This window comes from Symsagittifera roscoffensis, chromosome 9, assembly GCF_963678635.1.
Source record: "Symsagittifera roscoffensis chromosome 9, txSymRosc1.1, whole genome shotgun sequence".
Lineage (NCBI taxonomy): Eukaryota > Metazoa > Xenacoelomorpha > Acoela > Convolutidae > Symsagittifera > Symsagittifera roscoffensis.
The window spans coordinates 48,715,597-48,859,775 of record NC_087070.1 but is presented as its reverse complement, the minus strand read 5'-3'; the positions used below and the strand labels follow the sequence as shown (position 1 = coordinate 48,859,775).

The 144,179-nt window shown below is 36.6% G+C and overlaps 4 protein-coding genes across 5 annotated transcripts in view; 2 read left to right on the top strand and 2 right to left on the bottom strand.

Annotated features, from left to right (window-relative positions):
* Nucleotides 1-13,345, top strand: part of LOC134853841 (heterogeneous nuclear ribonucleoprotein R-like) — a 31,876-nt gene extending 18,531 nt beyond the window's left edge. For both annotated transcript variants that reach the window (XM_063869775.1, XM_063869776.1), the window contains 6 exons: nucleotides 829-1,013; nucleotides 2,833-2,942; nucleotides 3,214-3,321; nucleotides 11,791-11,937; nucleotides 12,240-12,677; nucleotides 12,901-13,345. In XM_063869775.1, coding sequence (XP_063725845.1) covers nucleotides 829-1,013; nucleotides 2,833-2,942; nucleotides 3,214-3,321; nucleotides 11,791-11,937; nucleotides 12,240-12,677; nucleotides 12,901-13,014 — 1,102 coding nt within the window. In that variant the 3' untranslated portion in view covers nucleotides 13,015-13,345. The remainder of the gene's footprint in view (nucleotides 1-828; nucleotides 1,014-2,832; nucleotides 2,943-3,213; nucleotides 3,322-11,790; nucleotides 11,938-12,239; nucleotides 12,678-12,900) is intronic.
* A 1,598-nt stretch (nucleotides 13,346-14,943) lies between these two features.
* Nucleotides 14,944-35,494, bottom strand: LOC134854879 (UDP-glucose 4-epimerase-like). The gene is made up of 10 exons (XM_063871238.1): nucleotides 35,214-35,494; nucleotides 32,334-32,467; nucleotides 31,922-32,068; nucleotides 28,885-29,046; nucleotides 28,086-28,355; nucleotides 26,289-26,440; nucleotides 23,991-24,105; nucleotides 22,477-22,628; nucleotides 17,574-17,752; nucleotides 14,944-15,200 (listed from the first exon to the last, which is right to left on the bottom strand). Exons 1-10 carry the CDS (start codon nucleotides 35,365-35,367, stop codon nucleotides 15,196-15,198), a joined length of 1,470 nt encoding a protein of 489 aa, XP_063727308.1. The 5' UTR covers nucleotides 35,368-35,494; the 3' UTR covers nucleotides 14,944-15,195.
* A 30,750-nt stretch (nucleotides 35,495-66,244) lies between these two features.
* On the top strand, nucleotides 66,245-142,986 carry LOC134854878 (filamin-A-like). Its single transcript, XM_063871237.1, has 20 exons — nucleotides 66,245-66,312; nucleotides 67,781-67,982; nucleotides 70,996-71,152; nucleotides 71,755-71,959; nucleotides 72,927-73,099; nucleotides 73,467-73,688; nucleotides 74,025-74,350; nucleotides 74,771-75,127; nucleotides 76,528-76,650; nucleotides 78,008-78,250; nucleotides 78,496-78,694; nucleotides 82,816-82,988; nucleotides 83,278-83,419; nucleotides 84,103-84,258; nucleotides 84,920-85,083; nucleotides 85,589-85,697; nucleotides 86,815-86,925; nucleotides 87,161-87,346; nucleotides 142,079-142,183; nucleotides 142,667-142,986. The coding sequence occupies exons 2-20, from the start codon at nucleotides 67,797-67,799 to the stop codon at nucleotides 142,984-142,986; spliced, it is 3,657 nt and encodes a 1,218-aa protein (XP_063727307.1). The 5' UTR covers nucleotides 66,245-66,312; nucleotides 67,781-67,796.
* Nucleotides 90,567-92,531, bottom strand: LOC134854650 (uncharacterized). The gene is made up of 3 exons (XM_063870999.1): nucleotides 92,179-92,531; nucleotides 91,518-91,609; nucleotides 90,567-90,902 (listed from the first exon to the last, which is right to left on the bottom strand). Exons 1-3 carry the CDS (start codon nucleotides 92,345-92,347, stop codon nucleotides 90,618-90,620), a joined length of 546 nt encoding a protein of 181 aa, XP_063727069.1. The 5' UTR covers nucleotides 92,348-92,531; the 3' UTR covers nucleotides 90,567-90,617.
* Nucleotides 142,987-144,179: the final 1,193 nt, after the last annotated feature.

The following is a 144,179-nucleotide window of genomic DNA, read 5'->3' as shown; positions in this document are numbered from 1 at the left end:
GATTTGAACAGCCTCCGAAAGAATTGAAATATTGTCTGAAATCAAAGTCGCTTCCATCGGTTGCTTTCATGTTTCTTGCAGGTTCTGAAGTTAATTACAGTCACATTTCACTGATTACATGGTTTCTTCTTCAGTGACATTGGCGAATCGTTTTTTTTTAAATGCAGGATGGTCTAAAAAATTAAATATAATCACATTATGTTATAGTTTTCTACATATGGGCTTTTTGAATAATGTGCTCTGCGTATTTACATCATGGCAAATTCTTCCTTTTTAATTCAAAAATTATTCTTTCATCATTCCGGTGTATCTTATTTCATTATTTCTATGTACTTGCAGTGCGCTGAAAATTTTCATGACTTGGAAAATTGCAGTGCACTGAAAGTTTTCTAATTTTGTCTTCAAGATATAATCAAGATATTGCTTCCATGCAAAAAGATTCGAAAGCATTGCATCGAAGAAATCACTTACTTTTCCCCTTAGCTCCAAGTCTCTATTGGCGGATTCCTACATCTGTTTTTGTCTGCAAATCTGGAAATTTTTCAGGTTCTTTCATTCGCAAGCAAAGTAATTGTGGTTCTTTGGGATTCACGTCCTTCCACGTTTTTTAAGTGGGCTGATTATTAATTCACTCAGGAGAAAGCCTTGTGCAGTAGGTTAATTTTTCAGAAGATCCTTTTCTCTTTTCGATTTTTTCTTTTTCCTAACATTTTTTTCACTTACTAGAGCAAGTGACTTCAAATGGTAATTCAGCATCTTTGTTGTTGCTTATAATTTAATATGCGAAGTAATTTAATCGGAGGAATTAATTGTTTTCTCTCTTTTCAGAATTCGTGGCCGGAAGATAGTGTGCAACTTGAACGTGCAATTCACCAAGCTCTACGTGGGCGGCATTCCCAAGGACAAGACACGTGAACAGATCTTCTCCGCCTTCTCCCAGGAGGTGGAAAAACTCACAGATGTCGTCATTCAGGAACCAGATGATGTGTCTTCTCTTAACGGTCAAAACAGAGGTTCAAATCATCACTCTTTAACGGAATCTGTTTTTGAACATTTTTTTCGAGGAAATTTCCTCTGCGTTTTGGAAGCTTTCATTGTTATGAGTAAAATAAATTGCATGTAAAGGACTTAAAATTACGCTCTCCAAAAACAAAATGGTAATGGCAAAAAGTTGAGCTTGTATTGTTGCTTCAAAAGTCGTTTAGAGAAGCGAGCTTGGGACCGAAGCGTTGAGTTTGTCCATTTTTTCCAACGCCAGTCGCATATTTTTAATTGCAAAGATTTTTGCAATATTTACTAGTCAATAAAACATGCAAATATACGATTATAATACGATTTTCATTTTTTGTATATATAACGTAGTTGCGAAGGAAATTAACTCGTATTCTAGACGCATATTTTGCGTTTATAAAGTTATTTTTCTTTTCTGTTCGAGTTATATCACATTTTCACCAAACATTCCGAGCATAAAAAATATTTTTGATCCGGTTGTCTCGAACCGTCCGGTTTAACAACTAAGTGCCAATTATAAATTTTTCTTGAAGTTCAAAGGGCTTTAAAGGCATCTATTCTTTTCTTTGAAATTCGAAAGCTGAGATTTTTCAAGGAACAAGTTAGTTTTTTTTCCGTTTACTTGCGTTCATTGGCTCTTTTCCTGTCTTGGCTATTTTCTTGGATATAACTGTCTTGGCTATTTATTCCATTTTTGCTTTTTTTCCGGCTCAGAAAGTTTCTTTTATGCTATGTTGTTATGCATGCGTTCATCTCATTAAGCGCAGAAGGGAAATCGAATTTAATGTAAGTTATGAGAGCTAGAAAATATTGAGTTTCAAGACTTTAGCTCAATTTTGTTTGACAATGTTGAGTGATGAACGTAGTTCAATTATAGAGGTGCAGCCTAATTTTTAGAAAAAAATTTCCATGAAAAAGTCTTGAAATTTATTCGCACCAAAGTTGATCTGCGGTTTGACTTTTGATTTTTTTTGAAGTTAAATTCCAGTTCATTTGCTAAAAGGAAGACACAGGTGCGATGCGCTCTCGATTTATGAAAGCAGAAAAGGCGCAAAAAAACTTGAACTACTTCCAGCAGTACGCAAAATGACCTTTTGACCCAGTTTTCTCAAAATAGGCTACTTTTATCAAAAACAAAAGAGAGTAAATCTTATCGAAAAATAAAAATATCAATTTTAAATTGTTCCCGAAATTCAAAATGCTTCAATCTCATCTTTTTGTATAAAATTCGAAATTTGGATTTTTGCCGCCTTATTTGCAGCTTCGTAAAATAAGTTTCATATGGTTTTAAATCATCGTAGTGTAAAACTACGAAGCACCTTTTTTCTAACCCAAGTCGTAAATAGGCTCCTTTTATGGCACTTGGTACATTTCCGAGCATTGGCAATTTAATAGCATCTGTAGCAGCTTGATTGGTGCGTGGCTAGTGTCAGTATAATTCCAAATGACCATGGCGGAAATGCTAGGATGTGACACTCCTAATCTCAAGGCCGGGAGGTTCGATTCCGCCACATAGCAAGAGTTTTTTTCCAAGATTTTACCTTTTCTTTTTTTCTTTCATTTTGTTTTTGGCTGTTTACAACTTTTTTGCCGTTTTCTTGCTTTTGTGTGCGAACAGCAGCTTCGCCTGTGTCACTGCTGGTAATTGTCTACCTTGACTTGTTTTCGTCAAAATGTATTTCGTTACAGACTTTTTTCCGAAATTTCTTAACATGTTTCAGCGAGCAGCGTTAATTTCAGTGCCATGCTATGCTGTTACTGTATCACAAGTGGTGGGAGCACCGGTTCGATTTAAGGTTTCAAATGTTATTCCTTGTTTAGGTTTCTGTTTCCTGGAGTTCGACTGTTACTTTGACGCCGCAGCCGCCAGACGCAAACTGATGAGCCAGAGGAGCTCTATCGCTGCATGGGACAACTACCGCAAGTTCAAGGTCACAACTCATTCCATACTATTTAACCAAAACGAAGCGAATTCACAGTGCTGAGGTTAACAGTGATTATGAGTTGCTTAAAGGGCATCATAAAAAAGTTTAGTCGAGCGTTTTTAATCCTCTTTGAGCTTTTTGAAAAAAGTTAAGTCGAGCTTTTATAATGATCTTCGAGGTTTTTGAAGAAAAAGTTAAGTCGAGTTTGTTTGATTATGACGATTGTAGTGATAATTGCGTACTAAAGATTTAATTGCATTTTTTGGTATAATTTCAGGTAGACTGGGCCATTCCTCTGGACAATCCGGACGAGGCAGTGGCAAATAGGTCAACAGTCATCTTAGTAACGAAACTCAACGACTCCGTCACACAAGGAGACCTTCATGTTAGTTTTTTGTCTCACAATCGGTCTCGTTATTATGTTATACTTATAGGTGAAACATGGATTTCCAGTCAAGATCTTCCACATTTCTAGTCTGCTTTAATGAATTATAAGTGTAATGGAAAACAAGTTAGTATAATTAGACTTGTTTGGTTGTCATTGCTAAGATACTTCTCCCGTGGTACTTTACCAAATCCGTTTCCCCTCTGCGCTTTTTAAACTAATTTAATAAATATAGTCAGTTTTGTGAGCTAAACAATTTTATGGCTAGATTGGAAAATATATCGAAGAAAAAATAATAAACTTAGCATTGGGTAAGCTGCTATTGCTTTTAAGAACGAATTAGTTTGGTCCGACTGCATCTAAATTTAACACCTGTACAATATAGCATTGAACCAGAGGGGACACTAAATCAATCATTCGGTCGCCGAATATTGCCCTAGAGTTTCTCTTTTGAGCCAGAAATGTGCACAGGATGATAGTATAGCGATGGGTTCAATTGTACTAAGGCGAAACGAAAAATGATATGAAATGAAACCAAAAAGTTTGAATCATTATTGCCAAATTTGAAATTACTCGTCTAATTTTTTATAGCTCCTATCGCATTTTGTGCATTTTTTATTTCCTCCTCATATCCCAGTAATTAAAAAAGTTTTTTTTTGCAATTATTTTTTCCTACCACGCATATTAAAAACAGAACGTAAAGCTTTTTAATTTTGAAAAGTTTTGTAAATAATTATGTTTTTTCGACTTTTTGCAAAACCTACAGGGTCTTTCCCAATTTAGACGACTCTCTATATTACGAAATTGGATCGATTTTACTCAGAAAATCAGGATAATATATTGGGAAAGACAAAAATATTGGGAACGACAAGAACGAAGAAAACAAGCCTCCTTTAAAGCAGTTGGCGGGATGGAATAAGTTTGGGTGTAAGATCAGTCAACCGAAATTGGGTGGTCCTGCTCTAGGGGATTTTTCCGTTACTTACCACACGGAAAAGTCCCCTGAGCCGGGGGTTTTAAGTAACGGAAAAGTCCCCCGAAAAACACCCCGGTACCCTGAAAAGTTCCCTAAGCACCCCGAAAAGTCCCCTTAGTATCGGAAAAGTCCCTTTGATCAATTTTAGTAAAGTTAACCCCCAAAAAACCAAAACCAACATTAAAGGTTACTTTTTGAGAACAATTTTGCCAAATATGTGTTAAATTAGTTATATCCTAAATGAACGTAATTTTAATCATTTTTAAAGATGAAAATTACCCAATTAGCAAAAAAGCAGAGAAGACACGCAAAATTTTGTCAAAATTATTTTCAAAATGACGAAATGGATACATATCCAGGAGTTCGTATGTGATCTCGGCAATCACAGAAAAAGGTTTTGCAATCTTTGGAGGTCTCGTTTTTCTTTATGATAAGAAAGCTTTATTCTATGCGGTTTCGAAAAAGTTGAGAAAAAAGTGCCGGTTTTTCAGTCCAAGTGCCGGTTTTTCAGAGACCCAAAACCTTCTACAAAAAAATGAATTTACGATAATGAAAACCATTTTTTGTTACAAATATTAGACGAATATCAGTATATAGGTGCTATGATCCATGGTATAGATAAATCGAAATAACAAAAATCGTGTTTATTGGTGAAAAATTAGTTTCTCCGTGAACAAAATTCAAAAAATCAGCTGTTTTCGCCGAGTTGTTTTTTTTCAAATTTAACTCACCCTGAAATATCAAGCTCATCAAAAAAGCGTCTCTGTACAACTTTTCCTGAATAAACAGATTGTTACGATGGTTTGCTTGTGAACTTGCTTGATTTAAACGTGTTCCGGCCAATTTCATAGTTGTTTCTAGCAACTGTACTGGAATGACCAATTTGTTCGTAAATAGCTTTCATTGCATTTGGATCCTGAATTGTTAAAGCAAAGTGCGTGCTCATAGCCTTTTTGATTTTGTCTCCATTGAAATTCACAGTGGCGTGCTGTTTTTCGAATCCTCCAATAGTTCTTCATGACGTTTAGGAGTTGTGTCTCTGATGGGTTCTTCAATGAAAGAGGACACAATAGGTACTCTTCTTGATCATGCTCCAATTTGGTTCTCAGATCTAAATACTTGTCCAGAATGTCTTTTAGCATTTGGTTCAAAGTTTTTTGCCAGAAAATTTGAAGTTGTTGTGTGTGCGCCCGACTTTTTTTCGAAATAAGATATATCCTTTGTCATTGTGCAAGGCCCATGCGAAGCTCCGCTACTTCAGGAGGGATCAATTTCGTGCCAAACACCTGGCATTCTTCATCAAAGAACATTCGTTGCAAATAGTTCCTCTCGATTTTGATGATCGTTCCAGCTCTTAATCCTGAATACATAATCAACAGTGCTAGGAAGTTATACTGCACTACCCGGTAGTCAGTTTCCGAAATGCTGTCAATGTCTGATAATTTTTCCTCCAAATAATCCTGTGTTGCACCCGCCCATCTCGACAAGGTAGCTATCTGGTAACTGTTCTCCTTCGCCATCAATGAGAATATTGTTTCGGATCGGTTTTGGTCTGTTGAGGGCCTTAATTCTCTTTGCTATCTCTTTCTCAATGACAACTACGTCGAGATAGGGGTTTTTGCTGCCGTACTCGATTCTGGTTAGCAAGAAGTCAACGAAGCGCTGGAGATGTTTTAACCAATTTTGCATCGTGCTTTCGGCTCTCACCCTTTTATATTGGTTCATCCATTCTGTAATCTTGTACACCTTGTTCAAACCTTCCGTTAGCACAAGACAATCCTTTACTCGACTACAAACTAAAACGACGTTTTCCGGGATGATAACATCATGTCCAATTCTGTGCCACTCTAATATTGCAGATGTCTTGAACTCTGTCAGATGTAATGCGAAATCAATTTTTCCATGGGGAGTTTTGATTTCCTCGATAAATACTCGCTTTTCTAACTCCTTTGTTATGTACTTGGTAGATCAGACAGTGTTCGGACAACTCTTCGTCCTTTAACAAGTTTATATGTATGACCACCTCTTCTACCATACACGATAAGACACTCTTCATGCAGACAAACGTACTTTTTCCATTGGTTTCATCTCGCCAATCGCTGTTTTCCAAGAGCATAACCCTGGTAATAATCGAGAGATATTGTTTATCAACCCGGTGCACGTTTTCAAGGTGAGCTCTGTTTGTTTGAACGACTTAAACCATTACCATTGCATGCGCTACAATAGGTCAAGGTATCATCAACTATTTCTCGCTCACGCTATGGGCCGCTTGAGGTTGAGACTTGGAGCTGATCAGTGTTTGATGTTGCGCACTTCTGAACTATTTCGACATTTGAATTTATTTTTGGAGCTTCATATAATCATATAAACTCTATAATCATATAAACTCTTCTGACCAAGCGCCGCTTTCTTTTTCGACGTGTTTTCTGAATTGTGGATGTTGTGACTGACAACAAAGATCAAGGGGCTCTTTTCCAGTTTCCCACCCCCCTTGTTAAATTACAAAACAGATGTTCAAAAATTGTTCACGCGGCAATTTGCATATTGGAAATGTTCTAGAAATCTGTTCACATTTTCACGCTGACACGTTTTACTGCAGTTTCTAACATAAAAAGTCATTTCAAATAGACTTTCATATAATTACTTTCAGAAAAAATCAAGGGGGGGACTGGAAAAGAGCCGATCAAGGCATTTCATGCACAAGTAATACTTGTCAGCACCAGTTTCCCGATTGAGATTTTCTGTTTCAAATATAATGAACTCTATCTCAATTGCCTACGAATTAATTTTTTCGGACTAGCCCAAAACAAACCCTCATATATTATGAACACGTGCTTTCATAATTTTTCTGATATCTCAAATTGCTTTTGCAGAAGTCTGCTCTGTTTTTTGACAGATATGTAAGAAATCAGTTTAAAAAAATCTGAATTTAGTCCCATCTATGCTCAAAGATTGGCACCATATTGGTTTATTACCTAGTCGAGTTTTATAGGTTGTTTTGGCAGCTTGAGAAAATACTATGAACTAACTTTGGGGAAAATTTTTTTTGCTGCTCCAATTTTTTTTTTACAGAAAAGGTACTTCAGAAAGATTTTTTTCATGTTTTCTAATTTACTTCGACATATATGCTGCATTTTGTATTTTAATATACATTATTCAACTTAAAACATTTTTAATCACTATATATTCACTTATAAGTATAAGAAGTAAGAAAAAAATAATCTGCTATATTAGATTCTACTTATAAGTTACTATATGGGAAAATCAGACCAATTTATGTTCCGTTTTGTTATCTACAACCAATTATGGGACAAACACTGTAATATAAGATCATATATCGTCATCTCCATGATGTGTAGTACATTTTGAAAGAATAATGATAATCTTAAACACGGGAATGTTTTCTGCTGTGAAAAAAATGAGTTGAAAAAAAAATATCGCAAATTAGTGGCATTTAAGCTCATAGGTCGGCACCTTATTGATTCATTAAACACCTAGTCGGATTTCATAGGGTTTTTCTGGCAACTTGAGACATAAATTGAACTAACTAGGGTAAAAATGTGTATGCTGCTCTAATTTTGTTTACAGCAAAAATTACTTCAGAAAAATTTTTGTTTGATGTTTTCTAATTTATTCCAACATGTCTGCTGCATCTTGTGTTTATTATACGTTTTGTAATTTTACTACATTTTAGTCAATACATAGTCATTAATCAGTAGAAACAATCATAAAAAGTGTTCTGGCTTGCATCAGTTTTTGTTTATAAATTTCGATATAAGAAAATACGATGAGTTTTGCTTAGTTTTTGCGGTCTAAACCCATCTATGGTACAGACACTAATTTTTTTGGTCATGAATCGTAACGTCTGAGTCAAGAAAATAAATCTTATACAGGGAAAAAATTTGTGCTGTTCCCAAATTTGTTTGAAAAAAAATATATCAGTTCTAAAACAATTTCCACCTCCGCTCATAGGTTGGGGCCAAATTGTGTTATTATACTTCTAGTCTTATTGTAGACGTTATATATGTAAACCTGAGACTATAACTTGAACATTCTAAGAGCACAACTTTTCTGCTGGCCTAATTTTTTCAAAAAAAAACTTCTTTTTTTGTTGATTTTTAAATTTTCATGAAGGTACTGTGACTACATTATTGTATCAAAAATGGTATGTTGATCCTGCTTAGTCTGAAACATCATATAGTAGCATTTTAACACGTTCGCAACCATAAGAAACACCTGAAATTAAGAAGAAAAAAGCTTAACCCCAATTTTTGCAAGAAGCGTTTGACGTCAAAAATGGCTTGACGTCAAAAATGGATAGCTCTTCAACATGGTCTCTTATAATTGTTGGAATTGTAACAATGAGGCCATTTTAGTGTGTCTGTGACCCTCAAGGTACAAAAACAATTGAGTTGGTTCATGAAACAGTAAAATGAGTTCACACAGGAAATGGGCGAAAGTGGCCTGATGGCGCTATTTCGATTATCAGTTATGATCCAAAACGTTACTTCATACACACTGTCACAGTTTTGAATCCCCATAAGCCTTCTATTTATGCATGACAACACATTGGCACCATTAATTGTCCAAAAAACTGATTTAAACGTAAAAGACTCCAATTTTTTTTAATAAACATTTTGATCAACAAAGAATTTTTTGTTACATGTATGATACATCGTTGGTAAGGTAAGTAACTCAGGTTTAAAGCCCACTTATGACATTGATGCCGCAACATCGTTAAAAAACAAAAAATTGGTGATAGGTTTCAAAAAAAACGAAGAAGTGCCCGGAGCGGTTTTCAAAAATTTAAAAAGTGCCAAAATTGACCCAACAAAATGGAAATCGTTTAAAACGACTTCGGAATCGTGTTGCTTGCGTAAAAATACTCCTATATGCCAAAATTTACAATTAAGGAACAACAAGAACGGTAGTTGCACATTTCAAGTCTACTAGATTATCGAGTTACTTTTTCAACCCGTATATACTGACCCGACCCTTCCGAACATGGGGATACCGAGATTTTTGAAAGTTTGATTATATAGTATCGCTGGAAAGCACTGTTATAGGGCTTTCCAACGAGGTATCTTTTATTCAACTCGGATACTTTTTCAGGGATTAGTGACATTAACCACAAAATGAAATTAAAGAAACTCCAAATCTGAAACAGTTAGGGTTAGTATCTTAAAATGATCCGATTAAAATGATCCGATTTTGATGTCTACGGAAAGGAAATGGTCAGGGCTTTCCAAAAAATTTAAAATTAGATGAAAAAACTAAAAATTTGGGTCAAATTGACACTTTAAAAAATTAAACGGAAAAATCCCCCTGTCACTGAACCAAATTCAAAAAAAGTCTCGTTAAGTACCTTAAACTTCATTTTTTGGGCCGGAATTAACTGGAGGCATCCATAAATAGACTGGGGATTCGATTCTAAGGTCGCTAAACCTCTCCGGTTACGGGAAGGTACTATCCCCAGCGCTGAGAACTTTTTCCTGAGCCAAGGGGAGGCCGTTACGGAAAAGTCCCCCCTGAGCCGGGTTAGGGACCAGATCAGTTTGCCATAATTTTAACATGAATATATTTGAAATGATCCATTTGTTGTGTAAATTTCAAATTTTGGCGCATAGTTCGATCGATTGCTCATGTTGGCTTTATTTTTGCCAACCGTTTTAAGCTATCCATACTAATTTAAAGTTTCCAATTTTTTCACCGCTTGTATTGTATCGCTCTATCAAGATAGCCTAACTTAACGCGAACTGACTCATGCTAACAAGCATTTTGCTTGTTATCGAAGTTTTGTTGCTCGAGCAGCTCGCCCAGGATAAGTGTTCCTATTTTGCGAGCCGATTCAAGCTATCAAAACAACAAATAAAAGTCTAAAAATTTTGCTGCTTTTAATTTTTCCGCGAACCGATTCAAGCTTTCAATTTTCTGTCATCGCTATAGTAAATTGTTGAAAATATATTTTTGACATCTTTTCAAACTAACAAAACTAATGTGGTGGAAACTAAAGGCCTCAGAACACTTAACAGAAACAGAAGGCTTGCTTAAGATAATTCGGCCTTTTTGCGAACCAATGCAATCTTCAATAGCCGGCTTAACATAACTTGAATTTTGCGAGCCTGCTCAAATTCAAAATGATTTGAAATGTTTTGAAGTATCATTGCTTGCGCAGCTTCTAGATATACAACTTGAAATACATATTTTTGCAACTTTGCCAACAGATTCAAGCCATCAATGCCACATGAATTGTTTAAAAAATTCTGGTTGCTTATCCGTGCTTGCATTTTTATTCAAGCCATCAAAGCAATTTTAAATATTATAAAGTTTCATTGCTTCAACAGCTTTTACAAAAAAATTGAGGTCGTCGAAAACACATTTAAGTGAACTTTTCGCTCATTTTTTCCTCAATTGGATACGTATTTTACCGAGACTGCTAGTTTGCATGTAGATGCTTGTTTTCGAGACAATTGATGCCTCAAGGTTGCTTGAAAAGGTACTTTGCTTGCGAAATTTGTCCCATCGACATGAATTAGGCCCATGCATTTGGCAAATTTTTGTGAGAAGTGATCGAACGATTTCTGGTTAATTAAAAGCTCGATTTTTGTATGGTTTTGTGCTTAGCTGGGGATTCGAACTAATTTTCTCAATAGAGACAAAGAGGTTGTTACTAATCGACCGTCTCAGATGGTTACGTTTCAAAAAATATATTTGTCGATAAGCGAACAAAATTATTCCCGAGAGATATTTGAACATCAGTATTTTGATATCAGTATTTTGTTCCACATTCCACAGGTTGCTGAAAATCATCTGCGCTAACTGCATTGCTGTAATTTCTGTGACAAGATCCCTAAGAATTTAGAAGTCTCGATAAAATTAGGGTAAAATCATGTCTCGACAGGGTTTCACCGCGTTTTATCTCGACTTAAACTTAACTGGTGGGTTTTCTCTTTTTTGTAATGAACGTAGTGAGTACTCTTATATAGGTCTTAGTGATTTTTTCTGGTTTTTTTTCGGGAAAATTTCTCGGTTTGACTTGTGATTTCTATTTAAGTTCAGTGCATTTCTATTGTTAAAAGGAAGGCAAAGTCCATTATCGAACAGCCAAAGTGTAAAGGTCACAAAAAACGTGATCGAATCCTAATTTCGAAAATGGAAATTAATTATCAGATTTCCCGGCGAAATAAAAATTTAACATATTGATCCAGTTTTCTCAAATTGGGTTAATTTTAACAAAAATTTGTCCAAAATAAATTGTTCTACAAATTCAAAGTGCTTCAAGGCCATCTATTTTTTTCCTCGAAATTCCAAAGTTGAAGGTTTTTGAAAAAACAAGTCAGTTTCCTTGCGTTCATTACTTTTTTTTCAGTTTCCTTGCGTTCATTACTCTTTTCCAACTGTCAGTTGGCTACGTTGTTTAATATTTTCTGCTCCAACTTTTTGCTATTTTTGTAGTTATAACAGTGGATACAACTATTTGCGACTTGTTGTAGGAGAAATTTGGGAAGCACGGAGTGATCAAGTCGTGCAATAAGACGGGGCAGCATGCATTCATCACCTACCAGGAGAGGAGTGGGGCTGAAAGTGCAGTGGAGGCGGAGAACCACCAGTTCATCAAGGACTGCCAGATGGAGGTCACGGTAGGTCAACGAACGTCAATAATACCATCAATAACTAGTTATAAAATTAAGTTATACGAAAGATTTCAGAGGCGGGTGCGCGGAAATGAAATCGCTCTCTGTTGGGTTCGACCTCTCTGTCGAAAAATACTTCTCTGCCTCTCTGTCGAAAATTCGAAGATTCGACGTCTAAACCTTATGATCCGTGCTCGTTTTAACCGCCACTATCGATCTGAAAAGTATGCTTCTAGAAAATAGAGTGGGTGTTCGAAGTTTCATGGGGCTTAAATTGAAAGGTAAAATATAAAATGTTTATTTTCCAGATACACGTTCCACTTACCCCAATCGCCAAGCGAATGGTCGAGGCAATCAAAGGGCCGAGAGGGGGAGCAAATTTTGCACCCGGAATGCACCCAGGAGGCAGGGGCGGAGCGATGGGTGGGTCATTTGGAGGACGCCCCAGAGGAAGAGGAGGCATGGGGGGAATGAATGCTTACCAGATGGGGGGCATGGGACGTCAAGATGGGTTCCGTGGTAGAGGTGGGGGCTTCGGTGGCATGGGAAGGGGAGGGCGGGGTTTCGGAATGGGTGGTGGTCGAGGAGGAGGGGGCATGTTCAACCCCATGGAGAGGGCAGGTAGTTTTACCAGGGCACGACTGATGAACAGAGGAGGCAGTATTTTTGGTGACAGAGGCGGAGCAGCTTTGCAGGGGGGCGCATACAATCCATACGGGCTGCAAAGAGGATCTGGAGTCTACAAAGTTAGTGAGAATTCATTACATTTTTTTCGCAATCAGTTTTTTAATGTGATTTTTGGCAATTTGTTTGGTGCGAAAGTAAGTTATGGAAAACTCAATTTTCATGTTTTTTGGAAATGAAAGTTCCCTTCTCAAAAAAAGCTTAGATCCTGGAAGTATTTGCAAATTATCAGGTTTGCTCATAATCACTGCGCAGAATAACTGTTTTTTATCTATTTAATTTCAGAACAAGCAAAGAGGTTTTGGAGGAAACACTTCAATGCATGGCGGCGGTGGAAATAATTCATTTGCTATGCAGACTACGTATTCGCAATTGGGGAGCTCGTTCACTCAGTTTTAAACAATTTCAAATGTCAGCTGTGAAACATTTAAAAAAAATCAAAGAAAATTTTGACGATATCGTGTCAAAGTAGCTATAAGTATAAAGTAACTCAAATGAATTCTTTTAAACTGCTCGCTATTACCTGGTCCTACATAATTAGAAGTCTGTTTTTCGATTTATCCGTTTTTGTTGTGAAGTAATTCTCATTATTGATGTTATGAATGTATTGAAACAATTATGATATTCTGTTTTTGATATTTGTTGCAATAAACGATAAGTTTTCATCTCGTTGTCTTAGCAATATTTTTTTTTAAAAAAGCGAGAGAATTTAATTAATTCTAAAATGGAAGCATTTGGCATTTTCAATTCATAGAAATCTCGTGGATCTGATACAGCCATATTATAGAAAAGGTGCATCACGAAACAGACCTGAGGCGGTGTTGTCAGAAATGGAGATAAAACATGTGCAGAAATGGGTAAAGCATGAATCATATAGACACCAGTTTTGAATAACCTTATACATAGAATCAGCAACAAAAAAGCAGACGGATATAAAACTCAGTGTAACAGTATCAATACTTAACAGTAAATGAAATTGGGTGAAAATTTAACATAAATTGCAAAAAAGTTAATGGCCGTCTTGAATTCACGGGCCAATGGTCGGATTGACAAAGCTGCAGAATTTTAACTGTCTAAGATTTCAGAATAAACACCCGAAAGTAGTGTAGTTCTGTTTTATTTTTTAGTTCGACCAATTTTTTCCGAGCTCCGTCAAATCACAACAATAAGAAGGGATTATTTTGTCCAAATTTTGGATGTCCAAAAATGGATGAATTAAAATAGTTCCAAATGGGGAAAAGACGACTTCTAAAACGTCGACTCTTCGGAATGGCTAGGATTGGGGGGAGGGTTAACTGACGAAAATAGGTTGTTTCACCAAACTGATGGCACGACTGATGAAGAGGTGTAGTATTTTTGGTGGCAGACCTGGCAGCTTTGCAGATTAGGAGTTAAAAAGGTTACTTAGAGCTGGTTATTTTTTCTTGCAATTAGATTCATCTATTATATATTTAAATGCGGGCTTCACTATCTCGCCATGTTTAAGCTTTTTCAACGTATTATTTTTGCATGTTTAACGAAAGAATTTTTGCACGTTTAAGCTATATCGTATATTGCAATGGTTAAGATTTTTTTTTTCGATTTTCCAGTTTGAATTCAATAGCTATTCCACCGAGGTTAAAATAAGCAGCCCAATAGTGGGACGCTGTCAGGGTTTCTCAAGGGGCTGCGAATTTGGCCTCCAATTAAGAATGATCAAATCCTTTCAGTGTACGAGTGCGACGAATTTTGTGATTTTTTTTTCCAAAATTTTCAGTAAACACAAATTACAAAATAATTTACAAAACAGAAAATTCCCAACCCTGTAGTTGGGGGCTATCAGAATACTCTCAGGGGTTGTGAACCTTGCCTCCAACTATGACTGCTCAAATCCTTGTAGTTTTCGAGATATGACTTTGTGATTTTTTTCATAAAATTTTCAGGAATTTTAAACGAAATTTTTTTCTTCAAAGTTTGAAATACCCTATCCTGTAGTTGGGAGCTGCCAGGGTACTCTCAGTCGTTGCGAATCTTGGCTCCAATAATGACTACTCGAATGTTTGTAGCTCACGAGATTTGACATTTTTGGGATTTGACGGACAATTGGAATTAAAAAAGTAATTGGGTGCTGTCAGAGCACACTAAAAGCCTGCAGATCTGGTTTCCAATATATATGTGGTTTTTCATGAGTTGTCGAAAATTCGAAGCACCGGAGGTGCGTCACACGCTAGTCTCATTTATTGCAATCTCCTTAATTTTTGAATTCAGATTTGATTTATTCAATCACCGTAATTTAGGCTCTCAGGCAAAAAAAAACTAATTTGAGCAAATCAAGTGCTTGCTGTAGTTTTTGAAATTGATTGATTGTTTGATTCTTTAAAGGAATAAAGTAATTACTAAACAATTTATAATATTAATTGAGTGATTCTGCAGAATATCTTTCTGTGGATTAAGATATAGTTGTGTGAAAATTTCCGGATTCCATGTCTGCGTCGGCTGTTGAGCGCTGAAAGCGGTATCTGGCGGATCTCTGGGAGTCAAACTGTTTCTACAATGGAGTCCTTACTTGTTTTCCTCGTGTTTCATGGAGTCCTCGTGTTTCTAAACTGAAAATTTTGGTCAATATCAGATTAGTTTTTACCGGCGGTGCTAGGCATTTTCAATCATGCTTTTTCAATTTAGATGGAGGTGGAGGATATTGATCTGATCCAAGTTATAAATAAGTTATCAATGGTTATCAGAGTAATATTTAGGATGTTGAAAAGGTCGAGTATTCAAGTGTTTACGGGCTATTTTTAATCAATCGCTTAAATTTTCAGGTGACTGAGTATAGTTCATTGAGTGTTTCTTTTACATCGCATAGTATTTCTTCTAATGAAAAAAAATAGTTAGCCACATATTGCATTTTCAGATATTTTAGATAAAAATAGACTAAAAAACAATCCAAGAAGAAAGTAAAACTTAGGAACTTTAAGCCAAGAAAAACAAGTTCGTGAAGCTTTATTGATCGCTTCCGTGGCTATATAAGTGTTCAAAAATAACATCCTAAAAACGCAAAAAATATCAACTGCTTGTTCCGACCATTGAAAATGGGAAAGAACTTTGTATTGGGGTTTAGTTTTTTATTTTGGTTTTCAACTCAAAGTCAGGTATTATGGGGATGGGTCGAATGATATATCATTTTAAAGCCCTTTTAGTGGCGATTTGAACTTCATTGAAAACTCTTCAAAAAATTGTCCCATTCTCGAGAAACACAATTAAGATTTCTGATTTTTAGTCTAATTTCGAACAAATAATGAGAGCGAGCAGAATTACAATCGCTTATTTTTGCTTATTTTAGGCCGTGAAAACTTAGTTTTACTCAACTAAAATTGTATTCAAATTTTTCAGTGCCCTTTGGGAATCATAAACTTTAAAAATTCAAAAAATTTCTGCAAAAAAGTTTGAATAAATTGTTTGAATTTCTTAAATATATTTTCGTATCTCGGACGATTTTCTATCAAAATGCTGTCAAATTTTCATATCTTGCTTTGCTAGCGATTTTTTTTTTAAATTCGATTCAGATCCCTTTGTCACACCACGCAGAAAAAAACTACACTAATTTGAAAAAAAAACATTTTTTTTTTTAATTTTTAAGACTACAGTGCTGATTTAAATTATCCGGACAAAACGAACAAAACTTGAATTTTCAGACGCGTTTTTCTCAAATTGGGTTAACATTAGACAAAAAGTGAAGAGAACAAAAGTTGCTTAGGATTTCACCAGAATTAATATGGTGCCATTTTTTCTCCGAAATTCTTAACAAAAATTTTACCCCAAAAATGGGTCAATTTGGCTTTTTTCAATTAATCAAGAATTACGCTGAAACTACTTTGTTAATTGATACGAAAATTATATCACAGGAAGCCTCTTACGCAGCTCAACAAAGTTTAAGAGGGGTTAAATCTCCAAAAATTTGCGCAAATTGTTTAAAATTAATTTTTTAACAGAGATTCTGGGTTTTATATAGTAAAAATCACATTTTTTGACTATCAAGTGAAAATTTTTTCTCTTATACTGGTTTTTGGAGATTTAACCCTTCTTAAACTTTGTTGAGCTGCGTAAGAGGCTTCCTGTGATATAATTTTCGTATCAATTAACAAAGTAGTTTCAGCGTAATTCTTGATTAATTGAAAAAAGCCAAATTGACCCATTTTTGGGGTAAAATTTTTGTTAAGAATTTCGGAGAAAAAATGGCACCATATTAATTCTGGTGAAATCCTAAGCAACTTTTGTTCTCTTCACTTTTTGTCTAATGTTAACCCAAATTGAGAAAAACGTGTTTGAAAATTCAAGTTATGTTCGTTTTGTCCGGATAATTTAAATCAGCACTGTATTCGGAACACTCTGTGCTGCTTGCACAGTAACAGGCTATCCTTGTTTTCCTTTTTAATGTTTTCCACGCAAAATCAAGTACCACAAATATTCATCAGTCTGGATTTAGTGATATATCATCTTAAAACCCTTTCAGTCGTGATTCCAACAACATTAAAAAAAATTTCAAACAAATTCCTATTGTCAAGGAAAATCGGCTTGAAATTTTTGGTTTCTCGTCTAATTTTGACCAAATTAACTGATGATAACTTGCTTAATTGGCCATTTTTTTTTTCAAACTGAAACTAGTACTAGAAGCTATATTTGGCATTTCCCTGGCAAGAGTTTTTTATTTGTTTTTTTTTTTTTCATTTTTTGTTTGCTTTTCTTGTTTTGAAGACCAATGTTGTTAACTATGCCGAATTTACCAACTTTTTTGCTTGTTTTTACTTTTATCATCACACAACGTACAAAAAACGACACTGATGTGAAGAAATTAATAATTTGAAGAACTTTCATTCGTTGTTTCTATGAATATTGATTCTAATTTTGGAAACTGGGCTGTACACACGACTGGACATGGAAAAGAGCAACAGAATGTCTTTAAAAGGGGAACCTGGACTTACACATTGTGTCTAGATCCCTAGTGGCTCTCCAGGTAAGATCTCGGAGTGCCTTGGAGCAGTCTGACACCAGGTGAGCGGTGTCCCCCTCCCTTCTCGGCTCGATCTTGCACGGGATCTCCACTCCCGACACATTCTTGAATGCCTCAACCATCTCCAAAACTGAGTAGCTAGTACCATAACTGAAAAAAGGTATCAAAGTGAACCAGTGAGCATAGCAACGATAAGAGGCGAAGTATGTTTTTAAACCTGTGTTGGTCTGGAAACTATATCGAATTCAATTGGATTCCTGATCTCTTTATGTTGAGTTTACACTTGTTGAAACATAAATTCCATGCTGTTATACACTTTTCGTTTGAGGAAAATTTTTTAAAGTTTTGTGTATTTCGTTAGGTTCACCAAGTTGCCTCAGTTAGTTCAAAGCAATGGTTCTCCGCAACAAAAACTTGCTCAGAAATTTTTAAACTCATAACTATACATAAGGGACTCTTCTACTCTAACTTTTATTCAAATGCTCTGTCAATAGAGATCAGCACAACAATTCAATTTCCACAATCTTCAAATGCGAAGTGCTGGGTAGCAAAAAGGGAACTACGCGAAAATTTCTGCTAGCAACAACACATCTTCGCCTTTTTTCTTCAAAGTCATTAATAATCCGTGATTAAGGTAGATCAGTCAGTTTTTCTAACGTGTTACGTTCCAGAATCAGTTATGTGTGCGTCAATCTCCACGAATTGTAAAATTATCAGATTTCAAACAATTGAATTAACGAGCATTTTATCGGTAAAATAGCTCAGGAAAGTTTTAAATATAACGAATTTTTTCATACTTCAACATCGGTAACATCGGCACAAACTGCATAACTCAAGACAAGCTGCTAAAATGGCCAGTATTTGTCCTTGAGACAAATTGCTCTTTTAAAGGTCAGCCTTAATCAAGGCTGAACCAAATTAGAGCGAAAAGACGGTTAAAATAGGTTTTTTTGGCGGGTGGGGGAGTTCGAACCTGGTTACGGAGCGTCCCATCAAGTTCGGGGCAAATTTGAATTCTAGAAAGGAAATGACCCAGTCGGGATTGGAACCGGCGCCGAACCCGCCGGGACGCACCCTGTATACGCTCGGCTACTGTCCCTATATGCATTTACATTTATATGCATTTATACTCTCGCTTACATTTGCTCTGCAACATCCTCCACCCCTAAACAAGGAAGAAGGGGAGGGAGGTTTACGGTCGGGCGGGTCAGTTCGCTCGTAACGGTCTTTATGTCGGCGGATCTCGCGCATCCGTCCTTGCCATAGTGCAGTCTTAGGATACGTGCGAGTGGATAATGTCCACGTGGAGTGTCAGGCTCTATGACCCAAACCAAGTCGCCGGCTTTCAACTTAACGTCTGACCTGTTGTGCCACTTTGCCCTCCTATTGAGGGAAGGATCGTATTCCCGCATCCACCGTGTCTATATTGCGTTAGCGTATGATTGCGCTCTGGCGAATCGCTTCTTATGGTCGATGTTTTCTTCGAAACTTAGCGACGGAAAACTCGCTGCGTGTTGACCAAGGATAAAATGATTCGGGGTCAACGTCGTCTCTAGATCTAGCGGAGTGATACTAACGGCTGTTATCGGTCTAGCGTTAAGTGATTGCTCAACAAGGCACAGCGTGGTTCTTAGAACCTCCTCGGTTACACTTCTGTTGCCTAAGATGTCATACAAAACGCGCTTGACACTCCGAACTAATCGCTCCCAGGAGCCACCATTGTGCGGTGCGCTGGGCGGATTGAATTTCCACTTGATCCCTTTCTGGACAAAAACAGCGGCTGCGAGCTTGTTCCAACTCTCAACGCACGCTAAGAGCTCTTTCTGAGCGCCAACAAAGTTCGTGCCGTTGTCGGACATGATGGTAATCGGAGTACCGCGACGTGCAAAAAACCTCTCCATGCCCATCACACAAGAGCTTGTGTCGAGCGAGGGGACCACTTCAATGTGCACCGCTCTAGTGGTGAGACAGGTGAACAAAAAACCCCACCTCTTTTCCTACTTCTCCGGATTGGAACTAGGAACGGCCCCAAGTAGTCAACACCTGTGTTAGAGAAAGGATGTTGCTTGTAACCCAGCCTTTCAATGGGCAGATCAGCCATAATGTGAGTTACGGTTTGCGCTTAGTGTTTTCGGCACGCAACGCAAGTATTTTCAATGTTTCGCAGCAACCATCGCAAATTTAACACAACGTATTTCAAATTAACCACCGCACGCATGTAATCCAAGTCTTGATGGAAATTCCTAACGTGCAAGTGTTTAACCAATAACTGAACAACCGCGTGACTTGCATCAAGTATAATTGGATGCTTGCTATCGAAATCGGAATTAACCAAGCGGTTGATGCGCCCAGTCGAGCGAAGGATGCCAGCTGGTCCAATGAACGGCGAATACTTGGCGATCCGACTACTCCTCGTGATAACTTTACCGGATCTTAGTACTTTTAGCTCACTACGAAATGTCTCACCCTGGGACAGGTAAATGAGCTTCTGTTCAGCAATATCCATTTCAGACGGGTCTTTAATTTCTAATATACTCGACCGGAAATGTTTATGGGATGGCAGCCATCTTAACAAAAATGCTACTGTGCGTTTGTATTTTACAATTGATTTGAATCTCTCCCATTTTCCGAAGGGAAGATTTTTTTCTGTCAAAACATCGACGACGAAATTTGACGAATTTTCCAGACAACTGTCGATATCACATGATGGTCCTTTGAGTCTTATTTTATCAATAACCCTTGTATCGGGCTTGAAGGGCCAATCAATCGTTCTCAGTATACTAGGGCCATTAACCCAGCAGCTTTCCTTGAGGGCTTCCGAAGAAATCTCTCGTGTACCGGTATCAGCTGGGTTATCACCGCTAAGTATGTGATGCCACTGATCAGTGGTGGTAGACTCCACAATGTTTATTACAGGAGTTAAGCCACTGGAGAACAGTGGTACTATCTGTCCACATGAAAATTTCCGTAACTTTCAAAGTAAGACCTTTCAAAATTTCTTCTTTTAAGCAGGTCGCAAGAACAGCCGCTTGAAGCTCTAACTTTGGATTAGATAGCGCTTTCATAAGCGCAACGCGTGCTTTGCCGAACTCAAAGGCTAATTCAGTCTGATGCGAGCTAGCAAGTCGCGCACGAAGGAAAGCGACGGCACATGAACATCCTGCGAACTATCACCGAATATGTGAAGTTCTATTCGGTCAAAAGGGTCAGTGAAATAGCTAAGAGAAATTGTCAGAGAACCTAACAAATGAAGACCTGAGTGCCACTCCAGGAACTGCTTTTTGATTTCCTCTGGCAGATCATCGTAACTTTTTTGACCGCTGATTCGCCAGATATCTTTTAATAGAAGGCGATCATTCAGGGTATACGGATCCACTAGTCCAATTGGATCAAAAACAGAGGAAACAAACCTCAACACGGTACGCTGGGTGATTGCTTTGTCTAGTGGACGATCAACCCTTCTACTAACGACTAAATTATCTTTTAAGTGATCCCAATTAAAACCGAGAACATGCGACGACTGGTCTGGACTCGTACAAATATCTTTAACAGAGGAGTTGGACTCACGGTTGTCCGGATCAAGACCGGTTGTTACGTCGGGCACGTTGCTGACAAATTTTGTCAGATGAAACCCACCTAGTTTAAGCAACGAGACTAAATCCCTACCTAATTTCAAGGCGTCATCCCTGTTTTGAAAAGAATCCAGATAATCATCCATATAAAACTTCTGAACAACAGTCGAAGCAGCTTCGGGGTACTCAGCTCGATGATCCAATGCAGTCTTCTGCAAAGCAAAATTCGCACAAGTCGACGAGTCACGGGTACCAAAAATGTGACGCGTATATTGGTGAACTACCATACTTGATGTGGGGTCCTCCCGCCACAACAAACGAAGAGAAGATTGATCTTCTTCACGGACTCCAACCTGTTATAACATCACTTCAATATCAGCTGAAACAGCGTATTTATGCTGACGGAATCTTAAAAGAACAAAAATGAGGTTTTGAAGGAGATCCGGGCCAACCAACAGAGATTTGTTCAAGGAAGCGCCATGACACTTCGATGCCCCATTGAGGACTCGGCGCACCTTACCGGGCTTGTTCGGGTTCAACACCGGGTGATGCGGGAGATAGCACTCACGATCGGCTCGTGATATGGGATCGTGTGCCTTAACGGTTATGACATATCCTTTTTGTATATCTTCTCTAATTGTTTCGGCGTACTTCTCACGGAGCGACGGATCCTTATCTAGCCTCCTTTCCAAAGACTTTAATTGAGCTAGGGAGGAAAAATAGTTATTCGGTAAAGTACTTTCTTTATCGTTCCAAAGCATCGGGTCCCTTGTGCTCTTCGTGGGGCGTCAAAATGTGCGCTTCAATCTCCACGAATTGTAAAAATATCAGATTTCAAACAATTGAATTAACGAGCATTTTATCGGTAAAATAGCTCAGCAAAGTTTTTAATATAACAATATATAACGAACATGGTTACGGAGCGTCCCATCAAGTTCGGGGCAAATTTGAATTCTAGAAAGGAAATGACCTAGTAGGTATTCGAACCGGTGCCGAACCCGCCGGGACGCACCCTGTATACGTTCAGCTAATGTCCCTATATGCATTTACATTTATATGCATTTATACTCTCGCTTACATTTGCGCTGCAACAAGTTATTTCTTTTCAAAGGCGTTTATTTGCGTCTAGAGCAGTCATGTGGTACCACTATTGCGGCCGAAATTGGTCAAACTGAGATAGACCTGAAGCTAGAGGTCAGGTGACAGCTCAACCTCGCACCCAACCCGTGCCATGGCTGGAGATTGAATACATGATATGACGCTCTCAAAGTGAACGCCTTACCACTGTGCTAAGTCTCTCACCTGAAGTTGTAAGCAGTGAATCCACATAATTGCCCCTCGATCAGTCGGAGGGTTAGTTTGGTGTGTGCGGCTGCCACATCCGACACGTGAGTGTAATCTCGCACTGCAGTCCCGTCAGCCGTGTCGTAGTCATTCCCGTGCACGCTCAGAAACTACAAAAAAATGCGGCTACAAAAAGTTTCATGGATGACAAAATGTTTATTTGAAGACTGTAGCAAAATTTTCATTCAAAATTACAAATGAACAGTTACTTTATTTCTAAACGCATGAAATGTTTTTGAGCCATGTTACTTGGTGAATACTTTCATTCATGCACTTCTTATAATATTATACAATACTGGTTACATGACAATTTAGCCTATTCCAATTTGTCTTTTACCATTTTACCCTGTGCCACTTTAACCTACGTTCCAACTTAACCTATTGTAGCTCACTGTTCAAAATGAGCATATTTTTCAATGGGAGAGTCATAATCAGGAAAAAATATCATAAATTAATATTCCTTGAGTTTTCAAATAGTTCCTGTAGCTGTAAGTTAGCTGGAAACACCAGCGGATTTAGAGCTTCGGCCTCATTTTTGAGGGAGGAGCGCGCGCCCGAAAAAAGCCTGAAAACGCATTTATTCTGCTGTTTCAAAAAGATGCCTGCAGCTCAAAATTTGGTCAAAATGGGGGCATTATAGTAGTTTGGGAGATCTCAGAATATGAATTTGGTCCGACCTAAAAAAAAAAGGTTGACAAAAATTTAAATTTTTTTTGTTTGAAAACTCAAACTTGATTTTTTTTTCGCCAACAAATATTCGATACCGATGAAGGGGCAATTTGATACATTCATGACTTTGCCCTGATATACAAGCATTTATTATTTAACCTATGGCTTTCCCTGATCTCTTTATGTTGAGTTAACACTTGTTGAAACATAAATTCCATACTGTTGTATACTTTTTGTTTGAGGAAATTTTTTTTACAGTTTTGTGTATTTCGTTAGGTTTACCAAGTTGCCTCAGTTAGTTCAAACCAATGGTTCTCCGCAACAAAAACTTGCTTAGAAATTGTTAAACTCAGAACTATACATAAGGGACTCTTCTACTCTAATTTTTATTCAAATCCTCTGTCATTAGAGATAAGCACAACAATTCAACTTCCACAATCTGGGTAAAAATAACAGATAACAGACGCGAAAAAGGAATTAGGCAAAAACTTCTGCTAACAATAACACATCTTCGCATTTTTTCTTCAAAGTCATTAATAATCCGTGATTGTGGTAGATCAGTAAGTTTTTCTAACGAGTTACGTTTCAGAATCAGTTGTTTCTTTACAAAGCTGTTTATTTGCGTCTAGAGCAGTCACGTGGTACCACTACTGCGTCCGAAATTGGTCAGGCTGAGATAGACCTGAAGCTAGAGGTCAGGTGACAGCACGTTCTCGCACCCAACCGTTGCCATGGCTGGAGATTGATCACGCGATGTGAGGCTCTCAAAGAGAACGCCTTACTCACTGTGCTAAGTCTCTCACCTGAAGTTGTAAGCAGTGAATCCACTGAACTGTCGCTCGATCAGTCGGAGGGTTATTTTGGTGTGTGCGGCTGCCACATCCGACACGTGAGTGTAATCTCGCACTGCAGTCCCGTCAGCCGTGTCGTAGTCATTCCCGTACACGCTCAGAAACTACAAAAAAATGCGGCTACAAAAAGTTTCATGGATGACAAAATGTTTATTTGAAGACTGTAGCAAAATTTTCATTCAAAATTACAAATGAAATCTCAAAATTTGAACAAAAATGTCTATCCAGCAGGTAGAACAGATTTTTTCAATGAGAATCATTTTTGCAATAAAATCTAGTTTCCAATTGCCATATCATGCTAATTTTACGCAAATATAGCAATTAGGTAAGTTAATTGGGATCTACTTACTAATCTCCCCCCTTCAAGAAAGGGGGGGCGGAGATTCTTTAGTAGATTTAATAGGGGGGAGATTTTTAAGTAGATCTAATAATTATTGCCCCTTGATCATTTGCAAGACTTTTTAAAACGTAAATAACCTTCCTCATTTGCGCAAACTTGTTTTTATATATTTTCAATTGTAATCATCAAGACCATAAATTGAACTATTTTGAAGCACTGTGTTATTGCATTAGACATTCTGTTAGTTTCATGGGACCCCTCTATCACAATTTAACCCCAATATCAAACATTAAGTGCCAAAATTTGATTCGTATACGGGATCGTTATCACCGATTTAGTTTGCCTCAATTAGGAAGGGTTATGAATGCGGGATGACTCGCCATGGATACAGAGATCACGTTGAAACTATCGTCGGTTAAACTAGAAGTGTATAAACGCAATAAGACTGAGGCAAACACCCGCCTGGGAATACAAAAAATCCAGGATCGATCACCACGCAATCAATTTTTTAAATATAAATTAAGCTGATTAAAAAACTCACCTCTATGTTCCAGATTAAAAACGCAAACATACTCTTTACTTTCCTCAAAAATTGGAACAGTTACTTTATTTCTAAACGCATGAAATGTTTTTGAGCCATTTTACTTGGTGAATACTTTCATTCATTCGCTTCTTATAATATTATACAATACTGGTTACATGACAATTTAGCCTATTCCAATTTGTCCTTTACCTTTTTACCCTGTGCCACTTTAACCTACGTTCCAACTTAACCTATTGTAGCTCACTGTTCAAGTTGAGCATATTTTTCAATGGGAGTGTCATAATCAGGAAACATAATCAGGAAAAAAATATCATAAATTAATATTCATTGAGTTTTTAAATAATTCCTGTGGCTGTAAGTTAGCTGGAAACACCAGCGGATTTAGGGCTTCGGCCTCAATTTTGAGGGAGGATCGCGCGCCCGAAAACGCGATTTTTTTGTCAGTATTTTCCAAAAAAAAGCTTGAAAACGCATTTATTCCGCTGTTTCAAAAAGATGCCTGCAGCTCAAAATTTGGTCAAAATGGGGGCTTTATAGTAGTTTGGGAGATCTCAGAATATGAATTTGGTCCGACCTAAAAAAAAAGGTTGACAAAAATTTTAATTTTTTTTGTTTGAAAACTCAAACTTGATTTTTTTTTCGCCAACAACTATTCGATACAGATAAAGGGGCAATTTGGTACATTCATGACTTTGCCCTGATATACAAGAATTTATTATTTAACCTATGGCTTTTCATGATCTCTTTATGTTGAGTTAACACATGTTGAAACATAAATTCCATACTGTTATATACTTTTTGTTTGAGGAAAAAAATTTAAAGTTTTGTGTATTTCGTTAGGTTCACCAAGTTGCCTCAGTTAATTCAAAGCAATGGTTCTCCGCAACAAAAACTTGCTTAGAAATGTTTGAACTCAGAACTATACATAAGGGACTCTTCTACTCTAGTTTTTATTCAAATCCTCTGTCATTAGAGATCAGCACAACAATTCAACTTCCACAATCTGGGTAAAAATAACAGATAACAGACGCGAAAAAGGAATTAGGCAAAAAATTCTGCTAACAATAACACATCTTTGCCTTTTTTCTTCAAAGTCATTAATAATCCGTGATTGTGGTAGATCAGTAAGTTTTTCTAACGAGTTACGGTTCAGAATCAGTTGTTTCTTTTCAAAGCTGTTTATTTGCGTCTAGAGCAGTCACGTGGTACCACTACTGCGTCCGAAATTGGTCAAACTGAGATAGACCTGAAGCTAGAGGTCAGGTGACAGCTCATCCTAGCACCCAACCCTTGCCATGGCTGGAGATTGAACACACGATGTGACGCTCTTAAAGTGAACGCCCTACCACTGTGCTAAGTCTCTCACCTGAAGTTGTATGCAGTGAATTCACAGAATTGCCCCTCGATCAGTCGGAGGGTTAGTTTGGTGTGTGCGGCTGCCACATCCGACACGTGAGTGTAATCTCGCACTGCAGTCCCGTCAGCCGTATCGTAGTCATTCCCGTACACGCTCAGAAACTACAAAAAATGCGACTACAAAAAAAAGATTTCATGGATGACAAAACGTTTATTTGAAAGACTGTAGCAAAATTATCATTCAAAATTACAATTGAAATCTCAAAATTTGAACAAAAATGTCTATCCAGCAGGTAGAACAGATTTTTTCAATGAGAATCATTTTTGCAATAAAATCTAGTTTCGAATTGCCATATCATGCTAATTTTACGCAAATATAGCAATTAGGTAAGTTAATTAGGATCTACTTACTAATCTCTCCCCTTCAAGAAAGGGGGGGGGGGGAGATTCTTTAGTAGATTCAATAGGGGGAAGATTTTTAAGTAGATCCGTTAATTGTTGCCCCTTGATCATTTGCAAGACTTTTTAAAACCTAAATAACCTTCCTCATTTGCGCAAACCTGTTTTTATATATTTTCAATTGTAATCATCGAGACCATAAATTGAACTATTTTGAAGCACTGTGTTATTGCATTAGACATTCTGTTAGTTTCATGGGACCCCTCTATCACAATTTAACCCCAATATCAAACATTAAGTGCCAAAATTTGATTCGTATACGGGATTGCTATCACCGATTTAGTTTGCCTCAATTAGGAAGGGTTATGAATGCGGGATGATTCGCCATGGATACAAACATCACGTTGAAACTATCGTCGGTTAAACGAGAAGTGTATAAACTCAATAAGACTGAGGCAAACACCCGCCTGGGAATACAAAAAATCCAGGATCGATCACCACGCAGTCAATTTTTTAAATATAAATTAGGCTGATTAAAAAACTCACCTCTACGTTCCAGATTAAAAACGCAAACATACTCTTTACTTTCCTCGAAAATTGGAACAGTTACTTTATTTCTAAACGTATGAAATGTTTTTGAGCCATGTTACTTGGTGAATACTTTCATTCATGCACTTCTTATAATATTATACAATAGTGGTTACATGACAATTTAGCCTATTCCAATTTGTCCTTTACCTTTTTACCCTGTGCCACTTGAGCATTTTTTTCAATGGGAGTGTCATAACATGGAAACATAATCAGGAAAAAAATATCATAAATTAATATTCATTGAGTTTTTAAATAGTTCCTGTGGCTGTAAGTTAGCTGGAAACACCAGCGGATTTAGGGCTTCGGCCTCAATTTTGAGGGAGGAGCGCGCGCCCGAAAAACGCGATTTTTTTGTCAATATTTTCCAAAAAAAGCTTGAAAACGCATTTTATGTCCGCTGTTTCAAAAAAATGCCTGCAGCTCAAATTTTGGTCAAAATGGGGGCTTTATAGTAATTTGGGAGATCTCAGAATATGAATTTGGTCCGACCTAAAAAAAATGTTGACAAAAATTTTAATTTTTTTTGTTTGAAAACTCAAACTTGATTTTTTTTTCGCCAACAACTATTCGATACAGATGAAGGGGCAATTTGGTACATTCATGACTTTGCCCTGATATACAAGCATTTATTATTTAGCCTATGGCTTTTACAAAGTTGGTCTTACAATGCAGATAAAAACATGTTCATAGCAACCGGGCAATGTTACAAAATTCAATAAGTCACTTGTCACATGCGGGCGGAGATGGGGGAGGATGAAATGTGGTGTTACCTTCAGAAAGGGTCGATTGAATAAATTAATGATAGAGTGAGCAGCACCTGTTTGCGTCCCGTGGCCACCTGTGCCACATTGGGCATGAGACGTCTTGGGATGCCGTTGGGGTCCTCCCCAATCTGGCCCGACTCGTGAGCCCCCACCGGGTTGAAGTAGCGCATACTCACACATGTCAGTTTCTGACAACATACAACAACAGTATTTTGCTCTTTCTTTGACAGCCCCCTCCTCCAAGCATAGTAACACAGAAAAGTTGTTAAGAGAAGTAGGAGGTTCGACATAAGTGGCTGAATTGCTAGCTCTTTTGAAGATGATGTTTAACCGAAGTTTTGCAGCACGTTAACATTCTTCCCCCTTAATAGACCAAATTAAGATCTTCAGTTTGGCAGAAAATTCCAGCTTTTGAACCAAGTTAACAACCTCCCCCTAAATCGCTTGAGGAGGGAGGATATTAACTTGCTCCAAAGTTTCTCATGCATATTTATAATTAATAAAACCAACTAAGCTATGACTTACATTCCAGAAATTATCTTGCAGCTATTGTGCTATGCTAATACGATCCCGCAATACTTTTAATGCTGGGCAAGTGTCACAATGCTTCATATGCAGCAAAAGGTGTTGCAGGACCAAATTAACATCATCCCCCGTAGAGCGATTTAGGGGGGGGGGGTGTTAACTTGATTCTGAGGTCGAATTTTCAGCCAATCAGAATAGAGCATTTTACACGCAGCGCTGAGCAAATGTAATTTGAATTGAATGATGGGGTGGAGGATCTAAACTGTGCCTACTTGTGGGATGGAGATTGAGGAGGATTTTAACTTGATCCGTGTTGCAATGTTATACTCGAGTCACCGGGTTGGCCCGACAGCAGTCCTTGAGCATCTGCTCAATGAAGTACTTGGTCCTCCCATATGCACACGTGCGGTTGCCAGTCGGCTGCTCCTCAGTGATCGGCAGTTGTTCACGCAGCACTGGTCCATACACTGTGCAAATGTACAAGTATAGCTGTAACAAATATATGGGATACAGTTATAACCAATATCGTAAGCTAGTCTACAAAATTGTGAGCCTGATAACAAATTTGTTTTTATGATTATTATTAAAAGTATGGTACAATAGGACATGTTTTTAAAGACAACATAAAAAATTAATGTCTTTACGTTTTCACTAATTGCAAAAGACTGTGTGTAAATATTGTAAAAATTATTTAAAGTACCATTTTGATCGGAAGTTGAAGGCTATCTTGTTACATTTGTTGTTACATGTACGGTTGTTACATACGTCGCAAAAATTGAAAATTAATAATGAGTACGATGAATTGAGAGCTCTTATATCCTAAAACTGAAATTGTATTTTTACTTGGCGGCATCGATAAATCAAAAAGATAAATATTACTTAAAATAAAAAAAACTGACATGTCTCCTGCTTGTCTTAAATAGGGTCAAGCTAACCTTCTCCCCCTAAATACACCAAATTGTAATCCTCCTTCTCCAGTGTACTATCACAGTATTTGTGTTTCTATTTTTCTATTTGCATCTACTACTGAATCTCCACCCCTTTAAATAAAAACAGTAAATTCACACTAGAGCGTTGTGTTTGAATTCGAAATTTGCTGCATTCTGATCGGTCAAAAATTCGCTGCAAGTAACTACCTAAAAATCTCCCCCATTTCTTGAAAGGGGTAGATTATTAAGTAGATCCCAATTTATTGTAAGACATTGTGCAGAAATCTGATACAGAGGACATTCGAAAAACCAAAAAGCGTTGCAAACATTCGATAAACAGTTTTAGCAGCACAGACATTTGACTTTTTTGAAATTGTGCAAAATCTTATATATGTACCTTTCGCTTAAAAGATGCAATGTTGGCCGAGTGACGGCCTCACTCGTGTTACGAGCTAGCCAACAGAGGGTAGGATGCTATATAAAAATTAGAGCCTATGTGGCCTACGTAGCGCGCCCACCCGTGACCAGAAATGAGACTTGGCTAAATTGGAGTCTTTTAATTGAGCTATGTCGCGTGTTTGAAATTCTAACGTCATATCATTATCTAATTATTATATAAGTTCGGATGTTTGACATAGTGGATGTTTTACATAGCAGATGGATGTTTGACAAATCGGATGTGTACCCGAGAACCTTGTAGTATAACGCAATTGCTTTCTAAAATTAGAATCGGCGCGCTGAACTCCTCCTTGGTTTTGGGGTTACGATGTTATGTTAATAGGTAACTATAATGTGAGTGCGGTGCTTTGAAATATCGAATGTTCGACCTATCGGATGTTCTGCGTGTGAACAAACCAACCAAACAAAAACCTATCTGAAAAAAGGGAGTTTGTATTCCAACAAAAATTCATCTTTTCTTTGAGGCTTGATTTTCTACTTGTTACAAAGTTTTTTTTGGGTCTTTTCTGTTATACGGCCCAAAACTGCTCTTTTTGTTATTTTGAAAATTGCATCGCAATTCTCGAATCTTATTGGTTGAAACTATCAGCAACTAATAACAGCAAAAGAAAATTCAGATTTTCATTAATTACAAGCTCAATGAACCATTTGACAACTTTGGGCCGTATAGCAGAAAAGTGATCTTCTTACGTATTCCGCCCAGTTTTCTGTAATCTTCGTAATAGATTTTGTTATACTCAATGTGAAAATACAGATAACAAAACACTGATAGCACCGATAGCGCCGTTTTTTTGGTTGATACAATAACCACTGTATTTGTTAGCCGATTTCTAACAAGGTCGAACTTCGAGCAGATGCAGATGTGAAGGTGGTCACTTTTTCCTGGAGCTTTTTTCTGTGTTTTTTTTTCTAATCTGGACAAAATTCTGCAGCATATTTCAACCAAGTTTGAATATTAAACAAAACAAGATTGCACGTATCAAGTCGAAGCCCTGAAGCTTCCGACTGCCGTTTAAGGTCTATGGAGCAGTAATAACATAAAACGATTTTTTTTAATTTGAGATTTTTCGTGAAAATCATCCCCCACACGCCATATAAAAACAAGGTGATATATTTTGCTCCTATTAAAAAATCAATCATGGCAAAATTATTCAAACAATTTGTAACAATTTTTAAGACGAATTAAATCTCCGCTTACGCGTTGATAGCGCGAAACATATCGCGCGTTATTTGCCCCAAGTTGGCCAAAATGGCAATCTTTAAACCATCATAACTTTACAAAAATTGATCACAAGTGAAATATTTTTTCGAATTTAAGCTCAGGACAACAACACTTTTTGAATGATATCAAAAAAATTCTGTCAAAAATGGCTGGTTAAAGAGTCGAAATTTGTCTGAAAAAAAACACCCCGAGCACAAAACGAACAGAACTTGAATTTTCAAACGCCTTTTGCTCGAATTGGGTTAAGATAAGACAGAAAGTGAAGAGAACAAGAGTTGCTTAGAACTTCATCAGAACTAACATGGTGCAATTTCTTCTCCGTAATTCTCAACCAAAATTTTACCACAAAAATGGGTCATTTGTGTTTTTTGTAATCAACCAAGAAGGAGGTTTAATCCTTCTAGAACTTTGTTGGGCTGTGTAAGGGGCTTCTTGTGATATAATTATCCCATCAGTTAACAAAGTAGTTTGAGCGTAATTTTTGGTTAATTAAAAAAACCCAAATGACACTTTTTTGGGGTAAAATTTTGGTTGAAAATTTCGCAGAAAAATTGCACCATATTAATTATGGTGAAATTCTAAGCAACTCTTGTTCTCTTAAATTTTTGTCAAATCTTAACCCAATTTGTTGTCCGGTTAATTTAAATCAGCACTGTATTAATTTTTGAGCGGTTAAAGAAAACCCCAGAAAAGACCCAGTTTTTAAGTGAAACTGCTCGATTGTTTGGCTGGTTCATTAGCACTGTGTTTGTACATAAAGTCCAGTAACTCCAGTTTGGTCCATACATCTGAGCAGATTAGTGGCTATGCCCATGTTCACCTCGTAGTACTTCAGGGGATATTTCACGCTCTCCCCCACCGACTTCAGACCCGCTAGATGCATCACGCAGAAAAAATTGTGCTGCAACATTAACATACTTTGTTAAACAGATGCCTATAATGTTATAAGTTATACACAAAAGTATCTGAAATAGTAACATAGTTGGTATGTTTTCGCTTTTTTTCATCACGTTCTGGTAATGTTTTTCATAAGGTATTATGCATTGATTTAACCTAACTTTGAAATTTTGTTGTTTTCTCAAAACAATCCTAAAAGGGCTCAAAAACAGCATTCTTAGTTTGGTTAATCAAAAATCCTTATTTTGCAGCAATTGAGCTGTTGGGACCTCTTGAAAAATTGTGAGTAGTTTATCTTCTTCCAGAATGTCCATCAGGTAGAAAGTGACTTCTTTTTTCTTCCCCGTCTTCCCATTGGCCAGCCTCTCTACTCGAATTAAACTCTCCGGTTTGTCATCACCCTCTGAAAACAGCATCAATGATAGCAACCGGTAGCTTTGCAAGTCACACCGAAAGTTCCGAGCACAGTAATCATTCATTACCAAACAGTCCACTGGATAGGCGCACAATTTGGTGAGTGCATAATTGTGGATTCCAGAGACAAGTCTTTAAACGTGTTCCAAAATGTAATTGGGTTCCACTTAGAACATTTCCGTGCATTCCGCGTACAAATATCTGTAAAGTAAAACTTGTCGGCACTAATTTTGTTGCGTTCGGCAACGAACGAATATAGGTAGTTGTTCCCGATTCTGCAAATGTAAGCGGATTCTCCAAATATAAGTGAATTCCCAAATGTAAATGAATTCCGGGTTGAACTTATAGTTGCGGATCCCATGACAGCTCAAATTTACTAAGCACATATCATATTATTTGTTCGTGGATTCCACGAAGTGTTCCGGATTCCGCAAATTCTGTTGCCGATTCCACAAATTTTTTTGCGGATTCCGCAAAGTTGCCTGTTTTTGGAGCAATTTTGAGCAATACAGTGTTTCAGGTATTTGTTTGTGGAATCCAAAACAGCAAAGAAGATTAAAGAAAAGGGACGAAGTTAACATCCCCCCTAAAAAGCCATTGGGGGGATGTTAACTTGGTTCTAAGTTAGAATTTTTCAGCCAATCAGAATCGAGCACTTTACATGCAGCGCTTAGCAAAAATAATGAGAATTAAATGCTGGGGTGAAAGATCTTAACTTGGTCTACCTGGGGGAGGATGTTAACTTGATCCAAGAAAAGTAGCAGTGTTGAGAATTCTGCAATTATTCTGTTTTTGGCTTGTTGTGGAATCCGCATACAATCCACCAAACGCACAGTTTAGCTTCGTAATATTTTTTTTTTGCTTTTGTCATTTCTGAACTTTCTGCTGTTTTGGTTGCAGGGGGGGGGGGGGGGGGATTACAACTAAGCTTGCCAATTTAGGTAAAATCAGCCTAAATTTATAAGACATAAAGCAAAAAATAAAATTTAACTCCTCATATTAATCTGAAATCAAAATCAATGGGCTGAGACTATTCTAGAAAGGCATAAATTTTTTTGGTACTAAAATCTCGTAAAAAACTAAGTATTAAGTGGAGCGGTTGTGAAGTGGTTTCGTCTCCGCCTCTCAATCAAATGGTCCGACGTACGAGGCTCACTATGAGCCGTATTCGTTGCTTCAGGGTGAGGCAACCTTACCCAGCCCAAAAAAAAATACACAAAAACTTGAATATATAGAGTTTTAACAGTGGCACAACAGTGGTTCTCCGTAGTGATCTGAACATAGCTCACATGTTGGTTCTTTCTCTTGCAGATTATGAAGAAGTAAGTTAGGAACAAGTTAACATCCTCCCCTCTAAATACGTTTAGGGGGGAGGATGTTAACTTGGTTCTAAGTTGGGAATTTTCAGCCAATCAGAATCGAGCATTTTACATGGGCGCTTAGCAAATTTAATTTAAATTAAGCGCTGGGGTGGAGGGTCTTAACTTGGTCTATTTGGGGGAGGGGGGGGGGAGGATTTTAACTTGATCCGTAAGTTATTATTTTCTGTCATTTTTTTCTGATATTGAAATTTTTGAAAGAGATTCAAAACTTTGCAATGTTTTTATTTGATAAAAGATGAAAAAAAAAACAAATCCTCCTAACGAATTTGCAAGCACTAATTTTTACTGCTTAAACTTAAAAAAAACTAAATGTTCGGGTCACATCAGCATAAATGTATGATCGAAGACCTAAAATATTTTTGAAGATAGTAAAATATATGGTGGCGTGTCACGGAGCCGAATACCCGGATAGCCGAAAAATAAATTCGTTCCCGGATAGCCGAAAAATAAATTCGTTCCCGGATAGCCGAAATTTTGGATCTACTTAACAATTACCCTCTCCCTTCTACCCCTCTTACCCATTTCTTAGTGGTACCATAGGAAGGGAATACTGAAGAGATCCTACAAACTTACTTAAAAACATTGTTTTCTTATTTCGAATACCCTTTTTCTCTACCCACCCCCCCCCCCCCCCCACACACACACACGCTTAGTCCGTTCCTCCTTCCTTCCCACTCCCTTCCCCTGCTCCCAATTACCCATAACCCCTACGCACATTTACCCCACCATGCCCCCCCCCCCCCGACAAACAAAAAAAACTATTAAGGGCCCCCAACCGAAATTATAACCGATTATAATCTTAATGCAGGGGCGGATCTAGGATTTTCTCGATGGGGGAGGGGGGACAAATGCTTTAAAAAACAGTCCAAAAAAGCGTTTTTAGGCACTTTTTGGAAAATTTTGATAAATATATTGGCGCCAAATATGTCGGCAAGGGGTCGAATCGCCTCGAATCCTGAAAAGCAAACGCCAGCCCACCCCACCCCCTCCCCCCCCTAAATCCGCCCCTGTTTTGGTTCTGTAGCGGATTTAGGGGGGATCGAATCTCTTTTTTGAAAATCCACCCTCGAGAATTTCCTCTGCTTTGGTTGTTGAAGGGGTCAAATCCCTGTAGTAGTCGGACTTTTGCTGTTAATTATTTCAATGAGAGTAAAAGTATTAGCCAATCAAATCTCTTAAAAATGTTCGGAATTTTGTTAGCTATAATAGGCTGCAAAAATTTTTGTCCAATCAAAATGCGCCTCAATTTAGTGAACAGTTTTCTGATTTAATTTAAATAAAACCGGAGGTATTTAATTTTTCGGCTATCCGGGAATGCGGCTCCGTGGGTACGCACCAAATATATGTACTAACTAGCAATGTATGAGTTTGAGCAGTTGTCAACGACCACCAGTTCGAAGCCCTTGACCAGAAGCTCCAAGGTCAAAATAGAGCCGATGAATCCAGCACCCCCAGTCACCAGAACACACGTGCCTTCTCCAAAATCTTCTCCCCCTTCACCATTCATTACTCTAGTTCCATTCTCGATACGAGAAGAGATTTATTCAATTTTCCGTTTCTTCTACTGTTAAGTGGAGGCCGTATATGAGTTTCTGATTCTGGTTTAATTATATGTGAAAGTTGTTTTCGAGTTTTTTGCTCTTGATTAAGTATATAAATCAGCCGAAGTATGAACCAACCGAAACTGCGCAGAGTATGTTAGCCGCCATCAAAAAAAGTTACCTCATATGAATGAATTTGCATAACTTTCCTAACTGTTACATAATTGTTACATAACTATTACATAACACTACGTATTTTTGGCTGGTTGATACTTCGGCTAGTTTACACTTCGGCTTTTTCATATGCCACCAAAATAACTTTGAAGGGCCGAATTATGAGCTTTGTGTTTATGTTTCATGTTTGTTTGACGATGGCGTATAAAAATGATAAAAAAAAACACGTTGTACTCTGTTGCACACATCACAAAAGTGATTTTACATAATCATCTTCAATATTTTTCAGTATGCGACTCAGATCTCATTTGCAAATGCAGGAGCAGACCTATACGTTTTTTCACGAGTAGGGGAGGGGTGGTTTCAAAAACTTTGTTGACCTTTTTTTTGGTCGACCAAATAGATTTTCCGAGCTCTCCCAAAAGCACTGAAAAGATCCTGTTTTGGTCAAATTTTTGCACCCAGGCAAACTTTCACAAAATAGGCCAAAAAGGCGTTTATAAGCGTTTTTACGATAATTTTGACCAAAAGCCGGCGTTTTTTTGGCGCGCGATCCCTCCTGTAGAAAATGCACCTGTAGAAAATTTTTAGTCTCAACCCGCTAAAAATGGAGGTCTTAAACTAGAATCAAATGGGGGCCCTTTGTGGTGTCAAGGGGTCGAATCCCTGAAGGGAAGGGGGCGTCCGCCCTAAACCCACTACTGCGCGAATGCTATCGAGAAATTGTACAAACTCAGTCGAATCATACAAAATTTCGTAAGACGAAGTTTTATAGTTGGCTTTTGAAATGTATTTTCAGATTTCTATTCAATTTGATATAGTTTGCCTTTGGTAAATTTTCTTTGTTGAGGTTTTTTTCATCCTTTCGGTAAAAGTCACCATAATTTTTTTTCAAGGAAACTTTCGGCGAAAGTAATCACTAATTTCGAATAGCACAGCAAGGACAAAAATTAGCCGAATTTCTGGCCATGACTTTGCATACTCGTTATAATGTCAGTATGAAAGCATAATTTTACAAATACAAAAGACATTACAACTACATTTTTCTAGCAAGTATACAATCTCAGTTTTCAACTATAACCAGACTGCTTGCATACCAGCGCAAAGCCCTGAACGATCCTAATGAACTTTAAGGCCAATTAAAAAAACTTTTGTTTGAATAATTAACGAAATGATCAAAAAGAATTTTTTTTTGTCAAAATTTTTTTCATTTTATCTCGCTTCACGCTAAGTAAATTATCAATAACGTGTTTAGTATATTGCGCGTTGATTATCCCAAATAATCCAATTTAAAAATCTTCAAATCCCCGTAGCTTAAAAAAAACTTTATAAACTCTTTTTGTCCAGTAATCCACTGAATACATATTACTATAATTGGGTGAATCCTTATTGATCCAAACTCTCAAAAATGAAAAGCAAAACTGAGGAAAACATGTTACTCGATGATCAGCTATATTTAGAGGCTGCTTGTCAAAAAATGCAAAAGTTACCGAATTGGCGAGGGAGTATAGGATTACAAAAATGGAACACAGTAGAAATTATGACTTCAAACACAGAACATTCGCGTAGTAAAACTGGCAATTTTCTCAAATTCATCGAAAGTGCTCAACAGTCTATTGAATATCTTCAATTTTTTTTTTATCAAGGGGGTTTCTTGGTCCTTTATGCAATCTAAGAGTACCCTAAATTGTATGATAAGTTGATTTCTCTGTCACTTATTTATTTCCAACCGTTCACGTTTGTTGCTACTTCTTCCAAATGTCCACAATTTGTTTAGGCGTTGTCTCAATTTTCCTAAGCTTGCTTTTTTTTCTGCACCCAACTTAACGTAACTGAAACCTAATTTATACATCAGTAAAGGTACATTTACTGAAACTAGGAGAGAAAAGAACAAAAAACAAAAAAAGAAGAAACAATTTTAATTATTCTTACTAATTCATTGAATTTTTAACGAAACATTTTGGGTATACACCGAATGAACCAGAAAATAACGCACTGAAACCAATTATAAACGTTAAATACTCGCCACCAAATACCAAGTTTTAGTTTCAGCACCAAAATATTAGATTTCACAACAAAATTTAAAGCTAAAACAAAAACACATCCATTTAATATTAATAAAATAGTTTTCATATGATAGCTTAAGCACGAGAAAATTTATTTTAACCAACAAAAATTTAAGGTTTCAATCTAGGTTTCAGTTATAGGGTGAGACATTTCATTAAAAGGTATAGTTTCCAATCAAAAGCTTCTGTGAACGGATTCGGTTAAATCGGCAAAAATTCAAATAGTAAAACTCAAATTTGGATACCATAAGCCAGAAACATGGTCTTAAAGGTAATTTTTCTTAGTTCCAGGTTTCAGAACTTAAAAATTGAGTTTTTTGTCTCGAACTCTGACTTTTTAGAGAAAACTAACCCACCCAACGAATTTAATAACTTGGGTCCTAAGGCTGAAACGTAAGTTTTAGAATTGGTGTCATTGGCTTCAGACACAAAAAATTTTGCGTCACAAGTCAAAGTTTTGTTAATTATAGGTAAAATAACGGGAATCTTTTTTGCATTCAACCAATTTTAAACTCAAAAATTTTCCACAAGTGGTTATTTTCAGCAAATCTGAACTACCCAAAAAAATTTTGTTACAAATTTTTTGAGGTTTAAGATTCATTATCTCCAAAAAGTTTTATTTGAGAAAAAGTTTTAACGCTTATCTATATAAATGTTCATTTTTACAAAATACGCTAGAATAATGTGTCTAGTTTTTATCAGGTAAATACGACAGCATTTGATTTGAACTTCAAATTGAAACATTAGTCAACATAAATTATATGGTATATCACCAAAATCCAAAATGTTCAAGTCACCTTTTTGCCCAAAAATCCAAACCAAAAAAAAAACTAAAAATCACGAGTAAACCATTCTTTCCCGCAGCAATGACCCAGAAAAAATTTTTACTCTAAAAAATCTCAACTGACCTGTAGCACTATTGATATTTCCAACAAAAGTTATATTCATCAATCCCAATAAACCTCGCATAAACTTAAATAATTTTATTCAATCATCAAAATTTTCGAAAACACAATCAATTAAAATCTTTATATACGATTAGCCAAAAATTTAGAAAAAATCAAGCAAAATGGCAAATGTAGTCAAATATCCAGACTTAGCTCTCAAAATCTTTACAGGTTCAGACCCAAACGAGGATGCAAAAAAAAATCTTCAGATAGTAGAGAAAAAGATAGCATTTTCCTTGGGTACTAGAGCAGCAGGCCCAGGTGACGATGAAGACGCTTATGATCACAGACAAAGAGATTTATTTGGTTTAACATTAAGAGGTCCAGCCTCCTAATGGTATCAGGGATTAGCAGCAGGATTACCTTGGAACTATATATGGGATCAGTTTATAAATAAAATCACTGACGATAAGAAAATATAGAAGACGAAAAGAAGCAGAAAAAATAAAAAAGACAACCTTACGAAATTATCAAAATTACATACATAGATTAAGCTCCGCAGTAGATTGCGGATGGCGCAACCCAATTTTTAATGATGATCAAGGAATAGCAAAAAAAAATGGAATTCTTTGTGCAATGCTTGAGCCGGCCAGACTTAAAACAAAAAGCATTTCATTTTCTAATTGAGAATCCACCCGCAACTTGGCAACAAATAAAAGATCATATGGCAAAGAGATTTAAGTTTCGCAGTAAAGAGTGAATTTACTGGAACAAAACATTTCTAATGATAAAACCCCTACCAAGAACTCAGGCATATGTCAATATACAATGAACGTTTTCAACCGCGTGACAGGTTGAACAGTAAAATACTTTTCACTCGAAATAACGATTATCATTCACCTTACCAGATCTACAAGTTGAGCGATGATGACGTTCCAGGAAACTATACCGATGATGATTGTGAATTTTAAACTTGAACTAGATTAGTCTCCGTCTGAACCCAAAATACAATTGTGCATTAATTTATATCAACATCACGTCGGAAACAAAAATCATAATAATGGTCTGGAAGCCCAATTTTGACTAGACACTGGAGTAGTATATTCGCTTATTAATTATGACAGTTATCAACAACATTGTAACCTACATCCACTAACGATTAATAAATCTAAATCAAACACCGTTGCTTTTAACGGAGAAAAACTTATACATATAGTTAATACAACTTATGACTCTACTTTTGGTACTAAAACTGATTATTTGGTAAAGGATGGATGCCTTCTAAATGTATTAGGAATGGAGTTCAATTCTCAAAACACTAAATGAATAAATTTTTCATTTTCTAAGTTAGAATTTAAAAAAACCATGATATAACAGTACCTTTTAGTGTTATAAGAAGAAAAAACTATTTATATCTAAGCTTTTATCAAAATGTACATCTTGATCAAAAATCAATTGTTGCACCAAAATCAATCCGAGTTGTTTCATTTTCTCCAACAAGCAAAGTTTTTAAAATAGGAACAAGATTTAGAGTTAATAAATCTTAAGAAAAGAAAGGCGTTAAAACGTACAACACAACTTTTAGGTTAATCGAGAAGAAAAATTTATACCATCTTACTCAAAAGTTCAAGAGAATCAAAGTAGTTATAAGCAAAAATTCAATAGGCCAAACCTTTGAAATTATAGAACTCAAATAGAATTTTGTTGAAGCGTTAGCCCTAATTGAACTTTTTTTATTAAAGTTTTTTTCATAACGCTTAAAGTTTGTGCAGTTTCGCTAAATTTTTGCGCTCTGAGCAGTAAATTGAAATTGCTCTTGTGTTTGAGTGTTCCTTTTTTCTTTTTGAACGTCACAAATCAAGCGCTTTATGCGTGCTTCTGTTGGTCTTTTCTATCCAAGCAGAAAAGCGAGTAACATAAAGTTTTCTGAAAAGAAAGTTTTTTAAAACGAAAAAGTTTCTTTTGTTTACCAAACAAAAAAACATTTAAATCACCTGATATATTACAATTACTGGCGGTTCTGTGTGACATTCAAAAGGATATGTCAAAGAAGCGTAGATATGGCTTGTAATTTTAGCCGAGATCAAAAACAATCAAGTACGCCAAAAGTTTTGGACTATCTTCGAAATCAAATAAAGATAAAAAGGATTAGAATCCAAAGCTCAGATGGAAAAAAATTTTCGAATTCAAAACAATTGCAAAAGGAATTGCAGTAGGCCAGGAGCTTGAAATAAAATGGTTTTACGAGTCCATAATCATTTCACTTTGAGGCGGTTTCATTACTGAACATTCATTATTGCTCTAAAAGGAATGTAAGAAAACCCTTTGTACAACAACGAGAGTTCATAGAAGGAAACAATTGATGAAAGAATTAGCCAATGTAACGTTGTAACAAATTTTTTCTGCGAAGTTAATTATCACAATTGGTTCTTCTTAGGGCCCAAATAGTGACCGATGACATAAAGTTTTCTGAAAAGAAAGTTTTTTAAAACGAAAAAATTTCTTTTGTTTACCAAACAAAAAAACATTTAAATCACCTGATATATTACAATTACTGGCGGTTCTGTGTGAACAGTTTTTTTAACCAAAATAGTTCTTTAGTAAATTGTACCGAAGAGATTGTCAAACGTCTGTTGTCAAACGTCACTACAAAATATTAGAACTGTGTAATGACGTTTGAAAACAGAGTTTGAACTGGTTATGAAATGGAAACTCTCAGTCAAACTACACAAATACCCAATCAGAACAAGAAGAAGGTAGCAACCTTTCACTGCAAGTTTGAAAAACGAGAACAGTTCAAGCAAAATCTAATTTATCATTTCTCAACATAATTGCAACCTGGATTCCATGACGATTGTTACTAACAAAATCAAAAAAAGCGAATAACAATCGGATCAAATCGCTCATTCGAGTTAAAATTTTCCGAATAGTATTATTTCTTCCTTTTGAGTCTTTTTAGTTTTATAGTTTTATCAAGATAAGATCTTAGATATTCGGAAAAAAATAAAAGCAGCAACACGGATCTGGAAGAACTGATGACCCAATACTCGGAAAGACAATAAGTAAAACAAATCAATCAGCAATCTAAACGCGGACTACAGTCAAAAGAAGTGTTAGCTATTGAAGTAAAAACTAGGCGTTGAACCCATCCTTATTGGTACTACAGACAGTTGATCATTGAATTATTAAATCTTTTATGTTGAACTATTCATGATAAAAATTCATACTCTTTTCTAGTTTTTTTTCACTATAAATTTTGTCATTAAATTTGACGGTTTTAGGTGTGACTTATAACTTAGACTAGATGTACCAGCAATGTACGCTTAGTAAAGTTCAAACTTTTGAATAAATTGAGGAATATAAAAGCTTGGCGTGAAATTTTTATTGAGACCAATTTTACAAAACTCTAGTGGATCGATATTTTGATCTGCCGAGACCCAGTTGGGTGTGCACACTACTATAGAGCACACAACAAATCGGTTGATAATGTACACGCGTGGAAAATTATCCCCGGCTACAAAACTGATCCAAGTTGAATTGTAGCAGGCAATTGGTTTTATTAACTTCGCACACGACTCAATTTGAAACACGAAAACTTTTATATGGTCGGCCTAAAAGTAATAGTTTTGCCAATACTTAAAATTACGAAAAACTTTTCGAGACCATTTAAATGGCAGTCGCGACATACAAGGCTTTGCCCTGATATGACCAGTCGGGTTGCTTTATCTACTCTAAAATACGTATATTTGACCAAAATAAATAGAAAGCGATTGAATTATGAGAAAACCGGCAAATTTGAGATACCTCTTACGTCATAGATACTTTCCACTTCGTGAAATGGTCGGAACATTAAAATTACCTGAAGAAAGCTCAAGAGTTTCTTTTAAAAATGAAAGCATTTTTTGCACCGTTTAACGATATTGCAATTGTGCCTTTGCAGGAAAAAATTGAGGTTGAAAAAAAACTAAAATGTTGGTGGCAGGTTCAAATATTGTAGTCCAGTCGAAATATAAACATTATTTGGATTTGGACACCGGTCAAAATTCTCTGTTAACTGTGAGTATGACGCTACTATCGTCGCCAAACCTGCCGCAAATGCTACCTCCTATAGATATTACCGTAAAAACAAACATGAGTGATCTAACTATAAAACAGTGGACAAAAAAAAACAAGGAAAATTGGATAAAAAATAACAGAGAAGAGTAAAAATTGCCATATATCCTGGACTGAAAAAAAACGCTTGTTGCAGCTCTGTTAAAATGTTTTTGCAACCATAACGTTTAGTTAAATGTGTTGTAACAACGTCTATTGGTTTTTGTCTTAAGCTCATTTCTAGCTTTTTTCCACTCAATTTTGTAAATTCAAAAGAAAGAACGTTTCGCTTTTTTTCTGGCTTTTTTGTTATAAACAAACGCCAGTTTTTCCGCATTCCAATAAACATTAAATGTATTTATGAATACAAGCGTCTGTTTTTAGAAGTCAACCAGTCTATCGTTGCTTCTGGAATTCCTTAAGTATTTTTTTTCTCAATTCATATATATAAGATTAAACCCTACATTAAAAACATTTTTCTTGAAAAAATCATAATCAAAAAGTTATGCACCAGCAAACAGTAAAAGTTTACATATGATATAGTCTGTTAAATTGTGATTTTTTAGCTTAAGTCCTTTTCCATTACGAAAAGTTTTAAAATTTATTTTTCAAGATCTTCATGTTATTTGATTTCGTTAAAATTTCTCTCACTATGCCGTTAAAAAATGCAAACTAGAGGTTTTGAAATTGATTTCCTTGTCCTTGCAATCTATTGCATTGATGGATATGTATTTTGAGGTTTCTGATTTTCCACGTGTTTTGCCTTTATTTTCGATATGGTCCAAAGAATTTAGTTGTTTATCAGCCTCGTAAAAAACTGCTTTTTTAAAGAGCGCCATTTTGCTACTTATAGAGGAAAACACGTCTTTCCCTTTGAAACATCAATTCTTACGTTACGCCCGGATATTCATCTCGTTAACCTAACTGAAATTTCATTTATAACTTGCAACACTCTTCAATTACTTTTTCTACTGTTACATTAGTAGAAGGATAACAACTGTGAGTACAATAATTGTATTAAGACTTTTTGACCTCTAAGCTCCTTCAATTTAGACTCACAGAAGTTGAAGTTCCAAGGTCCAAAGAATAAGTCTTTTTTAAAAGAAACTTGAAAACTGCGAAAATTAGAAAAAAAGGATAAAAAAATTTACTCGCACAAAATGTAAACCACAACGTCTAATAAACGTCTAGCAACATATGACTAGTTCCGAATAGATTGTCTCAAACTGAATTATAGCATTTGTCTTAGCCGATTACATTGCCACTCATGCGTTATTAGGAGAAAAAGTATCTCACGTTAATTGTTTCAAATTAGCCAAACTTGCAATTTTCAAACTGCCACATCCTTACAAGAAGCTATCACATGGTGAATATATTTTGAAATTGAGCTCTCGAGGTATGTTTTTTCCAAAAGATAGAAAAAATCCCATAAAAGTTCGAAGTGTTTGTAAATTTCAAAATTACAAAGAAAGTTTTAAAACCGCCATATCCTTACTAGAAACCGTCACATGGTGAATATAATTGAAAATTGAATTCTCTGAGGTACGTTGTTTCAAAAGAGAAAAAATTTCCCATAAAAAAAGCTACAGAAAACTCGAACTGTTTCTGACAAAAAAAACCATCCCGAGTTCATTTCTTACAACCTGCCTTCAGAATTTAAAATAAAAAAAGAACCAATATCAAGATTGATCGTATATAAGGGCAATGCTGTGATTGTTCTGACTGCCTCTTAACTCATATCGAATAGTGTTTGGGAATAATATTGAAACACGCTAAGTTTTGTACAATATCAAAGATCAAGTATGAAAAACTAAGTCGTACAAAAAAACGGCTTTAGTCGAAACAGTTTGGTTTGAAACAATTTTGAACGATTTTGATTTTCGCTTTATGAAGCGCATAAATCAGTCCGAAGGATGGCCGAACTGACAATTTTCAAACTCCGAGCTTCGCAAAAAATGAGTGGAGGTAATATTTCTTTGTGCACTTGTTTTTAGGGAGTCGATATCTTCAAGGGGGTATGAAGGTTTTGTTAAAACTACTATTTGGATCGCCAAAAGCTGACTGAAAAGAAAATTACTTCAACCACAAATATTCCGTTTTATTTGAAAGTCGGAACAAAAACAACTAGTTTTGTTATTACGCAGTTTCAATAAACAGCTGCGAAAGATTTGTTATGTCACAAGATACTTCTAGAATAAATATACCATTTAAAGGCTGATATCACGAACTAAGATCCTTCAAACTAACGTTTAACATAGATTTAACTTGTTAAGTGCTTCGCGTAGAATACTCAGCTTTGATTTTCAGATAAATCCATATCAGAACCAAGTGAACAACCTCTCCAGTAAATAGATTGGGAGGATACTAACTTGGTCCGAATGATGAATATCAATCTTTCGATTCGAATATTGAGTGATGGTTGCTCAAAAATATTCCACCTTTGCAATTAAAGTTTTCGAGAGCTTTTTGTGGCACTTGAAAAAAATACCGATCTGCTAAGCGCATAATTAAACCAAAATTGCGATCATTTTTTGTAAGGGTCGCGAGAGTTTGACGTTGGCATTTTGTGCAATTTGGGATAACTGAAAAGTGATGTCATTCGATTAATCTGTAACACAAATGTCAAAACAATCTGGCTCAAACTATACCACAAAAATTCAAGCAAAATGAAGAAGACACCCAAAAAAGAAGCCAATGTGACTTCATGCCAAACTGCCAAAATAAGGAACTCAAGACAAAAAATTGAAAAAGAAACCTAAAAAACCAAAAAATTGAAACTCTCACTAGTTATTATTATACAAAATTTATGCCTACAAACATCTGCCCGTTTTGAAAGTAAAGGTAGTTTTAGAATGTTTAAAAACAATTTTTTTATCGTTAAAGAATTTATTTCTTATGCACTTCAAAAACCAATTTATCTAAAAACCTGAAAAAACTCACTGGCCATCTTAAATGATTCATTTTTCTCAAAAACTTATCTCAAATAGCAAAGTCCTTGGACCTTGTATTTCAAACCCTCTCTAAGCAACGGACCATTCTAAGCAACGGCCCTTTAGTCTGGAAAGCCAGCAAAATCACATCAGTCTACAAAGAACACGGCAAAGCCGACATCTCACTGTAAGCTTGTTGCCAAACGTCACTAAAGTGTTTGAGAGAACCTTGTTCCACAAACTGTACCCTCGTATAGAACCATACCCTCATCGATCTGAAAATATGTTCATGCAAAAGAAGTCTGCTGTCCTGGAGCTGCTTCTATTCCTTGACCACGTCTACAGACAACTGGACAATAAGGAAACTACTCAAATGATTGCAATATCTATAGACTTGTGTAAGGCCTTTGACAAAGTCTGCCACCTAAAACTAGTCGAAAAAAGAAAATTTTATTGTAGGTGGGAAACTGCTACATCTCCTGATACAATTTTTCTTTTTCTTGTGTACGTAAACGATCTGCTAGATACCATAGGCATAGGAGAAGCTTATGGATATGCGGACAATTTTCAAATCGTTACAATTTCACCTGTAATAACGCAGAGCGAATACACTCAGACATCGGAACTTGGAGCACTAAAATAAAATGCTAATGAATTTGAGCAAAACAAATTTCCTTCGCAAAAAGCAAATGACGGAGGCCGACGATAACAACAGTCAGATAAATGTGTAAGTGTTGAAAAGAACTTGGGTGTCATGATGTCCTGCAAGCTATCATGGAGCAAAAACTGCAGCAGGCAAACTCGCAAGGGTTGGAGATCTGACTACTTCTTGATGAGATACACATCTGAAAAAGTAACCATGGAAACAAAACTCAAATCTTACACAGGATATGTTGTCCCTGTACTAACATATGCGTCAACGGTATGGTACCCTCAATAACCGATTTCAAAAAGATGGAAAAAGTTCAGAAAAAGCGACTTCATGGGTAATGCAACGGCTGCTCCGTACGAAAAACCTGCCGCTATATATGTACATGGAACTGCACGATGTCTTGTACTGTGTATTGTCCCGAACCCGCTTAAGAAAATGCGATGAAAACTTTTGGATTCGAGCATCCAAACAAATGAACATAGTACAGACTGGTATAAAAACAAATAGGGTTATCGAAAAAAATACAATCACAAAGCAGTATTAAACGTTCTTCCGAGAAAAATTCAACGAGTTTAACTCATTGTGGAACCTGCAGCACCCTGAAAAAAAAAAATTCATTTTTAAGCCAGGTGAAACATGAGGGGTGAAAATTCTTGGACAACTGTCGTAAAGTCCATACTACTACTAATTATACTATTACATAACATATAAAACCATGCTCGTCTCAGCGACATTTTGATACAATTGAGTAATATCAAAACCTGTAAACTATGCAGCAAAGCATTTTCACTCTATTGAATGTAGGTTTGGCATGTGAATTATCACGTGAACAGCCAATTGCGTTACAATTTCAACATCAGAAATCAATTGTTCACAGAGCGCATATTAGAGCCTGACCAATTTGGCAATTTTCAAACCCCCACAACTTTTCCAAAAACAATTGAATGTTTTTGATAATTTTATAATTTAACTAAGTCAGTCCATTTTATCTTTAGGGTATAACTTCAATAACATTTTAAAAATTGATTGCCAAAGTTTGATCGAATAACACCCACCCCAAGCTTAAATCTTCCGTATTTTTCCAAAAGATGGAACAAAAAAAGATAGCAAAATTTTCAGTCATTTGGTTTTTTGTTTCAACTTTCAAAAGTGTAATATCTTTATAGATTTAAGCTACGGAGTCAATATCATAAACGGGAACCATTATTTTTTGATAAAACGTAATCTTTCTATTACCAAAAATCGACTGAAAAAACCACTACAAGAATGAAAATTTCTTAATTTTTTCAAAATCAAATAAAAACGCCCAAGCAAAACAGTAATAAATTGATCCTGATATGGTTTTTGGGTAGTTAAGATTAAAAACGCAAAGCATAGATTAAAAACTCAAAGCATAGGTTAACCACCCCAAGAGTAAATAATCCGTATTTCTCCAAAAGACGGAACAAAAAAGATAGCAAAGTTTTTAGTCATTTGTCTTTTTTGTTTCAACTTTTAAAGATGTAATATTTTTGTAGATTTAAACTACTGAATCAATATCTTTAAAACAAATGTCTCATTTTTTTCTAAATTGGTTTTTATATATCGGACTCGAAATTAAGGGATTATTTGTGGCATCTCAAACATTTTTCAGAAAAAAATAATGATCAATTTAATCACTTTTTTTTGTAAAATAATTAAGTTATCAATAAATGAATAGCATATTTGAGAAAACATTTCAATTCTTTTCATGTGCAAACTTAGTCGTCTCTAAGTTGCAATATTAATAAATTGGGTTTTTGAAATCAAGCTTCAGAACATAATCTCAAAGTGCAAAATACGAGTAAGCAGCGGAAATTGATTCACAATTGATTCACAATAGACAATGCTTCAGTAGACACAACTCCTTATCATTTTTGAGTCTTATCTGTTATACAACCCGAAATTTTATTTGGTGTTTCGGAAACTTTCTGAAAATGCTTAGTTCTGATTGGCTAAAATCAGAAAACAATACACAAAATCTGAATATTACAACTAAGCGTGAAGGTAAAAGCAGGAAGTTTTAAGTTATTTGGTTCTCAATTATTTTTCTCAAGCAATAAAAAATTGTTTTTCGAAATAGAAAAATTTTTCATCTTCATCAGTGGATCATAACTCAATTGCTCGGGTGAGGAGGGGCAGTTGTTTCGGACCCTGATTTTAGAGTAAATTTAAGTTTCAAAACCTGAATTTTTGTCAAGTGCTTTTGTCTTAAATCATGAAGTTTGCCGCATTTTTTAAAATCGATTCTAGAGTTGCCTTCAAAATGATGCCAATCGCTGAACAAAATTTAATCAGAATTGACTGATTGCTTATGAAGCAAAGTAAAAGAAAAGAAGGCTGCTCGTATTTCAGGGCAAAGCTTCTAAGTTTCGATTAAAAGTTATTAAAAACAACCATTCTTTTTGGACAATGTCATACATAAAGTGTAGAAAGTTGAGTAGTATCAAATTACAAAAAAATGGGTATCAACAAGTTTCGATTAAAAGTTATTAAAAACAACCATAATTTTTGGACAATGTCAAACATCAAGTGAAAAAAATTGATTGTTACCAAATTTTAAAAAATTAAGCTTAATTTAACTCAGTTTAGTGCAAATTTGTAGTGCTGGATACTTGCCTCGCTGAAATAGATTGCGTTCCGTTTCACTATCATAAAATAAATCTTAACAATAATCATTTTATATTGTAATTTAGGGAGTCGCTATCTTCAATGGCGTGTATCCTGATAAATTTTTTGTTAAAAACATTTGGTGTGATTGCCAAAATTTTACTAAACAAACCCCAAGCTTAAATTTTTTCGCATTTCTCCGAAAATCGGAACAAAAATTCAATTATAAAACTTGCAGTTGTTTCGTGTTTTCGAAGACAGGGTTTTCTTTTTGGCTATCGAAATATTTTTTTTGTGCCGGAAATCTTTTATACTCCCCAATATATCGACTTCCTAAACATATTGACTCTCTAAACATATCATATCGACTACATTCAATTTTTTTTGAAAATTGGCAGTTGAACGAAAACAATTATCCTGCACTGCAAAATCATTCCTCCAAACTGAATAGTTGATGTTTAATATTGGCCAAAATTAACTATTTTTCTTATGATTATTTCTCCAACAGATATTTGAAACCGTTTAAGGGGCAGACGGAACAATCAGGGCTTTGCCGAGATACAAGAGCAGCAGTCTTTTTGCAATGTTAATGAACATCCCTTATTGAGTATCTATCCATTGTCTCAATTGCAAATTTTTCACTTCATCTAGGCAACCAAATATCCATTTATGTTTCATTTTTTTTTGTTCAAGGCGGATGTCCTATTTGGGGGGGGGGGGGGGGGGGGGGGGGGTTAGAGAGTGTTCTGGGAGCGCTCAGGAAATCAATTTGACGGACCTAAAAAAGGTCGACAAAATTTTCGATTTTTTTAAAAATGCCCCCCCCCCCCCCCCATTCGGGAAAGTCCTCAATCCGCCACTGAAACTAGATGTTTTGTGTCTTTTATTATTTGTAATTACCTAAATGGAACTTTTTTAAAATCCCCATTCTTGACCATTTCTAACTTTTTCAATTATGGACCTGGAATTTTTTTAAATTTAAAACTACTAAAAGAAACAGTTTTTCATGAATGCTTTTGAAGAATCTTGCAGGACTTGAAGAATCGACCGAGAAGGTTTAATGTGGACCGCGGTCTTTTAATAACATTGTTAAATGACTGTGATCGCTCAACGATCTTATCCGATTGATGTGAATTACTTTCAATCTGCATATAGCAGCAGATATTAATTGTTACTTATACCGATAACTGGTCACACTTTTTTATTGATAAACTGTTCAAATTAACCTTCTGTTGTTTGTTTATCTAAACGATTAAACTTTTCTCGCGCCAATTAGTCCCCTTGTTAAACAATCAGGTAAAATTTGATTCGAATTGGCTTGTCAATGCTTTTGGTAAAAACAACAGCACGAATTCCAGGGAGTAGAATCCGGGGCGACCATTCGTAACAGGAGACAGATCGTACTGGCATATCAAACGTCAGGCGTAATGGTACAACATTGATCATTGAAACCCTATGTAAGCGCAGCAGAGCAAGCATTCACGGGTCTTATGCACTAAACGGCCCAAAATCAACTTTTCTACATCGTAAGCTGGAAATTATGCGATCAAATTTGATTGGATAATTTTAGGCAATCAAATTCAAATTATACGATCAGGCATTCCGATCAACTTTTCTAGCAGATAAAAATATTAGCCGAAACTGCCGAAAAGGTGGAACTTTGAGTTAAATTATCAAACTTATTTTGAGTCACTTGTGAAACCTTGCCCAGACAAGCAAAATTCAGTCAAATGGCTCGACAAAACAAAATTCAATTTTCTTTATCATTTCGGCGAATAATAATAATCTGCTTGAAGTTTCAATTGAAATGGCAGAAAATGTAGATGGAACTTGATTGGCTTTTAGTCAATCAAATTTATCCACAATAATTTCAGTTCAAGAGATGTAGAAATAATGAATTTGGGCCGTATAGTGCATAAGACCCGAATTCACTATTTGTCTCTTCCTTTATACGAGTTGCCGCCTGTTACGAATTTTTTGCAGGTGTTTTCAACTTTCCGACAAGAAGCTGACGGAATATTTGTGCTCAGATTTTTTTCCGACAATTTTTTATACCAAATAGCTTTTTTTAAGGGGATTATTAAGTTATCTGACAACCAGAGATGACCTGGATTCAAAACTAAAAACATTTTTTGCCTGCGTTCTTTTTTTGCCTGGTTTTGACAATTATCCCAAATTGGCCACATGATTATTTTTCAAAACCTATATCTCTATTTTTCGGTTGAGATATAGGGTTTGAAAAATAACAATTTAGCCAATTTAGGACAATTGCCAAAGTTCCCAAACTTTTTACCTTAGGGGTAGATTCCCAACTAGTCTTTTGTGTTTGTAAATTCTTTGAAAAAATATTGAACCAACAAAGAACAATCAAAATTATATTTTTCGATACATAATTTCTTTTTTCGATATATATGAATATACATTATATATACATTCCAAAAAATAATGCTGCACCAGATTGGCGTTTCAGATGAAGAGTATTACGCTAGCAATACTATAGACGTCGGACAAAACGCTTGCTAGGAATAAAGGGTCCTTTCTACTTTCTATCTTAGAAAGTAAATCTAAAATTCGCTGAGAAATATTTTATTAAAAAAAGAAGTTAGTATGAATTTACAGCAAGTTGCCTTTTGACTCAATATCTATTTTAACGGTGAGATTAGAGATATTTTTTAGAGATTGGTTGGGGTGGTAGAAGAGAGTGGTGTTGGTGTTAGAAGAGATATTGTTGGAATGAATTCCCGTAGTTTTGAGCTTCTATTTATACTCAGATTGGGAAATCACGCCACTTTTCGTATCAAATGAGAAGTTTCTTTTAACTTCGTATTCTTTATTCGTACATTCGTATTTTACGAGAAGAAGGTTTCGTATGCTCGTATTTTACGAGAGGAATCGTTAATATTCGTATTGAATGAGAATAGTCGTTTCAATTCTCAATGCTTAAAACGTTATACGAATTATTCCAATAGCATTTCCCTTCCTTTTGCAAGGGAATAAAAACATATTTCTTTTGGTGGTGGCGGCGGCGTCACATTTTGTTAACGCAATAAAATAATTCATGTTTCTGTTTCTATTTGAAATCAGAACATATCCATCCTCCTATTTGGAGAGGGAAAAAAACTGAAACTTTCATTTTTATTACTTTTACTTGAATAGTGGGGTAATTGTTGATCAATCGAAGCTTTTTCTTTCAATCTCATAAAGTTGGTTCAATAGTTTGTTGCTATTACAGGTAGCAGATGTTTTTGAACAACTGATACTTTGAGTCAGGCTTGAATGAATATAAACACATCAGTTACATTTATAAATCAAAATAGAGTTTACACAACCAAGGGATTTAACTATAAAATTAAATACATCAAAATTATCTGTTTCTCAAAAGTTTGAAGGTTAGTTTTATTCCTTGTATATTCTTTTTCCGAAGTCTCCTTTTCTTCCTGAAGTATGTGAAGTCTGTCCAAACGCGTAATAAGGGGAGGACTGGTTCATACAAAGGGGGTATTTTTTGTGTTTTTTGTTTTTTATAAAAGTCAAAATTGTTAAAAGGAAATTAATAGCTATACTACATAGCTATATAAAGCGAAAGAATAAATGCTTAAATAAAAGGATAAATTTCTTACAATTTTCCTTCCAACCGGGCTATAAGTTGTTGATTTTTTGTTTTCAAATTGTGGATTTGCTTTTTCAGCTCCCGGATTTGGTGCGTTTCATGGATATGACTGCGCTGAATTTGCTCAGTATAGTCATCTAACTGGGGGGTTTGTAATTTTGCTGTCAGATACTTTGCTGGGACATAGATTTTTTGATATTCAAGAAGGGAATTAGTTATGGAATACATTTTTTTTATAGGATGATAAGCTTCTAATTTAAAACGATTGATTAATGGATTCAAAGCATAATTGAGATCCATATCGAAGCCAGGATTGCTTTTAGAATTAATGTATCGTTCCCTTTCTAACTGAATATGTAATCTAGTGTTTATTTCAGTGGGGTGCAAGGGCTGTCGCCTAATGGTCATTGGACAATGAGAAGTTGATACCGGCGTATTTGCCGTTAGTATCTTATATGGTTTTACAATCTGGGTCCGTTTTTTAATTTTAGAATTCGAGGGAACCAGGGGTATTTTAAAATCAGGGGGTGAAATTTTTAGGGGTGGTGGCTGTGATGCTGTAGTTATTGGGACAGCTGTACTGGTTTGAAGTAGTGGCTCAACGAAGGATCGTGTTGAGGTCGGCTTTGCAGTGGTTGTTGTAGTAGTAGAAACAGTTGGTTGTTGAGTGAGTGCTGAAATCTGCGAGTCCAGTGGATCGGTTGGTGGCAGGAGTGAGAGGAGATCTTCGAAATCTCTCAAGTCGTCATCAAGTGATGCGTCCATAGTTGAATCAGTTGGTATATCCTAGAACAGTAGAATTTTTTTATTAGACTGGGTTTGTTGGGTGATTTAAGTTTTGAGTTCTTCTCTCAAAACTTGTTAATTGGATATGAGGATACATGCGATCCTGGTTTATTTTATCAATTTCCTCTAAAAGAGGGGCTTGTATTTTCTGATCACATTCTTGTTCTATTTTTTCAGTTTGCTCATCTTGAGTGAAAATTGAGGTCACTATGGAAGTGAAAAGTATATTATATGAAGCGGCAAGTAATACTTTGCCAAAGTGTAGTGAGCGGCCGGTGATTTTGTGAATATGCATAGCCTTTATTATGAATACTAGGCAATCTAGTATGAATTTCACAAATAGAAAAGAGGCGAAGACTATTCCGCATTTTTCTAAATAGTATTGTACTTTCCCGAATATACGGGTGTATTCGTTTTTCCAAAAGTTTGGAGAGATGAGATAGTCCAAATAAATTGTTTGGGAAGAGCCTAGCGGGCTGTATGAGTCTTTGAAGAAAATTTTTTTAGCATTTAGAAAGGACCTGGATACTTTTTGCAGTATTCCTTTCATCTCTGAATTATCGGAAATCATATTCCAGAATTTTTGCATTTGAGCATAAGTGTAGATTGAAGCGCCTTGGCTAGAGGCTAGAGAATGCTTAATCTTTTGAATTATCTCTTTTGGTTTAAAGAGATGTGGTCCTCTGTAACCCTTGTAATTTGAGGGGTTAATTCAATCCAGGACTTATCATCATCAACATCTAGTTGAAAGAGATTCGAATGTTTGTCGGAGCAGTCTTGTAGATCTGCCGACTGAAAAGTTTGTCGCGTAATTGGATCGACAAATTGAATATTTTCCTTATACATAATGGGAATGCGATTATAGCATTCATCCATTAATTGCAAAGGTGAATAAAATTTTGGACAATGATAGAGCCAGGCAACATTGCCATTGGTCTCTAAGAACATAGAGCGGTTTTTGGTTAGAATATAGCCAGCCAAACGTGGGCTTTCAAGCGAAAGCATTAAAGTATTTAATATTGAGGAGCGTTCTAGCTCACATTGATTTTGCAGAAGGGCTAACTCGGCCGTTCTGAGCATGTAGAAGCTATAAAAAAGAATATAGTCCAATTTGGTACCTATATGAGCTTCGTAGTCAATTTGATGACTTGAAAATTGGAGTGGCGGCGAATCATCACTTAATGTGAGAAAAGTAGAATTTGGTTGGCCGGCATTATGAATAGTTCCCGTTTCTGGGGTTGGTTTAACTTGGATTCCAGTATCCATATTGAAACCGTCAGTGTATGCAATAAAAAGTGAATCATATGAAGTTGGATACACTATTCTGGGATGACCACAAAGAGATTGCGGTTTATTCATCACCTGTAGCATAAATTTTTGAGAATCCCTTGTATGGGTAGAATGAATAGATGGGCTAGAATCGCCTTTAATTATGTAGTATGATTCTTCGTTTTGAATCATTTTAGCCGGAAATCTGTTTAAAACAGTGAAAATGCAATTGTTGGGTTCTTCCCAAGTATAAGCAAAAGCGTCTAAGGATGTTGTTTCACATCCATTTGTAGACACTGGACAGGACAAAGGAATGTTTTGCCAATTATTGACTGTTCCATCTTTGAGGTTAACAGTCAGAGTTACATTTTGCATGTAAGTTTCAAAAGTGTCCAATTTAATCCAAGAACGGCCATCACATTCGTTATGATTTTTGCCGTCAACTTTGCCAGCATGGGCATTAGTTACTGTTTTAACATTAAATTTGAAAGGAATATTTCCAATACTAGCATAGCCTAGGTTAAGATAGCCTCTGTCGGCGGCCGATTTACATTGATCGGCAGATAAATGGAGATCAGTAGTGATCATATTTTGTCGAGCGTCGATACCACTCGAATCAAAAGAATCGCAGAACCAACGCATTGATTGGTGTTTGATTCGACACATTGTCGCATTTACTTTTGTGCGATAATGTCTCTGATATAGAGTAACATAAGCATGAGCTACTTTAATATTTTCTGGTTGGACTTTGCAAGGTGCTACTTTATTTAGAGAGAACATTTTGTTAGAAGTCATTAGTTGACAATCATAATGAGCAACCCGAAGATTATTTGCAGTATTTGCATATAATTGTTCTTTCGGATCAAATGCTGAGGTTTGATTCGAAAGTATCATTAGAGTTAAAAGACCAACCAAATAAATTTTTTGCAAATTTATTTTTTGGTGGTGAATGATAGTAGAATAATTTTTAAAAGTACTTACTTTAAGCATTTCCTCGAGAGTGGTTAGAACAGGATCTTGGTCCATTAGTTCACCTTCCTCTATTTCACTATTTGGATTTGTCATTTTGTGGATTTTTGTGAAGGGAAATCTGAGTTAGATTTCAATTTTTGTTGAGGAATTCAGCAGATTTTATATTTTGGAGAGAGAGAGAGAGGAGGATTTGAATGAAAGATGTGGAATTGAGCAAGAATGAAAACAACTGTATATCAGTTAGTTTTTAAAGGCTGTTTTTGCTTTTTTGCAAAACTAAGCTCTGATTGGCCGTTGTTATTCGGCGTCTTTCGGAAGTGACTCTTTTTAAGTCGTAATTCATTCGCCATTCGTTTTGTGGTTTTTTCCAATCTGGCTTAATGTCGTGGTTTTTCCACTTAGTTTTGATTTGTTGAGATCTAGCAGTGGAATGATAATCATTCGTTTATGCTGATGTTAATTTTAACAACTGCATTCCCCTTCCTTATTGGAGGAGGAAAATGAAAAAAAAACATCTCTTCATAAAAGAGGACTAAAAGCAATATCATTTGTTTGCTTTCCGTTTCAACTTCATCTGTTATCTCAGTATTTTTAAAAATTTTTGCTTTCTTGAAAAATGAGTTATATCGAGCCTGAAGACAATCTGGTGGACTTTCCCGAGAAGTTTTTGAACTTGCGGGATGAGTTGGATTTTAAACACGAAGCCTTGCTGGAGGACAAGGAAGTTGAGAGAAGAGTGGGAATATACGACGATTTAGTCGAGAAGGGTGCTAATCTGACACCCATGGAGTTCATGATATTTATGGACCGGAGTTACATATTCAAGTATCCGGTCCTGAATACTGACGAACTGTTTGAGCTGGGCTCGATACAAAGTAGGTGCTTCACGAAGGGAATTCGGAGCCCATGGAGTGGAAACCATGTGGTTTCCCAAGAGACAATGGACTTTTTGTCCTTATTCTTTGGGGAGGATGTAAGTTTATTTTACAATACACTCAATTTTAAAAGTAATAAAAAAAAATTTTTTTATTCAAGTGGCATGGCAACATAGAAATACTATATAAATTTGTTTTAGTTTCAAGAAGAATTCTTCAAAAAGCCAGTGGCAGAGGCAGAGTTTAGACGAAAAATAGAGCTTGAGATTATGCTGGAGGAGATTTATCAAGCTTGGTGGTGGCCGTACTCAGCGCTGCAGTTTGCAGTGAGGAGCCTGAGTAGGGCCGCGGAAAACTCGTTAGAAAAGATGGCGGCATTAAAACTTATGAAAGCGTACTCAGATATTAAATCTCATATTTATAAAAGTTATTTTTAAATTTATTTATTAACATGTTATTTTTGGTGTTTTGTGCTTTTATTAGAAACGAAATATTTATAAAGTAGAAAAAGAAAAAATGAGAAGGCCAATAAAAAGAATTAAAAAAATATTATGCTGGCCAAATAAATGGTTTAGTGTTTTTATTTCTTTTTAAATTTGCCAATTAGACTAGATGGAATTGTAGTTCCATAAAAGTTTGTAGGACGATTTGTCCGTTTAGGTTTTTTAGATTCTGAAAGTGATCCAGGTGCGGATCGAGTATTTTCATAGAAGCTTTCTTGAGAGCTATGAGGAATATTTTTTCCGTCAGTAAAGCTTTCTGATGATTCAGATAAATGAGGGAAATCAGGAGGACGGGGAGTATTATATTGTGTTGTTATATTTTGGTGGCGGCGGCCAAAGTCATTTGCGAGACTAGTATTAGGACTTATACTACGGCTAGGTAGGCGGCGGTGGCCAAAACTACTAGATTGACTAGTTGAAGGATTAGGGGTTTTATCAGCAGGATAGGGAGTTGAACTTCGAATAGGTCTAAGATTCTGGTCAATCGCAGTCGCATCGAACAAAGTTCTTAGATGCATAGTTTCTCTGCCTGAATCTAATGATTGATCTGGGACAATAGTTCTATTTTGATCCTCATTTGTAGGATTATTATTAGTCATTTGCTGATAACCATTGTTGACTACTGGCCAAAACTGGTATTGTAGATTTTCAACTTGTTTCGGTTTATTGAAAGAGTCGATTTGATGATTTGTTATATGATCATAAAAATCACTTGAAAATAAATCACTAGAGTATTCCTGTAGTAGCTTGGGCATTTGTTGTTCTTTAGGAAAGTATTCAACAATATGATTGCGGTGGACAATCTTTTTTTCGTTAGTGAAATCATTTTGAATTCCATATGTTACTTCCGTGATTTTTTCAATTACGGTGTAAGGTCCAGATCTCAAATTTAAAAGCTTTTGACTTTTCAATAGTGGTTTGGATCTATTTTCTAGTAACACTTTTGTTCCTTCTTTTATGGGCCGTCCTAATTTAAATTGATTTCGGAACATGTGGGCCTTATTAGTGATGCGGCGGCAATGGGTATAGGTGTTACTATAAATCAGCTTAAAATCATTTTCCCTTTTTAATATTTCGGCGGAAATTTGATTTTTTAGAAATCTATCTATGGTCTCATTGTTTGATTTATGCTCGGTATGAGCATGATTTTCGAGACCAGCGCAAAATTCAGAGGTACATCTTTTGTTTTGGTCGCGGTAGAGGCCTAATTTAAGGCTAAGAGGAACTTGAGGTTTTATGCCAAAAACAATCTCATATGGAGTGTAACCTGTACTTGAATTAATGGCGGTGTTATGTGCAAAAGCAAATTTATTTGTTAATTCAGACCAGTTTGAGCCTGAGGTACTCAAGAAATGTCGAAAGTACTGGGTTAAATGTTTATTCTGGACTTCAACTTTTCCGTTAGTCCAAGGCGAGTAAGTAGTTCTTGGTCTCAGGGTTATTCCCAATTCAGAGGACCAATGAGCAAAGTCATTACTCATGAATGCACTTCCATTATCATGAATAATTTGTTGTGGAATACCAAATGTTGTGATGTATTTCTCTAAGAGCTTAATAGTTTCCTTAGAGTCTGCATGGGTGCATGGATATACTTGAAGATATCTAGAGAAGGCATCTATCACAACTAAGCAAAAGTTTTTGCCATGACTTGATGGTCTGAGCGGACCTTTATGATCAATGTGAATCGTTTTCATTGGGATTGTTTCTAATTGTCCCCATTGTTGTAATGGAGCTTCATTCAGGTCTTTTCGTTTAGGTTTATTTTTCTGACATTCTAGGCAATCATGAAGAAGCATGTTGACCCATTTATAGAGTCCGGGCCAATAGAAATATCTTTTAATTATTTCCAAAGTTTTTGTTTCGCCGTGATGACCACTAAGAGGATGCTTATGAGCTAATTCAAAGCAATTTAGCACTAGGGAGATGGGTAAGCAAATTTTTGGACTCTTAGTATAGTCATCATTATATTCATTAATACATAGAAGATCATGTTGGTCTTCAATGAATAATAATTCAAACTGCCTGATATAGGCTTTTAACCCTTTTTCTTCACGATAAGGATTTTTTTTGTTTCTTTCTGGCTTTTCGTTTTGCTTTATGCAATTTTTGATATCTACGATTACAGTATCGTTACACTGCTCTTGCATAATTGTTTCAACGTCTAAATTTGCTTTTTTAGCAAAGTCGGTCATTTTTGCTATCAGTTCAAGAGAATCTGATTTATTCTCTTCAGATTGGAGACTTAGGGGTTCAATTAACCTCAAGGATTTTGTTTTGGTTGCAAAATCATTTTTTGCTTTAACCAGGTCGTTGAGAAGGTTGTTCTCAACATTGCCTTCATATAAGTCAAGCCATTCTGAATTTTCCAAAGGATCATCAAGTGCAGATACTTCATCTGGAATTTCTTCATAAATGTTTTCATTGTTTATATCTGGTATAGATAGCCGTTTGATTTGGTTAATTTGTTTGCCAAATCGGAAGAAATCTGTTATATTTTGAATCGCACTACAAGATTCTTCAAAATATTCTGGAGCATCTTCAATGCTGAAGTCTCCTCTGTCACTTATGTTGATTATTTTCTTTTTTCCGCCTTGCACTTGAGCAATGACTGGATAGCAATCGTTTTGAAATATGTTATCATCTTTGTGGAGTACTGAATAACATATTTGTTCTCCATTGTCTAGGATGAACTTTATATCATTTGGAATGGTTTTGTGTTCTAGTTGATATCTTTTGATATCAGCGATGGGTACATTTCGGCTCAATAAGTCAGGAAAGGCTAGGTTTGAACCTGGGGTATAGATTATTTTTAAGTTGTTGAATTTTGTCAATACGACTTGATATTTGAAAAATCTATGAGAAAGTTGTCCTTTTCTGGACCATAAGAAGAGAATAGGTCTGTGATCACAATATAGGTATAGAGGAAAGGGTGAACCTATAATGTAGAATTCATAGGTTTCAAAAAGCAGATATTATTCCACATAATTCACGATGTTGAGTAGACATTTTCTGCTCAGCTTTATCAAAGACTCTAGAATTGGCAGAAACAATTCTTTTCCCTTCAGGGAAGTCTTGGATGAGTATACATCCGGTTCCTACATTTGAGGAGTCGGCGTGAATGTGGAATGGGTAGTTTACATCAGGTATGGCATTTGAAATATCATGACAGAATTTGTCTTTCAGTTTTTGAAAAACTTCTTCATGGCATGGTAGCCATTGAAACTTATCACTACTGTTTGTTAGTTCATATAGACATTTTGCGTCCACATGAAAATTGATGATGTATGTGCTGTAGAATCCCATGACACCTAATACTCCTAGGACTTCTGTTTTTGATTCAGGGGATTTCAATCTTTTTATGTCATCAATTCGTGAAGCGATTGGGGAAAGACCATCTTTAGAGACAACATGGCCTAAAAATTTAACTTTTCTTAGGAAGAAAAAGGTTTTATCAGGGGCAGCTTTTAAGTTAGCCTTCCGTAAAAGAGAATGATATTCTCGAATTGTGTCAAACATTTCATTTTTACTTTGACTCTGTAACAGAGTGTCGTCTATGTAAGTAATTGCTTTTTTTTCTTTAATGAGAGGTCCGAAGGCATATCTCATTAGTTTACTGAAGAAATTTGGAAGTGGTTTCAAGCCATAAAAACCAACTTGGTAGGTATATTGTCTACCTCCTACAATAAAGCTTGTTAATTTCTGAGCCTCATCTGTTAGAGGTACTTGATGGTAGGCGCAAGAGAGATCACTACTTGTGAAGTATGATCCGTTTATTCGGGTCATGAGAACTTGTAGTGGTTCTAATGGCCAACTACAATTGCTAGTATCTGTGATAGAGTTTAGATACCTAGCATCCAAGACCAACTTAACGTAGTCTTTTTTTGGAAGAATGATGACTGGATTTACGAACCATGAGTTCATATCATCTTTTTCATTTAGTTCTCTGACTATGCCTGCTTGGATTAACTCATCCATTAACTTGTCCAATTTATCTCTTAGATGGACTGGGATTTTACTCGGTCGTTGTTTTTTGAACGTTGCGTCCTTTTTGAGTGGTATGTGGAATTTATGTTTTGTTTTTCCAATATCATATTTGTGATGAGAATAAACGTCTTGATCCTCTATCAGCATTTGAATTAGATCAGCAAATTCATCATCCGATATATCACTTTGTGTGAAATCGAAGTCAGATAAGAATTTAATAGTAGTTTCGATTTTTTCCAAAGTGCTACTATTGTCCTTATCAATTGAGGAGTATTGGGTAAACGTTTCGTTGACAAGAAAGGCAATTAGCCGATCATTATGTTCTTTGTTTCGGTACTTTTTAAATTGTTCTTTCAAGGGAGGCCTGCAAAGGTTCTTTGCATCATTAGAAAAGTCGGTTGCTATTTCGTTTTCATTTTTGCATACTTTGACTATATCTGAACCAATTTGTTCAAATATTTCTGATACGTTTTCTGTATCAAACACTTCAAGGGCAGGCATGTCCTTGATTTCTTGTCCTGAAACATAGACAAATATAGTAATTCCAGAATGTTGGAATACATCGAGAATGATTTTGGAAACTTCTTCCCAATTCATTTTATCTAAGCCACAAGCAATTTTGGGCATTGCGATAGATCGAATGTTATTTGCTATAGCATGATCTTTCATTTCAGACAAGGTGTTGAATATAGCGTCGTAAGTGGGTTTCTGAAAGTACCTCTGTTTGGTAATCAGGTTATATATGACTTGTCCAGATTTTGGATCAGTGAAGATGAGAATATCGTTAATGTTAGCATGTATTGAGTTACAAAAGTGTCGTAGCTCAGGATACCTTTTGCTAATTGATTCAGCAAACCCTTTTTTCATTGCTCTATCTGCAGAGATTGTATGGGCAATGGGCATATTCGATTCGAATATGGACCTTTTTTTGAAGTCTACATATTGTAGACAGGGGCCGGATAATTGAGTATTGCTTTCCTGTGTTGTATTGACAACAGTGTTCAGCATGAAACAGCTATCGAATTCTGAACTTTCGTTTAAAATTCTCGTTGTGAACTCATCACAATCGTGGATAGCAAATATTTTATCCTCGTTTCCTTGAATATCAGTTACTGCATAGCCTAGTACACACTTGTTTAGTGTGACAGGATGATCTTTCTGATTTTCAATTAGGATAGGTAGGCTTTGCTCAATTTGAGTACAAACTGTATTAATGAAAACCAATTCGGTTTTAGTTGTATTTTTATGAGGCAGGAATGTAGTCCCTTTTTCGAAGTATGAATTTGGTTCAGCCAAGTGTTTGTATAAGTATGTAGAGCGTGCTGGAATGAACAAGGGTTCTTTCAAGTTAATTGAGACAATCTTTGAAACGTTAGGATATTCTTTATCGTTGTTCATCAACCCGTATGATATTACACCTTCTTTTGATTTGAGCTCAACTGCGGGGATATCAAAGTAGAGAGCTTTTAAGAAGAGATGACAAAAGTCTACTCCTAACAGATTAGCAGTCTTCTCTTCAGTTATCCACACTTTGTGGTTAGATGGATATTTTCCATCAGTGTCGAAACAAGATTGAATAGATGTATGGCCAAACATACGTATATCAGATCCATTATAAGTCTTTGCTTTAATTTTGGATCGGTAAATTGTCATTTTTTGACCTAATTTTTCCAATTCTTGATAAGTTGGGTAGTTTATGATACTACAAGTTGATCCTGGATCAATCATGAATTCAATTTCAAGTCCACTATTATTATTTTTGTCTCCGGTGGCAAAATGATATAAGCTAAGGTATATCCTTGATTTAGGATTACTATCATCGCTTGGTTTCGGAGACTTTAATAGTTTAAAGGAAAGAAATCAGTGATAGCATCACAGTAATTGACTTCTTCCTCAACCCAGTGGGTAGTTTCAGACTGTATTTGATTCGATCTAAAATTTGGTGATTGAGATCGCGTTGAGTCTCGACTGTTATTCCTATTATAGCTTCCAGTGTTATATGGTCGACCTCTAGGGTTACTATTGAATTGCCTATTTTCTTGGTCGTAGAACTGTTTAGCAACTTGTTCATTTTCTCTGAATTTGTTTTCTCTGGGATACCTATCATCATAGGTTTGGGGTCTTTTGTTATTGAAAGACGATTGTGCATTAGCCTTTTGGAAATTGTTTCCGTTATAGTTATAATTATGGCGAATGCCATAGTTATTTTGGCTAGGATTTGAATTGTTAGTAGATCTGTTTTGGTTATCCCAAAACCGGTTGCTTGGGTTAGAGTTACTCTGGTTAGGGAAGTTATTCGGTCTTCGATTTCGTTTATAATCAGTTTCAAATGAAACTCTTCGTTCATTTTTTGTTGTGAGTTCTTTTCGCAACTTATTTACTTCGTCCTGAACTTGCTTTTTGGAACATCTAGATATAGAATGTCCATTAATTCTGCAATATTCGCAGAATCGTGTACTATTAGGTCTTCCCTTGATGTCAGGGTGACGTCGTTGAAATGAATTCTGATCATTGATTGCACTAACTTCTTGATTCTTGATCAATTTTGTTAGTTCTTTAATTTGAGTTTCTAATGAAGTCATTTTATCCGTTGTTGACTTATTAGCAGGATCAGTAGCAACAATGAATGTTAGATCCTTAGTGATTACATGATTTGTGAATTGATCCCAGTTGGCATTTGGATACTCTATCATGTATTCATGAGCTTTTTGTTTAAGGGCTAGAGGTCTTAGTCCCTTAATTGAGAAATCAATATACTTTTGACTTCTTTGTCTGTTTTGTATAGTTCTCTCAGCATTTTGAGCAGCTTCAGTAGCATGAACGGCTTCATCAATACTTTCGGGCCATCCTCTATCTACAGAAGATTTAATTCTGTGGAAGTAATTTTTTATTAATTCGCCATCTTGGCGAGCTGCATTTTCAGCATCAATTCTATGTTTGAATTGATCTCGTCCGTCAGTGAATCTGTTTAGGAAGAGATCTTTGAGTTGTGCCCATGTGGTAGCATTGGTTACATTATCATTGAACCATTCAAGAGATGTATCAGTTAACAATGATCCGAATAGGGATCGTTGTCTGCTATCATAGCTGCGTCGTGCATCATTATCAGCAGGTCTTTGACCTAGTGAGAAAAGAATTTTGTTTTCAACTGAATTCCAAAATGCTGTAGCATTTTGGTTCGGATCGTTTCCCGAAAATGTCATTAAAGACAAGTTGGGATGGGATATTGGGGTATCAGCCATTTTATATTTAGTTTAGAACTTAAAAAAGAAAGATAGAAAGGTTTATAAATTTGTTTAGAAAACTTAAATTTCCGATTTGGAAATTTATTACTTCTCTTTATTTGTAAGAGAAATTTCAACAATTCTCCAGTTTGAGAATTGGAATTTTTGCTTTTTATCTCTTTTTGAGACTTTAGCAATTTTTGCGAATTTTTAGAAGGTGAGCCTCACTGGTCGCACCAATTTATTACGCTAGCAATACTATAGACGTCGGACAAAACGCTTGCTAGGAATAAAGGGTCCTTTCTACTTTCTATCTTAGAAAGTAAATCTAAAATTCGCTGAGAACTATTTTATTAAAAAAAGAAGTTAGTATGAATTTACAGCAAGTTGCCTTTTGACTCAATATCTATTTTAACGGTGAGATTAGAGATATTTTTTAGAGATTGGTTGGGGTGGTAGAAGAGAGTGGTGTTGGTGTTAGAAGAGATATTGTTGGAATGAATTCCCGTAGTTTTGAGCTTCTATTTATACTCAGATTGGGAAATCACGCCACTTTTCGTATCAAATGAGAAGTTTCTTTTAACTTCGTATTCTTTATTCGTACATTCGTATTTTACGAGAAGAAGGTTTCGTATGCTCGTATTTTACGAGAGGAATCGTTAATATTCGTATTGAATGAGAATAGTCGTTTCAATTCTCAATGCTTAAAACGTTATACGAATTATTCCAATAGCATTTCCCTTCCTTTTGCAAGGGAATAAAAACATATTTCTTTTGGTGGTGGCGGCGGCGTCACATTTTGTTAACGCAATAAAATAATTCATGTTTCTGTTTCTATTTGAAATCAGAACAAGAGGAGTTTATTTTATTCACCTATTTTCTCTTTTTGCTACAATTGTACGTTGGTTAAAGTTTCAATGGATTTTTACTAGATGCCGACTAAACCATTTGTGTTTTAAACTATACAAGTCAAGGTTAAATAATGCGGTTGAAACATGTGGAGCTTCATTTCATTTTGCTGCTCTCCGGATTGTGGTGCTCGACTTTCCATGATATTTTTTCAGTGCACTGAATCACGCACAATTTTTTTCCATTTTTATCTTAACACGATTTTTGTAGTATTCCAGTCTTTCGAGAATAATGAAACAGTTTACTAATTAGTGGTGTTAAAAAATTGACAATTTGATAAAGAAAGTCTGAAATGATTTGTCCAAATTTCCAAATAACTCATCGCCAGAAGCAAATCATCAGTTTTTAATACTTTCAAAAATATATATCTCAGCAGTTTTTCAAAAGCTCTCCTCAAAATTTGCAGAGTGCAATAAACTCACACGAATTTTTTCTGGAAAACGTGTCGCTTGCAACCAAATTTTTATTTTTATGCTTAATTATTCTTTTTTAAGCAAACCAAAGCCAAAATAAAAGTAAAGTCCTATTTGTTCCGAATGTTCCTTAGTACCAAAATCAATTAAAAAAATCAATCAATTGGGCGAGCATAGATGTATTTAAATAGGCCGAACATGTTAATTCTGCTCTATACCATTTTTGCTCATACCTCAGCAGGCAAACGGACTTGCTCAATCGGTTTTAAGCTCGTAATAGGCAGTTTCACAAAACTGCTGTGACGAACCGAAAATTGTTTGATGTACTACATTTTTGCATTTTGGGTTGTAAGGAATTGAAATAGAACTTTGTAACGACTTTCGAAGAAAGTAAAGAACATTTATGCTCGGTGTGGTTTTTTATTCAGACAAATTTTCGAAAGAATTTGTCTCTCGGGGTAAACACCCCGGGTTCAAAAAAAAGCTCGTCATTAAATTTCACACGAGGCCAACCTGGGTATTCTGATATTTTAACAGATTCCTCATCAAGAACGCTCTCTTTGTTGTTCTTTTGTTTTCGGTTTCTTCGATCGCTCCGACAAAGTTTTCACTTTTTTAAAGACTTCTCTGGATTCCACAGACTTACACACATTTAAAATTTGTGCACAGTTTGGCTTGGTAATGACTTAGGACTAGCATTTTCTTGTTGTATAAAATTATGTGGCTAGCGTTTTGTGCCTATCCAGTGCACAGTTTGGCTTGGTAATGACTTAGGACTAGCATTTTCTTGTTGTATAAAATTGTGTGGCTAGCGTTTCATCCTAATGTGAAAGTTATTGATTTTTTTCAGTTCCGCTTTTAGTTTTTATCATAAGGAAAAACCAATAAATTGTGTGGCAAGAACCTCTCAGATAAAATGCATTTGGAAATTCGCCAAGTAAGTTAATTTTGAAACTTCACACATCATCATATCAAAAATTTGAAATTCGTTGTGCACGGCTTAAAATCTTCTTTTTTAAACGTTTTGCTACCTGTGTTTTTTGTCAGGCTTTATATTCATCTTACTAACTTAAACAACAAAAATTTGGCTTCATACATAACAAATTTCTGTTTTTTCTTATTTTTGTGCAAAAACACTGTGCCTGGACTACTTTATAGACAGAAATTCCAACTTTGTATGCAATTTTTTTTCGATAATTCATTGTTTGTACCTAGGAAGGATTTTGCGACTAAAAAGAAGAACTATAAATGTTTTTCCTGTTTTCAATTTTGTTTTTGAAAAAAAAGTGGCAATTTTCATTGAATGAAATTAAATGACTAGCATTATCAAGTGAACAAATGTGTCAGCATTTTTTTTTTGATTTTTTGTCTATTTTCAAACGAATGATGTATTCGGTGAGCTAATCTCGTAAGCTTTGTGTTCTCAGAACGGTCGTGCTCTCCACTAAACTATCCTGTTTTTATGTTAGCAGTTAAACGAGTCTAAATAAACTGCTGTCAATTTATGCTGAAAGTGTAACGCGTAGTATTTACGCATGGCGAATTATCCAGCGCTACAGAATTGTTCCATTATGAATTAAATTGAGCTTAGTGGTTATTTTAATTTCATACAAGTCCCTAGTTTTAATAGTGAAACTTGATTTTAATAATTTTCATAGTTTGTCAATATTTCAGTAACCAGAAAATATTCGAGACCAGTTAATGGGCAGTCGGAACATCCTAGATTTTGCATTGTTACGAGCAGCCTTGCTTTAAATTGATTTAAAATATGGTCGTCGGTTTTGATTTTTTCAAAATTTTTTGGCCCCTTGAGGCAAAATTTTCTTAGACCATTTATTACAAAAGACCCAGGTCTTTTTACGGTAGCTGTTTTTACGAAAACTGAAAAACTTCAAAACTCTCTACCAACCAATGCCATTCAAACTACCCAAGACCGATTATGTTTTTATTGCTTAACTCTTTCGAGTATTTGAGTACTGAATTTTGATTGGCTGACCAACTTTTCGGGAATTCGGTCCTTCTGGCATGAGAATCCCACTTACTTTTGCTTACTTCGTCCAAATGATCAAATTATGACAATGAAAACTACTCAAATCTGATTCGTTGAAGTTAAGAACATTATTGAGACTCATTTTGAACAACGCTTTCAATCAGTGACTGATTCGCTGTTGAATTATTTTGAGCGGATTAAATAAAAAAACCAGATAAGTACATTTTTTAAGGATATTGGGTGAGACACGAGAGTAAATCTTCGAACCAAAATACCTTACTCCAGATATACCAAGTTAAGATCTTCCACCTCAGCATTCAATTCACATTAAACTTTTTAAGCGTTACATGTAAATTGCTCAATTATGATTGGCCGAAAATTCAGGAACAAATATTTAAGGATATTTTTGTTTAAGGACTCTTAAGGATATTATGAATGAGACAAGATCGATTGAGGCGCGAGGGTTCAACCAGCCCTCTGGCGACGACAGGTGGATCTCAATCCAGAAGAAGACATTCACCAACTGGGTCAATGAACAGCTGAAGAGCAGTGGGAACAAAGTCAGTGATTTGGCCACCGACTTCTCAGACGGATACAAATTAGTCATCCTCATGGAGGTGAGTGTGTGGGCCAGAAAAATTTTCGGATCAAGTTAAAATCCTCTTCCCTAAAAAAGACCGAAACAAAATCTCGTTTGCCGTTTCAAGTTTTGTTAACCGAAGTTTTTAAAAATCAAATTAAGTGCTGATTCTTTAATTTTAAAAGTTTGCCGGTTGTTTAATTAAGCTAAAATAAAGTTAAGTATCCTCAACTAATAAGTTTTTGAAAATAATTAAAACTTTTGGTTAAATTATTGTCCGACTGAATGAAAAAAATAATAAAAGCAATGAGTGCATGCTTTTATCTTTGCATGTTAATTGCTACGCCCTGGGGTAATCGATTATGGCAGAAGGACCGAATTACAGAAATATGAATTAGTTAACCAATCAGAAGTAAGTGTTTAAATAATGTGGTCTGTAACAGGGCAACCTCGTATTCGTACTCGCCAGTAAACGACAAACAAGACTGCTCGTATCAGGGCGGAGCCCTGAATGTTGCGACTGCCTTTTAAGGTCTATGGAGCAGTAATAACATGAAAAAAAGTGAACATTTTTTTCTAATTTGAGATTTATTTAGTGAAAATCATCCCCCACACGCCATATACAGTACAAAGTCATAAATTTTGCTCGTAGTAATATATTAATTATGGCAAATAAGCTTCCTCAACCAATTTGGAACGATTTCCAAGACGAATTAAATCTCCGCTTACGTCACGTGTTATTTGTCCCAAATTGGCCAAAATTGCAATCTTTAAACCCCCATTAATTTACAAAACATGATCACAGGTAAAGTATCTTTTCAAGTTTAAGCTCAGGACAAAAATACCTTTTGAGTGATATTTTAAAAAATCCGTCAAAAATGGCTAGTTAAAAAGTCGAAATTTGTCTGAAGAAAAAAACCCATCCTGAGCACAAATATTCCGTTACTTTCGTTACGAAAATCGGAACAAAAATACACAATTCTAATCCGTCGAAAAGTAAACACAACGGAAGAGAAAATGAACTCATGAGAAATTTACGAATTGAAAACTAAGAAATATCTAAAGATAAAGGCTATACGAGGCGATTGAGTCATCGCTTTCTTGGAGATTTCGGATTGTGGTTTTTTGAGACCACAAAAGAGTATTTGACTGAATTTTGAAAATAAAAAATTAAAAAAGGCAAAATCAATATCGAGAAAGCAGAAAAATAATACGAATTTGGTCTAGACGGTGAAAAACCACTTAACTCTGGTGGAATTTTGAGTTGTCAATTCGAAAAAAAAAATTTTAATAAGAGAGAGAAATCAACCGAGATAAAATCAATATCGAGAAAAGTCGACGAATTGGACGAGTTGGTCAAAACAACGAAACTGGCCGAGAAAGTCGGAAAAAGTGAAAATTGATCTAAAAGGTGTATGCAAACAGGTATGCTTTGGGTCGAACACGGTCGAGATGGTCGAAACAAATCTTGCATGAGTCGAGCACAGCAGAGCACTTTTTTTGTGTTTGAATATAGTAAAAACATACCCGAATTCTGTCAGGACAGTCGAATCACTCCGAATTTTGTTCGAGACGGTTGAAACAAAAAGTAAGGACCTCGACCCGGTTTTGTAATCATTTAACGGATTTTTTTTTATTTCCAAAACGTTTTAAGTTAATCTATGCATTTTAAAAGTATTGATTAAACTTTCACCATGGGGTATATGTACTTAAACGTTGCGAAATATTGTAAACATCCAGCATTAAAAAATAAACGCGGGAGTCTAACTACGTTTAAACACTTTACTCAATTTCAGTAAATCAGTTGCTGTTCTTATTTGAATTCTGGCTTCTCATGTTTCGAGAATTAGAAATTTGAGTTGTTTAAATGAAAAAAATACCATGAAATTGCCCTGGTTGACCAAATACGTTCGTTAGGCGACAATTCGTAACATTAGATTAAGCGGGGAACACTGATTCACGCACAGTATTCCTCTCGTTCCGGATGTAAGCGCACCGGAGCGAAGCGGAGCAAGCTTATTCTACTTGCCAATGCCTTATTACGAATTGTCGCCTGATACGAATTGTCGCCCTACCGAAAATGCTAAACAGTTTTCATAAATGGAAAAATCGAATTCATACACTTTTCATGAAATTTTATGAGTATAAAAATTTGCATGTGAGGTTAATGATCAGTGATTTTTTATATTTGGAAACAACTAAAATTTTTCCAAAAACCAAAAAAGTTGATTTTTTTAAAAGTTTGATTTTTTTTCTAAAATTTTTGGGTTGTGTTTGTGACCGAGCACAAGTGACAAAGACCTTCGTTTACTCATAACTAGAGTCATCAAAGGCATCTAAATTCATCAAAGTTTGGCCGGTCTTGCAATTAAAATGCATGGGAAGCGGCATAACTTGCTTTGGAGTTGTCGCACACAAATCTTTCAATATATATTTTTGTCTTTTCAAGACTACGTTATGCACATAAAAAAAACTAAATTTTGCAAGCAAAAACTAAATTTTGAAAAAAAATAATAAGAATTTCAGGCAATTATGAAACTAGTTAATGAAAATTGTATGATTGGCATTTTTCTGGAAAACAGTTTTCTTTTTTATTCATGACGATATACCGACTTTTATGCCAAAACAAAAAAGTTCTTAGAAAACTCAATGACGCCAGTTTAGTACAATGTATGAAATATAAGATCTCTTTAATAATACCCCTTTTTCCCTCGGGCACCTAGCAACGAATATCCCCACAATAATTGAATAAATCATTGGTTAAGCCTATGAGAATTTTATACCTGGTAACGAATATCCCTTTTTTGCAAAAGGGGAATATAGTTAGAGAGATCCGAAATTTGTATGTTTCGTATTTTTTCGTAGACGCAGTTTATGGAATTGTATGATTAGCCTTTTGGTCTATAAAGGTCAACCTCGGTGACCTGGTTTGAGAGAAAGAGAGAGAGAGAGAGAGAGAGAGAGAGAGAAAGAGAGAGAGAGAGAGAGAGAGAGAGAGAGAGAAAGAGAGAGAGAGAGAGGGTAAGCAAGGAGCTGCTTGTTTCTTGTAGGCTTTGACCTCTGAAGACGGATGTCAGTGGAAGAAGGTGTTGGGTCCCTTCAGTAACCGGAAGCCCAACAAGACACAACTGAGGGTACACCAGATGGAAACAGTCGAGTTCGCTCTCAACATCATGAAGTTCGAGAAGCTAGACCTCACCAATATAGGCAAGTGTTTTATTTGATCGGATCTACTAAACAATTTCCACCCTTTATCATGAAGGGGGGCTTGTTAGTAGTTTCAGTTAGTCGAACTTTTGACCAATCATAACGCAGCAAAATAAGAACTCTCAATAAAAAGCTCTAGTGCTAATTTACTGTTCTATTTAGAGGCGTAGAGATTCTTGAGTACATACTATGGGGGAGGGGGGGGGGCAGATTGTTAAGGGGAAGATTTATTTGATCTCCTCGATACCCGTTTAAGCAAAAAATGCAAACTTTTGTCAGCTTTTTTAGATGAAAAGAAAATAGTTGATTCGAAAATAGAAAAAAAATCAATTCTTTATTCATTTAATTCAGATAAAATTAAAATAGTCAAAAAACAACAAACAACATAGCTTTCTGCTTCACTCCTTCACTCTAGGAAAATCAATTTAACAAACCCTTCACCCTCGACTACATGGCATCGTATTTGGACCCCAATTATTTCGACAAACTGAATGGTCAAAAGGCATAGATTGGTGACCAATTCCCTCCCCTATTGCGTAAAAGGGGCTTGAGTATTAATTCTGAAAGGGATCTTTTTCATATTGAACGGCGTTTCGTTCCAGGCGCTTCTGACATTGTGGACCAGAATCTGAAGTTGATTCTGGGAGTGGTGTGGAAATTGATTCTCAAGTTCCAGATCGGGAGCTCTGGTCGAGGTCCCCAGGGCAAGACGAAGAGAAATCTGCTGGACTTGGTCAACACCCTTTTGCCCGATTTGGGGGGTGTGAAGAACTTCTCGTCCGACTGGAACTCGGGAGTAGCTCTCAGGTGAACAGAAAAACAGGTCACATGTTCAAATAAAGATTTGATAGATTTAAACAATATATTGCAATTACAACGACACCAAAAATTGCTTCAAAAGCTTCCGTTTTGCGTCATATAGTCTGAAAACAGAAGGGGACTTTGAATTTGGGTGTATTTTGTTATTTTTTTAATCGATCAAACACTATAATGACAACAATCGGACAAACAAATAATGACAAAAAATTAAATCATCCTATTCATAGATATTTATTTCATACACAGTTTTGGATAAGACAGAAAACAACCTTGCATGCTCAATACGAACTCAACCTAAGTGAAATTGAACTTCAAGCGACCGCATTAATAAATTAATGAATAATGGCAGCGCAATTCTTCGAGAGCCACGTTGGTTTTTTTTCCTGCTTTTATGTCAAATGTTTTCTATTTGGTTTACACAGTGGCGTGTGCAGAAATTTTTCCAGGGGGGGGGGGGGGCAGTTTTTCGAAAATTTTGAAAATTTTACGGACCTTTTTTTAGGTCGATCAATTTGGTTTTCCGAGCTCTCCAAAAATATTATAAGGACCCTATTTTGTCAAAAAAAATTTTGCGCCGCAGGCAACGTTTTCAAAAAACACTTTTTTAAGGCACTTTTTGTAAAGTTTTTACCAAAAAAATTGCGTTTTTTCGGCGCGCGCTCCCCCCTCAAAATTAATTATTTTGGCGCCTTTAGAAAAATTTTGAGGTTAGTCAGCCGAAAATGGATGTCGTAAGGTTGTACCAAAGGGAAACCCTTTGGAAAAATTTTACGACCAGAATTGAGGAGGGGGGGGGGGGAGGGGAGAAGCGGTTGCTTCCCGCTCCCCCCCCCCTCGGCACGCTACTGGGTTTACATTCAACTGTTTGAAAATTCTCTTTTAATTTCTTTAATCAACAAATTGTCGTTTATTTTAAATTAACCGTTTTTGAAATTTTGGTTTTTTGTTTAAACAGTGCTTTGTGCAACTACTGTGATCCTTCGATGTTTCCCGACTGGCGAGAAATGAATGATAGCGACAAGTTGAGTAATTGCAGACAAGCCATCCAGCAGGCACAGTCCAGACTAAAAGTGCCCCAACTGATCACTCCAGAGGACATGGCATCATCAGAACTGGACGACCAGAGTGGTAAATATGATATCAAGAGAAGAGCCTCTTCAGGCTTCAGTTTTTATAGGTCCAGTTAAATCTCCAGATTACCCTAAAGGTCCAGATAGACCTCAAGATTACCCTAAAGGCCATTAGAATTCGAAACTATTCTGAAGGCCCAGTAAAACACTAGAAGTTTTTAAGGCATCCTGCAAGATCTCAATAATCCTTAAAATTTTGAGGACCTCATATTCAAAAGCATAAATCCTTATGAGAATGTTCTAGAAAACCTTCAGATTCGTATTGATTCTCGATTTTGAACTTTTGTTTTTAATTTAACTTCTTGTATCTCGGAACGTTGACTTACTCTGCAGAGTCTCAATTCTGAGAAATGTTCTATTTCCAGGAATGACGTATATCTCCTACTTCCTGGCTGATGACGGTCCAGTCAGTGCCTCCCTTCTCAAGTGGGTCCAGACTAAGATTCCAGACCAGAGGGTGAAGAACTTCGGGAGTGACTGGCGAACCGGGATTACACTCTGTGCTCTGAACAATGCAGTGTTTCCTGGAAGTTGTCCAGACTACCAGTCGATGGACGCCAGGGATAAAGTGAACAACAGTCAAAAAGGTGAGTCAACATTTTCCCAGTTTTTTATTAGGTAGATATATAGTAGTTTATCTCACAAACTGTTTGAAATCTGACGAAATATTTATATTAATTCCTCTAATCAATTTCTAAAACTCTAAGTAAGTAAAACTTCATTAATTAGAGGTAGCTGAAATTTTAATTTTGAGAGGAACGCGCCGAAAAAAACGCTCTTTTTTGGTAAACGCGTAATAAAAACTCAAAAATATAACTTTTTAAAAATATATATATAACTTGTTTCAAATGTTCTATGCAATTTGTTGAGCTTGAATAATCAGAGAGCTTCTATGTAAACTTGTCACAATTTTTTAAATTTAGCGATTGCTCTTTGCTCCAAAAACGGAATCGAGAGTGTTCTAATAGCACAAGAACTGAGCGCCGACGAGCCAAGCACAGTCGCAATTATGAACCAAGTCGCTAAATTCCAGCACGTTAAACCTCCTCAAACAAAATCTGGGGGACGAGACAGGGATTCGAACCCCCTTCCTCAGCAGCAGAGCCGGCCTCATTTAACTCACCAGAATGAACTGGCCAATGGGGGAGTAGAAGAGGAGCCATTGGTTAAAGTGCGACAGGCGGCAGCCAATCAGAACTCAGCACTGCAAAGCGCACCCCCGCCCAGACAGTTTTCAAACAACTACTCAGTAAGCGCTTAGTTTTTAATAAATGTTTGAGAATATTTCGAAAATGTGATTCCATATACAGTTTATCGTCTTCCGATCAAGAGGTTGGTTGTTCGAATCTCACGTAGATCCAAAATTTTCCATCTGTAAGTTTGGTTCTAGGACCAGAAAATTAAATAGATAAAAGGGGCTAAAATGATTCATTTAAGACTTTATGTCCTATAAATTTGCAAATTATTGGTATTTTCAAAAATTAATAGGATTTTTTGTCATATAAATCAGCAAGTTATTATCAATAGCTGATTTGCAGATAAAATGGGTTTTGGGATTCTATTTTCCTCAAGACTTTCTTCTTATTACAAAATCAGAATATTTACTTGAATGTTAAATCTCTTTCTGGTGACGGGATATGTTCTGTATGTGTTTTCAACTTCTTTCCAGTTTTCCCCGTCGAACAGTGGTGGTGGTATGATACATTCCGGTAACACTTCAAACAACAACAACAACTACCAACAAGTCGACAAACCGACTCCCTCTCACGCTTTCACTTCGCCTCCACCGAAAGAATTTTCGTCTTCGTTTGACGAACCCGATAACGAAGTATCTTCTATGAACACTCAAGACAATAACTTGTATTCGGGTAATAAGTCTCCGATTATGAGTCATAGAAATACCGGGAGACAAGTAAGTAATGCAAATAGTTACAGCACTAAGAAGTTTGTGTCGGCAATTAATTCGCCGGGTTCGCTTGTGTCACCGGGTGTTCCGCAACAGTTTGCTGACAACGAACGTGAAATGGTAAGTCGATAGCGAAGTAGTATATAAGTAATTACAAAGGACCGGATGTAAGAGAGCGAACACTACTATCCACACCAGGGGCGGATCTAGGATTTTCTCGAGGGGGGGGGCGGATTTTCAAAAAATTGTCCAAAATTTTGACGACCTTTTTTTTTTTAGGTCGACCAAATTGATTTTTCGAGCTCTCCCAAAGCACTGTTTTGCCTCTACTTTGGCAAAATTTTCTGCGCCGCAGGCAAATTTTTGAAAAAACAGTCAGAAAAGCCGTTTTCGGGCAATTTTTGAAAAATTTTGACAAAAAAATCGCGTTTTTTTGGCGCGCGCTCCCCCTCAAAGTTAGTATATATTGGCGCCTTTAGAAAAATTTAGGGTCGGTCGGCCAAAAATGGATTTCTGAAAAAGTATCAAATTCCCTAAATCCGCCCCTGATCCACACCCTTCATGACTTCGACCCCTGACCCTTCAAATTTTTGGTCTAAGCCTTCCAAAAACTGGTCTAAGAGGTCAATTTTGTCAAGTTTTAAAAATTTGTCGCCGAGCAAAAAAAAATTAGCGAATCAAAACGTTTTTAAAATCTCCGGGAAAGCTTGAAATATCAATGTATTCATCCTATAAAAATATATTCTTTTGCAAGTTTTTTGCCAATTTTCCTCAACTTAACGACCTCCCCTTTTTTCAGAAAGGGTGGGAGGAGATTGTTAAGTAGACGAAGTTAGTCGAATTTTCGACCAATCAGAATGCAGCAAAATTCGAATTCTCAATAGAAGCTCTATTGCTAATTTATTGTACTTATTTATATGGGTGGAGATTCTTTAGTAGGTACCAAAGGGGGGTGGGGTGGGAGGGGGAGATTGTTAAGTAGATTCGAGTCTAGTTTTGCGAATTATATCCAAACTGATGTCATTGAACACTTGTCTTTTATCGACCTCGTTTTCACTAGTGAATTAAGCTGCGTTGATAAGTATTCGAAACTTTTACCACTCTCTCGGAATTTTTGTTCCCAGTATTTTTCTTCTTAGATTATCTTAGCAGAAGAAAATTAGATCAAAGAACGAGAAGATATTAGTCTGTATCTGATGAAAAAACTCATCTGATATGGTGGCCGAAACAAAATCTATAAAACCAAAAGTTTGTAGATTGATGTTAGAATTTCTTAAACTCAAATCATAGATTAATTGACAATGTTTCGGTAAATAAAAGGTGAGCTGATTCTAAAAAATGCCCACATTATTAAAAAATGATGAAAAACAATTTTTACCAATTCTAATTATTTTTACTTTCTTGTCTAAAGTTATTTGTCTAACTTTGGTTTTGGTTTAATCACGTTAACTTTTATCTGAAGCGTATATTGATATCGGTATAAATACTGGTGTGAAAATTTGATTTTTTTTATTTTTCAGGACAAGAGTAGCAACAGCTACACTTCTCAGTTGAATTCGGCCACTCTGGAACTGGACTCGAGGACTACGGGGGGCTACAGATCCCCCAAGGGAAACTGTCCAGCCGTGTTCATCGGAGACATGGTCAGAATGTACACTAACTAATCATAAATATGTAGTTATAACTAACAACAGAACCAAAAAACATAAAGTTCCTCATTAAACTAGTTTTTTCTCTGTTTCCGAATGTAGCCCGTCTAAGTTCGGATCTTAGCGTACTCATATACCAGCTAATTAGTTTTTGACTTTTTCTCGATAACTTCGCTTCGATTGAATTGAACTAAACTAACCAATTTGTGATAATAAATAATTATGGTAGTTTTCATAGTTAAAATAAATAATGAATAGCGTGGGAATAAGGGTTAGTTGGGTGATAACCCGACAGTACCGCTCGATTCTGGTTGATATTTCCCCCCTAAAAGCCTCAGATCATAGATTAATTTACAATGTTTCAGTAAACAAAAAGTGAGATAAGTCATCTTTTTTGTCAAATTTTGTCATTTTTTTAAGCGAGGCCAGCAAGCTTTTTTGGAAGATATAGACCAATCGTATTTCTTTGGCACCTCTTTAAACAAGTATAAATTTGGGAAGAGAATCAAAAGAACAGCAATCTAACCTTCTGAAAAATTTCAAAAACGCTGCTTATGTTTTATTGTTGTAGGATTTGGGCAAAGTTCTGAAAAAGTTCAATTGACCTGTCTAAAAAAGAGACATACAAATTTTTGTCAGCTTTTGTAAGCAAAATTCTGCGACATCACTGTAAATTTTACTGAAAATACATAAAACAAGTCTTTGAATTTTTTCAAAACTCAATTTCATTTTTTCTTTATTATTGTTCCGACTTTCGATATGAAAGTAACGGAATATTTGTGCTCGGGGTGGGTTTTTTTTTCTTCAGAAAGTTTCGACTTTTTAACTAGCCATTTTTTACGGATTTTTTTATATCATTCAAAAGGTATTGTTGTCCTGAGCTTAAATTTGAAAAAAATATATTTCACCTGTGATCATTTTTCGTAAAATTATGAGGGTTTAAAGGTTGCCATTTTGGCCATTTTGACCAATTTGGGACAATTAACGCGCGATATAATTCGAGCTATTGCGTAAGCGGAGATTTAATCCGTCCTAGAAGTTGTTCCAAATTGGTTGAACGACGCTTATTTGCCGTAATTGATTTGTTACAGGGAAAGAAATCTATTCTTTTGTACTTTATATGGCGTGTGGGGTGATGATTTTCTTAAAAAATTTCAAATTTTAGAAGAAAAAAATTCATTTTATTTTATTTCATTAAATTTTTTAATGTTATTACTGCTCCATAACCCTTAAAAGGCAGTCGGAACATTCAGGGCTTCGCCCTGGTACGAGTAGTCTTGTTTTTTTTTTAAATTGAAAATAACTTACTGTTGGCTTAATAATTGAAATTTTCTAAACTGAAATGATTCAGGTAAAATTCAATCTGTCTTTACCTGCCCGTACTGATTTGAAAGACATCGCGATCTCAGTCGATTCTCCGAGCGGAACAAAACAACAATCTCCAGTGGACAACATAACGAGGCAAGGGGCAAACAAAGCAGTTGTTTCTGTCTCCCCAAATGAAACAGGAGACCATTTTGTGATCTGCTCAATAAGGAACAAACCAGTTCGAGGGACGCCGTTTGAGATGTTTGTTTTGCCTACCAAAGATCAGGTAAATCTTCGAAATTTTTAAATGCGCCTAAAAATTGCTTTATTTCGACACATGATTGAAAAAAGCTATTAACTACTGGAGCTATAAACTAATTCACCCGTATGTGGCAGTTTCTATTATAACCCCCTCCCCCCACCCAGTCTAATTGCAAAAAGTATCAGTGTTAGGCTAAGCTCCACACAAAGGTTTGGCTGTAAATCGCAGATGGCATAATATTTTTTTTTTTTAAAAACTTTTTTTTCCAGATAATTCTGCAGCAGAGTGAGAGCGCGACAGTTGTGAACACAAGAGTGGAGTATGTCGTGGACTGTGGGTGTTCAGTGGGGGACATGATCTCGTTCAGATGTGTGGGCCCAGACAACAACCCACTCAACTGCACCCAACAGCACAACAATGCAACAAACTCTGCTCTGCAGAAATTCTCCTTCACGCCCAAGCTACTAGGTAAAAGGGCTGGAGAAATTTGTCTTTAAACTGCAAATGCAAATAGGTGACCAAATAATTGCCACTAATTGAGTGATTAATTAGCCTAATTGTCATGATAAACTTATTAAATATGAGAAATGGGTTCCCCCTTTTTAACTCTAAACAACTTAACACCCTACAATTTCACTCCCTACTTTTTGTTGCCTTAGCAATATAACATCGCTACATTTTAAAACAATTTCTATGACTTAACACCGTTTTAATCCAAAATGAAAAGAAAACTTACTTCAAAGGGGATTTCGGTAACCATCGAAGAATTAAACGAGAGAAATTTTTGCCATTTAAAGACAGACAAATTTGCGCTACTTAATTTGCTAAAGTTTTGAATAGAAATGACCTTGCAAATGATTTCAATGAAACGTTTCAAACCAAAATGAAATTGCCTTGCCAATATTTTCAATGAATCATTCCAAAATGAACCAAAAACAAGCAATAGTTCAATGAACTTCAAAAGCCCGCAAACAATTAGACGTCCTTTGACTAATATGGCCTGATTTTCTAGACATTTTCAGCCGGTATAGAAATTTAAAAAAGGTTTAACCAATGCCAAAAGCTTTAAAATCATTATTTTTAGAATCATTCTCGAACTTAAACTTATGACCTGATCGATTTGTCAGCTTTTTTTGAACTGTTGGCACATAAACGCAAAGCTAAAGGGTTTGCCAGCCCGTAGTCCCAACCTAGCATCCCGAAAATAAGGGCGATTGTCCTGGGAGTAAATTGCTAAGGCACGAGTCATGAATCGTTGGTAATTGGCAAAACCGCACTGGCAACTGCAACAGTCGGGGTAAATCTCTCGCTGAGATCTTTTATATGCTTTATGACATTTCGGGCCTCCGATTTTCCCGCTGAAATGTCGTGATTATGCTCTCCACGCGTCTCGATAAATTTGTTATTTTCAGTAATGGCAGTTGCTCAACATTTATGTGTTTGATATTTTGAGCAAATCCAGTTTTCTGTAAACTTATTTTTTCGCTTGAAATAAAATTCATGGCCGGACGCTATAAGAATTGGCTTGTTTTTAGATGAAACTGTGAACTCGAAAGAAGACTCAATCATAACGTGTTTATTGTATTTGCGTTTGTTTATCACTTGAGTAAAGTATAAAGTGACTGTCAGAATTTAATTTTTGTCAGAATTTTTACGGCAAATTGTTTTGAATTAGCACAAGCAGCTTTTTTAGTAATCATAAAGGTTTAGCGAAAAGTCTAATTGAAAATAAATTACAAACCTGTAGATAAGAGTCTTAAGTAAATTGGGAAGCCTCCTTTTAGCATGTATAACTAAGATAAACCAAGTTTTTCATTATGGTGCGCGTGTTAATTGCAGGATTAATTTTGGTGTGATAAGAGTTAAGATAAGGAATTCATAAAGCATTAATTTTAATAGTGAAGTGACTAGGTGTTAAAATGTACTGTGTTAAACTGGAAAATAGGAGTTATATTGTTGTCGATTTAAATTGTTTAGTAGTGAAATGACTAAGTTTTAAAATGTACGGTGTTAAATTGTATGTCATTAAATTGTAGGACACCGAGAAATGAACGCTTAGAAACAGTCGCGTTTGATGCTGCAATCTTCATAGTTATATTTCATTTCTTTTCATGGAGTGAGAAGAGGTTCTTCGATAATAGTTTTGTCTTTCTTCTGATTGTACAAAAAACAGACTTCAAGAGTGAGCCACCAGTAATTGCTCTTATGTCTTCAAACCATCATCTAACCATTTCAACCAACTTTTGTTATAACGTTCAAGATTTTTTTGAAAAAAAAAACGATAGTTTAAGAGGGAAGATATTAATCTGCATAGATTTGAACATTGACTTTTCAGTAGCGTCAACTCTAAAATCTGACAACAACAATCTAAAATCTGACTTCACATTCAGAACTCAAAAAAATGAGAAACCCGAGAAACAAAACAACCCCGTAAGATCACTGTTTGTCTGGAGATTTTACTGCAACTTAAACACTACATTGCACCATGACTAAACATATTTAGGCTCTTTTTCCTTTTCACCCCACCAGCAAATTTTTACATGTAAATTTGTTGACCACATTGTCCGATTGTTATGAAAATTTACATACAGACCAATAAGGCCATGACAAACATATTTGGTCTTCATACTCAACCTCGTAAAACCACTCGTTACACTAATAAGTTGAAACTGGCGTGAGGTGGGGGGGGGGGGGGGGAAGGAAAAAGAGCCCATTTTTGTCTTAGGACTGGAACACGAGCAAAAACATCACTTCCTAATCATCGGACATAATTGGACAACGGGAAATCAATATAAAAAAATGTTTCGATAAAAATATCAGAAGCAGACAAAAAACGCAATAAAAAATCAAAATAATGGTTAAAGTTGGCTTCATTAAGCATGCAAAACAAAAGAAAATTGCTAATCGAGAAAGCAAAAGGGCAATTTTTTGATAGCAAAGCAAAATCGGCCAGGAACATTTTTGAGATTATGGACAATTTTAACTGTAAGAATGAACAGGTAACAAAAGTCAAAGTCTGCATGGAAATATTTACCTTTTTTCTAAAATTGTAATGAGTTTAGTAGAACTTTTTGTTTACTGGAAATTTAATATACAAAAAAAAATTATGAGCAAATAATTTTTTTATTGCCCAAATAGTGAAACAATTTACAACTAAAAAACGCCTTTTTGAAAAAAGTAATTCTGTTTATTATGATATTGTGAACTACTGTTTCAGAAAAAACTGCCGGTCATGCGTCAACCTCTCGCCAAAATTTGCAGTGAGATTTTACATCAAGATTTTTTCCGAATAACTAAAAACCTAATAGATTCAGATTTTTGGAAAACACAATAAAAATAGAATGAAAGAGTTTGGGTTACGGCCTAAGAGATCCTGTGTTTATGCTGTGAATGAGTTCATAGTTTTCATGAGATATTTTTTGAAAAAAAACTTTATGGAACTGTTTGTTTCATTGATCTGAAGCACTTCATTTGATGCAGTTGATCATGAATGTGTTTTAAAAACTGCATTACCACGAAATTGATGAAACAAACTTAGTTCTTAGAAAAAATTTTTAGTGATTGCAAACAAATTTTGAGCATTGGAGTGAATTTTAATCCGTGAAACCAATAAGATTTGGTGAAACAAATGGTTTTTGGGGCCTTTCTTTTTTTGAGGTATATTAAGTATATTTCTGATGCATGCATAAGCTCAAGAGTAGTTTTTTTGCTGATGCTAATAAATCTGAATTCCGTGGTAACCTTACTGTTGCAATTCTGTGGACTTTTTTGGAGTTGTAATAATATAAAGTTGGCTTAGCAAAAAAAATCTTTGCACAGAGGAGAAAAATCGGACCATAATTTGCTTGACTTAACAAAATTGTCTATTCAATTTTTCATCCAAGCGTCAGCTAAAGGTTTATTTTTTAGATATAACGAAAACGAAAACCGCCACAATAAATTTTATTTTTAAATGTCGATTGCAATCATTTTGATCTGATTTTCCTCATGTTCATTCAATTCAATGTCAATTGGTTTCAATTGATTGGAGTTTTTTTTCTGGAAACTTACTGTTTTGTTTTTGCTTAAATCAAATGAGTAATTCAGAAATTGAATTTTTGAAACCTTTTGTGGACTTGCTGCAGAATTCTTATGCCGGTGAACTTTAAATTGCAATGTTTCACATACGTCGACTTTGATCAAAAGTAGACGTTGCTAAAACAATAAGCTATCAACAATTAATTGATAAATGACAAAGATGACGAAACCAGAAAAATTTTGTCTGACAAGCAAATAAAACAACTGAACGAAATGAGCAGAAAATAGAAAAGGCAGATAGAAATAATTTACCTCATAATTTCGATTTTTGGATTTTTAATTTGTTTTTTTTTTGTTATTTCTGTCTGCTTTTTACTGTCTACCACTTCATTTATTTATTTTTGCCATTTCATTGCTGCCTTTTACTGCCTGCCTTCTTTTTATTTATTTTTTTTCGGAAGTCAGAGCAGGATTGATCCAGATTTACGTGGCCCTCTCTATCAATGCTCTTAAGTCCTGTGATGTATTAAAAACTGTTTGAAATTTGGCCAGAAAACTATTTTTATGTTCAGGTCACTATAACATTTCGGCTCTGTTCAATGGAGAGAACGTGATGAACAGCCCCTCTCTTCACACTGTGTTCAACCCCAACAAAGTCCACATTTCCGGCATCAAAGACGTCAACGTCGGACAGACAATCACAATCGCTCTCGATCTCCGAGAGGCGGGACCAGGAGAACCAGAAGTCATTTTTTATTATTTTTGATTTATATATATTTTTTAAACTATTTTTTGCTTCATAATTTTTTTTTTGGTTTTGCTTCATAATTTTTTGAATTAGTTTTTGCTTTATATATATTTTTGACTTCGTTATGAGCATTAAAAAATTTCTTTTTGATGCTTCATAAAAAACAGTGCCAAAAATACGGTTTATGATTTTTGTTGGAAATGTTTGTGCAAAAGTCGGTCAAGGTTCATTTCAGTCAAACTTTTATCAATGCGCCAGAACTTACTTTGAAAAATGTCTTTTGCAGGTGAACATAGTTCAAAATGTGATGCAGCAGAAAGTGTCTCTGAAAAGTGGACCCCAAATGGGCCAGTACATTGGCATGTTTAAGACAGCCAACACTGGACCCCATCTGGCCTATGTGTATCTTCACAACGCACTCGTCAATGGTTAGTCAACTTCTATGAGTTATGAAGTTAAGGGATCTCTTTTAACTGCCCCCACTTTTGCAAAGGGTGAAGAAGATTCGTTTCTAAGTACAAAATTCACTTATACTAAATCATTGAATTAGTTTACTATAGGGGCAATTCGTTACTAGGTACCAAAGGGGGGATAGTTAAAGAGAACCAAGTTAAATTCTAATCGCAACATTGAACAGTTTTAATCGTTCTAATTAAAAAGTTTTAATCATCATTTATTGGAAAACTGCATTCTAGGAACCACGATTTTTTTGGATGGGCTTTGAGAGTTTTTTTGCTGAAGATTAAACATCTGTTTCTGGTGGAGTCTAGGTTATGGGTAGAAAACACTGCCCAGAAAACGAAAAAAAATGAGAAAAAGGTTGAAAGGAGAATAAAAAGAAGTGTGTACATTTAATAATTGTTCTTACCTGTTTTAACTGTAGGTCGATCCATTGGATCTAAGACGTAAAATATCTTTTGTTCTCCACTTAATGAGACACCTGAAAACTGGCCGTGTTATGGCCGTGCTAATGTTCTCTCATACGATTCAGATTTGCTTTTGTAAACTTATATGTATTTATATGTAACTAAATATCGTGTAGAAACTATTTATTTGTTTGGAGTAAAATGGCTGAAAATTACTTTTAACCAAGGTTATGATTACTAACTAGGTCGTCCGATTGAGTTCAACGTCGGCTCAGGTGGGGCCCTGATCAAGTGTTATGGAATGGGACTGCAGAAGGGGGTTGAGGATGTGGAGAGTTCGTTCACAGTGGACGCATCCAAGGCATACAAACAGTTAGACAATCTTCAGGTCACTGTCGAAGGTCAGTCAAAAGGTCAAACTCCATTTATCTCATTGAAGAAAGAACAAAAAATGACAGGGTTAAAGTAAACGCCAAATTTTATACTTCATAAACTATTTGTGGATAAGCAGGGTCGAATAGGCGAAGCGCATTGAATGTGTAGATCTTACAGTCGAAAGCAAGATAGTTTTCTTGTCGTCAAGTGCAAAAAAGACTTTTCAGTTTATTTTTTTGAATAATCGGCAAAGTTTGAGTTGTATGCGTTGAAAGCAAGTTAACTCAAAACTCAATGATTGTGAAAAAGGTACTGTGAGAACATGGAAAATTAGGAAAACTAGAATTACTGGAGTAGAACTAAATCTTCGCAGCTTAATTTGAATTATGAAAATTAAACTATCATAACCCTTCTCGCTTTCTTTACTTGTTCAAAGTTTTAATAAAACTAAAAAATTGTGAGCCGGTTTTTCTCGATATCGATTTTAAAAAAATTCAATATTGTTTAAATCATGACTGAAAGGGCTTTATATAAAAATAGCGAATAAATTTATCACCTGACCCATTCATATGATTATTTGGGTTACCTGATTTTTCGTGAAAAACAAAAAAACTAAAAAAGAACTAAAACATAACTGAAAACAAAACTCTTCAGCATTCTTAATAGTCGAACAATATTTTTTATCAGGAGCCAACTCGTTGGCTAAGTGTTCAGTGCAACGCAATGACAACAACACCTTCACGGCAACATACCGTCCGGTTGAGGTCGGGTTCTATGAGGTATCTGTTCACGCAGACGGGGAAGCAGTCACCGGAAGTCCATACAAGGTCAAGGTTATCAACCCCAGAAAGGTAGGTGGAACGCGCCCAAAATCATAATAGCATAGGATCCATAAAACGCCTGCGGTCGAAGTTCCCGTGAGGCAACAATTTGTAACAGGTGGCTATTCGTAACAGTATATTAAGCGGGGAACACTGATTTACGCGCAGTATTCCTCTCGTGCAGGATGCAAGCCAAGCGAAGCAAGCGGATTCTACTTGCCAATGCCTTATTACGAACTGTCGCCTGTTACGAACTGTCGCCTGTTACGAATTGTCGCCTGTTACGAATTGTCGCCTGTTACGAATTGTCGCCTGTTACGAATTGTCACCCTACAGATGTTCCTCGGGATAAAATCAACAAATGAGAAAGTCTTCCTAGGATAAAATCTCCCATAAAAAGTTGCTTTATAATTATCTCTATCTAAAGTATGTCTTTATCTGGAAAGGTTTGGAAGTGATTCTCGAAGAATTATTTAATTAAGTCGTTCGAGTTATTTAAAAACAAAGCCATTGATTTTGGCTTTTGTACTTTCAGGTCAAGTGTACGCAGCTGTATGAGTCATTCATGGACAGTGATGGCCAGGTGAAGCTGGAGTTGAACAAGAGGTTCTCGCTCTCTTTCGACACATCCAATGCAGGCCCTGGTTAGTCTGAAAAACCAGACGGATCTTATTTTTGACAAGTTAAGAACACATCAAAACTGCATATTTCTTTTTCTTTATAAAGTGATAAGCTTTGGTCGCCTCGTCAAAACAATATTCTGTCCCTGAGCTCCTCAGCTGTAACTCCTTGTTCACATATTCACCTTAAAGCTGTCTGATTACTTAATATTTTGAGGGACCACTGAAAAGTAACTGTATATTAGACCTGCATAATAGTGGAAATTCGGTTTAATAAATTTAATAGCGATTTTAAAAATATTCATGCAATCACGTGATGCGCTTCATTGTGTAGCTACCTTTTTGGGCGCTCTAAAAGGATTTCTGTAGAGATTGACAGTTTTTCCAGGTTCCATAGGGAGGTTTGAGCCTAACCGGATTGACAAAAATACTAGTAGAAGCAGTAACCGCTAAGTGAACAAGTTCAAGTTTCACATTTGAACCGAACAAGGGGGGCTACGACTAGCGAGTTTCTGAAGATTATACAAACAAATTCCAATTTTTTTTTCAATTTTAAACCAATTTTGTCAAATTCATGTTTAAATCGGCTAATTTAAGTGTATATCGTCAGGAAATTGGCTTTCGTACCACTAAAATGGTCCAGTTTATTGAGCAAAGTTCTTTGTTGATCTAAAAAGCTACTATTTTTTTTTATTTTTTTGTTCTTCAGCAATTGTATTTAGTGTTTGTTAATTTCGCTCTCATCCTTTTAATTTTAAGTTTATTCGAATTTATTTGAGCTTAGGGCAGCATCCTGCAATCCAAATGGATTCGTTCGCTGTCCTCTTCGAGTTGATAAAAATGTGTTTAAATTATTTTTGGTTAATATGTCTTTTTGTAACAACGAAAAGTTATTTCTTCTTCTTCTACTAGCATACGATTTCACACTTGTGTTTCACACGTCTAAACAATTGTCGGATAAATCTACCATTTCCTCGTTGCTCGTTGTATAAAATCATATGACTTGCTTTTTCTTTTATGGAGGTCAACCCAGGTAGTTGTGCATTTTTTTTTGTTATAAATTGATGTTTCATTATGGTTGTTTACGTAATTTTGGTGTTTTGTTACTTTGTTGTTATGTAATGTTTCGTTGCGTGTTTAGGCGATTTTGGGGCTAAAGTGAGTGGACCTAGTGGGAATTTGGTTCCATGTAGTCTGGAGAAGGACAAACTACTCAGCCTCCACACTGTCAACTTCATGCCCAAGTCCAGAGGTAAGCAACCCGATTGATCGCCAGATCTGGTGTTTATCCGATGTTTATAAGATGTTTATCTGGTAAGATCTTGCTAACAACTTGCAAACTTATGTTCACTTGCAGGACCGTTCAAGTTTATTTTGAAAAAAAATGATCAAGCGTTTTAATTGTTTGAAAGTTTCTGCCATTTGGGCTCTCTGTCATGAGACTAGCACCCATCTCATAAATTCAAATCGCTCCTTTTGAACACTAGGTCGTTACGAGATCAACTTGACCCTGGATGAACTTCCCATTCCCCGTTCGCCCCTGATTGGAGTGACCAGGGATAACTCAGTGAAGAACATAGGGGAAATTACGTGCAGCGGGAGGGGGCTAGAAAACCCCCGAGTGAAAGAGGAGACTATGTTCACAATCGACACTTCCCAGGCACTAGTCCCAGGTCAGATATTTTGGAAGGTGCATTGGATCTTTTCAACTTTCCACCCAAATTTCAAATTTCCTTTTTTGGTGTTCTTTTTTGTGTTATTTTGGTTCAATGCGTCATGTTACAGTAGAAAGTATGAAGAACAAATTTGTTCACAATAGTTATTTTGTTCACCCAACTTTTCATCATGTTAATGTAAGTTTTTCAAAGTTGAAGTTCAAATTGGGGGAGGGGAGTTGAAAAGAGCCGATGCATTAAGTATAGACATACCAAATTAGCTTCACTTAAAAGAGTTGTCTATATCATTGTTGTAGTTTTCATTTATGGGTTATCTTCACAAATTGCAACCTCACAGGCGCTAATTGCTACATACGAACACTCTTTTTCTTAAGAATTATTATTATAACTGAAAACCTTTGAAAGTGATAAGAGTTTCAGAACTTTTCTAATAAGATTCTTACAACTTTTTACAAAATTAGGCTGTAATTTTTTTTTCATAAAACAGGGATTTTTTAAAATTAGGAAAGTGTGAGATAGTGGTTTTTCGGTATAAGAAAGTTGTAAGCTTGAAATATTTTTTATAGAACGTCGAGTTTCTCGTGGGCATCCATCAGTTGCTCTGAAGTGCAGTAAATAATTAGACAACCTTTATTTTTCATACGTGACAAAAAGTAGATAAACACTATATTAACCAATCAGAAGCGAAGACAGCAAGCAAACTTAGCAAATTATTAATTAAAAAAAGTATATTTCCTAAGGTTGCTTCCTGTTCTCGATTCTGTTTGGATAATATAGTAGTTGTCTACTTTATAACGTGTCTACTTTATGACTTGTCTACATGCCCTGAACGACCACAAGCAAACTTATTTTATCAGCCATTCAGTGCAAAATTTGGATACCAGACAAAACAAAGTTTCACCGGATGTTAGAAGAGTTTTATCTGTTTGTCAAAAATTTACTAAAAGATCAAAAAAAATTGTTTTACATGTTGAGGAGGAAGCATTAAGAACTTCTAAGAAAATTTAATCTAATATAAAAAAATTATTAGAATTATTAAATATTATAAAGTTTTCCGCTCAGAAACGTTTGAAAACGGACCCTTTGGTGACTAGTATACGTTCTCTCAGGCTTCTCTCATGCTTCAAGCAGTGATATAGTTGTTGCCAATATCGTATACTAGTCTACAAACTTGTGAGCCTGATAAAAATTTATTATTATGGTTGTTGTTCCGATTTTCAAAAAAATAAACTACTGAATATTTATGCTTGGGGTGTTTTTTTATTCAGTCAATGTTCGGCTATCGTAATTATAGTTTTTGACAACAAATTTTTATGCCGCATTGGAGATTGATTCACTAAAATCAAATATAAAAGGATATTTTTCCCCGATCATTCTTTGCAAAGTTCTGGTAGTTTGAAAATTGCCAACTTGGTCATGCTGTGGACTAATTTGTCCGCCCTTTGAAGATTTTATTCATATTGGTGAAATCGTACCGCGAATTATTTATGCGTGGCAAATTATCCCGCACAAGAAAATTGTTCCGAATTGAATTGAGGATAGCTAAATGGTCATATTACTTTCGTACAACACAAATTTTGTACTTGATCTTTGATTTTGTCCAAATTTTATAGTTTTCAATTTTTCCCAAAAACTATTCGATATGGATTAAGGGGTAGGTGGAGCATTCAATGTTTTGCCCTGGTATTGAAACGGTCTTTTTAGCAGTTCATCAACTCTAAAATTATCGAAATTATATTTATTTGTTTGAGTTACAATAATTTTAATATTAAACAAGACTGCTCGTATCAGGGCGAAGCCCTGAATGTTCTGACTGCCTATTAAGTTTTATGGAGCAGTGATAACCAAAAAAATTTAAAAAGTAATAAAACAAAATGAAATTTTTTTTTTTTAATTTGAATTTTTTTTAAAATAAAAATCATCTCCCCACACGCCATATAAAGTACAAAAGGATAGATTTCGCTACTTGTAACAAATCAATTTTGTCAAATAAGCTTCGTTAAACCAATTTGGAACAATTTCTAAGACGGATTAACTCTCTGCTTACGCGTTAATAGCGCGAAATATACCGCGCTAATTGTCCCAAATTGGCCAAAATGGCAATCTTTAAACCCCCATAACTTTACGAAAAACGACCACAGGTGAAATATCTTTTCAAATTTGAGCTCAAGACAACAATACCTTTCGAATGATATAAAAAATTTCGTCAAAAATGGCTGGTTAAAAGTCGAAATTTGTCTGAAGAAAAAAAAAAACCCACCCCGAGCGCAAATATTCGTATCGAAAGTCGGAACAAAAAGCAAAGCAGTGCTGCGCCTTCTTCTTGGAAAGGAATGACCAGAAACAACACAAACAGAGAATACACGTTTCTATTTTTGGTAGCATTTGAATGAATCGACAATGTAAAATAAGGGAAAATAAGGCGACAAATTCTGAATAGAAATACTGACAAGAGTCATTTATTGTATTAAAGTTTATTTTTACTGGTTTTGGAGAGCATGGTGTTTCACTATATACCAAAACTTTTAATTTCAAGGACAGAAATTTGATTTTAATTAAAACTTTAATTAATTGATTCACTGGCACCCAGAGACAACGCAAGCAACTTTATATCAAGTTGTCAAGTTTTTTTGTCTGACTGATGTTTCTGAATGAACAAAACTACTGAAGCGCGAAAATAGAATAAACCTCATAACTAGAATTTCTTGCACCAGAGGCAAAGAAAACCTCTTCAATCGTTTCAGAAGCATCGGTCAGACTCAGTGTGGATTCGTCCTAATTTGGTTTGGACCTAAGTTGCATTTTTTGACCGTATAAATGTACTTTTTTTACCACAGACATTTCTGTCCATCTATCCATAAAATGTTTCTTCACTAAATTCGAGGGGAATTCTACCAAAATATATCAATAATTCAGTAATAATTAAAATTGTCAAAAGTAACAAAAATGGCGTCGTTATGTACCAGCTTTGGGGGGAGTAACTCATTTTTTTAAATCAAAACCCTCTAAAAACGCCCAAAATAGGATGCATATAGTGTTTTCAGAAATCTCTGAAGTTTAAATTAAAGTCAATTAGGTTTGCGAAGACATTTTGAAAATCCGTCTCTCTTTTTGTGCTTCTGGTTTTTCTCCAGTTTCTGGCTTCTGTTTTTATTTTTTTTACTGGGTTTTTCCATCTCAGGCGCGGGTTACAGACCAGCAAAAAGTTTTTCGCTACTCATTTTTAAACTGAATTTTAAATAAGTATCTAAATTGTATTGAAAGCTAGCTACTGGTTTTCTTTTAATATGGTTGCCAACATTTTGACAAAACTCCTTTTTTCTTGCTTTTCTTTCGCGTTTTCTTCTATCGGCTGTGCAGCTATTGACATTCTGCTCATGGCGACACTCATCCGTTGGCTTTGTTCACTTTCGGCTGCTGGGGATTTTGATGAAATCGCGACCAATGGTTGTTGGTGATAAGATACAAGGTCTAACATCACTCCGGGTAATTTATCCAGAATATAGATTAAGAACTCTCTGATTTCTTTTTCGTCGTGATCGTAAACTAGTTCCTAAAAACGAGTCGAGTTTAATTTTCGCAGTATTAATCATAATAAAAATCATAATAAAATTGCTTCCAAAATACATCTAGTTACAAAAATATTTCTATGAATTTACAAAAAGAAACAAATCTGAATCGTATGGGAGCTAGATTATAATTAGGCCAGCAGGCCCTTTTTCTGGTGTCCCATTAATGGAAGAAAAAAAATATTTTACTTCTTTGATACAAACAGAGCCAAAACTATATGTTTAGCTGGCTTTTTCGAACCAACTTATTTCTCATTAAAATTGTGTTCAAAAGTTTGAATAAAAAAATATTATTTCTTTAGGAAAAAATTTTGTTTCTTGAATTCTTGGGTTGCCTGTTGCACGTTTAAGCGACTGGAACGGAGAGAATGGCCGAGCTTTTTTCTTTTCTTTTGTAATGACAGGGAATTTTTCTAGAGATGCTTCAAGAGCTTCGCAATAAGGCGTTTTTTTGGTCAACACATTCGGAAAAAAAACAATACGAAATATAGTACCGCTGGGTACTTAAGAGAAGTTTCTGTAAGTGCACTTTTGCACCAAAAGACAATCGCCCAAGAGTACCCAGCGCTGCTATACACCGGAAGCCCTGATAAACTAGCCCTGATTTTGTCGAGTCTGTCTCTGCGAATCTGCTCCAGAAGACTGGGTCTTCTAGCTGCACCACTGTTCCCTCCTTTGCTCTTTCTCCGGCCTGAAGAGAAGATGTTTTGAAAACAAAGTTATTCTGAAGTTAATTTCGTGCAAATTTGTTCTGAAAAAATGGGCGTGCTTAACTGAAAGAAATTTAAGACAGCTAGAATTATTATTTAAAAATTTTGGCGTTCGAATTTGCCGATCCTTTTCGGGTCTTGCAACCATTACGGAAGTTTTGCAGCCATTACGAAGCCAAACCATTACAGACCCAAAATTGTGCTACTATCCAGTGCACAGTTTGGCCTCGTAATGACGTGAACAAATTGACTGTTCGGAACATAATTTTTTTTCATACCCTACATAAAAAATCGTGAATTTAGAAAAAAAGCCTGAAAATTATTGTAACAATAAAAAATTTGCTATACGGTTCTTTTGCAATAGGAAGCAAAGAGGTTTGGTTTCTTTGCTTCTTAAGCAAATGGTTGGGTTTAGGAGTTATAATGATTTTAACATATAGCACCCCAAAAAAGTGTGTACCCATTTAGATTTTTCCTATTTAGATTTTTTAAAAACCCCGCCCCACGTGCTAACTAAAGTTTCCACAAAAGGCGAATCAAAAATACTCACCTTTGCCAGCACTAGTTTTTGGCGACTTCACTCGAACTGCGGCTGGTTTGACCTTTGACCTTTTAACTGATGAACCCGTTGAAGTCATACTGATCCCATGCGAGTATCCCCTTTCGACTGATTTAGGATTAGATATCTGAATTTTAACCGCCGAAATTTTTTGAGACATCGTGATCAAATTATTCTAGAAATAATTCAAGCTTTTTTGCACCTGCTCTGATGTAATTACGAAAATAAACTAAAGTCTCTTTTATAAAACGAATAACTAAAATAAGCCTCAAATCGTACCATTGTACTGTAAAGACCTTTTTAATCGTTTTATCGATGTATATTATTCATGATTTGACTTTAAAAAAAGCTCCAAAATAAACCACTCAGACATTCAACTATTCAAAACGGCATTAAGTGTGCTAAAATGCTTTGTTCGAGAGAGAAATACAGAGCAAAAATATTACTTTTTACTACATAATTGCTGCAGTTTCTGGTAGATCAGAGAAACTATAAAGAATTTTGGCCGCTCTTAAAACTGACATCAAAAATCAGAAAGGTGTTGAACATAGTTCCCTGGCCGGAAGATGGTTAATGCATCTTTTTCTAGGTCGACCAACTTATTTCGTGACAGTTATTTTATGATTTAAAAGATTGTGTCAGTTTTTTGATAACGAAAACGAAGGCTAAATCATTGGCATAAATTAGTCAAAAAGCATTATATGAAGTAACATTTTTGCGCCAATTTTAAAGTTTGAAGCAGAGGTGAATCTAAGATTTTCTCGGGCGAGGGGAGGGGGGTGGTTTTTCGAAAAAAAAATCAAAAATTAGTTCACTTTTTTTTTAGGTAGACTAAACTTATTTTCCGAGCTCTCCCAAAGCACTAAGAAGACCCTGTTCTGGCCAATTTTTGACAATTTCTTGAAAAAAAAACAGGCCAAAAAGGCGTTTGTAGGCACTCTTAGGACAGTTTTGATCAAAAGAATTGCGTTTTCGGCGCGCTCTTTCCCTTAAAAATGAGTGTATATTGGTACCAAAAGCACTTTAAGAAAATTTTTACAGTCGACTAGCCAAAAAAGTAAAATTGTTTGGGTCGGCCGGAGTCGAATCCCTGAGAAGGGTGTGGGCATCTTTTTAGATTTGAGACTATTTGAGTTGAAGCTTTGCTGTTTCATTGCCATATACCAATCAAAAAACCAATAGCAGTTGCTATGAAAATTGAATTTTTCCAAAATTGTTTTCTTCTGTGATAGGAAATCAAGGTTTCAGCCTATTGTTTTTCAATTTAAAGCCAAGATCTACTTTTGAGTCAATCTTTTTTTTCGGAATATCAACGAAAGTGACTAAAAGTCTTTCACAGGAATATTATGTTAATCAACCCATTAGCAAGTTAAAATTAACGCTGTTCCAGACAATTCAGACACCTCAAAAAACATATCACTTTTAGTATCCAAAAAAGATTGGAGGTATAATTTTTTAAAAATTGTTCACATTATTTTTTATTTTGATTTAGTTTTTGAGATATCATCAAAACACACTGTATGCGGCTTTCAGAACACAGCTTATCTGTCTAAAAAAAATTCCGAGAAGTGTTGTGGCACCTGAAACTATTGTTTTTGTCCTCATGGATTATCTGTTGCCCTGATGGTACTCCATGACATTAAAAGGAAAAAAGGACAGTTTAGAATAGATCTCGCTATTGGATAATTTTGGCGTTGAGAAGGTGTCTTCAAAATTAGATATTTTGCTTCCTCATACTCAAATTCATTGTCCTGCAACTAGAGTTTTTATACCGGCAAGTAGGTTTCATGAATTATAATCGATTACAATTCGAGGCCACACTCTGCACTGGATAGTTGCACAATTTTGTGTCTGTAGCTCAGTGGAATCCACGCACAAGTCTTTTAATGTTCCAAAATGTAGGTGAATTCCACTCTCTAATTGCTATTTGTCCTGGATTCCGAAATTGAAAGCAGGTTCCGCAAAAGGAAAGTGAATGGCGCAAATGTAGGTGGAAAACGCAAATGTAGGTGGAAATGCAGGCTAAATTTGACAGGAATTGAGATCGAACGTTTGGGGGTTAGTTAAGAATGAACTAACAAAGGCAAGTTAAGAAGAACTGAGATCGAGCGTTTGAGTCGGTAGGAATGAAGATCGAACATATGAGTTGGCAGAAATTGAGATTTGGCAGATTTTAAACCGGCAGGAATTAAGGTCAGTTCTGTGTGAAATTCAAGCAATACTTGAGATTGAACTGGCTGTTCCCACTGGGTAAAAAATTTTACAATTAAACGCCACTATCTATGTAAATGGAAATCGCATACAAAATACGGAATGCGTTGACAGTTTGCGGATTCCGCTTACAGGTGCGGATTCCGCAACAAGCACATTTTCACTATGCACATGGTTCAATATTTGTCTGTGGATTTCACAGTTTATTCCGAATTCCGCAAATGATGTAGCGGGTTGCGCAATTTTGTCTGTTTTTGCAACAATTAAGGGCAATACAGTGTTTTAGCTATTTATTTGTGGAGTCCAAAACAGCCAAAAAGATCAAAAAATTTGAGCAACGTTGCGGAATCCGCGACCAATCTGATTTTGGCCTGTTGCGGAATCTGCTTAAACTTTACAAACTGCTTTGTTTGGCATCGTAATCTAAATTCAATTTTTGGGTTCAAAAGATTTGCCCTAAAATTTAATTATATCTATTTTTTGGAACCACGCAATCGACTGAAATCTAATAAATAACAAACAAGTTTTATAAATTTTTTTGTGATTTTTTTGTTTAATTTGACTTTGCGCGGTTTGATTTTGATTTCTCTTCAAGTTCAGTTAAATTTTTTTGTCGAAAAAGCAATCTCCAATATCGGACAGCAAAATTGTATTCATCGCCAAAAATGTGATTGACTTTTAGTTTTTGCTCCATTTTTCCTCCTCCCCACCTGCAAAATTTCACAAATGAAAAACTTTTTCACATTGTTCTATGAAAATTGGCCCCCCTCGTAAAATTACAGAACAAAGCTGTTCAAAAATTAATTACACGGCTTTTTTCATGTATGAAATATTGTAAAATATTGTTCACCTGTTCACGCTGACACGTTTTGATGCAGCTCATAACAAGAATAGTCGTTTTAAATAGACTTTCATATAATGAATTTCAGAAAAATCAAAGGGGGGAACTGTAAAAGAGCCACGATCTTTCAAACAAGCTTTCTCAAGTTGGGTTAATTGTGTCAAGAAAGTGTCAATTTTAATATGATCTTGTAGTCCAGGGAGCATTTTTTTTTTCAAAAAAAAGCAAAAGCACAAGTGTTTTCAGAAAACAAGTCAATTTTTTGATTTTCTGCGTTCATGACTATTTTTCAATGTATTTTTTGCAATTTTTCAATGGCTTGCTTTTCCAAAATTTCTAAAATTTTGAAGCTTTTTCTGTATTAATCACACCTACACTACCTTACTAAATTTCTCGACCGGTATCCGTCACATTCTTAACATCCCTCTTCTCTTTTAACACCCATGTCGAACGCCCGAAACTTACCCCACCACCCTACACTTATCCTCTTTTACCTTCACCCGCATCTTGCCCCAACACTTACTGCCATTTGTACCTCTCAAGTTTGCACCATCCCCCCCCCCCCCCAGACAATTGCCACCTCCCTCAAACTTACGCGTTACACACTCCCCTCCTATCGTGTATTGTGTTCTTCCGCCTAAAATAACAACTCCGTCTCTTCTTTGGGCTGGGAGCTGAAACTTGTGAGACGTGCGTAAATTGTTTTCAATGATTGCAACCTTCAACTTTTGAGTATTCATGGAAAAACTTCAAAAAACACAGTAGTTGTCAAATAAATAATGTTTTATTATCCAATACAATCCATGATTGATATCACAAGGTTTGATTTATAAACAGTTCTCAACCAATTATAATGAACTTCATACGTTTTCATGGCAACAGACCACGAAGATTGGGTAAAATACAGTATTAACCCTGAACCGCGTTGCTATTAATTCTGGCTTTGAAGTAACTGATTAAAGAAGGGGCAGCAGAATAGAACAAATGTCAGAACCATATTTTAACTGCCGTGAGAAATACTAAAAAAATTGGTTTCGTCCTCAAGTTTTTTGTTTAAAAAAATCAGGTTCCTTTGACTGGGTGCCGGACATCAAGCCGACGGGACTTCCAGCCGAATCGTAAAATTAGGGACTTCAAGCCGAATATTTTCTTATGAACTTGTGAAATATGATTAATTTGAAAATTTTATTGAAGAATTTTGGAATTTCAGGATTTTTCTTCACTAGTTTTTGGCGTTTTCATAAAAATCAATCCTCCAAATGATGTTTAGGAAAGTTGAAAAATAAAACACGGTTGAAGGCGTTTTTCATGTTTATAATTTATGCATTTCAAAAACCGGCTGATGTTTTAACGGGTGCCAATCCCAAGTGGTGCATTGTCGTGAATAACGCATTTGATGGACTAAGCTTGTCTAAATTTTTGAAAAGCAACGTTTTACAGATGAAAAAATAGTGTTTTGAGGTGCTTGTAAAGTTTAAATTTCGGCCTAAAGTCCCTTCGGCTTGAAGTCCCGTCGGCCTGTTGGCCTAGACCCCCTTTGACTATGCAAAATCAAATACTAATTACCCAAGCAACAATATTTGCGCTAGGCAAAACATTGAACATTTTTTTGTAATAATTTGCAAAAAAAACAATAAAAATAAGATTGACAAAAGACTGCGCCCAAGTTGAAATGTTTAGTTTAAACAGAGCGAAAATTTTTTACAAACTAACTCTCTAGTTCAGCGGAAATTTCAGAATCTGATTTTTTGTTACTTGTTGTCGTCTATAGTCAGTTTGAGCTAAAAAAAAAAACAGACAAAAAATGCCAACTAAAATATTTTGACTAACATTAATCAATCTTTTTCATTAACTCGATGCGATACATGCTATGCATTATCCCTATCAATAATAAAACATATGATTAAACTAGAGTTTTAGTCTTATTGATCTGCTTAGATTTTTTAAATGTTTTTCTCAGTGATAACTATTAATTTCGAGTCAAAGTATCGATTTCACCGGTTTCAGTTAACTTTTTCATCCTAACTCTTCTGGTTCCCGACAATTCACACCATTGGTGTCCAGGCCAAAGAATTCAAATGAATGATCTCAACTCATTGCATCTTTTGAATCCGGAGGAGGCAACGGTGTGGCTGAACTCTTTCAAAAAGAAACCACTCTCACATAATAACAAATTAATCGCAGCTGAGACGGTATGACTTCAGCTGATTTTCAAAAGACAACCTTCTTTTTCTATCAGAGTAGGGTGCAAGCGTTATCAAATCTTCTCCGAGTCTGATTGACTCAATGAGATGATGCTCAGTGACATCTGCAATGTTAAGCCAACCTGGCAAAGATCCGGAGAGCGTGTGGTCGTTGCGAAACAAGTCGATTTCCTGACGACATCCAGAACCTAATAAGTCTGATAACAAGTTCCTTGAGAAGTGCCCGCCCTGGAACTGCTCAATAAATTTTCAGGACTATAAAACAATGTTGACTCAAAGGAATTAAAGATACGAACGAATTTCTCTTCAGAACTAAAATGCACACACTCCAAACTAGATTTATCTGAGGCAAGTGGAGTTTTACAAAAATAATAACTCTAAATAACACGCAAATTTTCGTACTTTTTAATTTTCAGGCACAGCATTTCGATGGTAACTCAAATTTATTATCAAAGAAGAAATCGCAAACCAGGCTACGTCATTCTTCGGAAACAGAAAACTAGATACTTTTACTATAGCAATCAACGCTAGTTGCTCGTAAGTGAGAATGTCTCGTTTTTAAGGGGCAAATCGCATGAGGATACTTCTTGTAGCCCCAACGGGTAAAAAAGGTCACTCAACTGATAGGAGATTTCACCTTGCAAGAAAATATTGGTTTAGGACTATAGGGAATCATTGTTAGCGGGAGAAAGCGTACTGATGAGAACAGTTTTTATGTAATTTTTTGAGTCTGCTCTCATTGGCTTGGCTGCCGCAATCGAAGGTATCAAAGTCAATAGCAACGACATGAAGATACCAGAAAACACAGGGGCCGACACAACGGGGATTTCTTCGATTCTTTGGAAAAAAAAGCCTAAGAAACCTACTCGAGATGGGAGTGCTCGGACACTAGAAGCATACGATCAACTCCTTATTTCTGTTGCCAAACTAGTACACCATTGATGAGCTATCAGAACATTATTGTCAGTCAAACTTAAAAGACTCATTTGAAGTCCTAGCCCGGGTTCGTGATTTTTCCTGTGAAACAAACAAGATTCCGGTTCCGTCGCCGATGTTGTTTGTTAACAACAATCCATTGCCGAAGTTAATCATTCACGTCATTAGGAAGAAAAACTAGACGGACTTTTGCGCTAACGATATTCGAGTAAAACTTGCACTATGTGCCTATAGAGCAGATCTCGCATGCGTTTTGACAATGCACAGGATGTAAAAAAATCTGCTTTTTCCAACACAAAATCTTCATCCTTAAAGGATTTAAACATTTCAAAAATTCCACACACGCATAAAGAGCGGTGATTAAAGACAGTGCTCAGAAGATGAATACTTTTTGAAGAAAAAACTTTAGACCTTGACAAACTTTCCTAGCACGACAAGTCAGTGCAAAAATGGATGATGCTCACGAGACTATTCCGTTTAGAAAGTTGCAAAAATGCATTGCAAAAAACTGCCTGTTTGCCTAGAATGTCACAGGTTGTGAAAAATTTTTCACTTCTTGATGTGAGATTTTTCAGAAAAATTAAAAACGCACTATGAAAATCAATCTCAAATTGGCCGCAAGTAGAAGTTTGCGACCGAATGCATATGGACTAAGCCCATATGAAAGATCAAAAACAGCAAGCTAATGACAGAACTGATGTGGCGGTCGAGAGGCGCTGACAGCAGTGTGTGTCAGATTTGGAACACCGAGAACTCTAGTCACTGACAATGGACCCGAGTTTTTAGCAGTGATCTGAGTGCCTGAAGCAGATCTCAATGAACAAAGAAAAAGAAATCTCAAATCTGCCAACCACAAGCAAGCTGTCTGGCGGAAAGATCAAACCAGACAATTAGACACACTTTGAAAGCATGAGATTAAAATCGATCAGTTATTTTTCTACTAAACTAGAGGTTATGATGCATCGAAATGCATCTAAACCACAAAAGTTTTCGTGAATTTTTTCTGAAAAAAAAACCAGTGTTTCCTATGTCTCAAGCCAACCAAAGACATCGAGGCAAAACACTGCCGCTTTTTTGTTCGATGTTAACCAAAAGAGCTTAAAATAAACCCAGTCATAAAAAAATTGTGATCTAGTTAATTTCAAACAGCTTGCGAAACTCAGTCATGGCACCGAAAGTAAAGCCGAAGAAAAATGGCGCCTGAAGTGTTAAAAATCCAGTGCATAATGGTAGCGAAACTTGATCACCACCAATTACTGACAACTGACCTGAAACAAACTCAAAGATCCCAAACGATCACCGGCAGTTGGAATTTAACAAAAACAACAAAAAATCTGCACCAAAATTTGTCCTTAATAAAGGAGAGAAGATTTGATCAACTGAGAATTTATTTCAGATGAAGTTCTTAGTTGAAACCTAGAGAAGTTAATCATACAAATTCATCTGATATATTTCAGTAGAACTAAAAATGGTCTTAGTCTCTACTATAATTATTGATGTCACTACAATATCAGTTCGAAATTAGCAAACTGTCCAAATATGACACTATTTTATTTTCTTGTGTTATTAATTATTACTAGCCATGAAACCAATTGTATTAATTTCAAAAATGTCTTTGGTAAACCCTAAGAACTTGTTTTTTATCCCTAGTTACCTGTTTTTTTTTTAAATCTTTTCTGAGCAATAAAAATTTTAACTACGGGCTTAAATTTGTGGTAAATCATCACTTTCATAGATTTCAGTTTTAATGTTTGAGCTAGCTCTTGCCTTTCACACCCTTTCACAACGTTTTACTCGGACATGTTGATATCTTGCAAAAATAGATGTCTTAAAAATCGAAATTTTAAAACAGTTTTCAGTTGCAATTATTTTTCTTGACGTAGGATGGAAAAATTACTGGTCAAGAATCAACGCGCAACATTGTATGGGGACCATTTATCTGAAGTGCGCATTGCGTAGGCATTAAATCGTTTCAGTTGAAAGATTTTGGGGAGAAGTTATTCGTCCAAAAAGATGTTTGCTTTTTAATTGTTTGCCTTCTTTCGTTTATATGTTGATTATTTGTAAGCTCTATGTTTTTAAAAATTTGGTTTATGTGGTTTGCGTCTCTAAAGGATATTTTTTTCGGAAAAAGCTGCATATGGCTTATGAAAGACTGAACTATTTTCAAACTTATACTTGCATTGCGTAGGCAATTTTATCAACTTAAAAAGCAGTGGAAATTAACAGTATTATGATTTGGACATAGTTATGTTGGAAAACTCAGAAAACTTTCAGATATTGAATTGAAAAATATATATATTGTCCATATGCAACACAGGCTCAGTCATGAATTTTACATTCATTATGATAATATTTTGATCTAAACAATTGGCCGTTTTTGCTACGGATTAAAAGGAAACTGGAAATTTTGCCTAAATCATTTAGATCAGAATTACTAAGACTTGAAAATGACTATAATTTTTTAAACGCCTATAAGTTAACAGTTATTGTCGCAGGTGATGTTTTTTTTAAAATTTTGTCTCGAAGCTTTCAAAATTGCTTATACTAATTGTGATAATCTAATGCTTCGTTCTTAGTTTGATAATGAAAACAGAAGAGTTATATCTTTAATTTAAACTCTTAGTCAATGATGTTTTGTTTTCAGAGACCATGGTGATCGTTCTTTCACTTAGTTCGCAACCGTCCAAATGACTGTTGAATTAGGCCTGCAAGATCCGCCTTGAATAAATAATAACAATACATAACAGATTATCAATAATAATAATTCTCCAAGGTTACTGTGGCAACAGTACTACACAGTACCACATTCCCCTGAGGACAACAAAATTTTTTATACTACCATGTAAAATTTTAAAAATACAATATGAGTTTTAGTCTCAGTTTAATATCAATGTTTGATTTTGTTTAACTTCTATTTCTACTCCTTTATTATCTTTTCCGGCTCCCCATTTTTCCTCGCAGCATTCCATGATTTAGAAATGTCCAACGATGTAGCCCCAAATCTTCGTTTGAACAAATGTCGCTCCAATAGATCAAATGTCTTGTTTACTGGCGTTGTTTCACTGTTAACAGTTTTAATCGTCGCTAATCTTGTCCTATAAGCCTCGAGGGCCGCCAGATTTAAATCCGCAATGTCGTCCTCGCAAGTAATCAATTTTACAGAATGAGACACTGGGCTGCCATATCTCTTTGGCCCCTGATTCTTTGTCTGTCTGTTGCTCCGCCTCACTGTTGTCTGTTCTTCTTCCTTGTCCGGCCCATCGGAGAAACCTGGTGGAGGACAATTAGCGGTTGAGCCTGCTTGTTGAGTGAGCATTTGTTCAGCTTCGTTTTGAACACCTCTGGTCAATACCTGCTCTGCGAGATCATCCCATTCCTCTGGTGTCATATCCTTGTTCTGGAATGTATCCAGAATTTCTTTTTCTTTCGTCTCTCGAGTAATGCGTTTACTCTCTGATACTTTCTTTGGAGTGGATGACGCTGTGAAATCAGTGTTGACAGTGTCTAGATCTTTAGGGTCTTTCGCTGCTGTTTTGACAGCTTTTAATTTACGAGTTTCTTGTGCTGTAGGTTTGCTCATACTAATCTTTTGATTCTGCACCGATGGTCCTGCTCTGTTCGGCTTATTCCGTTTCCCACCTAAGTTCAGACCACCGCCCGTCTCTGTCTCCTTCGACGTTACTATAATCAGCGAATTTTGGAATTTATCCATAGCTCTACTGTCTCCGTTTGGTACTTGATCGCTCTGCCCCTGATCGTTTATATCATGTTCCTTCGCTGATTCACTGTCGGTCTCTTCATACTGTGTTTTTGTCTTCTGCTGTTTGCTTCTTGGTTCCTCCCCCGTTGGACTTCTTTTCTTCTCGGATACGCTCACAGTAGACTGCACAGGTACTTTGGATTTCGCAATATCACTCTTTCGATAAACTGCACCAGCAGCTGTCTTTACAGTCGAGGGTGTCTCAGCCACAACTTTTCCTTTAAGTGGTATCGTTAAAGCCTTTCCACTTTTTCGTTGCTCGTGTTCACGAAGGAAATTACCTGACCAGTTGTCAGTCTCTGCACTCTGTTTATCTTCGATAAACCTTCTTTCCCATGAAAATAACAATTCTTTTCTGTGTTCAGGGTTTATTGTGCTGGTTTCATCTACGACTCATCTCAGCTCACTATCCGATGTGTCTCTCCGAGTGGCGTTCCATCTCGCATTTGCCTCCAGTAATTGCTTCAACTCCTTAGCTCTTGCTCGTTCTTTTGCAGCGGCCGTATTTCGTAGAAACAATGGACTGACATCACGACTATTCTGTCCTTTCCGAATGATCTTCACGTTATCCCTCGACTGGTCTATGCGTCTTTTCAATTGGGAAGCTGTTAATGCAGATCTTTCCAGATGTTCTTTATCTAAACGACCAGACTCATTAAGGAATTTATCTCTCAAAATTTTAAATTTTGTTTCAGGCAATCGGCCGAAGTGTGCTTCAAATGGTGACAATTTTATGGTTTTTTGTTTATTCCATCTTAAATCCCTAATGATTGTACTTGAGCAAAGTTTAATCGATTGTACGTTTTCATCGAGCAGCATAACACCCAGTCTTCGTTCAATGGTCTGTATTGTTCGCTCTACCAAACCGCATCCTCGATGATCACCGACCGGACAGAATTTTTGTGTAATTTTGTTTTCAGTGCAAAATTTTTTCATCGCCTTTCCTTTAAACCCGGAAAACTGATCCGTTTTAATCGACTCCAGTATCCCATGTGTGTCAATATAGGTACGAAGAAATTTTCTTGTTGATTGTTGATTTTCCCCCAGTAGATTTCGTGACTTTAACTGACGGAAACTTAGAGTATCTATCAATAGCAACCAACAAATATATCTTCCTCCCCTTATGATCTTCAAGTGGGCCCGCATAGTCTAATTGCAATTCTTGCCCCGGCTGCGTCAGCAGTGGAAGTGGTTTTGCCGAATTTTTGGGAATTATATATTCAGCGTTCTTATCATAACGAGTGCAACTTCTAGACTCTTCGGCCAGGTTGACTATGTCTTTGTGCATGTGTGGCCATCATAAATAGTTGGAAACCTCTAACATTGCTTCCTGGCCGGGATGGCTTTGATGAAGTCGACGGAGCACAGCTTGTCTCAGCTTGTCCGGTACGGCTAATCGGTTGTCCACCAGAAGATAGTCGTCAACCACGGACATCTGGTGCCACAGAGGGTTAGTGTAGGACCCCATTAATTCAAATCCTTGCCTGTCATAACGCTCCACCGCTCATCTTAGTCGATCCATCCAAGTATCTTCTGTTACTATTTCCGCAAGCAGACTTTTGTCGAATAATTTCGTGAGAGATAGTGGGCCGTTCTCCGCATTTAGCTGCTCCTTCAGTTGATATTCGTTTTTTCGGGATATGTGTCCCACCCTCTTTGTTTCTTTAGGTGTGACAAAACTAACTTCCGGACTGTATTCCCTGTCCTCGATGCTATGTTCTGTTAGATCCACTTCAACTAATTGCCCTATTCTTGCTTCATCCCTTGATGTGTTCTGCAATAGCGTTCTTGGACTCTGCATTGAAGAGATTGCTTCTAACTCCGTCATTGATCTGGGTTTATCATCTCTCTCCGCCGCTATGAGTTCCCAAAACGAAACTAATGCTGGTTGTGCTGTTGCAACAGTTGACGTTGATTGGCCGCTGTTTCCGGTGTTCGCCAGGAGTTGCCTGTTCATTGCTCTCCATTCTATCCATTCCACCTGTGGCAATTTGTCTGAGTCCGAATTGTCTGAGTCTGATTTAGTTGGGGTACGCTGTATCATCCTAGTCCTTTGGAATATTGTTTCCGTGACTTCCTCCCTCAACGTATCAATGCTATTTCGTTCCTGTATTCTGACCATTTTTCTCCCCTTTCCGCTGTTCGATGCTTCGCCTGTTTACTTTTCTTTATTCTTCTTCAAACGCTCTCGATGTAGTAAATTTTTCTTTGAATTATTTTAAAATTTTCGACCGACTGTTTTGACTGACAACTTTGAGATCAACTGATTTCTGGTTTTTAACAAGTTTCTCGTTTAAACAATCGCGAACTTGTTTCGCTTTCGTTCCGGTCTTGCCCTGTTCGTTTTGGTCCATTTTGGTTGCCGTAGCAACTGTTGGATGACGTGTTCTGTTTTGACACATTTTAAAAAATTTCAGTATATTCTACAACGATTTCGTTTCGGTCGAGCACATCGTGATCACTCAGTCGACTGTTTAAATATTCGAGAACTTTATGAAAGCTTTCTATCGATGTGACTACAATTTTTTCAGCCAACACTGACTCTGGCCACGGTTCGCCGTTAGGGTCTCTAGACAAATAATCTACTATACCCATATCTTTTCCTGATATATGAACAACCTTAAATTGATAGGGTAATAATCTGTCTACCCATCTAGTCAGCCTAGATTGATAGGTTTTTTTTACCTATTTTCATTTAAAGCTGAAACCAACGCTTTATGGTCTGTGGCTATCACGAATTCCTTCCCTAACAAATAGTGTTTAAATCGATCAACAGACCATACTACTGCTAGCAGTTCCAGCTCATTCGTTGAGTATTTCTTTTCTTGAATGTTCAAATATCTTGACGCAAATGCGATTGGTACCCACTCCCCCTCGGCTTTTTGTTGTTCTAACGTTGCGCCTAACCCACTATGGCTGGTGTCACATTTTACTCTAGTAGCCATCTTAGGGTCGTAATAGTGGATTTTGGTTATATTCGCAACCGTTATTTTTATCAATTCGAATATTTCCGAATGTTCTTCCCCCCATTCGAATTTTTTAACCAGAATTTTGACACTTTTAAGTTTCTTTTCTCATTCTCTTCTCGCAAAAGAGGTCTAAATTTTATTTTTCTGTTAAATTGGCCGCGTTTGGAATGAATTTAGCCAATTGGTTTATGCTACCCATAAATGACCTGAGTTGTTTCAATAATTTTGGCGGACTGAGCTTCAATATCGCTTCCGTTTTTGTTATTTTCGGTGGAAGAGCATTTAACGATAGCTTGTGCCTCAGCCAGTTTACCTCATTTTGAAAGAATTCGCATTTCGACAGTTTCAATGCCAAGTTTTCTCTGTCTAGTTTTTCCAACACGTTCATAATAAATTTTTCGTGTTCTTGTTCACTCCCTTTAGATACAATGAGTATGTCATCAAGGAAACAGAATGTCTGCTGGCATGTCCGCAAGACCAAAGAATCTGCTGGCATGAAAATCTGCTGGCATGTCCGCAAGACCAAAGAATCCAGTAAGGTTACTGTACGTTCCAGTGGCTTGTCCGCCTATGATGTTAAGTTGCATTGTTTAGCTGTCTCTGCAGTCAACTTTAATTGGCTGTAAGCATACTTCAAGTCTAATATTGAGAAATAAAACGTACCGTTTGTATTTGCTGTTGCTATTTGACTGACCCCATCCAATAACTCATCAGCATTAGGCATTTGATATTTGTTTTTAAACAACTGCCGGATGATAAGTTTTGCATCTAGAGCCAATTTTATGGAATCATCTTTTTTCACTGTGATTACAATAGGTGCTAAAAAACAATCGCTAGTACATTTGTCTATACGTTTTATATGCCCTTCTTTCAAAAGTTTTTCCATTTCTTCGTGTACCTTTTCCTGTATGTGTATTGGAATCCTTCTCCCTTTTTCTTGTGAAGGACAAAGTGGATATTTGAACTTTGTACTGACGACATGATTTTTCGAGCAACCCTGACGATCAAAAAGGTTTTTAAATTTACTATAAAAATTGTGTTTCCAACCTTCTGGCTGTTCGCACAGTAGCACATCAAACCTCGTCTTGTTTTTTGGTGCCAGTTTTTGTGTTGTGTGTATCCCCACTTTGCTCTGTAAGTCCAGCCCCAATATGCATCTTGTGCGTCGTTCTGTAACCAGGAACGATGCCTCCACTACTTCCCACACTTCCTAACGGATGGTTGTGGTGATTGCTCCTAAAATATTAAATGGCTGTTTATTGTAATCTACAAATTGAGCGGTCAAATTTAGATTCTCCCGTGGAATAAACTTCGTATTCTAAGAAGACTCTAAAATTTGTTTCGCTGTCGCCCAATTTAAGAACGATACTGGACTACCTGTGTCAATAGTCATATTGATAATTTGATGATCAATTCTGACTAAAGCTTTTAATGACTTTATTTGTTGTGATCGAGGATGCCTGCGAATATCAACCTTTTGTATGTCTTTACTGCTATCCCCGCTATTCAATTTTTGATTCGATTGCTGTTTTATATATTCATCTATTTGCTCCATCGACGAAATTTCCGATTCTATTGCCATTATTTTGAACTCATGGCATGAGTAAATCAAATTACACTCTTCATCTGAGCTAGACGTTTTCTCAGCAATTTCATTTACTTGCTGTGACCTACACATTTTTGCAAAATGATTTGGTTTAGAACAATTTTTACATGTTTTGCCCATGGGCGGACATTTCTTCAAATGACCTTCTCCAAATAACCGACCACGTCGAGTACACATTTTTGTATCCGTAGAGTTTCTCCCCTCTCTTCTGTCAGGGGTTGCTCTCTTTTTGTACGTATTGCTCGATTGTCTCCTACTATTTGCAATCTTGTTACCAACATTCATGATCGGTTCTTGTTTTATCTTCATTGTTCCATGAACCTGACCTGCACCTGCAGTCGTTGTGTTTGATTTTTGAAATGCCTGAGTTGTCTGTTTGCTTTGTTCAAATTTCAATGCTCTCTTCAGTACTTCCCCTGGTGAAAATGTTTCAAACGTTAATGTTTCCTGCAGTACCACATTCTTCATTTTCGATATGAATAAATCACGAACCAGTTCATCTTCAAGTATTCCTAACTCCGCTTTGGCTGCCTGCGCAGTTAATGCTGCATGAAATGCCTCTAATGTTTCACCTGTTTCCTGCGCTCGATTAAACAATTTATAACGTTCATACGTAGCGCTCTCTGTTTTATCAAATGAAACTTTTGCTAAGGCAACCATTTCCAGAAATTCTAACTTTGAAACTTCCACATGCGGATTCTCTTGTACAAATTACTTTTTTCCTTCTGTTCCCAACGCTAAGAATAATCTATTTTTCTCTACCTCATTATAATATACATTGTGACCGACCTTTGGTCCTCTAGCTCTTCTTTCTTCATTTTCCAAAAGATTTTTGTCCCGCGCCAGTTTGTCTCTGGCCTCTCTTTCTGCAATCGCTCGTGCATTTTCTTGTTCTCGTGGTGTCTCCGGCCGTGGTAACGGCTCAAGCAAAATTCCCCTCGGTTCTTCTACCAATAATTCCGCATTCACGCTCTCCTTAACTTTAACTGCCAGTAGGAATTGATCTAACCATATCTTGAAATTCCAGAGAGGATCCGAATACGCTGTTGTCCAAAATACAGGGATTCCCATATCCGTTCTATTATCTTGGGACATAAATCCTGCTGGTTGCGCCATGTGATAATCTAAAGCTTCGTTTTTAATTTGATAATGAAATAGAAGAGTTATATCTTTAACTTAAACTCTAAGTCAATGATGTTTTGTTTTCGGAGATCATGTTGATCGTTCTTTCACTTAGTTCGCAACCGTCCAAATGACTGTTGCATTAGGCCTGCAAGATCGGCCTTGAATAAATAATAACAATACATAACAGATTATTAATAATAATATTTCTCCAAGGTTACTGTGGCAACAGTACTACACAGTACCACACTAATAAAAAATGCGTCATCAGCAATTGGTGTAGTTTTGATTTAAAAATTTTGATTGGTTTTTGGGAATCATTGTTCTTTTTAGTTTTACTATATTTTAATATTTGGTCCTGTTTGAGACGTTTTTATATCTAGGAAACATGGTTCATCCACCTATTTTTGGTTCTAACAGAAAACTGGTTGTATACAGCGCATTTTACTTGTACCGAAGTTTCTTATTTCAAACACCTAGAATTTAAAAAAATCGACAATTGAAGTATTTTTTATTTTTCAGCTCAATATTTTTCAGATGATATCTTTAAAAATCCGTCAAAAACAGCTACGAAGACAGTCAAAATTATTCACAGAGCACGAAAAATTTATCATTTTCTTCAAAATTTGGAACGAAGAAAAGCCAAAACATCAATTATTATCACATTATTTTTTCCTCTACTCGTTTAAGTTTTATTTAAAAACAAATTTCAGATTGAAAACAGCTAGCAGTAGCGGTCTCGAGAATTGTTCTAAGCCAATTTTTTGCTTGCATTCAATAGCAGACAACCTTGAATTGTCTAGCTAGAGAAAAAAGCAAGAATCGGATAACAGTTTGCTCTGTCTGGGGTCCAATTTTTTCACTTTTTTACTAGCAACAATTTTGAGGTCGTTCAGAGCAGTTTTTGATGAAGCTTAAGAGATTTTTGAATACTCTCAAATCATTCTTGGTTCACTGGTTGCGCCATAAGTTTTACCATAGCAGCCATAAGTTACAAGTATCCGTGGTGACATAACTCTTATTAACAGCCTTTATACGCTCATCAAAAATCTCTGATTTAAAGCAAATGTCTAATTTATAGCAAAAATGTTTTATACAAATGTCAAATTTAAATGATTAATTTGAAGTTTTTTAAATTTGAATATATAATCGTATTTACAATTTTTTAAGTTTATTATTATAAATTTTAGATAATAAACGAAATCAATCACTGTATTAATTGTAATCAACCAAAGTTTAATACGAAAAGGCAGGGATTTTGTTTACCAGTTTTTTGGCTTCAGCTTTCACAACTTTGGACACTTCTGATTCTGGTCTCGATGCCAGGCTATTCAAAAAATCGCGTAATATAATCATATGTTTTTCCAATTCGTTTGATTCTTTTTTCTTTTTCATTTTCGATATCTGTCCGTGCATGTTGTTTTTTTCTCTTCAAGAGAAGTTTTCGAGTAATTTCAGTTATTTGCTCATTTGAGTTTTTTTGCTTCGTGGTATCTCAAGAGTGCTTCAAGTTGTGGAACCACAACATCCCGCAGCTCCTCAAGAGTATGAAACCTTGGTCGTTTTCTTTTTCGAGTAACTTCAGCTCCCGGCAACGAAGAGGTCATTTGATTCTGGAAATAATCATTTAGTTCACCCTCAGTTTTGCATGCTTTTAAGTTTTCACTCCATTCAAAAAAAATTGTTGCGGCCAACGGTATCTCAGTTGGCATGTCATCTTCGCTCACGCTGCAGTGTCCAAGTGTCGACGTCTGTGGCATAGAAGCTTCAGACGCTTCTGTTGATACCATGTTGTTCGAATGTACTTCACTGGAAAGATTGTCGGTTAAAGGGAGAAAATTTAACATCCCAGATTGATTTAATGAAATTTTGTCCGATTGGCCATTATTTTCAATAAGAGAGGCTGATACTGAGCTGTTCACCTCGGTTCGCATTTCTTTTAAAGCTGGTTTGATTTCAAAATCAATTCGTGTGGCTGTTGTTTCTGCTGCATCGCTGCTCATTTCGGGCATTACAAGTTTTCTTTTCTATTTTACTTTACTCGCTCCATGTGAGATAAAAAATCAAAAAAGAAATAAAAAAAAATGTGCGTGAAAAAAAAACAAAAAAGGAAAAAAGGAAAAAAAAAAACTAAAACACACCGACTAAAAAAACCAATACCATTTTGAATGGTTTAAACAATTCAACTGAACTCATGTCTCTACTGGGCTTTAATCTATTTTGTTCTGATTAGTGTTTTTCATGGAAATGAATTACAGTCAGTGTTTTGCTTTTTTCAGATGCTTTCAAAATGCTTCGTACAAAACAGTGAAAAATGAATAACGGCTCTTTATTTGCGAAAAAGTTGTCTTTTCTTACCACTAATACAAACAACAGTTTCGGGTGTTCACGTAACGTCCAAAAATTCTAGTGAGATAAACTTGCTCAAAAAATACAGCCCTGTTTTAAGCATTTTTGTAGACTAAAAGGGCAAAACTAAAACACACTCGAATAAAAATTTCCTTCCCATTTTCATGGTTTAAAGAATTAAACTGAACTCATGTCTCTACTGAGGTTCAATCTAATTTGCTCCAAATAGTGTTTTTAATGGAAAAGAATTACAGCCAGTGTTTTGCTTTTTTCAGATGCTTTCAAAATGCTTCGTACAAAACAGTGAAAAATGAATAACGCCTCTTTATTGGAAAAAAGTTGTCTTTTCTTACCACTAATACAAACAACAGTTTCGGGTGTTCACGTAACGTCCCAACAATTCTGGTGATATAAACTTGCCCAAAAAGACAGCCCTGTTTTAAGCATTTTTGTAGACTAAAAGGGCAAAACTAAAGTACACCCGAATAAAAATTTCCTTCCCATTTTCATGGTTTAAACAATTAAACTGAACTCATGTCTCTACTGAGGTCCAATCAAATAGTGTTTTTAATGGAAAAGAATTACAGTCAGTTTTTAATTTTTCAGATGCATGAAAAATATTTCGTAAAAAACAGTGAAAATGGTAAGCACCTCATTATTGGAAAGAAAGTTTTTTTCTTACCACAATTACAAACAGCACTTTTGGGTGTTAACTTAACGTTAGAAAATTTCTGGTGATGTAAGTTTGTTCAAAAACAGCCGGCTTGTAATCATTTTTATATATTAAACAGGCAAAATTTGACCTTGTCTCTACGGATGAAGTTTAGTTGTCTGATAGCGGGATGAAGCGTTATGAGACAGACTAAGTTGCTACATCATTAATGCTCATTTCATTGGAAACTGTGTCCTACAGTTTAATACCAGCTAATTTATCTCTGTACATTTACGTACCAAAATTTTTTCACTACTAAACAATTTATATCTACAACAATCTAACTCTTATTTTATAACTTAACACCAAAATTAATAATGTATCAAATCCTTATCTGAATTTTCATCAGACCAAACTTAATCCTGCAGTTAACGCGGACTTCGCATTGAAAAACTTGGGTTACTTTAGTTATACTTGCTGAAATGAGGCTTCCGAAATTACTTAAGGCGCTTATCGAAAAGTTAGTATTTTGTTTTCAATAAGCTGTTTCACAAAACCATTGTGATTACTGGAAGAACCTGCATGTGCTGATTCATGAGAAACTGACGTAGTTTTACTGACAAACTTAAAATGCTGTGAGTCGTTGTATGCTGTACTGAGTTGATTAACAAACGCAAACACCAAATAATAAATTATGATTCTTCTTTCAAACTCACAGTTTCTATTTGTTGCCACGCAAATAACATTTCCTAAGCGAAAATATAACAGTTGGCCGAGCGATCTAAAACAAAGCCTTAAAACTGACCAGACTTGTTCGGCATAGGTACAAGTCGTCCCCCAAAAAGCAATGTTTTTACCTTTTTACCGAACCAAAATGTATTTATAACTGAAACTAATAATGAAACATAGAAAAATGACCTTGTCTGATCTTGTCTGACAGGTTATTCCGGTCAATCACCGTCAATCGTTAAACTGCTGCTAATGTTAACACGCACTAGCCGTGAATAAGTCGACTTTGTTAAAGGTTTATACAATTATTTTGACTAAATTCTGCGAGCGATGCCGTTTCCGTAATGAATTAATTTAGTTTTTATCTTTGGCTTTTTCGAAGAAATTTTTTGAGTTGAGCGGCATCACGTTTTTGGGACTCAACCTGAGAACATAGTTAGTTTTCTGGGTACTCAATTAACGTGTGCACTAGTATTCGGGTATTCTCTGGATTCTCTGGACTCAGTATATCAATCTCGTTTGACGTGTGCAGTAGTATTCTGGGGACTCGTTTGACGTGTGCACTAGTATTCTAGTGTTCTCTGGATTCTCTGAACTCAGCATAGTGTCCTCGTTTCAAGTGTGCCGTAGTTTTCTCTGTGACGACCAACCATCACCAGAAATTTGAGCGCAGTCGATCTGAATTATCTGGAGTTGATTCTTTGGAGTTCGTTGGATTCTCGTGGTTTCTCTTAAGTTAGGATTCTCTCGCAAATTCTTGTGGATTCTCAGAAGCTTGGGGATCCCTGAACTGAATTCCCTGAAGTTTAGTGGATCTTCCGATTTAGAAACTGCAATCCGGATAACCAGCTCAACAAAAAAACTTGTATGTTCGATCCAAAACTATTGTTGTTTTTTGTCCTCATGTGCTAAATAATTATAATCTTATGTTCTCAACGTTACATCATTGAAAATACACTGCAAAAATCATAAAATTCTCATAAATTATTTGTCCGTTTTAAACGAACCAAAACTCGACCAAAAACAGTCCAAAAACGACCACAATCAGAGAAAAAAAATGAAAATTTTGTTGTTTTTTTTTGAAAAATTTTCTAAATCTCTTAAAAACTTTAGCAAACTAACGATAACCTCGAAACCAAAAAATTATAAAAAAAACTTGATCTTTTTTGGCAAAAAAATGGAAAAAAATGATGAAAAAAAAAACGTTAGGAAGCTGCCACAGTAATGTTAGTAACGAATTAACCTGACACGCCATTAAAAAGGAGTCGAGAACAAAACTGAACAAAAACTTTTGAAAAAATACTTTCAAAAAAGATTTGAATAATTTTTGTAAAACCCGAAAACTTCAAAATTAGCGGACGATCACTTGAAACTTCTCCAATTTTAATCACTGCAGACCAGAGGCCTCATATCAAACAGTTCGGGTCTTGAAAAATTTTCCTCACCGGTTGACTTCAGATAGTTGTTGTTACTTCAAATCAGGACCTCAGATCCCTAACCTTAAGAAAGAAAAAGAAACCGACACGAACTTTCACTTGAGTACTAGTGCCGTGCCGTGAACTAATCGTAAAACATCCGTATGCAAAAGCGTAGCTCCTGTCGAGTTTCTATCTAAATAACTGTTTAGATATGACAGATCAATTTCAAGCGCTAAATTATGACAGATCACTAACTTTTTTTGATGAATCGTGCAGCCAAAATTTCCCAAAAAAAAGAAAAAGTTTTTGTGTGTTAAGTGAAATATCGAAAATGTCATTTTAGCAAGGCAAAATTGATTTGTGTTTTTTTTCAGAGCGTTGCTTAGTTTGTGTTAAACGAGTGTAAAGTTTGTATAATTTTGTTTATCATGTATAATTTTGTTTTTCATTTGTATCATTGCAAGTCAAAACTACATATTACTTAATTTTTTTGTTCAGCTTATTTTTATAAAGAAGTTTCCTTGCAGAGTCCTGGAAAACCTAACTAAACGCAAAAACTTGACTCGTGCACTAGCAATTCAATCTCAGGATAATCGCTTTTATTTTCGAGATGTTAAATTAGGACTAGAGGCTGGAAAACCCTTTAGCTTCGCGTTTATGTGCCAGCAATTCAAAAAAAGCTGGAGAAAGCAACCGTGTTCAAAGTTTCAGTTCAAAATTGATTCTAAAATTGAATTGTTTTTAGCTTTTTGGCTTATAGTTTAACCTAATTTTGTTTTCGTTACCGGCTTAAAATGTCTGAAAAGTCCCACGATTCTTTGTTAAAAAACGTTTAGTTAATTGCGGACCCTTGAAATTAGTCGAAACCTTGCTTTTTTTGGTTCGAATCTTTTTAACAAAACGTAGTAATGGCAGGGTCATTTCTATTCAAAACTTGCGCTGATTGTCTGGCTTTAAATGGCCTAAATCTTTTTGTTTTATTCTTTAATGTTTACTGAAGTCTCCTTTGATGTAAAGTATCTTTTCATTTTGGATTTAAAGTAAAGGGGTTTCAAATAGCTAAGGCAACAAGAAGTAGGGAGTGAAATTGTATGATGCTACGTTGCTTAGAATTAAAACGGTGTGAACCATTGGAAACACGACTGCGACAAGCCAGAGCCGTCGCGTAATTTACCGATCGTAACTGATGAGAAATTACAAAAATTCAGAATGTAGTTAAATTTTACAGAAAAAAAAACAGTTACGCAAGGATACTTGCAACCTTTACAATTAATGATTTTCAAACACAATTTAGAACAAGCATAAGGAAAGTACAAAACCGTAGTTTGTCATTACGAGGCCAAACTGTGCATTTTCTGAATGTTTTTGCGGATTCCGCAACAGGCAAAAATCAGTTGAATCCGCAGTTGTGCTGTTTTTCTTTAATCTTTTCTGCTGTTTTGGATTCCACGGACAAAAAGCTAAAACACTGTGTTCCAAGAACAAGCAACTTTGCGAAATTTGCTACAAAGTGTGTGAAATAAGTTTGCGGAATCCACTCACGTTTGCAGAATCCACTTACATTTGTGGAATCTGGAACAAATATCTATATTTGTTCGTTGCGGAATCCGCAACAAAATCAATGTGCCGACAAAAATTACGTTACAGTGATTTGTATGCGGAATCCACTGAAGTTTTGTAAGTGGAATCCACTTACATTTTGGAACATGTTCAAAGACTTGTCTCCGGAATCCAGGAACATACAGACACAAAATTGTGCTCCTACCTAGTGCACAGTTTGTCATCGTAATGATTTGTATCATTAGAAAATGATTTTGAGATGACCCGTACCAAATAAATTTTCTAAAACAGATCTGAAATAAATTTTTTGCAGATCTAAGTTTCAGATCTGAAATAGGTTATGAAATTGTTAAATAACGCTTGGATACTTTAAGGACTGGTTATTTCAGATATAATTTCAGGTCTACATTGTTTTTCTTGGTTATTTTAGAACTTAACAAATCTTCTTCAGATCTGCAGTTTAGTTTTTCTTGGTCATTTCAGATCTGAAAAAACAGTGATTTGGTCTCAATTTTTGCAATTTTTGTTTCTTTAAAGCTTTTGCTATTTACTAGCAGGTACTCAGCAAAGTCTCAATTTGGAGACTGCCTAAAATTGTTTCCCCAAGCATGAGATAAACATTGGAAACGCATTAGTAGCGCATGAAAATCAAAGATTTACAGGTCTTCTAAAAGTATTTGAAAATTGTTTTAACACAGTTGAACAAGAAAAGTGTTTGTGAAAATTTTTGGAAGTTTTTGTGACCTCTAGTCAATCTAAACATATTTTTGTATCGCAGAAACATAAAAAAAGGTCCATTTATCATTTTTTGCTCGAAATGCATAAATTATAACTCAACAAAACATTTCTCAGATCTGATTTCAGATCTGAAATTTTGTTTTTCAAGGTTATTTCAGGTCTGAATTTTTCCATTTCAGATATGAAATTTGCAAAGTATCATCAATTTTTTAAGATCAGTTGAATCCGCAATATTGCTATCTTTCTTTGATCTTTTCTGCTGTTTTGGATTCCAGTGACAACTAGCTAAATCACTGTGTTGCTCAAAATTGCTCCAAAAACAGGCAACTTTGCGAAATCCGCTACAAAATGAGTGAAATCCGGAACCAGTTCGTGAAACCCATGAACAAAAAACAATAATCTAATCATGTTTCTGAATTGCAGAAACATAAAAAAGCTCCATTTTTCGTTTTTTGCTCGAAATGCATGTTATAAGTTAACAAAGGATTTCTCAGATCTGATTTCAGATCTGAAAATTTGTTTTTTAAAGTTATTTCAGGTCAGAAATTTTCCATTTCAGATCTGAATTTTGCACTTTCTTATCAAGATCTGAATTATAGAATTTCAGATCTGAGAATCAACTTATATAGGAAATAAAAAATTTCAGATCATGCAGAGAAAATCCCCTGGGTACGGAATTGAAAAGTAAGTTTTAACAAAAAAAGTTAATTTGATTTCTTTTTCAATGGTTTTAACACAAAGGAGATTTTCAGTTAGAATATGCAACCGGAAAAAATTAAAGTATAATCAATTTTGTAAGATTGAAGTTTACCTTTATACATAATGACAAAACCATTTTCAATAGTTTAGCGGATCCCGCATCCAAGTTTAGGCGTAAGTATTCGATTATAACTGATTATTATGATGATTTATTGACAATTATAATTGATTATAATTACTAAAATTAGTTGTTTAAAAGATTTATAATTGATTTTAATCGTGATATTTTCCAACAGATTATAATATCTTATAATCGATTATAATTGAATATAGTTCTTACAAAAAACCCTTAAAATCAATTTTAATAGATTTTAATCGATTATATTCTCTTAGTTTGCCGAAATTTTGTCAATTCAAAATTATGTTCGAATCATATCTTATGGGTTATTATTTTTGTATCAATAAGAAAATTTCTAAAAGAGAGATCTCTTGAACACTTTGGTTCATCTGAACACAAAACTTCACCAAGAAACAAAAGTTTCATAGAGATCCTTTCATGTAAGTGGAAAGGTTCCCGCGATGAATGGTTAAATGAAAAATAAATCTTCCGAATCAATCATGAAACTATAATGGGGAGGAAATGAAAAAAAAAAAACTTATACACTTGAATTAATTGGAAAACTTTAGAAAATATTTTTCTCGTTTTTCATAGGAACCAACGTCTACAAAAAGCAAAAATATAAACCATTTAGATGCAACTTCGAAGACAAGATGGACAAACAAAAGGATTTAAAATCAATTATAATCGATTATAATGGATTTTTGTGCAAAATTAAAGAACTAGAAACTTGAATGAAAATAATGGTTTCAAATCAGTTAAAATCGATTATAATTGCAGCGAAAAATAGACGATTAAATAATCGATTATAATCGGTTATAATGGTTTGTAATAAATTATTTGTAAATTTTATTATTTTAAAATAATAATTATAATTAATAATAATGTGTAAATAATTTTATTTTAAAAAAAGAGATTATAATCGATTATTAATTTATTAAAATGGATTTTTTCTCAATTTTAGTAAGGCTGGTGCTAAAATCGTAATATTATCGAATATTAGCGCGGACAGTCAGTTGTTCAACTCGTTAAGTTAAATTATTTTTTGCTATTCACAGTAATTACAACTTATTTCAAGAGCCAATTTTTTTGGCAAAAGAAATGTGAAATTAGAGTTTTTCAATAATATTATATCTGGCAGAGTAATGTATTTACAAAAATATCTTAGCAGCAAGTACAATTGATTGAAAATGAAATGACTATATTATGCATTACTTTTTTCTGAGCATTCCATAGATCTCTTTTTTCACGCTTTTTGCAACTTCGACATCAGATTTCATTGTCAGATATATGAAAAATTCACGCATCTCTTTGTTCTGTCTGTTCTTATTTTTCAAATCCTGTTCAGTAATAGCTGCTATAGAAATAGCAGACGCGGTTTCCTTTTTCTTCTTCATTTTCGATTTATGTCCGTGTATGTTGTTTCTCCTCTTACGCAAAACTTCACGGATAGTTTCGATAGTTTTCTGACTTGAACCGATGGTTTCGTGGTGTCTCAAGAGGGCTTCAATTTGTGGAACCACAACGTCCCGCAGCTCCTCAAGAGTGTGAAATTTTGGTCTTTTTCTCTTTCTGTTACCCCCGATTCCCAACATCGAGGAATTTAATTGGTTTTCGAAAAAATTATTGACCTCTTCTTCACTTTTGCATGCAATTAACATTGGATTCAGTTCATTATTTTGTGATTCTGCCAATAGTGTGTCGACAGTGGCGCAGTCTTCGAGAACAGGCTTTGGTATCGTTTCTTTAGTTCTGTCGTGCCAATTGATTGACATCTGTGACTCGTAATTTTCAGTTGCCCCAGTTACTGACATGAAACTAACAAGTTCTTCGGCAGTATGGTTTACCAAAAATGGATGATCCAGCTGGCGATTGAGATGGATAAGTTCATCAATGGATCCGCCCGATTGACCAACCAGTGCACCGTTTTTGGATATGCTCTCCATCACGGGTTCGCTTTGAGCCAGTTTTGACTCTACACGGTCCTTTGCATGATTTAATTCCGAGTGCCGTGGCAAGCCGGTCATTTGAACTCCATCTGCGGAAAGAAATAATGTGCCCTTTATTTTCTCGTTTTGAGCCGACAGTTTTAGATGTTGGTATGGAATTTCAATATCGTCACTGGAAATCTCAGGCAAAATCAATTCAGCCGTTGTATTATTGTGAATTTCTTGGTTTCCACAGATCTCCCATTGGTTAATAATGCAGTTATTCACAATGTCGCTTCCAGAAGCTGTTCCAGTGTGAGTTTCGAAGCTATCAGCTGCTGGTATAACCGAACTTTTATCCAGTGTAGAAATGGACATCTGGTAATCATCGACTGTTCGGGAATCAACCGGTAGCTGCCATGACTGTAATTCAGGATCATTTGTGTTTTCATTAAAGCTCATTTGGTTTTCAATTTGGGAACAATTCCAAGAGCTTGCTGGATCCGAGAAGTTTGCTTGGGTTTCAGGTGTCCTTAGAGCATTTTCATCAACAATTGAAATATGGTCAGTTGCTTGTAAACGAAAGTCGGACCCTGGCAAAATTTCACTTTGATCTAGAATAAAGTGATTTTCCATATCCTCGCAAAACTTCGAGAAATCAGAAAGATTTCTGTTGTAAGGGATGCTATTGGCATGTTTGCACTCGAAAATAAACTCGTAACTAATTTTTTCATCTTCAGAAGATAGAAAATTCATATTTCCTGTTCTGATGTTATTTTTTTGTATTTTCGCTCAAAACTATTGAGAAATTTTCTATTCATAAAACTGTAAGATGCTTCCTTACTCGCGAGAGAGCTAGGTGCATCAAGACCTTCATCGGCATTTTTTGGTCCGTAAATTTAGCGATGAAGTATAAATTTTGCACTCGCTTGAAATGAGACTGAATCGAGCGCATGCGCAAAACAAAATTGTTGTAGTGAACTCTTAAATCACCTTTATTAGTTGCAAGTGTCTGTTAACAGAGAAGTGTGTGCACAGAAGAAAATCATATGATTGCAGTTTGAACTTTTGTTTCATATAAATAGAATAACTTGTAATGAACTGTAGTTATATCTGAAGGCGAGCATTTCACAAAATTATGTAATTTAGTCTGACAACCAAAAAATATTTTCAGTTTTTATAGATGCTATGACAAGTTGGTTGAAATAAATTGATGTTTAACTGAGAAGGAGCGCGCGCTACTTCGGGATTTGAAAGCTACAAAATATAGTACCAATGAAAATCCGAAATTTGCTGTGCTCTGATTGGTCGAAACTTCTACTAGCCTAATCTACTGAACAATCTCCCCCTTTTTGAAAAAAAGGAGATTGTTAGTTAGACCCCAAGATATTTATGCGAAATATCATGCACTCAAAGTTGTTTCAATTTTAGCTGCGGCATTTTTTTTTTGCTTTCAATAATTATCTGTACGTCTCAAATTTCAATCAGGATTTGAACAATCAGGATTTGGCCCTGATGGACAAGCAGTCTTAAATTTACAATTGAGTTCCAAAGAAAATACCTACAAACGTTTCGTCTATTCTTAAAGGTATTAACTATCAATAAAATTCATACAAAGAGCCGTTTTCAAAACGATCAACAAACGGTGATAAACTTGTGCTCACTGCTTTTTTTTCACCAGTGGTTGCTGGAAACACTAGGAAAGACCTGACTGATTTGAACCTTATGTTGAATCTTCAGGCAATCTTAAGGTCAGACAGATTATTGAAGCGAATCAGTTTGGAGATCAAACTGATTGAAACGGTCAAACGTGATTAAACTCAGACGAGGTAGACAAGTGGTGACAGACTAATTAATTAGTCAGTAATTAATTAATTGGTAATTTTGTGATGCTTAGTTTGTCTTGCCAATTATATTCACTTTCTCATTTCATTCTTCAAGAATCATTACTTTTCTCAAACTTCAGTTCAAATATCAGATTTTATCTCGATCTCCAACACCACCCCTTTGTTTTGGTTGCTCTCACTCTGAATCCTAAAAAGTTAAATTTTCTATTTTTTGTATTATTTTTCTGTCAGAGTTTTCAGCTTTTAGCTAGCAGCCTTCAGCAAAGATGGACTTGAAACTGGCGGCTTTCAGTGGAAAGTCGGGAGATTTTCCCCAATAATCCAAATAGCTATCAGCAGGTGGCAAACAATGCCAAGATGCAGGAGCAAGGAGTGTTGATCTATCAGAGGGAAGACAATTGAATTACTGTGTGATCCCACCTGGTTCTGGTGCTAAATTTTGATGTATATAAAGAACAACTGCGTGGGAACAGATGGCTCTGGCGATGTGAAGAAGGCCTCAAAGCTGCTTCAAAAGTCATTTTGCAGAGTAGAGAGGCCAAAGGTGGTCCTTCTATAGGCCAGTTTGCGATGCTGCGCCTAGGATCAGAGGAGGATCTCGATGACTACTGCATTGGCAGTCAAAAGCTGATGACATGGTTGAGCGAAGCTGGAGAAGCAATCACGGAGACACTATTCAATGCTCTGTTGATCAATAGGCTGCCTGACAGTTATGAGCAATTTGTTGTGCAGGAGAACTTTCAACCAGCCAAGATGTTTCCAGAGCAGAGAACGAGGTTAAGGAACGACGATGACTCCAGGAAGGCTGCTTGATATGGAGAGAGGACTGGTTTTCGTCATACAGCCATGCAAGCTGTAAGGAAATAGAAATTAGTGTCAACTAATGGCTGCTATGTGTTGGCCAGAAGGGTCATATGGAGAAGAACTGCAAATCCAGAGGTGGCAAAAGACAATCTACAGCTTGAGGCAGTGGGTCGAACGAAACAAGTGGGCAAGGAGCAAAAAAGCAAATGTACTTCAACTGTGGGCAACTTGGTCAAATTACAAGTGAGTGCAAGGGGGTAGGACTGAGTTTTTTACCTGCTGTGCTGATACTTCAAGGAAAACAGACGATCTCAATGTGTCAATGTAGATACGGGTTGCAGTGATCATGTAGTGCGCGACAAGGCTGTCTTTTCTAGCTTTGAGAACTGGAACGAAGGAACAACAGTGGAGAACCCCAACGGCTTGTTGTCAAAGATTGAGCGCAAATTTTCTGTGGAAGTAGAGATAATGGTCTGCCACAATGCGGTAAGGAGTTACACTTCTGACAATAAGTTGTTTGTGCCGAGCTGCAATGTGAATTTGATGAGTTTGAGCTCAGCGGTGGCTTGAAAGTCAAGCTTCAGTTTCACCGAAGATGCTCATTTCTACTGGCACCAGATGTGCAACAGCAACCTGTAAAGCAGCATGGCAAGTTTTTATTCCTGGAGTACATGTTCAGGAGAAACCGGACAACTCTAGTGAGAAAGGCGAAGAGAAATACCAGACCTGCATTGTTGTGGCACCGACGAATGTGACACCTCAACCAGTAGAATCTTTATCGCTTGTCAATGTGGGCGGGCTAGAGATCTGCAAAGTGTTTAGAGCTTCCAATTAGCAGTGCTTAGGAAAACTGACAACAGAGCATCGGCAGTGGGGAAAACGGGTCTTCAGTGACATCCAGCGACCATGTGAAGTATCGAGCTTGCAAGGCCCACGCTATGCCTTGAGCTTCATCGACGACTTCAGTCGGCTGGTTGTGGTCAACTACTTGGTGAAGAAGAGTGTTGCTCTACTGAAATTCCAAGTGTTTGTGGCTGAGCATGGAGCACCAAAGTGCCTGCGAACTGACAATGGAGGTGAGTGTTCGTCAAATGCTATTAGGAAGTTTTGTAGAGAATCCCATGTAAAGCAAGAGTTCAATAAGCCCAGTGCCTTCCAACAGAAGGGTGAAATATAGCGTTACATCAGAGTGATCACCGAGATGACTCGATGTCAGCTGGCCGAAGCAAAGCTACCAAAGATGTTTTGAGTGCAAGCAAAGTCGGCAGCAATGAGTTCTTAACTTGTGTCCCTCATCCAGCAATGAGAAGCGCCATTCACTGACACCGACGGACATGCAATATGGCGTTATGGGAAACCAGCAAAAAGAGCTAGTTGCGTATGTTCGGTTGCCTGACCTACTATCTGGATCGCGGCAACAGACAAGAACTGGATTTAAAGTGCCGATGAACTTACTTTTTTAAAAAGTCCAGCCGATGAACTTACTTTTTTAAAGAAAAGTAAGTTCATCGGCTAGGACTAGGAGAGCAAAGCCTACTTTCTGATGAATCTAGCGACAAGAAGAATGGTGCGAGCAAGAACCGTGACTTTCAATGACAACATCATTCCAGACGACTTCATGGTTGACAGTGAGCTATTAAAAGCCCTGGAGCTGTCAATAAAAGGGATGCAAAAATAATGAGCAAAGAAGCCCCACGACAACCGGCGAAGTACCAAGAGCATCCAGAGGGTGATACTTCAGGTTCAGTGGGGGGACCAAAGAGGATCAGATTGAGTGGTAAGCAGTAGTGTCAGTAGCTCACATTCTACTTAGCATCCGGTACAGTGGTCCATTAGGACGATCAACCCACCCATTCGATACGGATGGCATATCCCCATGCTTCGGCTACCGGAACCAAGAGCCAGGGGTCTGTTTAGAAGCATTATCTGTTTCGGAGAGGAGAAGAAGCTTGCAGCCATGGCTTTAGAGGTGAAGTTTCTAGAAGCTATAGGAATCTGGTCACTTGTTGATAGACCACAGTCTCTCCACGAATTACTCCTAGACGATCGGTGCTTGCTTGGAAGAGATATGCGATGAACAAGTGGAGCGGTTACAAGCCCCGTTGCGCGCTCAATCTCCGTAAGACGAATTTGAATTCGAAAAGAATCAAGAATAATTTCGAATTATCGGCATCATTAATTTATCGGCAATTTTGATAATTTTCATCCAAAAACATAAGCCCCTATTTACCAATATTCAACTTCAATAAACAAATTGACGCAAGCTAGCCACAACAACCGGTAGGTAATATCCTTGAGACAAATTGCTCCTTTTGGCGGTCAGCCTTAATTAAGGCTGAACCAAATTAGAACCAAAAACAATTAAATTAGGATATAACCCCCTTTTTTAGTTTATTAATACATGCGCAGGACGGGGACTCAAACCTACGTCATGTGAGGCTACTGCTACGATGTCTAGCTTTTTTCTTAGTCCGCTTGGCCACCTGGTCTTGTTTAATATGCATTTATACTCTGTTTTATATTTGCGTTGCAATATCCCTCCCCCTGAAGAAGGAAGAACCGGGGCTACTTTAACGGTCGGCCAAGTGACTTCACTGGTTGCTGTCTTAACCAGGGCGGATCGGGCGCAACCGTCCTTTCCGTAGTATAACTTGGCGATTCGGGCAAGGGGGTAGTACCCACGCGGACTATCCGGCACAATCAATCACACGAGATGGCTTGTCTTAAGAGTGGAATCAGATTGAGTGTGCCACTTGAGACGCTTATTCAGCGAGGGAAAATATTCGCGAAGCCAACGAGACCAAATAGCGTTAGCATACGACTGCGCTCGCACGTACTTTTTCTTGTGGTTGAAGTGTTCCCAGGTAAAAGCGAAGGAAAGCTAGTGGCATGTTGTCCAAGCAAAAAGTGAATTGGGGTTAACGCTTCTAACCCACGTGAATCAGTACTAACGGGAGTGATCGGCCTCGAATTCAAAGCCTGCTCAACTAAGCAGAGTATTGTTCCTAACACCTCTTCGGTGACTCACCTACTGCCTAGTATGTCATAAAGCACGCGCTACACGCTTCGGACGAGGCGCTCCCAGGAGCCGCCATGATGGGGTGCGCCTGGCGGGTTAAACTTCCAAGCAATACTACTGTGTACAAAAATGGTCGGAGCCATGCCATTCCAGCTCTTGATGCAGGCAAGTAATTCCTTTTCCGCACCAACGAAGTTCGTACCGTTATCCGACCAGATTTTGCTTGGTGTACCACGACGCGCAATGAACCGTTCAATGCCCATGACACAAGAACTAGTGTCCAGAGATGGTACAATCTCAAGGTGCACAGCCCTGGTGGTGAGGTAAGTGAAACGAAATCCCCATCGTTTTTCAGTGCTTCTGCGAACCTGAACGTAAAGCGGTCCAAAGTAATCTACACCCGTATGATTAAAAGTTGCTGGGTCATGAAAAAATTACTGATGAACTACCACATCGGAAGTGGTATCCTCCCTCCACAAAAAACGGAGTGAAATATGATCGCGGACGAGTACTCCTACCTGGAGGAACATACCCTCTATGTCCGCGGAGACAGCGTACTTATGTTGACGGAATCGCAAAAGTACAAAAATTAAATTTTGGAGGAAGTCCGGACGCACCAAAAAGGTCTTATTTAAGGATGTGCCGTGAAACTTAGAAGCCCCATTAAGGACTCGGCGTACATTACCCGGCTTATTCGGATTTACGACGGGATGGCGCGGAAGATACCACTCGCAATCGGAACGCTTACGTGGATCATGCGGTACGACGGTAACGACATAGCCTTTCCTATTTTCCTCTCTAATTGTGTCTGCGTATCTTTCGCGCAGTTCAGGGTCTTTATTTAACCTTCTCTCCAATGTTTTAAATTGGGCGAGTGACGAGTTTTATTTGTTTGGTAGACGGTCATTACTATCAATCCTAAGCATAGGTACAATGTATCTTTGGCCATTATGAACGGTTTCAGAATTTGGGATGGATAAAGCATGTTTATCCGCGGCGGAACGGGCATCGACTTGTTTGAAAGCACCATAAGATTCCAACTCGTTCCAAAGTTTTATCTGGCCGGTCAGAGAAGAATCTTCAACAACACACTTGAAACACAAAGAAGTAGAAACAACGGACGGTGGCAACGGACCACTTTTGACCCAACCTATCGGTAGGCGAACGGAGCACAGTGAGTTTTTATCATCTCCCAAGATGAATTCAGTGGGTCTAACGGCGTGGTTGTAGTCTTGTCCTATAATAACTTCAAAATCCTCATAAGTAAATTAAGTGGGCTTAATAGGAGCCAATTGCGGATATTTATTCCGCAAATCAGCAATGTTGATTAACTTGGAACCAATTCGAGTATTGTCTTTAACACATGCACACAGAGAAAATACGAAATCACTATTATTCGCTCGGAGGAAACTGTAAACTTGACCCTCTGAGTCTCAACGACGGTGGTTGAATTGAAACCACTAATTGACAATTTAACGCGCTCCCCTACTAAGCTGAGACGGTTAACGAATGGCGAAGACACCCAAGAGTGAGTCAATGCACTATCACAAAGAACCAACGTCAGGAGACTGGTTCAACCGAGGATACACCAAGTGTTGCAGTTTGCAAAAACCCTTTAGACGATTCAATGTCATGTACATCACTAACAGCGGCATGGCTGGAAGTGTTTGTATTCTCCTTGGATTTTTTTATTCCAGCCTTATTTGAGACGTTTAAGTTTTCCTTCCGACGAAATTTGTGTTCGGCTCCTTGGAGCAAGATATTATGTGTGCTGTCGCACTCTGGCCTTGGGCACTTTTTTGCTCTAGAATATTGCCGGAAACTATGATTGCCATTGAGGCAAGTGAAGCAAAGTATCTGTTCAGCTACGTATTTTGTTCGCTGAGTAGCATTGTTTTCCTTGAAAACGGCACAGTTCCACAATGCTTGACTACCCTTACACAAAATGCACGGCGGAAACTCAGGCTTATCCTGTGCTTTACTAGTTACCTTGGTGTTTGCTGCAAAAATTTTGGTTGTTTTTGGCTTAACTGGTTCCTCGTTTTTATCCTTAGTGTTAAGTACACGTAATCTTTCATGCCCCTCGGCCTTTTCTTTCAGCCAGTTATTAAAGTCTAAGAGTGTTGGTCGCTGCCGATTATGCTTAACAGTATGCAGTTGAATGATAATGATTTGAAAACTGCTGCGAGGCCAGATATGGCAGAAGAGAAACTGATGACATTTTCCGAATTGTGCATCTTAAGTGGTGGAAAGGTACACAGCTTATCAAGATGCGCGCCAACAATAGCGTGTGATTGCCCAAACTTTCTTTGCAAGGTGGCCAGTGCATCTTTGTACATAACATCACTATAACTAAATTCCGCAATTGCGGTTTTTGCTTTGCCTGTGACGAGTGTTTTTAAGTATTTCAGTTTCGTATCATCTGTGAGAACAGCGGAATCAACGGTGGACTTAAACTGACCCAATCATTCGTGCCAGTTTAAAGGGTTGCCGTCAGACTGGGCTAATTTCCACTCAGAAAGATGATCTTTGCGGCTATGCTTTAATAAATCCGCCAGTTCACGGCCGAGAGAGGTCGATCCGATGAACAAACTTGGTTCGGATAAGCGGAAGACGGTGCATAGTCTTCTGTGACTGGCTGATAACCAGTATTACTATAATTGACAAAATGCGGAAAATGTTGGGGATGAACTGGTGGACTATTGAAATACACAGTCCCACCACTAGTATATGGGGCGGCGGTGTTACACGGTGGGACAACAGTTGTCACATTAGAAAAAATGCCTCCAGCATTGCAACACTGAACGGGCGTGACTATTGGAGTTGTAGCTGCCAATCGCCATAAGTTTGCATCACTTGTGTAATAATCGTTGTTGTTGGGTGACACAGTATGCGATAAAAAGGGAACATTATTTTGCGTATGGACTGGCGCTGCATGGCAATAGGGTGCCGAAAGGAAAACCGGCGGTGGGTTTACTCCAGAAGATGAGAAGTCACCACCAGCGAATGCAGGTGACAAAGAAACAAAACCAGAACCGGTTTGTGCTGGTAAAATTGGGACAGGTAACGATTCCGGTTGCCCGTTGGCAAAATCATTATTAGTTATGTTTGAACTCATGGTCTGTAAAGGAACAGCAGACGGTGGTGGTAACACGTGTGCACCAGACACGTTTGCACTAGAATGCATATTGTTAACTGGGACTAAAACAGATGGAGCAGAAGCTTGCAATGGCAAAAGGCTTGCACTGCCAAATTGAGGCATAACCCGATGTCCATGACTATGGATTCCAGCGTCACTCAATGCTGTGTACCCATGGTTATGACCATTACTGGTATGAATTGCATGAGCAAGTTTGGCGGAAATCGTCGGTTCTGACGAAATTGGTACAGGAGTGAAGGCCAGCAAATCTGGTGCACTAGCAACGTCAGGAGGTGCTTGTGAACTAACAGAGTCTACCCAATCATTAGTCCGATCGGTTGCTATTTTTGAAATAGGTTGACTTACTCCTGTCGAGTTACTTTCCGCCACCTTCTCGCTAACCTCAGATGAACTGTCCTCAAGTTCAAACGCTTTCATTTCCATTTCAATTTGTTCCTTTTTCTGACTTTTAGCCAAATGCTCTAGTTCCAGCTGACTTTGTTCGAACGGACTCTTGCTCTTTAAGTCTAAATGATACTTGATACTGACTTTCCAGCTCATCATGGCGTCGTGTTATTAAAGCTAACCCATGCCGTTTCTCACTTGATGACATAGTGCGAACAGTCGCCGTATGACGCCGTGCGAAGCTGTCTACTATCCTTAGACTTATTAGAGACCTTAGACCTGTTTTCAGATACTGGTGTTTCTGAATCTCTTGTTTTGTGCGAGCGTGAGGATGTGTCAGACGTAGTTTGATGTAAAGATTCCTTGCTCGCTGTAATGCCGGGTGCTGAGAATGACGAAGGTTCAAGGCTCATCTTGTAACCCTGAGCTTCATCCAATACTTTATCGTTCATTTCGATTACTTTCTTAAGCCAAAGGTCTTGCTGAGCAATACTTTTTTCAGGTTTTTCCGTTTTTCCCGCTAACCTAATTAATTGTTCATTGACGTCAACAGCTTATTCCAAAGCAATTTTACATTTGTATGCAGCTTTATCAATTTTTGTGGTGCGACCATTATTCTCAAGGTACTCAAGTAAAAATGAGTGACCTTTAAGCAGCTCATTTTCTAGATTTAGACGGGTTTCAAATAACTTGCGTATATTACTTTGGAATTTTTTGTCCATGTTTTTCACAAAGTGACAATGTTTTACGGATGCTCACCAAAGAGAAAACAATTAATAAATAGAGATACTGTTTTGTTACGTAATTAAATTTGCTTTAATATATCAAATTAGCTTACAAGATGGGGAAATTTGACGCTTCAAAGCTTCTGCCTCAAGCCTGTTTTAGAGTTTTTTGAGCTTTGATTGGTAAACGGTTCCGTTTCTTACGAGTCTTAAGGATGGTAAGATTAGCGCTATAACGCCTTAGAAGGAGGAGAGTCTTTAACTCAAGGGAAGGAGTTTGGTGAAGCTCTTTGTACTTCTCAATTATTACCTGGTCTTTAGCCTTACGCTTAGAGATAAACTTTTTGACGACGTTCAGAAGGAGAATATCTGTTGAAACTAAACTTTCCTCTATATCCTCGGTTCCGTTCTGTCTACAGTATACGATCGCACGAATATTTGTCCTACACCTTAATAAGAAATTGATAAGTTGCTCATTACTCAGCTTGCGGTTATTGTTGCTGCGGTGCCTACTTATTGAGTTATTAATGGCGTCGTGCAAATTACAAGGTCGTTACGGTGCGACAAGTAGTGATGAAGGTAGTACTGTTTTGTTTTCTGAGAGTCCATAGCGTTAAAGTTCAAACTTAAACCTGGCTTTGTAACCGAAGGAACTAGCTCCTAGAATGAATACCATACACTTAAGTGACCTATACGACGGCTACGGTACGCTTAAGTACCAATGGGGTTGGAAAATTAAGAAGGTCGGTTGAACTCCAACAACACACACAGAGTAAACCTGAGGATGAAAGAATTCAATTTAACTCAGTTAATATAACCGTACCTGACCACCTACCATTACTGTCACGCAACGAAGTCAATAATCGGACGGGCTGAAACGGCTTCGATTTACTTGAAGCGAACTGGCTTTCACTTTCACCAAAGGTGGGTAGGGGATCAGGCAAATTGGTTAAGTTTCAACAACACATGCGGAAAAAAGCTGAGGATGAAAAAACTCAACTTAATTTGCCTAATATTTCGCTACCAGACCACTTAACATAAGGCTTGTGTCATGTTACAGCACAGTTCCGCAGAATTCTGTGGACGTTTTGAGGATTTTTTGGCAATTTTTTTTTTCCTAAAATTTTTTCGGAAAGTTTTGATCCGCAGGTTCGAGTCATAAACCAATCCAAAAACTAGTCTAGTACCCCTTGTCTATGTTCCAGATTCACGGATTATTATTCTGTTCACATTTATCCAAAAATTTTTGGTATCGAGAAAAAATGTCAATTAGATTGTCTAAGAACCGATTGTAAGATATTTCAGTTCAACGGAACTGTCCAAAACTTTTGAGTTTTGAGAAAAACTACCGGTGCTAGCTTGCGAGAAAATTTTGAACATACAACACATCGTATATAAATTTATAGCTTAAATAGAATGTTTTTTAAAACTAATCTAGTCTTACAGTTTTAGAGATTGGGGGGGTCACCGGTTTCGGGTTGTCAAGCCTTCGGTCAGTCGCAGAGAAATTGTTTAGCAATCACTATTCTTACTTACACAAAGCCACTGCAGTTGACTTGTACTCGCACAAAACGTCTACTGTTGACTTGGAATTTAAATCACTTCAGTCCAAGTCATAGTCTTAACACGGTTAATCACACTCTTAGTGAACCACTTGACCTATTTTCCAGAGATCTATTCAAAAATAGTTCAACATTATAATACACTGTCAATTTCACATTGCTACTTGCGTAATTCTTACTTGAAGTTGCCGATGAACTAAAATCACTCTTCGAGGGTCCTTGCGAGTCACTCTCGAACAGTTGGGATCCTGGGCCACTTTGCGGTCATTCCTCTGAGCTATTCAGAGGCGGAATGGAGAGATACTCGTTCTGTGAAAACAGCGACTGATAAATTAGCGACTGAAGTTATAAATGTTTCGAGCTCATTCGCGACGTCCCGGATGAAAACTTGCTTAGCTGTGTCGCGTTTCTGTCCGTCAGTCGGATTGCGAGTCCTTTGTGGGGCGCCAAAATGTGCGCTCTATCTCCGTAAGATGAATTTGAAGTCAAAAAGAATCAATAATAAAATCGTATTATCGGCAACATAAATTTATCGGCAATTTTGATAATTTTCATCCAAAAACGTAAGCTCCTATAACACCAATATTCAGCTTCAATAAACAAATTGGCCCAAGCTAGCCAAAAGAACCGGTCGGTAACGTCCTTGAGAAAAATTGCTCTTTTTGGCGGTCAGCCTGAATCAAGGCTGAACCGAATTAGAACCAAAAACAGTTTAAATATGATAAAACCCCCCTTCTTTAGTATATTAAAACATGGGTAGGAGGGGGACTCGAACCTACGTCATCTGAGGCTACTGCTACTATGTCTAGCTTTTGTCTTAGTCCGCTTGGCGATCTGGTCTTGTTTTTTTTGCATATATATTTTCTGTTTTATAATTGCGTTGAAACACCGGTATGTAGTGAAATGGTTCAAACAATTGGAAGAACTTGACTTCATGGAGACGTTCGCTCCGATCTGTAAGCCCTAAAGAAAGATGATAATGCTGGCTCTGGGGCACAAGATGATCTTAATCAGACTGATCTTCAGTCAGCCTTCTCCAATTCTCCTCTAATAGAGACAGTGCACATGGAGCAGCCAAAGAGGTTCAGCAGCGGTAACAACTGAAGTCTTAAAGGTGTGTACTGAAGTCTTAAAGGACAGTGGTAGGAAGGAAGAGACTTTTGCCAGACGCTGAGCTCTTTCCGACAGGATTAAGTGTTCTCTAGAAGCAGCAACGACTTCTGTTTGTTCATTATGAGTTAAAAGAATGGTTCAATGACTTATGTGCTAGTTTGGGTAGATGACATCATCGTTGAATGCAGACGTCAAGACAAGGTTGTCAAGATGAGTGGCCGTTTCTTCGAAAGACTCAAGATGGATGCCTTAGTAGCATCGTCCTGGTTCCTGGGAATGCAATTGAAGCAGTCACCTGGGACGCTAACAATGAATCAATCACGTTACATCGACGACTGCTTGGAAGGTTTTGGCGTAGCTGATTGCAAACCAGTGGGCACACCAGAGGGCTTCAGCTCACAACTATGGAAGAAGGACTGCTCTGAAGCTATGTCAACAGGCGCAGCGTCCATGAAGGCTGAGGACTAAATACGCATTGTGGGCTCATTATTACATATTGCTAAGCAACCAAGGCCTGATGTCCTAGCTACTGTGACGCATTTCTTCCGTTTTTAGGAGAGTCCGGCTGCAAAGAAGAATTCACTAGGTGGCTGCAAAGTGGCTTCAAAGAGAAAAAATTGAGCTATGCTACACCAAGGACGCTGATGGTGTAGAAAAAACTCTATGGATCCGCAGATTCTGACTAGGCTAGAGATCTGGATGATAGTTAGTCAAATACTGGCTAGAGTTTTCATTTTCAAAAAGCAGGGGCAGTAATTAGTTGGAGCACCAAGAAGCAACGAACTGTAGCCATATCTACCACTGAGGCTGAGTACCCAAAAATGGCAGCAGCGGTTCAAGAGGTTTTTTATCTGGGATTACTTTTTGATGAAATGGGTGTAGTGAATGACGGAACAACAGTCATCAAGGAGGACCACCAGAGCTGCATCAGGATGTGCATCAGTCCTGTGGTGCAGAAGCGAACGAAGCTCATCCATGTGAAAATCTTTTTTGTTCGAGAACTAGTGAAAGGTGAGACAATTTAACTCCAGTATTGCTCTACCTACTGATATCATGGACGCTGACTTGTTGACAGAAGTCCTGAGCAAGGCTTAGGTGGATCAAGTTTATCGAACCTTCATGGATTGCTGACAGATACTGGACAAAACCAATTCAGACCATCTCAAGGTAATACAGGTTAATTGAAACGAAAAACGGATTAAACTCAGACAAGGTCAACTAGTAACCATAAAATTATTATTTAGTCAGTAATTTATTAATCATAACTTTTGTGATTCTTAGTTTGTGATGTTACTTATATTTATTTTCTCAATTCATTCTTCAACAATAACTATGTATTTTCAATCCTCAGGTCAAACATCCGATTCTTTCTCAGTCTCTAGCCTACGCCTTAATCCTAGAAGCTTAATCCTAATGCTTGTTAGTCCTCGTGATTTAATTGTTCAAACTATAACAAATCATACAACTATTTTTTTAAATTACCCCTCGCATCCCATTATAAAAAGCGGAACAATTAAAAAATTGAAAAAATCCTCTTTTGTTTATCTCTTGAATTACATCTCTACAGGGTGGCTATTTTTTTTACTGAAATATCATAAAAGCCATAAAGGTGTTAAATTATTAAAAAGATCACAACTAGTTGCTGCAGTAACGACGAACCTTTTGATTGGCTGAAACCTTAAGAAAAAGTTGTTTTCATTTCAAACTTGTGGATTCCTTATTCCAATTTGTTTTTTAAACTGAAAAACGGGTGTGCGATTAACAGTTCGTTCAGCTAATCATAAAAAGAAATACTTTGCTTGAATGAACTATACATCATCCACGCACTTATCAATCTACTTAATCCTTCTCCCTGGCGCTAACCTGAATGGAAGAGCGTGAAAGCTGACTGCTATTTGCTCGAAGATTCTCTCGGAAACCTACTTTCCGGAAAACCAGTCACGAGAGGCGATTCGTTCAAGTGGGGCCTATTTCTTTTTTCAGTATTTTTTTTCTGTTTTGAGAATTTTAGCAGTTGTTTTGACGTTTTTTAATTGGAATCAACAAACTTCAAAACATCGATAAATACAAAACAAAACTAAAAAAAAACTTTTGAAAATTTAGTCATGTTTCTACAAAAAATTAATTTCCAATTTTCTTTCTTGACTATGACTGTGGATATGGCTAATGTCTAGACTTTCTCTCAATAGATCTTGATTAATGAAAAGCCAAAATTAACCATTTTTGTGATAAATTTTGGTTGAGATTTTCGAAGAACAAATTGCACCATATTATATCTGATGAAATTTTAAGCAACTTTTGTTCCCTTCACCTTTTGTTACCCTAATCCAAATTTGAGAAAAACGTGTTTTAAAATTCAAGTTTCGTTATTTTTTCTCCGGATAATTTAAATCAGCACAGTATACGTTCTTAGATCATAAATAACTGAGCTTCCAATAGAATCTGAAGGTCTCTAAGAACAAAAACTAATAGCTGATTAATTTATTCCAATGAATAACTTACTCCAACTAATGAAAAAATCAGATTCAGTCTTCCAAATAGAGAACACAAAGTATTAAAAAAATTTATTTCCATTTATTACTTTTTGTGAGCACCCCATGGATCTCTTTTTTCACGCTTGTTGCAACTTCGGTGTCTGGTTTCAGTGTCAGACGGATCAAGAGTTCACGCATCTCTTCGTTCTTTTTCTTTTCTTTTTCCAAATCTTGCTCAGTAATAGAGGCTTGGTAGATAGCAGAGGCGGCTTCTTTTTTCTTCTTCCTTTTGGATACTTGTCCATGTATGTTGTTTTTCCTCTTGAGCAAAACTTTTCGAATTGTTGCAATAGTTATCTCATTCAAACCCATGGCTTCGTGATATCTCAAGAGTGCTTCAAGTTGTGGAACCACAACGTCCCGCAGCTCCTCGAGAGTATGAGACCTCGGACTTTTTCTTTTTCCGTTACTCCCGATTCCCAACATCGAGGAATTTAATTGGTTTTCGAAAAAATTATTGATATCTTCTTCAGTCTGGCATGCAATCAGCATTGAATTTAGTTCAGTGTTTTCTGAGTCTGCCTCTCGGTTGACGATGGGGGTGCTGTCTTCGAGAACTGGCTCTGGCTTCGTTTCTCTAGTTCTGTCGTTGACATGTGTGACATACGTTGGCATAGTCATTGATTTATGTGACTCTTCAGCTTCAGACGTTTCTGTTGATGGCTTGACAGTAGTAATATCTTCGACGGAATTAGTATGATCCAGTGGGTGATTGAGCTCTATTAGTCCGTCTACGGCTCCGCCCGATTGACCAACCAGGCCATCATCACCGATATTGCCTGTCCTCTCCGTCACAGGCTCGATTGGGAAACAAGTTGCATCTATGCCATGGATCGTTGCAGCTTTCGACCAGCATGAGCAGATCCTAAGCGGAACTCCGTGGACGGAATACGTCCGTCTATTTTGCTCGCTTTGGCCCAACGAGGTTTGATCTTGATTGGTAATTTCGTGTTCATCGATGCCTCTTGTTCTATTATGAATTTTTTTATTGCCCAAGAAAGGCTCTGAATTCCAAATGGCACTATGGGTAAAGTGGTCATTTCTGGAGCTTACATCACATGGAGTTTCCAAACTGTCAATTTCCGTTGAACTTTCTCCAATGTTCTCGTAATCTGACTCATTACACGTGATTTGGTTTTCAACTGGGAGATCGTCCGAAGAATTAATGACCGATTTCAACGAGATGTCGTCATGGTTTCGGGCAACACTTTCCGTTTTGTCAAGATCAAACGAATCAAATAAATCATAATCAGGCGAAGACAAAAATGGATTGACTCTTTCGAGGAGGGGTGAAAACCCACGGAAACGTTCGTCTTCTAGTAGTGAATAAGGTGAGTCATTTTTGTCAGACGTTGCTTTGGTTGTACTATCGAAGCTGATAGCTTCTACAGAAGTTGGAACAAAATTTTTATGATCGAATGTATTCAATAAATCCGGATCAAAAGAAGAATGGAACGTCTGGGTAGTTGTTTGAAAGGTAAGTGTATTCTGATCTGGGCAATATGTCGGCAACCCATTCGACAACTGCGAAAAGGGAGAGCCAGGAATTTCATCGTGGTCATTGCTGTCATTATTGGCAGAGTTGTTCTCAGAATACAGCGCTTCCATCCTTTCTTCCTCGTCAGACCATAATTAAATCATATTTTTGTCAATTTCATTTTTTCGGTTCGTTCAGTCAAATGGAGTACGCAAATACGTAAATCAGATTTTGTAAATTGTACTAGACAAGGCTGCAGTGAAAGCTATATTTTTTCTACTAATGCGTCCAGAATTCTACTGATGTGCACAGAAAGCTAGTAACTGAATATGTGAAACAAATTTATGTGTTCTTTTTTGGTATGATTTGGTTTTAGTTTGTTTTATTATCTGTGCACAGAATGCTAGCGATTTAATATAAAAAACCGATGTGGAGAAAAGTGTAGAATTGGTGATTACATGCTTTATTAACCTGAGCGTAAGATTAATTCGTCATTAAGTTAAGTAGTACAGCAAACAAACGGTAGTACAGCAAAGCCTATAGGACGGATACTAGAGATGATTTGACCCGGGCATGCAAAAATCCAGACCCTTCGGACTCCCCGGCCCCAAGTGATAACGGTTCCCGGAAGTGCAAATCACCCTATCAGAACTCGGTAACTAGCGGTTGGAATGGGCTCAAATTCTAGTATGTCGTAGACCCCGTCGAGGGAAGCTTAAGTTTAGAACCCCAGACCCCCGGGACCCCTACTTCCGGTGCTATGCCCTATGCAAATAGACCTCACCCCGACTTCCGGGAGTCGTTTCTCGGACCCCACTGAACGCAGGGAGCTAAAACTGTTTTAGAGTAGGTAGCAACGAGATACATCAGTATTATCATTTCAGCCAAACCCAGCGGCTGAACCGGAAGCTATTAGCACTTGGAAAAACACCCCCTTAGACCGGAAATAGGCAATTTACGCGAAACGATGACCGAGGGCATACCAATTTTATGGCGGCATCAGATTGTACAACTCATACCCGAAAAAAGACTCCTTGTGATCGAAACCCCTCCGGCGACTCCTTCCGGTGTTAACAGCCTTTTCCCGGGAAAGTGATAATGGACCCTAGAAATGGGAGAACTTTGAAAGCATTAACGGGATATGGATGAAACTTGGTAGGTAGGACCCCTATGGGGTTCTAAACCTGAAGGTCGAAGATTGACCCCGAATGACCCCGGGATGACCTCAAATTGACCTTTGGGCGTTTACGACCAAAATTGTATAAAAAACTTCGGGATTAACACCGGAAGGTGGCGTATTCCCCAGCTCAACCCCTGGAAATGAGAAAGGGTCACCTTGCAAAAATTGGAGGAAAACTTATATATCGGTAACTAGAGCAGAAGCTGATAGAGATATAGCTTTTACATTGCAACCTTGGAGTAAAGGATTTAATTCAAAGTGGACTTGGTAAATAATGGGGTCAGTTTAGCTTGGCGAATGATCTATTAATAGCAATTCAACTAGACTAAAGAAAAGTAGTCCCAGAGGAAACTGATGGTAACAGGACCGTAGCATGAGAATTAGGTCTTCTAGATAGTATGAACAGACGGTAAATATACTTGGCTCTCCGGAGGTGACTTTTTGGTTTGATTTGACCCCTAATATACGAACTACCTTACCCTTGTAGCAAGAAGGTCGGGATTTGAATAGAGTACAGATAGAAATTTTAGATGCCTGAAACGAATTAGCTACCCATAAACAGGGTCTCCCCTACCTTTGGGAGGTCGGAACGGTAACGGGATATTTAAAATAAAGACCTTGGGAGGAATAATGGGTAATCATAGCATGGTTTAGAGATTATTTGAACTCGAGGGCTGAAGTCACTGAGGTCAGCAATTAGTTAATTAGAGTGGTATGAAATTTGTTTGCTTGTTGAAATTGTGACAGCTACCGCATACCGGGTATCTAATAAGCGTGAAAAGATTGATAAAAGAAACCGAAGTTCCCACGTGGAAGTGAGGGATGTAGTCCTAAAACATGTGCGGACGGGTGATTTAGGCGGATGCCAGGACTGATAGGGAATGGAGTGAGTTAAGTAAAACTAATGTAAAGAAAGATAAAGAATGGGAGGGTACCGGAGAGCCTTTAAGAGTCAGAACAGTTGTGAGCTACTATTAAGGGTAGTTGATTCTCAGTCAGAGAAGAGAACAGTTGTTAGTTACTATTAGGATTAGTTGGTTCTCAGTCAGAGAAGAGAGCAATTGATACTGAGAGAGAGAGTATAGTTGGTTCCCCGTTAGTCAGAGAGAAGAATTATTGCTAGCGAATCGAGTAGTTGGTTCTCGAAGTAAGAGAACAACTGTAGCAGAAATAGTAGATAGTTGCTTCTCGTCAGAGATTTTCTAGAGAGAGAATAGTTTAGTGTTAGTGAAGTTAGTTGGAAGTAAATTGCAATTAGGCAATTTGGCCGATAAATCGCGGAATTTTTTCTTTTGACTCGATTATTAGATTATATCCTGGCCACTCAGAGCTTTGTGTAATTGGACATATAATCATCTAATTAATTTATCATCGGAAATTCTTGCGACTGTATCGAGTAGACGAGACAAGACAGCCGAAGAGCAATACACAGAGGGGCAAGCAACATAATACAATACAGAATAGTTGCCACCAAAATAACCCTGTCGGGATTGTAGATAGTAGTGAATCTCGGTCGCACCACTGAATTCACTGCTCAAGGGACGACTTTGCGGTGTCGTTAGGAAAAAAAGAACGAACCTAGAGAAGAAATCTTTTAAATCTACTAAAAGGAATAATATGTTGATGTAACTAAATGTATGATTGTAAGCTTAAATACGCAAACAACCATGTTACACCACCTTTTGGATTTTGTTAACAAAATGCTCCCCTATAAGCACCTTGTAACGAATTGGCTACCTTATAAAAGAAGAGTTGAACATATTTAAGCATATACGAATTTTGCACCTTGTAACGAATTGGTTTCTTTTTTGCAAAAAAGGAGCATACAGTTAACAACATCCCATCTTTTTAGCATAAATTAAATACTGGTGTATTTTTTGATTGTCAACCTCATTTGAAAAAAAAAGTTTCAATTTTTAATAGAGAACAGAAAAAAGTAAAGTGTATATTCGAGCACAGAAGCAAGTCTGCGTTCAAAAAAGTGTTTACAATTTTTACCTCAGATGGTTTTTTTTTCTGGTAAAAATGCTTATCATACAACTTTCTAATATAAAGTTGTTTGTCAAGCATTTTTTTTTGTTTGCCAAAGTTGCTCTTATGTAACCAAAACTGCCATCATATTGTTTTTGTATGGTTTTAAACAATATTAAGATAATTTTTGATGAAAAAATTATTCAACTGAAAAAAATGCTTTCCATACATTTATTTTCCATGAAAACTGTACGATAAGCCTTTCTTAAGTCGGTTTTTCTCAAAAGTTTTGACAAACTTGCTTTAGGGTGAACCAAATTGATTTTCTGAGCCCTCCCAAATCACTATAGAACCCTATTTTGGCCAACTGTTTTGCGTTCCAATGTATACTGTGAACCAGGGGTAGTTCTAGTTTTCTTCTAGATGACGAGACGGGGTTGGGGTGGTTTGTCAATTTTTCTCAAAAATTTTGATAAATTGCTTTAGGGTGAACTAAATTGATTTTCTGAGCCCTCGCAAATTGTTACTAAGTTCCCATTTTGACCAACTGTTTTGCGTTCCAATGTGTACTGTGGACCAGGGGTAGGTCTAGTTTTTTTCTAGATGACAAGGCGGGGTTGGGGTGGTTTGTCAGTTTTTCTCAAAAAGTTTGATAAATTGCTTTAGGGTGAACCAAATTGATTTTCTGAGCCCTCGCAAATTGTTATTAAGATCCCATTTTGACCAACTGTTTTGCGTTCCAATGTGTACTGTGGACCAGGGGTAGGTCTAGTTTTTTTCTAGATGACAAGGCGGGGTTGGGGTGGTTTGTCAGTTTTTCTCAAAAAGTTTGATAAATTGCTTTAGGGTGAACCAAATTGATTTTCTGAGACCTCGCAAATTGTTATTAAGATCCCATTTTGACCAACTGTTTTGCGTTTGAATGTGTACTGTGGACCAGGGGTAGGTCTAGTTTGTTTCTAGAAGACGAGACGGGGTTGGGGTGGTTTGTCAATTTTTCTCAAAAAGTTTGATAAATTGCTTTAGGGTGAACCAAATTGATTTTCTGAGCCCTCGCAAATTGTTATTAAGATCCCATTTTGACCAACTGTTTTGCGTTTGAATGTGTACTGTGGACCAGGGGTAGGTCTAGTTTTTTTTCTAGATGACAAGGCGGGGTTGGGATGGTTTGTCAGTTTTTCTCAAAAAGTTTGATAAATTGCTTTAGGGTGAACCAAATTGATTTTCTGAGCCCTCCCAAATCACTATAAAGACCCTATTTTGGCCAACTGTTTTGCGTTCCAATGTATACTGTGAACCCGGGGTAGGTCTAGTTTTTTTCTAGATGACGAGGCGGGGTTGGGGTGGTTTGTCAGTTTTTCTCAAAAAATTTAATGAATTGCTCTAGAGTGAACCAAATTGATTTTCTGAGCCCTCCCATATCACTATAAAGACCGTATTTTGCGACTGGCAAAAAATTTTGAGCTCAACTGCCAAAAAAGAGAGTCAAATGAAATCGTTTATCGTACTAAAGCTACTTCATTCGTAATCAGGCTCAAGCGAGTCAATCAGAAAAGAAGCTTTGAGCGTAAGAAAAAACAACTGTTTCCCTGCCTTCGTAAGAAAAAACAATTTGCTTTTCACAGTGGATAACGGAGATGTCAAGTTAGTATAGCTCTCATTTTTTCCGCGCTTCGAAAAAATATACATTAAGTTTACCAATATTGAGTCGAAATGCAATAGATTGTTTTTTCTAGCTTTATTTTTGCTATGTAAATTTAATTTCTTTCTAGCTTGCATTTTGCCAAATAACTACAAATAGAATCGAATCATAGCTTTTTTGGTTCCTTTTTCGAAGAAAGTGATTGGATAAAATAGCTAGGGAGTATTTGACTCATCTGATTTTTCTCACCCAAATTTAATATGAGCACTCTATTCTCAGAACTCTAGGTTTGTTTTGCAGTAGCTGATTTACGGCGGGTGAAGAGTTGGGCGCCTGCCTCCCTCAATGACTGACCCCCTGACCTTTTAAAGGGTCGGCTCTTTGGCAATATTTGTGACGACATTCATTTTAGGTCGACCCTATTTTTTCCATACACTAAATTAGAGGTTGGAACGCGCGCCAAAAAATGCGGATTTTTGATGAACACTTTCCAAAAATGTCTTAAACACGTTTTTCAAATTCACTGCGGGGCAGTATGAAATTAGGATCATTATAGTGATTCGCGAGAGCTCGGAAAATCAATTTGATTGACCTAAACAAAACGTTTCCCTCCCCTGGAGAACGTTCTAGATCCAGCGCTGCGGATACGCATCAAAACTCTTCAAGTATGTGGGTTTGTTTAAAAATCATTCGCTTTGACTGAAAAGAGGCGTTTCTCTGATCGTAATAAGTTATCGAGATGTTGTCTCTTTTTTCTTGTCTCTCTGGAAAAAAAAACCTCAAAAAACGAGTCTCAGTGTCATTTAAAATTGGTTTGAAGTTTTTCCACGTTTTCAGATTTCAATAAAACCCTTGATCAGAGGCTGACTTGTATATTTTGTTCGAGCTCCAACCTTTTTTCAGCTTTTGTAACCAGGGGCAAATAGCTGCAAAAGGCTAACCCTTTGCATGGCAAACTTGCAACCCCCCCCCCCCCAAAGAATCCCCTCTTGATTTACCAGCACTCGCTATTGAATTTTTTGCCTGATTCAGCATTTCAGCATTATATCTTTTTAGAACAAAAATGTAGCCGAAAACTGCCAAAATGATTTCATTTTTTTTGTTAATTTTTCCATTTCTTTTCCTAAATCAAAGTGGTCGAAATTATGAGAGCACTATTTGCACAACAACTAGTCCGTGCTTCTATACTGCTCAAAATGAAGATCCAAATCAGATTGAAATTGTGTACTTTTTCACATTCCCTGGAAGCAACAAATTACTTCTCAAAAATTATCGACAAACCCATTTAAGAAAAGTGGAAAGAAATCAACTATAATGTTTTTTTTTGCTCTAAATTGTCTCTTGATTCCCATGCTCCACTCAGACAACAAAATGAAACAAGGATAGCCGGTTACTGTGCAAACAGCAAAGAATGTTCTGACCATAGTCTTAGAAAAAATACAAACGTTGTTTTCAAATTAGGTCGTTTTTTCTGCCTGGTGTGATGAAAATACTGAACGCAAAAATAGATATAAGACACATGCGACAGTCATCGTAAAAAAAGAAAAAAAAGTTGAAAACAAGCAACCAACTTTAGTTTGAAACGCAGAAAAGTAACCAATGAATTTTCTGCTGAACGAAGAACAGAGAGTGAAAAAAGTCGAAAACTGAAAGATCGAAAAAAAGTTCACAATTGTTCAGGCGCCATTTTAAAGTTGACTTTTTAATGTTTTCATTTTGCGTATTTTATGACATTGAATAATTCTGCTTTTAAATACCAAAACTTATGGCAGTTCGTTATTCTTTGTTGACTTGACTTGTAATTTTCGATAATTACGGTTAATTTACGTATGAATTGAAATGTTGTCAATCGGCCAGCTACCCGAAACCGATCTGCCTCAGAACCGAAACGAGGCAGAATTAAAACACTTTGTGCGCGTTGAAATTTTCATCTCACCAGTCAGTGATAATGGAATTTCCTTGTCTTTATTTATAAAAGTGAAAAAAAAATCGATTATAATTGATTTTTAGTGCTGGTTTTTAATGCTTTATTTAATAATAGCAATATAATCCGTTTTTAATTGATTCTAATCGATTACTTTTCACTTTTTAGACACTGACAATAAAGCTAAAATTTAATCAAGTTTCTTCCAATAAAAATCCAGTGCCGGAACTCATAAGTCCTTAAAATTTATCAAATTGACCGAACTAAAAAACAAATTAAAATGCGATTAATTTGCTTTCCCAATGAAGCGAGTTGATACAAAAATCTTCGTTAGCTTATCTGTCAACTTCTTTTGGGGCGGAATCTGAACTTGCTTGCTTGTACAATATAGTTCTGCCAACGGCCGAAATGTATGAATCGATTTGAACACTTCTTGTCGAATTTACTTATTTTAAGAAGATTCAAGTCTTGTATCATCAAAGGAAAAACAACATGTGAGCAAATTCAGCTCTTTGCTGAGAAGACAGTGTTGTTCCTCTAATAAAGAAAGATATTCGATTATAGTCAGGCCCTGAGCAGCTAATTGTTTTCTCAAGAGCGTGCACGAGTCAAGGTGGGCCTCGAACCACAAACCTTGGGGTTACAAGCAAACGGTAGCTATTTAACTATTTAACGCAAATTATTACGAATGTTTTCCCGTGTTTAGGTGAGCCGGAGGTGAGAATGAGTGGACTACATGGAGACGTGAAAGTGGAAGTGTCCAAAAAGAGTGACACTATTTATCATGCGACCTACAATCCATACATGCAAGGCAAGCAAAAAAATCATTTATTTAATAGCCCCACCCCCTCTGAATTTTTCTGAAATTCAAATTACGAAAGCTAAATAAAATGTCTTTCGATGTGCTTAATTGCAATAAAACGTGTTAACGTGAACAAGTGAATAAAATTTTACAAGAATTCTTTCATGCGAATGACTGTTTTAACATTTTTTAAATAACTTTATATTATTTTACGAGGGTTGGCAAACTGAAAAAGAACCCCATAAAAAACCATCAACTACGATTAATGTCTTTTAGTTTATACAAAATATCATAAGTTGTTTGATTCCGCCGAGAAATCAAAGCATGGCGTTCACAAAGTAAAACTGAGAGCTCAAGATGATTAAACGCATGGTCTTTGTCTTCAAAACCCCTCATCATTAGTAACCACCTTTTGATGATACATTGAAGTTGTTTAAATCATAACAATTTTTATTATATAGCGTGTTATATTAGTATGTTAACCAACTCCAGGCATGTACTTGATGCACGTGACGTATGCAGACAGACAGGTGCCTGGATCCCCGTTCAAGGTCATAGTCCAGCCCAGTGTGAACTCTCAGTCGGTGGAGGCATTTGGACCTGGACTGAAGGAGGGGGTGATTGGCCGGCCGATCAAGTTCGGAGTGGACACCAGGGCCGCCAGACCAGGTAACGACAAATCTAAACTCTTTCATGAATTTTTGGCGCGAAAACCTGGAGGCAGGCTGAATGCCCGAAAAATTATGCCAGCCAATCAAAACTCAGTTTTCTTGCTAGAGGAAAAGTGGGCTCTTTTCCACTCCTCTTCTTAAATGGACTTTTGATTATCTAAACTCTAAAAAAACACATCAAAGTGAACAAATCAACGGATTTGGAAAAAAAATTTGTGCGTGATTTATTATATAGACACTGTTTGACAATTTCGTAAAGCAATTTTACGAGAGGGAATAGAAAAGAGCCCGAAAGTTCTGTATCTTACACCCCAATTAAGATAACGAATTCATAGATTCAAATGTAAAAAAGCCTACTCGTTAATCAGGGCGGAGCCCTGAATGTTCCGACTGCACTCTAAGGTCAAAAACAAGTTTTGGATAAATAATGGATAAAAATCCAAACAAAAAGTGTTTCGTGTTGTTTTTTGTCATTTTCTTTTCCCCCAACAAGCTGTGTAAAGTACAAGGGAATATATTTAGCGTCTGGTATTGTAATAATAAAACCAAACGAGACGGCTTGTATCAGAATGAAACCCTGAATGTTGCGATTGCCCCATGTTGCGAATGTTGCGATTGCCCCCCCCCCCCCCCCCTCCCCCACGCCATATAAAGTACAAAGTGATCGATTTCGCTCCTTGTAACAAATCACATACAGCAAATAAATTTTCTTCAACCAATTTGGAACGATTTCTAAGACGAATTCAAACTCAGCTTACGCGTTAAAAGCGCGAAATGTGGTGCATATACAAAGCAGTCCCATACAAAACAGTCCAGTACAAAATAGTCCAAAAAATCATGAAATTAAGGAAAAAAACAGTCCAAATACAAAATAGTCCGGTTTAAGGTCGCCGGTGGGCGCGCTGCGCGTGCGTCGCAGCTTCGCGGCGATAACCGGCTCTAAATTTCGTTTTAAATCCTACCCTTTGTTGACAAGCTCGCAACACGTTGGCGTGACTGCGGCGGTCACTATTTTGTTATTTATGTTTGTTGAACAAAGGAAAATTCTCGGCCTACCGGCTTGTTAAAACAATTATTACTTGGGACTGTTTTTTGGTTCATTTTCGTACTTTTCCGGACTGTTTTGTATTGGAATGTTTTGTACAGACACGCAAAATATATTGCGCGTTAATTGTCCCAAGTTGGCTAAAATGGCTATTTTTAAACCCCCATAACTGTACGAAAAATGATCACAGTTGGAATATCTTTTCGAGTTTTTCGCTCAGGACAGCACTACCTTTTAAATGATATTTAAAAAGTCCGTCAAAAACGGCTAGTAAAAAATCGAAATTTGT

Excerpts from the sequence above, each read along its gene's own strand:
- LOC134854879 (XM_063871238.1), bottom strand. The coding sequence starts at position 35,367 with ATGAATGGTGAAGGGGGAGAAGATTTTGGAGAAGGCACGTGTGTTCTG. Across the intron at positions 32,468-35,213 it reads CTCAAACTCATACATTGCTA|AGGGTGATGACAAACCGGAG; the intron begins GTTAGTACATAT and ends TGCTGTTTTCAG. Across the intron at positions 17,753-22,476 it reads TTCACTGCTTACAACTTCAG|TTATGGTACTAGCTACTCAG; the intron begins GTGAGAGACTTA and ends ACCTTTTTTCAG.
- LOC134854878 (XM_063871237.1), top strand. The coding sequence starts at position 67,797 with ATGAATGAGACAAGATCGATTGAGGCGCGAGGGTTCAACCAGCCCTCT. Across the intron at positions 87,347-142,078 it reads TTCCCAGGCACTAGTCCCAG|GTGAGCCGGAGGTGAGAATG; the intron begins GTCAGATATTTT and ends TCCCGTGTTTAG. Across the intron at positions 142,184-142,666 it reads CTACAATCCATACATGCAAG|GCATGTACTTGATGCACGTG; the intron begins GCAAGCAAAAAA and ends AACCAACTCCAG.
- LOC134854650 (XM_063870999.1), bottom strand. The coding sequence starts at position 92,347 with ATGTCTCAAAAAATTTCGGCGGTTAAAATTCAGATATCTAATCCTAAA. Across the intron at positions 91,610-92,178 it reads AAAAACTAGTGCTGGCAAAG|GCCGGAGAAAGAGCAAAGGA; the intron begins GTGAGTATTTTT and ends TCTTCTCTTCAG. Across the intron at positions 90,903-91,517 it reads ACAGACTCGACAAAATCAGG|GAACTAGTTTACGATCACGA; the intron begins GCTAGTTTATCA and ends ACTCGTTTTTAG.